Source organism: Phacochoerus africanus, chromosome 13 (assembly GCF_016906955.1).
Source record: "Phacochoerus africanus isolate WHEZ1 chromosome 13, ROS_Pafr_v1, whole genome shotgun sequence".
Lineage (NCBI taxonomy): Eukaryota > Metazoa > Chordata > Mammalia > Artiodactyla > Suidae > Phacochoerus > Phacochoerus africanus.
In genome coordinates, this window is record NC_062556.1 from 19,536,829 (window position 1) to 19,681,007 (window position 144,179).

At 41.8% G+C, this 144,179-nt stretch overlaps 1 protein-coding gene across 1 annotated transcript; it reads left to right on the plus strand.

Annotated features, from left to right (window-relative positions):
* Positions 1-27,422: 27,422 nt before the first annotated feature.
* On the plus strand, positions 27,423-81,751 carry SUCLA2 (succinate-CoA ligase ADP-forming subunit beta). Its single transcript, XM_047755984.1, has 11 exons — positions 27,423-27,556; positions 34,138-34,318; positions 40,521-40,620; positions 40,805-40,967; positions 52,911-53,039; positions 55,776-55,914; positions 64,752-64,913; positions 65,008-65,150; positions 75,552-75,672; positions 76,508-76,596; positions 80,969-81,751. Exons 1-11 carry the CDS (start codon positions 27,467-27,469, stop codon positions 81,041-81,043), a joined length of 1,392 nt encoding a protein of 463 aa, XP_047611940.1. The 5' UTR covers positions 27,423-27,466; the 3' UTR covers positions 81,044-81,751.
* Positions 81,752-144,179: the final 62,428 nt, after the last annotated feature.

Here is a 144,179-nt window from a genome sequence, read left to right on the forward strand (position 1 = left end):
TACAAAGTCAATTATATTTCTATATACTAGCAATGAACAATCAGAAACTGAATTTTTATATTACTATGAAAAACAAAATATGTAATACTAAAGGGTTAATTTAGTAAAAGATGTTCAAGACTGTACATTGAAAAATACAAATCCTTACTGAGGGAAATTAAAGAAGATTTAAATGAAAGGGGAGAAATACTACCACCTCTTGATGGGATTAGTGCATTTATAAGAGACCAGTGAGCTTGATCTCTCTCTCCCCACCAAGTGAGGACAGAGCCAGAAGGGGCAGTCTGCAAACCAGAAAGAGAGCTCTCACCAGGAACTGAAGCAGTAGGCACCTTGATCTTGGACTTCTCTGCCTCCAGAACTGTGAGAAATAACTGTCTATTGTTTAAGCCACTCAATCTACAGTATTTTATAGCAGCCTGAGTTAGCAAAGACAAACTATTTAAGAAAATGAAAAGACAAACTACACAGGCTTGGGAGAAAATATTTGCAAAGCATATTTCAGATAAAGGACCTGGATCTAAAATGTATAAAGACTCCTCAAAACTCAATAATAAAGCAAATGAGTTAATAAATAGGCAAAAGAACTGAAATGATATTTCTCCAAAAACAGATATGGGTGGCAAATAAGCACATGAAAAGATGTTCGCATCATTAAAAACTTTGGAGTTCCTGTGTGGTTCAGTGGGTTAAAGATCCAGTGTTGTCACTGCAGTGGCTTAGATCGCTGCTGTGGCGCAGGTTCAATGCCTGGCCAGGGAATATTCATGTGCCACAGGTGCGGCCAAAAATAAATAAATTAAAAAACTTAAGCTGCACTGCAAGTACTGTAGTACAATGAACAATATTAAAAAAATATATCACAATGAACAATATTAAAAAAACAACGACCCTGGTATTACCAAGTACTGGTGAGGATACAGACTAGTTTGAACTCTTGTACATTGTTGGTAGTAATGTGAAATGGTATAAACATCTTGGAAAGCAATTTATAGTTTCATATAATTTTTTTTGTTTTGTCTTTTTGTCTTTTTAGGGCTGCGCCTGTGGCATATGAAGGTTCCCAGGCTGGCGGTCTAATCAGAGCTACAGATGCTGGCCTACGCCGCAGCCACAGCAATGTGGGCTCTGAGCAGCGTCTGCCACCTACACCACAGCTCATGGCAACGCCGGATCCTTGACCCACTGAGCGAGGCCAGGGATCAAACCTGCAACCTCATGGTTCCTAGCCAGATTCGTTTCCGCCTGCCACAACCTTGCATACAGGTCTTTGAATGAACATAAGTTTTCATTTCTCTGGGGTAAATACCTAAGAATGGAATTGCTGAGCTATGTGATAAGCATCTGCTTAACATTATTTGAAACTGGAGTTCCCATGGTGGCACAGCGGAATGACTCGGAATGTCCATCGACAGAGGAGTGGATCAAGAAGATGTGGTACATATACACGATGGAATACCACTCAGCCATTAAAAGGAACGAAATACCAGCATTTTTACCAACATGGATGGACCTAGAAATTATCACGCTAAGTGAAGGCAGCCGTACAATGAGACGCCACCATCCAATGCTTTCACTGACATGCGGAATCTGAAAAAAGGACAGACTGAACTTCTTTGCAGAACAGATGCTGACTCACAGATACTGAAAAACGTATGGTCTCCCAAGGAGACAGTTTGGGGGGTGGGGGGATGTGCTCGGGCTGTGGGATGGAAATCCTGTGAAATTGGATTGTTATGATCATTATACAACTACAGATGTGATAAATTCATTTGAGTAATAAAAAAAAAGAAAAAAAAGTCACATAGCTGGTAGATGGTTAAGTTTTTACTCTGACCTTTAGGCATTTAACAATCATTAGCATTTGAGGAAGCTTAGCTATCTTTGCATAGCATCAGAGAATCATCACTGTGCTTCCACTAAGGCATGCCCTCTGCGGCAACCCAGCGTGCCTAGGTTTGCACCTTGGTTCTCTTTGCTAATGCATATTCTGCTAACGACTGCTCATAAACCGCTTGGGGCCATGAGGTTTCTCTTTCTCTTATTCTCAAGAGGACATATCATGCTGTGCAAACTGCGAGCCAATCCACATCTGCACAGGTCCTGCATGCCTAGACCAACGCATTATGTCCTCATTCAGCTGACCCTATGAATAACTTATGCCTTTAGGTCTTTGTGCTTAAGCTTAAGTCTTTTACCAGCACTGCCACTGTTTTTCAAGCAGGAAGATGGGGTAAAGTAAAGCAGGACGAGATGGAGTTTTCAGCAAAGAGGCAAAGAAAATATTGTAAAAACATGTCTCGTGACAAAGATGCAATTCAGCGGTGGTGGATGTAAAATGTCATTAAGCTCAAGTGCTCTATTAACAGTATCAAAATTGTCATCCTGGAGCTTGCTCATGGCTCAGGGGATTAAGGGTCTGGCGTTGTCATTTGCTGTGGCTGTGGCTTTGGTTGTGGCTGTGGCTTTGCTTATGGTTGTGGCAGAGGTTTGATCTCTGGTCTAGAAACTTTCACATGTCTCAGATGCAGCCAAAAAAAAAAAAAAAAGTTATCATCCTTATGGATGGTGTCTCTGTGGGTGATGATGTCTTCTCAAAAACTAGCCTTAGGCTGGAGCTAGGGTGAGGCAGCTTCCTCCTCTTGCTGGGGGCAGGGGAGTGTGTGGTCACAAGAGTTCCTGTTAAGGAGAATAGGCTACTCCTAAAACACAGAAAGTCGAGGGCTGAAAGGAGTAGGGATCCTCTGATATTCAGAAGAAGTCACATTTAGTAGCCAGTTTAAAGTTTTCCTTTTGTACACTGTAATTCCATTTTACTATCCCGGAGCCCTCAGTCAAGTCTGTTATATGTTACAGCCTGGTCTTAACTTGCCTTGAGGAGTTGGGATGGGCCTGGGTTTACCTTCTCATGAAGGACTGAAAACAGAAGGGCATCAGCCCAGAGAATATTGAGGTCGAGAGAACGCCCCATGAACTCCGAAGAGGGGCTCACACAAGTGCCCTGTAAATGAAGACTTGAATGAAAGCTTCTCTAGCTTCTCTCATCAATATCATTTAGGCAAACGAGAAAATAATTTTCCTCAAAATCTTGATGCTGATTCATATGAAATACAAATGGTTATGAAAGGAAAAAGGCATCAAGCTGATGTTCAGGAATCTTAACAAGAGAAATGTAAATCAACCCCCATAGACATTACTATTCTTGGGGGGGGGGGGCGCTGCACTCGCAGCACATAGAAACTCCCAGGCCAGGGATCCAGCACAAAGAAACTCCCAGGCCAGGGATCCAGCACAAAGAAACTCCCAGGCCAGGGATCCAGCACAAAGAAACTCCCAGGCCAGGGATCCAGCACAAAGAAACTCCCAGGCCAGGGATCCAACCCACGCCACAGCAGCAACCCGAGCTGCTGCAGTGATAATGCCAGATCCTTAATCTGCTGCACCACTAGGGATGTTCCTTATTCTAATTAGAGAATCCACATACTAAAATTCTTTCTTCAGGATGCCCAACTGGTTGAACCGGGTATACCAGTAATTATTGCAACATCAGAATCTGACAGAGCTTCTTCCCACCACTTCCCTTCCTAGCTCATTCAGATTCCCAGCTAAAGGGTAGGGTACTCAGACACAAGGACCCCTCCCCTGCTCAATTCCAGGACTTTACTGGGAGAGCACCCTTCTTCTCCCTCCTGTCCACATGGAAATCTGGCTCACTCAGCCTGGGGGGTGCTGTAATGCCCCCAAACTGACTGTTCCATCCAGTTTCACTATAACCTTGTTTTAACAAAATCTTGTTTATTTTCCACACCTCTTCTATTTATTGCTTATAATTGAATCAACTTTTTACCAGAAGGTTACCTGATCTTCACAATGTACACAAAGGCTGAGAATATTCCTAGCATTGAATTATCAAGTAGGCTCTCCTTTACTTTCCAAACAAAATATCTAACTAATAGAGTTAGGGCATAAGATGGAATGATACAGTTAAGGTAATGCTTTTTCCTTTTTTCTCCACCCCAAACTCCAACTCAGGAACCTGATTTGGAAGAGTCCACTAGAACTAGATCAGTTCCCTCACCCCCACTGCCCTGGGCAGCCCAGCTCTGGTTGGATGTGCTTAATTCTTATTCCACACTCAAGTCTCTAGTTTGAAGTCACCCAGGATTTTTTTTTTTTTCTTCCTTTTCTAGAGACGCTTCCTGCGGCACATGGAGGTTCCCAGGCTAGGGGTCGAATTGGAGCTGTAGCCGCTGGCCTACACCATAGCCACAACAACGCAGGATCCAAGCCGAGTCTTTGACCTACACTGCATCTCACGGCAACGCCAGATCCTTAACCCACTGAGCAAGGCCAGGGATGGAACCTGCAACCTCATGGTTCCTAGTCAGATTCGTTAACCACTGCACCATGATGGGAACTCCACCCCCAGGATTTTTTTCCCCTCCTTTCTTCTCAGCCTTTCCCCATGTTTGACAGTTGAAGGTGTATATAACTCAAGAACCCACCTTATGATTTTATGTAGTAGGCTATGGTATGTATTGCAGAAGAATCATAAATATAACACACAGCAACTCAGACCTGCAAAAATAATGCTTTCCTTTCCCTCCCTCCCTCCTTCCTTCTTTCCTTCCTTTCACTTTTCTCCCCAACTCTGCTACTAGTTGGGGTATGAGTCCATGCAGAATTCATTAAACGTTGGATTTCAGTCAAAACTGTTCAATCCAATATATTTAATCGGTCCCTTTAAATCATATTCAGTCTGTCTTGGTTTAAACAACTGCCCTCTCAGTCAACTTTCTCTTCTTTATTTTCTGGGAAGATGTATGAGGTGGATGTGCGGTTTGTGCCACACTGTAACATTTTTGGAAGCCAGTTTCCTTGTATCCATGTGGATGCCACATGGTGCCCAGGGGCCAGGCAGGCAAGAACTCTGAAGGATCCATTCATTCATAGCAACCAAGGGTGACTAAGAGCGACCCCTCCCCATCCCAACCATACCGTTACCAAGTGTGTTTGGGTTCAGGGGACTCTCCAAGGCAACCCCTTCTCAAAGCCTTGGAGGGGAGGTGTGACAGGGCTGGAGCAGGACAAAAGGGTGCTCCTCCGCCTTCAACATTATCTTCGAAATGTTACGGCAGATACCCAGCAGCCCTGCGCTGCAGCGTATCAGCTCTGGCGACAGCCCCGTGGCTGTTGTGTACCAGCTCCCGCAGCTTTGTGGCTGTAGTGGATCAGCTCTTTTACCCGGCGAGAAACCAAGCGAGCACTGGGAGAGTTGGAGAACTCAGGCTTACGACGCCGGCGTGCTCAGAGGAGATCGCTCTCCAGAGTCTGAGCCCAGAAGAAGGGTTTCCCAAGGCTTTTCTGGGCTACGTCTTCCGGGTCCATGCTTGGCTAGTTGGACCGGAGTGACGTCAGGCAAGGGAGTCGATGCGGAAACAAATTTACGGAAGCAGATGTGTGGGGGAGGGGTGGTTGGGACAGTTGGCTAGACTTTGCTTAGTCACCATGGCCGGGGTCTCTCCTTTCTACATTTTTATTGGGATATTTTCTCCTACAACACATCCAATGAAACTTCCTTTGCCAGGCTGAAGATCACAGAGAAGGCAAACCAACATTTCACTCCCCTCTTTTTTCTCTATTTGCAACTATCCTCCAGGGGGCAGAAGGAGAAAAGTTGCTGCCTTCCATGCTGTGAAATCTATCATTTATGGACTAGCCCTAGACTTTCAGATTCTTGAGGAAGACCTAAAGGTCTGATGTGCCAGCATATCGCCTTACTTCCCGATTCTATTTTGAACGTTAGAAACTGAATTACAGTGGTCCTCTTGCATTCCTTCTCTAGCAAATGTCAATTTTGTTCCCCTAAAATGAATGTATCAGGTGGCTATTAGCCTGTGAGAGATTTAAGATAATATTAGTTAAATTCTTTGCTCTTCCTTCCATTGAGAAGTGGCGTTTAAGTTCCCTTCCTTTTTATCTGTGCTAGAATTAGTGGCTTTCTGGACCAAAAGATTATAACAGAAATGATGTTCTGTGATTTCCCAGGTGAGGTCCTAAGAACCCTTGCCTTTTCCCCCAGGGTCTTAGTCTACTTACTCTGGAGAAAGCTGGGCACCACATGAAAAGTCTAAACACCCTGCAACCGCCATGTTGTAAGGAAGCCCAAGTTGCCACAGAAAGTGTTTACACAGAGAGGAGAGAGATGCTCGGCTGTCCTTAGCGTCTCCAGTCTTCCCAACACAGGCAACCAAATATGTGCGTGAAGACGCCTTCTCTGACATTTCCCATGAAGTAGAGAACTGAAGCACCCAGCGGACAACCGGAACTGAGGGGCTGGCTGCACAATTTGAGGGACCCAGTGCAAAATGAAAACGTGGGGCTGTTTTTCAAAAATTGGTCAGAATTTCAAGATGGTGACCACAAAAAGTTAAACTAGGCGTGACTTAATGAGCACAAGGCCTTTTATTACTGAATCAGCGCAGATCACATTCCTGTGAAACCAGACCTGCTCCACATACATGGCCTTTTGAAGCCACCCTAGTCATTATAAACCAAGAAAAATTGTCCCTGCTGTGCCCTGCCCAAATACCTGACACACAAAAGCATGTATGTAATAAAATGATTGCAGTTTTATGCCACTTAGAGTTGGGGTGGTTTTTTATGGAACGTTACATTAGATACAGTCCCATTACGGAATGATATCCGTCTGTCCCAAATGTAAACCTTTATGTATTTAATTAACAAAATAGAAAATATTATGAAATCAGTGTGTAGCAACCAGTAAAATGTTAGGCTGTGTTATACATTGGATGACCCTTGAAAATATTAGGCTAAATACAAGAAGCTGGATGCAAAAAGCCACGTATTGTATGACTCCACTTAATATGGGATGTCCATAATAGACAGATTATTTTTTTTCTTTTTAGGGCTGCACCTTCGGCATATGGAAGTTCCCAGGCTAGGGATCGAATTGGAGCTGCAGCTGCCAGCCTATGCCACACCATGGCAACGCCAGATCTGAGCCATATCTGCCACCTACACCACAGCTCATGGCAACACTGGATCCTTAACCCACTGAGCCACAATGGGAACTCCCATAATAGACAGATTCGTAGAGATAGAAAATAGGCTACTTATTACCTAGGGTCGGGGGAGGCCAAAGAGAAATAGGGAGTGACTGCTAATGAGTAGTCACTGATTTGGGGGATCATGAAAATATTCCGAAATTGACTCTTGCACAACTATGTGAATAATGTACTGAAACTATTTAAATCATACTGTTTAAATGGATAAATTGTATAATATGTAATACAGCAATAAAGCTGTTGAAAAAAAAAGTTTGGCTGAGATGTATGAAGCCTGGGATGATAGGTGAGAAATGAACATTAATGTGTTTTTCCAAACCTCTACTACTTTCTGTTCAGACCACATGCTCTCCTAGCTTCTTTGAATGTCACTCAGGAATCAGCTCTGATGCACATACCCTGCTTCTGCCACCTCTATTTAACACAGTACTGGCAGAGCTAGCCAGAGCATTTAGGCAAGAAAGAAGAAATGAGGCGTTCAAACTAGAAGGAAGAAGTAAAATTATCTCTGTTCACAGATGACAGGATCTTATACATAGAAAACTCTAAAGATTCCATAAAAATTGACTAGAACCAATAAATGAATTCAGAAAAGCTGTGGATACAAAATCAACATGTGGCAGGGTGGGGGGGGTGGTAGCAGATAAATGAGGAGTTTAGGATGAACATATAAACACTATTATATACAAAATAGATAACCAACAAGGACCTACTGTATAGCACAGGGAACTATATTCAATATCTTTTAATAATCTATAGGGGAAAAGAATCAGAAAGAGCACACACATATATATGCATACATATATATAGATATGTATTCATGTATCTGAAAGTAATACAACATTGTAAGTCAACCATACTCCAATTAGAAAAGAAACATATATATCTGTCAAAACAACCAACATGCAAAAATCAGTTGCATGTGTATACACCAAAATGAACAATTTGAAAAGAATATTGCATTTAAAATAGCATCAGAAAAAATAAATACTTAGCTATAAAACTACAAAATGTTGCTGAGGGAAATTAAACAAGACACAAATAAATGGAAAGCAATCCCAAGTTCATAGGGTGGAAGACTTAATATTGTTAAAATGTACATATTATCCAAAGCAATCTACAGATTCAATGCAATTCCTATCAAAATGCCAATGTCATGTTTTGCAGTAATAGAAACATCTATCCTAAAATTCATATAGAATCTTAAGGGACCCCAAGTAGCCAAAACAATCTTGAAAAAGAACAAAAGGTAGAGATCTAACATTTTCTTATTTCAAAAGTTATTACAAAGCAATGGTTGTCAAAACAGTATTGTACTGGAATTCCCTGGTGGTGCAGCAGGTTAAGGATCTGGTGTTGTTACTGCTGTGGTTCGGGTCACTGCTGTGGCATGGATTTGATCCCTGTCCTGGGAACTTCCACATGTGGAGAGCCCAACCAAAAAAAAAATTAAATAAATAAATACATTCTAGAATGAGAAGAAAAATGGAGCAAAGTCACAGCCACCCTGCAGCCCCTCACATGTAATGTGAATGAGAAATAAGCTTGTTGTAAGCAATTGAGATTTCAGGGCTCTTTGTTACTGCAACACGATCTAAACCAAATACACATTTCTTGTTCTTAGTTGTGGTGGAATAAAGGACATAACCTTGTAAATACTTCAAGGAAGGGAACATTCTGCTTAATTTTAATAGTTCTCATCTAGTTTCAATCTAGTATCACTGTGAGATGACTTAAAATAAGTTACTCAGTTATTTTTTCCTTGGGTGGCTTGTCATGCAGATTTCCTAAAACACGTGTCTTTCTCTTATTATAAGTAGCAAGTTTCCTGTAGCTTTGATTTTCCCTCTTAAAATACTATAGATAAATATAAACAGTAAGTCACACAGCTGGTGTTTTGCATGCTGTTTGCTTTCCTAACCACTTTTGTTTTTATTAAATTTGCTATGTATTGAGGCTTCGTAATTACTGCACCACTGCTGAAATTACTAGAGATAATTTCTTTTGAAGTCTTACAGTTCCTTTAGTTTGCAACCAAATTTTCCCTAAAAATAGATGTTCTGGGCTTGTGAGAAATTTAGAAAGGGCATAATAGTTTTCTAGAGTTCTCCTAAAAAAGGCAAAGTCTTATATATTCAATATGGAAAATGCAGACATGAGGAAATGTACAGGGAGTTCCCCATTGTGGCTCAGTGGAAACAAACCCGACTAGTATCCATGAGGATGAGGGTTTGATCCTTGGCCTCGCTCAGTGGGTTAAGGATCCAGCATTGCCGTGAGTTGTGGCATACACAGACAAGGCTCAGATCGCGTGTTGCTGTAGCTGTGGCTGTGGTGTAGGCTGGCAGCTGTAGCTCCTATTGGACCCCTAGCCTGGGAACTTCCATATGCCATAGGTGCAGCCCTTAAAAAAAAAGAGAAAAAAAGAAATGTACAAAGAGGAAAAACAAGTCTACCAGCCAGAGATAACTGCTGTCAACATTGATGCTGTATTTCTCTCCAGCTCCTCTCCTAAGGCATCGCTGAAAAATTAATAAGTATTTATCTATCTATTGCTGCTTCTCTCTTCATATTAAACGTAGGATAAAATCAGTAGGGGTTTCAATTTCCACCTTTCAATTCGGGTGAGTAGTAGTTACACCCTCTCCCAACAGAGACAACTCTCGGCCTGTGTCCCTGTCTCTCCCCTGTTCTCTCTCACTCATTTCAGCCACTGCTCAGCCTCTGCTGTAGTACTTGAGAACTCACCTTCAGAGGAGGCAACCCGGGGCCAGTCCATGTCTGGAAAAATGACTTTGGAGGTGAGAGGACAAGGGCATTTTGCAAAGATTCTCTCGAGGGCATAGACTCTCCATTTCCTTTGTTTTGTTTGCTTGTTTGTTTCTTTTTCTTTTTCTTTTTTTCGGTCTTTTTGCCATTTCTTGGGCTGCTCCTGTGGCATATGGAGGTTCTCAGGCTAGGGGTCGCATCAGAGCTGTAGCCACCAGCCTACGCCAGAGCCACAGCAACTCGGGATCCGAGCCGCATCTGCAACCCACGCTACAGCTCACAGCAACGCTGGATGCTTAACCCACTGAGCAAGGCCAGGGATGGAACTTGCAACCTCATGGTTCCTAGTTGGATTCATTAACCACTGAGCAATGACGGGAACTCCTGTTTCTTTTCTTTTTATAGCCACACCCACAGCATATGGAAGTTGCCAGGTGAGGGGTCGAATGGGAGCTAAGGGTGCCAGTCTGTGCCACAGCCACACCAGATCTGAGCCGCATCTGTGACCTACACCCCAGCTTGTGGCAACATCAAATCCTTAACCCCTGATTGAGGCCAGGGATCGAACCGGCATCCTCACGGACACTATGTCAAGCCCTTAACCTGAAGAGCCACAATGGGAACTTCTCAATTTCTTTTGTGTTCTCTATCCACACTTTATTTCTACTGATAGAGGTTTCAAGTGCGCATCACACTCATCCATTTCCCTTCCCTACTACAGCTCTCGTAATGGGAAATCATTCCCACAGCTAACAAATATATTTCAGGAATTTGCTATCTGCTAGGGATGGTGCTGGGCCCTGGGGCTGCCATGGTGTTCCAAACGCAGATGGTCTATCCAGCTTTCAATCCAATGATAAAACCTTGGAGGGCAGCTAATCTCAGCTTGCTCTTCAATGAGCAAAGAGTCTTTTATTCTACCGCCATTGACTAATTCATAATTAGCCTTTCCCTGCCCTCCCCTCCATCTCCTTGTCTTCACTGAAATCTGACCTCTCTAGGTCAGCACTTTCCTAGCCAAGGTCACAGCTAGCTTGAGGGTGCATTTGGCAAAGTGAAAGGCATTCCTTTTGGGCTGATATAGTCCACAGTTGAGGGAAGGATTCTTCTACTGTGTCCCTTCTCTAGGTTAAATGCTCGTTTATGCTCTTTACCCACTGTCCTCAGGACCAGCATTAGGTTTTATGTCTGCCTTCTTTCCACCATTCTTCCAGACCATTATTCCCTCACTGTCCTGAAGGGGGTGGGTAGAGGCGTTGGGAAAGGGTTCCAAGAAGAGTTGCCCATTGTATTGAGTCCTAAAAGCCAACTAGCAGCCAGTGAATGAGGGTAAGAGATGGAAGTGCAGGGACACTGGCCCTGTGCCACGGCCTTTAATTGCAACACAGCTTTAATGGCAGGTAGGCCGGTGAGTCGCCACAGTAGGTAACAAGACGGAGGGAACTGGAACATGAAGAGGATTTGAATGCCAAGGAGCCACTGATGGTCTCTATGCTTGGAAACACACAATGAAGCTTTGGTATTGCTGCATTTGCATTAATACCTCTAAGCACCCCGTGGAAGATGCTGATGAGTGGCTGGGAGAGTCTGGGGACACTGTTTGTGTTCCCCTGTCACTTGTTCCTTTGTATCTTTGGGGCAGTGCCAGAGGTAGAGGAGGAGTGGGTCACACCAGGATGATGCACTTCCTGTTAGTGCCCTACACAGTCGTACAAACACAAACAGTCTTTGTGGAATTTTTACCCTGGCTTAATGCATCTGCCTAAGACATGGTGTTCTTGTTTCTCTGTGCCATGGAACAGACAGAACACTGTTCTTATGAAAAGCTAGGCATCTCCAGAACAGGAGAGGCGGCCTCCGTAGGCACAGGCTCTACGTAAGGTCTACAAGTTCAGTTGAACCTTAATTGGCAACATCAGGAGAGCTTCTCTCTGGGCCTGACAGTTAAATCTTTGGCTGCTACCTTTCAAAATTTATTACAACCCCAAATGAGAAATAAATAATGTTCCGAGTCAACAGATTAAAAGACCTACATTCTGTTCACCTCCTGATCCAGACTCCAAAATATATCCCTGTACCAGCCTGGGTGTTTGGATTATCTACATATAAGTCTCCCCACCTCCCCAACTTTTGTTCTGTTTCATTTTTGGTTTTTAAGCCGAACTGACTTTTTAATTGAGAGCTATAAGAAATGAATCTCTGAGAGTATTAATACTTTAAGAATATCATCAAATATTTTTGAAAACAATGACCGAAAGACTCCCACCAAACTCGTAGAAAAAGAGATCAGATTTGTGGTTATCAGAGATGAGGAGGGGGGGGGTGGGGAGGGATGGACTGGGGGTTTGGGACCGGCATATGTGCACTCAGGTATGTGGACTGATTGGCCAACGGGGACCTGCTGCACAGCACAGAGAACTCTACCCAATATTCTGTGATCATCTATGTGGCGAAAGAATTTGAAAGAGAATGGATGTGTGTCCATGCACAACTGAATCACTTTGGTGTGCAGCAGAATTCGTCACAACCTTGTAAATCAACTGTACTTCAATAAAAATTTAAAAATGAATAAAAAAGAGACAACGAGTGGGATGGGATATGGGTAGGGGGACTTGGAGAAGGGTGGTTGAAAGGCACAAACTTCCAGTTAAAGATAAAAAAGTACAGGGATGTAATATGCAATATGATGACTATAGTTCACGCTGCTGTATGATACTTAGGAAAGTTGTTAAGAGAGTAGAGCTTCAGAATTCTTATCACAAGGAGCATTTGTTTTCTTTTGATTACATCTCTGTGAGATGAATGCTAACTAAACCAATTGTGATCATTTGAAAATATATATAAATCAAACCATCATGCTGTACATCATAAACTTATACAGTCATGTATGTCAATTATACCTCAATAAAACAAACCAAAAAATTCCAGTGTGTTCCAGAGTGACCTTATCCCTGGAAGAAATGCTTGCCTGATCTTAATATCAAAAATACAGGCCCTGTGGCAGAGCCTCCTTGCCTGTCTGCTTGCAACTCTCACAAGTGTCCTCTCTTAATCTATTTCTTGCCTATCAAACAAACAAACAAAAATGCAGGTCTTGAATACTACTCATCCATACAAAGAATGAAAGAATGCCATTTGTGCAACATGGATGGACCTAGAGATTATCACACGAAGTGTAGTAAGTCAGACAAAAACAAGTATCACACGATATCATTTATAGGCGGAATCCAAAAATGGTATAAGTGAACTAACTTACAAAACAGAAACAGACTCACAGACTTTGAAAACAAACTTATGGTTACCAAAGGGGAAAGGGGTGCGGAGGGATAAATTAGGAGTTTGGGATTAACATATACACACTACGATATATAAAATAGTTAATTCACAAGGATCTACTGTATAACACAAGGAACTCTACTCAAATCCTGTACTAACCTATATGGGAAAAGAATCTGAAAAAGAATGGATATATGTATATGTATAACTGAATCACTTTGCCATGCTCCTGAAACTAATATAATGTTGTAAATCAACTCCACTCCAATATAAAATAAAGTATGAATAAAGAAAGAAAGAAAGAAAGAAGGAAAGATCCTGAGCCTGTTTATATACCTACAATCAAATTACATCACTAACTAGTTGCCTACAGAAAGCCTTAAGGACCTGGTCTGTGGCCCGCTGTTAGTATGAATAATTATTGCCAACATATTTCAGTGCTATGCCTGACCACAATGCTATCTTTCCACTCCTCTCTTTCTGTCTTTTTACATTTTACTTTAAGGTGAGGGAGTGAGTCAGGCAGCATATGGTTGAAGAGCATTCTAGGCAAAAGGAATAACAATTGTCAAAAGCTAAGGCAGAAACATGCCAGATGCATTCCAGGAAGAGTGTGGAGGCCAGTGTGCCTGGAGTGGAAAAAGCAAGAAAGAGCAGTGGGAGGTGAACAGCTATTGGTTATCAGGTCTAGACCGTGGCTTTGCTGGTCACTTTGAAGGACTTTGGCTTTTACCCTAAGGTGCAGAGGAGGGGTCCAATCTAACTTATGTTTTCATAGGACCATTTTGGCTGCTGGGAACAAGGGTGGAGCTGGGATGCCAGTGAGGAGGCTATTGCAATAATGCAGGTAAGAGCTGCTGGTGGCTTGGACGGTAGTGGTATTCATGGAAAGAATGAGAAGTGGTTGGATTCTAGATGCATTTCAAAGGTGGAATAAACAGAGTTTGCTGATGGATTGGCTATGAAAGAAAGTGTACATGTGAGCAACTAGAAAAATATAATTGACATGAACAGTCAGGAGGTGCAGGCTTGGAAGGGAAACTCAGGGATTACGTTTTGGACATGGTAAGTGTGAAATGTCTAGTCTACACAGAAGCAGAGATCTGAATGGGTGGTGACTAAGTGCTAAATATATGAGTTTAGATTCTGGAGCAAAAAAGAGCTGGATTGGAGAAATAGATGTGGGCATCACGAGCATATGGCCTATATTTAAAATTAAGAGACTGAACGAGGTCACCAAGGGCCTGAGTGTGTTTAGAAACAGGAAATGGTACAAAAGCTGAGTTTATGGGATGAAAACAAGGGTATATCGGATTTCAGAGACCTAGAGTACAGGGTGTTTCGAAGAGATTGATCAAACACTGCTGACAGTCTGCTCCATAGGACTGAGACGTGACCCTTTGATTTAGCCACGTGGAGGTCAAAGGTGATCGTGATAAAGGCAGTGGAAACGTGGAGGAGTTGGAAAGATCATCTTTATGGGCACTATCATGAATAATTATCATTAGATTACTAGTGGGAAGAGGAACAGTGAACCAGGAACCAAAAGCTTTAAGAAATGAGGGCATATTAATCGGGGTATAACAAAGCTGTTAAAGCAGTGAAGTGGCTTAAAGAACAAAGAAGCTTGGTTCTTTCTCATAAACCAGTCCCGACATAAAAACGTCTAGGCTGGCGGGGTACCTCTCTGATGCTCGGGGTCACCTTGGGATACAGGTTGCTTAACAAGGTCCTAGGGCAATGTCACTGTCAAAGAGAAGAGCATTGAGGGGTTTGCTGAGATGCCCTCTGCTGCCCGCTTACCATCTTCTTGGAGGCAGCTTGTGTGATGTAATTCATTCCCTTTGGAGAAAATCTTCCAAACTTCAAGGCCACTCATGGGCCAGTTTCTACAGCTTCTTATCCTGTCTACTCTGAGAAAGTTCCTGTTAAATTCAGCACAAGGTGAGGGTTGGGGGTAGAGATCAACACAGGTCAGGCCACAGGCATATTAAGGGGGGAAAAGAGAGGCAGAGCTCTGTTCCAGGGTGGGGCAGACAGGAAATGTGGTATTGTGGGAAAATTCTGCATTTGGAGTCACAGAGTCTAGATTTGAACGTTAACTCCCTCACTTGCTAGCTAAAAAGACAAGCTGTCATTTCTGTTAGTTCAAAGGATGTTTTCCTATGTGTGTGAAAAATAATACTGGCTTCACCTATCACTTCAAGAGTGCCTTTGGCGGGTCAAATGAGGTAATGCGTGAGAAATTATGTTGTTAAGATGCTACATAAAAACTATTTCTTAGAGTTCCCTGGTGGCTCAATGGGTAAGGATCCAACGTTGTCACTGCTGTGGCTTGGGTTGTTGCTGTGGCGAAGTGTCTGTCCCTGGCCCTGGAACTTCCACATGCCGTCAGCATGGCAAAACAAATTAAAAAAAAATTTAAAATAGGTAAATAAAAAAACAAATTCTTATTATTTTTTTTTTTAGTTGTTATTTATGGCTTGACTAGTTTATTTCCTTCTGCAGAGCTAAGACTAACAGTTTTGGAATTTGATCAAAAGTCCCTGGAGTGGGGGGTTGTCATGAGATTCTTTCAGGGGATCCATGAGGTCAAAATTATTTTCATAATAATACAAAGACTTTTTTTGGTTTGTTTTTATCTTGGAGCTGTGCTACCATTGCACCACTGGTTTGTTTTTATCTTGTGTTTCACCCTTGATTAGAAACATTAAGGGTTGGAGTTCCTGTTGTGATGCAGCAGAAATGAATCCGACTAGGAACCATGAGGTTGTAGGTTCGATCCCTGGCACTGCTCAGTGGGTTAAGGATCCAGCGTTGCCATGAGCTGTGGTGCAGGTCACAGATGTGGCTTGGATCTGGCGTTGCTGTGGCTGTGGCTGTGGGCTGGCAGCTACTGCTCCGATTAGACCCCTAGCCTGGGAACCTCCACATGCCATGGGTTCAGCCCTAAAAAACAAACAAAAAAGAAACATTGGGGGTTAAAACTATTAGAATTTAGCAAGAATCAAGGTCATGGCACAAAGCCATAATGATAGTCCTCAGTCATTGAATTCTTTACCATGATATACACACTATTTAAAAAAAAAAAAAGCACAAGCTGGTTTTACTTGAGAACATCCTTGATGAAGCAGTAAAAATGATAATATCATTACAAATCAATCCAAAAATACATGTCTTTTTATTAATCTGTGTGATGAAAGGGGAGGTGTTTATAATGTGCTTTTTGCTGCAGTGGAAGAATGATTGTCTTGAGGAAAAAAATTGTGAGATGGAGCTGTGAGCTAAACTAGTTGCTTTTTTGGTGGTTCACCACGGGACTGAGAGACAAACTGGGATTTGCAGGCTTGGGTATTAGGGGGACATGGGTGGACACTGCCTCAAAAATAAATGAAGTAAGCCTGTCCCTTCAAGGGAAACACTTGACACTCTTTGTTGCTAAAATGGTACTAAAATTCAAGCTTTCAAGTGAAAATCGGACTTTTGGAAAACTTTTTATCTGCTACCCTGAGCTGGACAGCTTTCCAGAATTTAAAGGCTTTTCTGATGAAATTAGTGGTAATATTAATCAATGTCATTGTACAAATATTTCATAATGAATATGTCAGCATTTGCAAGTGCTACATAACTCAGTGAACTGATACTTTTTTCAAATGATCAATACATGCTGATAACGGATTGCACGCATGGGTAAAGATTCATTCAACACTCACAATAGATCAATGGACTGCAAAATAACAGGCTGAAAAGTTCACTGATATAGTTTCAGATGGTACACTGCAGCACATCTTCAAGAAATTAATGCTCCTTGGAGTTCCTGTCGTGGCTCAGCAGAAATGAGTCTGATTAGGATCCATGAGGTTTGATCCCTGGCCTTGCTCAGTGGATTGAGGATCTGGTGTTGCCGTGAGCTGTAGAGTAGGTTGCAGACATGGCTTGGATCTGGCATTGCTGTGGCTGTGGTGTAGACCAGAGGCTATAGCTCTGATTTGACCCCTAGCCTGGGAACCTCCATATGCTGCGGTTATGACCTTCAAAAGACCAAAAAAAAAAAAAAAAAAAAAGGAAAAAAAAAAGAAATAAATGCTCCTTGAGTTTCAGTACAGTGTCAAAGAGAAATATCCATACTTATCGGAGAAGGCTAATAAAATACTCCTCTCTTTCCCAAATGTATATCTGCATATGTTTCTTCACACACTTCAACCAAAACATACATTGCAACAGACTGAATGCGGAAGCAGATAGGAGAATCTTGCTGTCTTCTATTAAGGCAGACATGAAAGATTTGGAAACAATGTAAAGCAATGCCACTCTTCTCACTAATGCTTTTTGTTTTGGAAATAGTTACTTTTCTTAAAATGTATCTATTTATGTTAACCTGGAATATAGGTTATTACAGTTATTTTTAAAGTAAACCAATCTACATTTTCCAGTTAAATTAGAATTAATGTGGTGAACACTGATAGGTAGAACATATAAACATAAACTCAACAACTTAATGGGTATAAATGCATTCTGAGATCAATGAGTTGGAGAATTGCTGATTTAGCCTGCTTTTGCATAGCTACAGCCTAGATTCTTATAACCATTGTAAACTTAACTTCCTTTGGAATTCTTAATCCTTATCAGGACTCGAGCCAAGGACTTATAGCTCACACCAGCTGGCACTGTTACTATTCATAGAGGATAGAGTGGTCACTGCAGCCTTTTCCTTCACTTCTATATCCTTCACTTAGGGTGCAATTGGCCAAAGTGTACAATAGCCAATGACCGTGGCCAGCAGCCAAAGGGAAGCCATTCTTCATGTTAATGAGATGGATTTCAAATCTTAAAATCAGCTGGAACTGTCTTAGGGAGCTGTTTGAGATAAGCTTTCCTAAACAAAGAAATAATTTGAAGGCTCATTTAGAATAAGAATTAGGTACAATTTTGATATCCCACACTCCAGCGAGAGTTAAATAAACCTCTTTTGTTCATTATCAATTGAGTTGTTTATCTTTTTCTTTCCTGTTAGTGCACTAATTACCTGTGATATATATGATTGCAACAGAAATACATTTATAGTTTCTCCTATAAATGTGTTATAGTTCTACAGGTCAATGTACAATAATTAAATTCAAATTTAAGGTCTGAATAGATTTCTTTTCTTTTCTTTTCTTTTTTCTTTTTTGCCTTTTTTGGGGCCACTCCTGTGGCATATGGAGGTTCCCAGTCTAGGAGTCAAATCAGAGCAGTAGCTGCCAGCCCACACCAGAGCCACAGCAACGTGGGATCCAAGCCACGTCTGCAACCTACACCACAGGTCACGGCAATGCCAGGTCCTTAACCTACTGAGCGATGCCAGGGATTGAACCCGCAACCTCATGGTTCCTCGTCGGATTTGTTAACCACTGCGCCATGACGGGAACTCCTGAATAGATTTATTTTCAAATGTGGACTCACATCAACTGCTTGGAGGAACAAGTTAATCCATTTATTCGAGTTGGATACAGCCTCGGAGCGGTAACACAGAAGATGCAAAATTAATTCAGGCATGTACTATCTTCTATAGATTTATCACAGAAACAATACTTCTGGTTCATTTGATGCATAAATTCTATCAACAGTTCATAAGCAGAGTTCCCGTTGTGGTGCTGCAGAAACCAATCCAACTAGGAACCATGAGGTTTCGGGTTTGATCCCTGGCCTTGCTCAGTGGGTTAAGGATCTGGCGTTGCTGTGAGCTGTGGTGTAGGTCGCAGACACAGCTTGGATCCCGAGTTGCTGTGGCTGTGGCATAGGCCAGTGGCAACAGCTCCTATTCAACCCTAGCCTGGGAACCTCCATATGCTGCCGTTGCAGCCCTAAAAGGACAAAAGACAAAAAACAAAAAACAATTCATAAGCAATACTTAGGCTGGTTGCAAACCATTTCTTCATTTTTCGCAATGCTTGGATTATACTTTGAAACACTTTGGTTATGATATTCACACTCAAGGTTTTGTAATGCCACAATGAAATATTCTGCTATTTCTCAGAATAAGCTTTATAAAATTCTTGCTCAGATAATAAAAAGACAAGAAATTAAAACAACAAATGTCCTTTACAGTTAGTTTCAAGATAAAATTCTTATTTATTTATTTATTTTGCTTTTTAGGGCTGCACCCTCAGCATATGGAGGTTCCCAGGCTAGGGGTCTAATCAGAGCTGCAGCTGCAAGCCTACCCCATAGCCACAGCAACTCTGCATCCGAGCCATGTCTGCCACCTACACCATGGCTCACGGCAACGCCGGATCCTTAACCCACTGAGTGAGGCCAAGGACCAAACCCACAACTTCATGGTTCCCAGGTGGATTCGTTTCTGCTGCACCATGACGGGAACTCCCAAGATAAAATTCTTCAATGCAAAACTGATATTTATGTTGAAATCAATTATTTGAAAATTATCCATATGCCTGGCTAGCCTGTTGTCTAACTTTTTTAAAAAAATTTATTTTTTATGGATGCACCCATGGCATACGGAAGTTCCTGAGGCCATGGATTGAATCCAAGCTTCAGCTGTGACCCACGCCACAGCTGCTGCAACACCAGATCCTTTAACCCACTGTGCCGGGCCAGGGGTCCAACCCATGCCTCCACAGAGACCTGAGCCACTGAAGTCAGGTTCTTAACCCATTGCACCACAGTGGGAACTCCTGTTGTCTCCCTTTAGATTAATTAAATTAATTCATTGGCTTATTCAGTGAACATTTATTGAGTGTCCAGTGTACGTAACTGATTGTTAAAAGTCTTTGGGTGATGAAAAAGACAAAATCCTTGTGTTGAAAATCTATATGTTAGGCATAATCATGTAATTCCCAAATCATTTATTTATTTGGAAATGGAGGACCAAATAAATAAGAATGATGACAGCAACAATAAGTCATAGGGAGTTCCCATTGTGGCACAGCAGAAATGAATCCGACTAGGAACTGTGAAACTGCAGGTTCGATCCCTGGCCTCGATTCAGTGGGTTAAGGATCTGGCGTTGCCGTGAGCTGTGGTGCAGGTTGCAGACACGGCCCGGATCCCGCATAGCTATGGTTGTGGTGTAGGCCAGTGGCTATAGCTGCAACCAGACCGCTAGCCTGGGAATATCCATAAGCCACAGGTGCAGCCCCACAAAGCAAAAAAAAAAAAAAAAAAAGTCATATATTTCGAGTGCTATATGCTGGGCACCATAGCAAAGGTTAAATATTTATGAACTCATTTGATCTTCAGGACAGTCCTCTGATGCAGGGAACTCAGCAAATATCCTCAGCTTGCCAATGAAGATGCTGAGGCACAGAGAAGTTAACTTGTCCAATATCACATAGCTTTCAATGGGAGAGTTGAGATTGTAAGCTCTGTTGCCTGGCTTTGTAGCCCATGCTCTCCACCGCTACATTACTCTGGTTTGATGACCACTGAATGAATGAGTAAATGAATGGCGGAGTGTCTGGTTTATCCTGATACACTGCCAAAAATGGGATACCTACACCTGGCCAGCAATCTTGCAAATGCGTATCTCAACTAATAAGGGCCTCGGCATGTCATGGAGATTAGCATCAGGGCCAGAGGATAGACAGTGTGCTCTACTTTGAGTCTACTTTTGCACAGAAAAGAGAACTCATGCTCTATATTCAACACGTATCTCCACCTGGGTGTGCCATTCTCGCTGGACTATGTCTCTCGGGAATGGGATATTTTTTTTTCTCTGCCAGATCACAGGGCAGCCTGGTCAGGAAAAAAAAATGATCAGTTGTAACCTGTACTACTTTTGGTATAGATGTTCTGAATTTGTTAAAGAAACAAACGAGAGCCAGAAGAAGTTTGGAAAACCTTGGATGTGAAGGAACAACTTGAGATTGTTCTGTGTTGGCTGTTGGGGGGAAAAGGGGATAATTTACAGGGGTTTCAGAATGGGAGCACTTTAGCACTACAAGGGATCCCTGGGGCTCTCTAGTCTGTTCTCTCCTGTTACACATAAGAATCTGAAGCATAAAGTGCTAGACTGCCTGGACCCAAATCCTGGCTCTACTACCTACCTCCTCTATGACCTTGGGGAAGTTTCTTCAACTTTTCATGCCTCAGTTTCTCTACCTTCAAAACAACTAAACCTCAGTACCTGCCCTAAAGTCATTATGCAAACGTGTGTAAAAGTACTTGAAATAGTGGATGGAATTAGTGCTCAACAAGTATTAGCTCAAATTGTAAAGGAACATTAAAAAAAAAAAAGTTAATAGTTCTGGAATCCAGATCTATTTCTGTTAGGATAGTCTCCATGAAAAATGGATTATATCTTAGTTTCTCCCTCAAATAGGGGAATATTGGTACCAAGATATTACCAGACTGAGCAAAGCTATGTTGCCATGTGTTTAGTTATTAAGCAGAGCTGCTTGTTAAAAATAACTCCACTGCCATTGTCTTGTCTGCTCTTTGCCCTTCCCTTAGGCAATAGTACAAGAAATTTAATGTGGCCGTTAACATGGACATAATAGAGAAACCCAAAGAGAAAGATGCTAAATAAAACCAGAAATGTGTGTAAGTGGTGTTGGGAGGATTTCCTTGCAAGGAAGTAGTTTATCATCTGTTAATATAGTCACCACTGATATCTTTTGCTACTTATACCTTCAGTTTGCCTACATTGTTATACTGAAGTGTTTCTCATAGATAGCATTTAGCATATAGTTGTGTTTTAAGCAACCCCTGTCAATATCTATATTTTAATTGGTGCAATTGAACCATATTTATTTAATGTAATTATTGATAATGTTAGAACTTAAGGCTGCCATTTTATTGTTTGTTTTCTGTTTGTCCTCTGTAATATTTGTTTCTCTGTTTTCCTCTTCCTATCTTCCTGAAGGATATTTGAATATCTTCTTAGACTTCTATTTTTTATTTATTTATAGCGTTTTTTTGTTTTTGTTTTTGTTTTTTGGCTTTTGTTATTTTTAGGGCTGCACCTGTGGCATATGGAGGTTCCCAGGCTAGGGGTCTAATTGGAACTACAGCTGCTGGCCTACGTCAGAGCCACAGCAATGCCAGATCCGAGCCCTGTCTGCGACCCACACCATAGCTCATGGCAACACCAGATCCTTATCCCACTGAGCAAGGCCAGGGATCAATCCTGCAACCTCATGGTTCCTAGTCAGATTTCTTCCCATTGTGCCACGATGGGAACTTCTATTTATAGTGGTTTTGAGTGTATCTCTTTTTATACCTTTTGTAATGGTTGTTCTAGTTATTACATTATACACACTTCACTTACCATAATAGTGTAGTTTTTCCAGATGTATGAAATACAAAAAACCTACCTCTCTTTATGTCCATTTACTCTCATTTGTTTATAATATATAATTGTCTTATTTTCTCTGCATACATTTCGAACTATATCTGACAGTGTTACAATTTTTGCTTCAACTATCAAATATAACTTAGAAGACTCCAGAGGGAAAAGAACCCCGACTGTATTAACCCTATTTCTGCTTGCCATTTTCTTTTTCCTGACTGATGTCCCAAGATTTCTTCTTTGATCTTTTCCCTTCCATTTAGATAACTCCCTTTAACTCAGTGTGCTGGGCTGAGGACTGAACCTACATCTCCCCAGTAACTGGAGGTGCTGTAATTGGATTCTTAATCCACTGAGCCACAGTGAGAAATCCATCCATGAGGGTATTATTGTATGAGATTTACATTCTCTCTCTCTCTCTCTCTTTTTTTTTTTTTGTCTTTTTGCCATTTCTTGGGCCGCTCTCACGGCATATGAGGTTCCCAGGCTAGGGGTCCAATCGGGGCTGTAGCTGCCAGCCTACACCAGAGCCACAGCAACGCGGGATCCGAGCCGCATCTGCGACCTACACCACAGCTCATGGCAACACTGGATCGTTAACCCACTGAGCAAGGCCAGGGATCGAACCCGAAACCTCATGGTTCCTAGTCAGATTTGTTAACCACTGCGCCACGACGGGAACTCTGAGATTTACATTCAAATCAGTGGACTTTAAATAAAGCAGATTGCTCTCCATGATGCAGGTGGGCCTTACCCAATAAGTTGAAGGCCTGGCTAGAACAAAAGACTCACCTCTCCCAAGAAAGAGGAAATTCTCCAGCCTGATGGATTTTGGATGAACGAAACATCAACTTTACCCCGTGTCTCCTGCCTGATGGCCTATGGACTTGAACTATGAGTTCGTGGCTCAGCAGTAACGAACCTGACTGGTATCCATGAGGATGAAGGTTCAACCTCTGGCCTTACTCAGTGGGTTAAGGATCCGGCATTGCTGGGAGCTGTAGTTTGCAGACACAGTTTGGATCCCAAGTTGCTGTGGATCCTACTCTGGGAACTTCTGTATGCTGTGGGAGTGGCCCTAAAAAGCACCCCCCCCCAAAAAACCAACAACACACAACAACCCTCCCACCACCCAAAAAAACCATGGAGTGAATGACAAAGAGTCAAAGAAAATGATAAAAGGATATGAATCTCCATTTATATCTCAAATTCTTATCTTTCCACCTAAAACTGGGTTCAAATATTGTGCTGGAACAGCCAAGTAAAAGCTGTGACACGGAGCAAGTTACTTATTGTTTCTGAGCCTCAGTTTTGCCTTTTTTAAAATGAAGGGCTATTGTTAAGGATTAATAAAACAACACATGTGTCTCTTTTTCTCTGTGGCCACTGCCATTCCAGGGTGATCTAGATGAGTGTTTCGTCTTCTACAGTTTCTGCAACCTCCAGAGAACAAAGAGAACTCTTGTGTAAACATCCAGCTGTCCCATGTTGTGTTTCTAATCTTCTCTCCTAACTTTAGTTCAAGAGACCATATACAACTAATTAGAGTTTCCTTCTCTTGTAGAGGTTGGATGGGTAAAATGGAGTAGGATGAAAACCAGAGAATTCTGAAAATGTCTCAAGGCAAAATAAAGGATAGGGGGCAAAAAAAGGGAAGAAAATGTATGTCAGAATCTGGCACTAAAAACTAAGTGTCCAGCAGATAGCTATTATTCGTCTCAGCCCTCAGAAGTTTAGGATGAATGGATATACTGAAGGTTGTTTCCATAGCACTTTTTAATTCTATTAAATCTATAGTTTACGGATGGTTTAAGCGGAGCCTTTGCTCCGGGCATTGAAAAGTGGAGGGTATAAAACTTTAACGCTTTTAAAGGACTGTGGAAAAACTAAAGACTTCTCTCCCTCAGGACATTTCTTTTCCCTTTTTTCCTGCATGCGATCCCATCATTAATCTCCTAGTAGAAGGACGAGAAAGAGAAAGCGAGTGACTAAAGGTCAAGGATAGGATTGCCATTCTAACTGCAGAACAATTTCTTCTCTCCCCTCTTGCTTGAGTACTCTCTCCCCCCTCCCCTCCACCCCTTAAGCGAACCAAAACCTCAGCATCTACTCTGTGTACCACATTCTGCCATCCTTTACCGCCCACTAATAGTTTCTAAGATCTTTGGAGATAAGGGCTGCGGAAGATTTGCTGTGACAAAAGTAGTTCCTTGAGAAAGCAATTTCACTTTTTTTGGCAGTACCTGTGGTATGCAGAAGTTCTCAGACCGAGGATAGAACCTGGGCCGCAGCAGTGACAACACCAGATCCTTAACCTGCTGAGCTAACAGGAAACTCTAGCAATTTCACTTTTTGAGGTTGGTTGTGTGGTGATGAAGCACTTAGTAGGTAGGAGGCCCATGATCACTTTACCTACTTGGTTCTTTAATGAGGTATCAAGAGGTACAGAGCTCTGAGCACGGTCAGTGCTGTAGGAGGAGTATATCACCCCCCCACCCTCCCACCGCCTTGCTTAAGCTTCCAAAGCAGCTGGGCCCCACGGGAACCGCATGTTTCCTTTCTCCTGCTTCTAGTTCATATTCCTGCTGCTGCTGCTGCTGCTGCTGTTTTTGAGCCAGTATTGCAGAAGTCATGGGAGTGGAGATGTTTCCTTTAACAAATCACGTGTGCCACCGTGAAGCATGTGGAGCAAAGTGAACCGAGTTAATTCTAGCAGGGCTATAGCATTACATCTTATTTTAGGACACCAACTTATTCTGGGTTTACCCAGATGGCCTTTAAATAACCCGGTCTTGGACTCAGATGGTCAGTGGTACTCGGTAGCTCAACTACTGTATTTACTATCAGTTAAAAAGAGCTGGCTTGAAAATAAGCATGCTCCATTCATATCTGATGGGATATATGTTTCTTTTCTAATATCCACCTTAGGTCTCAATGCCACCTTTTGGCATAGATTATCCAGATTTTATTTGATTGGTTAAGTTGGGTGGGAGAAAGATGGAGCAAGAGATATCTGAACAACCAAAGTCTGCGCCTCCTCTTTCTGTTTTTAACTAAACAGAATATCAATTAGTGATGAATGGAGCCTGGAGATCAGTCCCTCATGTCTGTCAATGAAATGATAAAGTCCTTAAGAAAATCCTGCCTTTAAGAACTCAAGTGATTTGGGGGCCTGCAAAAGGCTTCTTTTCCTTCCCCAGTTTGACCAGCTACTTGTTCCAGATTCACCTTTTTTTTTTTTTTCCTGTGCTTTTCTGTGGATTGAATCACTGGGCCTCAGAGGTAGGGGCCAGAGCCTGGCTAATGCCTGTCAGCAACACGCTTACTCTTAGGTTAAGATCTTGCTGGCAGAAATGGCTTTGACACATTTTGAAGCTTGATGTTCAGAGCAGAACAGGCACCCAGTCATTTGCCCAGTGGTTGATTCTTTGGTGGGGCACATGTCATTTCAGGGTTTTCCTTGCATGGCGTGTGCATCTGATTCTCCTACAGAACTCTAAGAAATGCAAGTGTCCTGACTCCACTCCTTAGATGGGTTCTGGTGAAGGTATGTGCGTTTTGGCCATGCCCACAGCACAGGCAAGTTCCTTGGCCAAGGATGGAATCAGAGCCACAGTACTGACAATGCCAAATCCTTATCTGCTAAGCCACCAGAGAACTCCAGAAAAGCTTCCCAGGTGATTCTGATACCTCTGGGTTGGTTATGTGGTCAGGGAATGTTGCATGCCTTTCCAGTGAACAAAGAATGTTACCTACCCTTTCATTTCGAAAAGGATCAAGCCTTCATCGGCCACTGCTGTCTCAGACATCTTCCTCCCCCGTGGTCCACCCTGAGTGGGATTCAGGATGGAAAACAGGAAGCATTCTGTCCTCTGGATACTGGCCCTAGAGAGTTAAGATGCAGCTAAGGAATAATTTCAATGAACCCAGCACCTTCCCATAACTATAAAAGTACTAAAATCATTAACTTGAGATGTCTATTCTTTGTGATCAGCCATAATACTTTCATGTTTCTTTTTCTGAGCATAAATCTTCCTGTATCCTGGCTTCTCCTGAAACCAGGCAAGATCCTGGGCACAAAAACTTTTTCCTGTGCATTAACTGGAAATGCACTGCAGTGGCTAACTGCAGCATAGCCACTAAAGCAGGATTCCTGTTCCTCCTCAATAAATAAACCTAAGAGCATCTTTGAGTTCTTCTGTAGGAACTAAGGCATCCACCCAGGTGGAGTATGGTAATTTCAGGCTCAGCCCATGATTCATGGAACAGCACCCTGCTATCACCCCACCAACCAATCAGCAGAAAGCCTTCCACCCCGCAGGCCTCACCCCAAATTTCTCCTATAAAAACTCCCTGAAAACTATTTGGGAGTTAGGGTCTTTTCAGCTACAGCCATCTGCTCTCCTTGCTTGGCCCTGCAATAAACCTTTCTCTGTTCCAAACTCCAACCTTTCAGTTTGGCCTCACTGTGCATAAGGCACACGGACTAACACTCCCCTACCTTTTCAGAGCGGTTTTCCTACTGAGACACTGTCTCTTGGCTACAGTCCTCAGTAACTAGCGGCTGTCCATCTTCTGTTTGAGAGCAGAATCACTGTTTTATTCACTGCTGTAACCCAAAGCTCAGCTGCAGTGTTCAGCACAAAAGAGACTTGCAGTACTTATTTTCTGAATGAACCCCAAGTTACAGAGGGGGCACCACCTGAGGCTCAGGTTAAGATCACACAGGTGGTGGCGCTGGTGGTCCCTCTACTACATTTTGCTAGGAAAACTTCGGTGGCTGAGCAGCGGCTGCAGGTCGGACCTTGAGGCTGCGGTGTCCAGTTACAAAGGTCAAAGTTTGCTCTGGGTAAGCCAAGCCCAGCTTCTCAGCAGCAATTCTTGCTTTGCCTGCCCAGGTGTCCCGCCACAGCGAAGTTAACCCGAGACCCCGCCCCATGGGCGGGGCCAGGGGCGGTGCGCGCGTCCCGGGGCGCAGCGTCTCTGGTCGCTTCGAGCTTCTGCGCCTGCGCCCGGCACCCGGGGGCCTGGGTCAGACTCAGAAATGGCGGCCTCCATGTTTTACAGCCGGCTGTTGGCTGCCGCCACCCTTAGGAATCACCGACCCCGGACGGCACTGCAGGCCGCCGCCCAGGTATTGCGGTCGAGCTGGCTCTCGCTTCGAGGGTCGGCAGGAGAAAGGGCGACGTGGGGGATTGGCACCTGTGGGCGAGGTGTGAAGGGATCCGGGGCCCGGCTCGGGGTCACCCCACCGTCAGTGACATTGGGTGACAAGAGATGCCACGCCGGGCCCACGGGAGGCTTGCCCGGGAGTGCTGCCTGCCAAGACCGCGAGCCGGCTCATGTTTGCGCCTTTCTGCCCCCGCCTTCATTCTGCGAAGAGCTGTGGCCATCTGGCCGGGGCTGCTCGTCCAGTTTCCGAGGGGGCGGAGGAGAGCCAGGATGGGTAGCTAGTGGCGAGGCGGGGGTCGAGCACTCTCTCCTGCTGCTCCCGCGACCGGCGCAGTGCGCCGAGACTTCTTCGGCCCGCCTTTGGGCTGGGAGGGGAATGCCCTTCAGATGTACTTTTGTGCCTCAGGAGCTGTCATAGATGGGAATGGCTTCACATAACCAGCAGTGCTTGCTGACTGGTCTTTTCTGGGACTCAGCCGGGAAGTTTCTCATCTCTTCCAAGTAGCTGTGTACTGTTTTGTTTAATAGTGGTAATTACCAATTGGGAAAAAAAATCTTTTAGCTTTAGGAGTGTGGGTGGGGTGTATGTGGGGTGTGTAGTGCGTGTGTGTGTGCGCGTGTGCGTGTGTGTGTGTGTGTGTGTAGTAACAGGAGCAAGGGGTTGTTTGCAGCAAAGTAAGGGTTTATTTGCAGAGTGCAAGCAAGGGAGTGGTAGACAAGTCACAGATCCATTCCAATTTGGTCTTTGAGTTGGAGTGTTTTTAAAGGGGAAGAACAAAGAAGCTGGGATTAATCATCAGCTTCTGTAATTTCTGTGACATTTTTTAATTCTAGTTTCAGGGACTCAGATTATCTCCTGTTTCTGATTCTTTTGCCAAATGGTCCGTGGCTCCAGGGCCTATTAGCTCATCTTGACCTGGAGAAACAACCTGAGTTTATACTTTAATGATGACATTTGCAGTATTACGTTTAGTTCATTAGTGATGTTATCAACGACAGCAATTTTAGTTATCTGAGTGGTTGATTACTGTTCAATTAGAGATTGGTGGGAACAAAAAGGGAATAAAAATTGGGGTAGAGAGATTAATCATAAATTCGGTAAGGAAACTTGGTTTTAGGGGCTCAGTTTAATGTATGGAGCATTTACTGTGTGCCGGGAACTGTTCCAAGCATTTTACGCGTATCTCTCATTAGGCTTTTCAGAATCACTGTAAAAAGTCATTAATCTTCACCTTGTTGATGGAGAACTTGTGGCTAAGAGAATGGTAATTTAATCCAGGTCACCACACAGGTAAGGTCAGAGTTATGGCTTAATTTCCAGAACTCACTTCGAAGTCTGTGTGCTTGAATCTGTTCTACAGTTTTTTTCTAGAGCATAAACATTGGACCATTCCTTCCAACATTAACACTAGAAAAGGGAAGGGGTTGATTGACTTCATGAATTAATTCCAGAGTTTTAGGTTGTATTCTGAGGCAACCTCAGACATACCATAAATGAATTGATTTAGACTTTTTTTTCTTTTTAAATATTTGTACTTTCAACCTAGAGATAATGAATTCTATGAGTTTGCTTCCTGATATGTATTTTTTTGGTCTTGAGCTTCCTTCTTATGGGTCTTAAGGGTGCTGTCTAGGTTTTAGACTATGAGGCTTTGATGAACAAATATGTTTCCATTCTAATCATTGTCTTTATCCTTTTGGAAGTTCCTTTAAAAAATCTCTGTGTCTCCATGTAGAAATGCCTAATATTTTGTCTTAAACATCTTCTCTTCTTTTCCATGCTCACATTAAATAGTACAGCTTTGGAGTTGGAAATCTCCCGTCTAGCCCCTTGCTTTTGTACCTGGGATCATAGAGGTATGGGGCCTAAGGAATCTTGTCTAGGTTTACACACTGAGTTTAGCAAATTCTCTTAAACATTTTTGTTTAGTTCTTTGACCCTCTTCTAGTTTCTCTGTATCTTTCATCCAGTGTATATTTTATAAAAATAGTTCAGTTATGAGCATGTTAAATAATTTAAGGAATTTTCTTGCTCGTTGTGAATCATACTCCCTAGTAACTGCATTTTCCCACTTTTGAATAAGTATTATTTAAATTCGGTATGTGATTGGATGGGTGGCGGTGTAGGTAGGGATTTGACCAGGAATTGGTGGCCTTTTCTTCTTCTTCTTCTTTTTATGGCTGCACCTGTGGCTTGTGGAAGTTCCTGGGCCAGGGGTCCAATGGGAGTCACAGCTGGAGCCTAAGCCACAGCCATGGCAACACCAGATTCTAGCCGAATCTGTGACCTCCGCCACAGTTTGGGATTTTTGTTGTTGTTGTTGTTGTTGTTGTTGCTATTTCTTGGGCCGCTCCCCGCGGCATATGGAGGTTCCCAGGCTAGGGGTTGAATTGGAGCTGTAGCCACCGGCCTACGCCAGAGCCACAGCAACGCGGGATCCGAGCCGCGTCTGCAACCTACACCACAGCTCACGGCAACGCCGGATCGTTAACCCACTGAGCAAGGGCAGGGACCGAACCCGCAACCTCATGGTTCCTAGTTGGATTCGTTAACCACTGCGCCACGACGGGAACTCCCCAGTTTGGGATTTTTAACCCACTAAACAAGGCCAGGGATCAAACCCATATCCTCAAGGAGACAGCATCGTGTCCTTAACCTGCTGAGCCACAACGGGAACTCTAGTGACCTTTTGGCAGTTAAGGATCTTTTAAGTGACAGTATCAGGAAAGAAAAATACTTAAATGTGAGAATCTTCGTGATTGTGCAGGGATTTGTATTACCAACATAATTCACAGCTGATGATATTTCAAGTTGTAACTTCTAGTGGTACAAAGAAAGGATTATCACAATACCTCAGATACTTAAAAAACCTCTAAAGTGGTATAAAAAGCTATCAACAATACCTTATGAGTACCACTAATTCTTTGTAAATATAGGTATTTAAAAGAAACTCTAAAAATATACTTAGTGTTTTGCATCATGAGTTTATTGTCATCCTCTTTTGGGAAAATTTCAAACCAATAGATATGTTCCAGCTACTGCAGTGAATACCGGTATTACCTTCACCTAAACTTAACATCTGCCGTATTTACTTTATCTTTAAAAATTATGTGATATGCACAGATGTGTAAATTCATTTATTTTTGGGGAACCATTTGAGAGTAAGTTGCAGGTATCATGGCGCTTCACCCTTAGATATTTCAATGTATGTCTCTTAAGAATAAGAACGTTCTCCTAAATAACCACAATATAGTTATCTTAGGTAGTTTAAAATTGTTCTATTACTAATATCTAATGTATAGATCAAATTCCTATTTTGCCAGTTGTCTCCAAAGTGTCCTTTAGAGCTCTTAATTTTTTTTTTTAAACTGGGATCAGACCTCTATGGTATATTTTCTCCCATCTCTCCAGCTAATTAGGTGCCAGTCTATGATTGCTCTTATATGTGTCGCTGCTGTTTATTTATATGTTTGTGAACTCTGTAAATGGACCAAGTTGGCCTCATTCTTTTACTGTTCCTAGTACAATGTCTGGTATATGCACATTTAAAAAATGCTTCAGTGTATGACTATTTTTGCCAAGCTTATGCTGGGTACTCCCCTTCTCCCCCTTATTTTTATTACTATTTTGAAATATAATTTATGTACAGCAAACTAGTTTATGTACAAATTATGTACACTGTCAATGGACAGCTAGATTAATTTTTATGTATACATCTGTGTAACTGCTGTTCAGTTCGGGATATACATACAATACTCTTAGCCCTCAAAAGGTACTCTCCCTTTCAGTACTTAGCAACAGAAAGTAACCACTATTTTTTTTTTCCTTCTTTTGCTTTTTAGGGCTGCACCTGTGGCACATGGAGGTTCCCAGGCTAGGGGTTGAATCAGCTACAGCTGCCAGCCTACGCCACAGCCACAGCAACACCAGATCTGAGCTGTGTCTGCTACCTACACCACTGCTGATGGCAATGCCAGATCCTTAACCCACTGAGTGAGGCCAGGGATCAAACCCAAAACCTCGTAGTTCCTAGTTGGATTCAGTTCCACTGCGCCACAATGGGAACTCCAGAAAGTAACCACTTATTCTGATTTCCATCACTGTATATTAATTCTGACTGGTTTTGAACGATATATATTCTTATGTCTGGCTTCTTTCGCTTGAAATCATATTTGTGAGATTAATCCATTGTTGTGTGAGCAGTAGGATTTTTTTTTTTTCCACTGTAGTATTCTATTAATATGCTAACACTTATCCATTCTCCTGTTGTTGGGCAGTTGGGTTATTTCTTTCTTCCTTTCCTTTCCTTTCCTCTCCTCTCCTCTCCTCTCCTTTTCTTTCTTTCTTTCTCTTTCTCTTTCTTATTATGGATAAGCCTGCTGTGAGCATTGTTATATCTGCCTGTTGGTAGACCAAGCACTCATTTCTCTTGAGTATCTTCCCAGGAATGGGATTACACAAGGTAGATGTACACTGAGGTTTGAGAGGTTTTTGGCTTTTAATATTACATTAAGATAAAGCAGTGAATGGAACTACCCAAGAGAAATGTTATTCAGGATTTTAGTTTACCAGATGAATCAGAAATAACAGAAATTCTTTTACTTGTTAGACTGGTGGTTCTCAAATTTTAGAGTTGTTAAGAATCAAGTGAATAACTTTTTTACGAATGGAGATTTTTTGAGGCCCAGTCCAGAGATCTTGATTTTGTAAATGAGAGTGGGGCCCTGGAATTTTCATTTTTAGAGACATTCCCAGATCATTTTAATGCAGATGGTTAATGAACCCTCTTTAAGAAGCAGACTGTTTTGTAGAAGATTCTTTTAAATTCACTTCTTAGAATACCATATGTTTCATATGAATGATGTTTCAGTATTCTGCATTCTGTGCAGAAACAGAATAATAATGGAAGCACTTAAATGTGTGATTCCGGTGCAGTTTTCCGTGGCGTTCACAGCACTTAATTTGTTCTACATATTGCGGTATAAATTTGATAGAATTGAGGAGTAGAGAAAGGGGAGAAGGTGTTTTCGTGTGTTGTTATGATGGGTTAAGACTAGGTCGAATTTAGTGGCACTTTGGGACCAATAGATGCTAGAGGTCTTTCCAATTGCATCCTTCCTCCAGCACTTGTTGTGGTCCTGCCACCGGAGGCTGACAGTTCTCATCTCCTTTGTCTTTCAGCAGTGACTTATTAAGCTGGTAGAGGGACATCTTATTTTTGTTTCCTACTTATTTCTTTTTGAAAGGATAATTCTTACTCAGCTCTACTAAGGGACAGTTTTGTAAAATAGCATTTTCTCTTAGTTTTTATTTTCCTCTCTTCTTACTCATTTTACTACTCTGTGGCATATTATGTTTATTATCTGTGCTCCCCCCCCACCCCCCGGCCCCCAATACACATTAGACTGTAAGGGTTATGTGCAAGGATATTGTTGGGTTCATTGCTCTATTTCCAATGCCTGGGTGCTCAGTGAATATTTTCAATGAATGAATGTTCTACATAGATTGAAAAAGGGAGCAGTCTGTTGTGCCTTACTCCATTGGAAACTTTCGCAGTCCAGCTGTGAAGGACAAACACCTGAACTGGGGTTGTAATGGAGTTATTAGTTAAGGGAGTCATTTAGAAAGAATGCCTTAAGGATGATGTTGCAGTTTGGTTCTCTGAGCTGTAATTTGCAGACTATTAGAAGGAGAGTTTCATGGAGGAAGTTTACTCAAAAGTGATCTCTGGATCGACACCTGCAGAAGAGTGAAGACAGGAGGATTGAGTAGAGAGACATAGAACTGAGGTGCAGTGGGGACCTCTGCTCTTCCCGGGATGGTCCTGAACTGTCCCAAATTGGGGCGAGATGCCGGGTCTTTACATCTCTCCTTTCACCCTTATTGGCCAGTCATTGGATTCAGGCTGACAGTGGGAAAGGATGACTTTGGGCAAGGAGGAGCCAATGAGGGGACTCAGCTGAGAGCTGCCAGCTGCCAGCACTGCCAGCAGCTAGGGCCAGGAATGCCTTGGTCCTGAGGAAGGATCTGGACAGCACACTGCAGTGTGCATTGCAGATGAAGTTGGGGTTTGAGTTTTGAGTGTATGAAAGATTAATGGTACCAAATAATTCAATTCCTGTATCTAGTGTCAGGCAATTTGTCAGGTGCTGGAGGAATGGTGGAGAGAAAAGAGATGGGAAGGATTTTTGGTTTGGTGGAAATAAACTGGTTTTAGATCTGTGAAATTTGGCATTGAGGTAGAAATGCCCTGTGGGTCATTAGAGATAGGGTGGTCAAGCTCAAATAAAAGATAAGGACTAGAGATGATCCAGAAATAGTTAAAGCTACAAAGGTATTATTCAGTATTTAGCTAGTAGATTAGCTCTTAGTTTTATGTTGTAATTTACTCTGAATATTACAGTTTGATGACTTAATATAAGGATTTTATTATAGTTTTGAAGAACCAAGTACTCTATATAAACAAAATATTTTGAGAAGGTGTATTTAACAGGAATTACTGCCAAATCACTCTCTATATAAATATGTCTCCATTTTTCTAGGTTCTGGGAAGTTCTGGATTGTTTAACAACCATGGACTCCAAATACAGCAGCAACAGCAAAGGAATCTCTCACTACATGAATACATGAGTATGGAATTATTGCAAGAAGCTGGCGTCTCCATTCCCAAAGGACATGTGGCTAAGTCACCAGATGAGGCTTATGCAATTGCCAAAAAATTAGGTACTAAGTTAAGAAAAATTTATGCAACAGAAGAAAGGGTGGGGGAAAAATGTAATTGTAATGTATACATGTAAGGATAACCTGACCCCCTTGCTGTACAGTGAGAAAATAAAAAAAATTATTAGGAGTTCCCGTCGTGGCCCAGTGGTTAACGAATCCGACTAGGAACCATGAGGTTGTGGGTTCGGTCCCTGCCCTTGCTCAGTGGGTTAACGATCCGACGTTGCCGTGAGCTGTGGTGTAGGTTGCAGACATGGCTCGGATCCCGCGTTGCTGTGGCTCTGGCGTAGGCTGGCAGCTACAGCTCTGATTCGACCCCTAGCCTGGGAACCTCCATATGCCGAGGGGAGCGGCCCAAGAAATAGCAACAACAACAACAACAACAACAACAAAAAAGACAAAAAGACCAAAAAAAAAAAGAAAGAAAAAAATTTATGCTACCTTGACGTGGGATCTCTGATAAGATATAACTTTACTTTGGTTTAATAGCAACTTTTGACTTTTATTTTGGTTTATTTATTTATTTATTTTGACTTTAAAAAATAAGTGTTGTTAACTTGGAATTTTATGATTGTTGATATTCTAAAAAATTATTGATATTATTCTGAGTTCCCATAGTGCTAGTAACTTAACAGTGACTTATATTGGTATTAGGAAACTGAAGTCCTGTTTTTAGTTGAAATATAATTATGGAGAAGGAAATTCTGGCTGTGATGATTCTTCAGGGAAATGGTGAAGGAAGATCTTAGATGTTTATGTGGTTGTAAAGAGAACTTCTGTATTCCCCCTGTACCCCCCCTTTTTTTTGGACATGAAAAACAGAGAACCAAAAGAGGGGAAAAAAGAAGTTGAGCATTATAATTTTTTTTTGCTTTTTTTTTTTTTTTTTTAAGGGCCATACCCGCAGCATATGGAGGTTCCCAGGCTAGGGGTTAAATCAGAGCTGCAGCTGCCAGCCTACACCACAGCCACAGCAACATCAGATCCGAGCCGCATCTGTGACCTACACCACAGCTCACGACAGTGCCATATCCTTAACCACTGAGTGAGGCCAGGGATAGAACCTGCAACCTCATGGTTCCTAGTCGGATTTATTTCCACTGCACCACAATGGGAACTCCAAGAAAGTAGAACATTAGAATGTAAGCTCTATGAGAGCAGGGTTTCTTTGTTTTGTTCACTGATAGATCCCAAACTCTTAGAAGAGTGCTTCACACTTAGGTAATCAGTAAATATTAATATTTGTGAAGTGAGTTAAATAGTTGCCCATGTTCATTAGTAGATTTAAAAAATTGCTGACAGAAACCATACTAGCTTTTGTTCTTTTTTTTTTTTTTTTTTTGGTCTTTTTGCCATTTCTTGGGCAGCTCCCACAGCATATGGAGGTTCCCAGGCTAGGGGTCTAATCGGACCTGTAGCCACCGGCCTACGCCAGAGCCACAGCAACGTGGGATCCGAGCTGCATCTGCCGCCTACACCACAGCTCACGGCAACCCCGGATCGTCAACCCACTGAGCAAGGGCAGGGACCGAACCCACAACCTCATGGTTCCCAGTCGGACTCGTCAACCACTGAGCCACGACGGGAACTCCTGCAAACTTCTTTTCATTGAGCAAAAGCCTTGTGTAAATTCGTGGTAATTTCGGTAAAATTTTTGTTAATTAATGGTGACCTGTGGTAAAAGATATACCTCATTTTAACATTTGAAATACTATATATTAGAGGATCTTGGAGGTCAAGGCTTAGAGAAAACTCATATTTGTAGTCTCTAGTATTTCTTGCAAAAACACTTTTTAGTAACTGCCTTCTTGAAATTCAGCTTTATGTATATGACCTAAACATTAATTTCTAAAGAAGATCCAGCTAAGCAGGAAGGAAAATTGGAAATGTAATTGAGAAAGTTTAAGTTTTTTTTAATCCGACGCTTCTGTCCTTAAGGATGAATATCAGACCCTGGAGTTTGTTCTTTTATTTTCATTAGTTCAATCTCTTGAGTGATGCGTTTTTTGTTTGTTTGTTTGTTTACCAGTTCTTTCCTTCTTAATAATGCCAAGAGCGTAAAGTGTTTTCCATGCCAGTGATAATAGGTCCTCATTTAATGAAGTCAGTAAAAGCTAGTATTTCTTTTTCTATTTCCAATTTGTTATAATTGGTTTCCTTACTTAGTTTTCTATATATTTTCTAACTTAGTCAAATTTCATTATTTTGTCAGAAAAAAATAATTCGTGTTGAAACTTCTTCATAAAATGAATAGGATTTATTCAGGTACCAGTCTCTTGATTTCTTTACTCATTGTAGAAATCTTTAATGATTCCTAGTTGTAGAATACAAAATCATTAATATGTACTGGATATACTGTAACTGTACTTCTGGCAAGGTCTCTGGGACCAGGACTTAGAGTAGTAAGGCGCAGGTAGGCAGCTCTGATGATGAGCCTTTTGGAACAGAAAGCATCTTGTTTATCTAGAAAGTGTGTTTTTGTCAAAGAAGGCTGCAAATGATGGTTGTAGCTTGGGAGCGGGATTAGTGCTAATGAGGATCTTTAAGTCTAGAGGTGCAGAAATACTACTTTTTAAAAGATATATTTCCTGACTGCTTTGAAGATGAGACAGTTTTGTTTTTTGTGGCATGTCATTAGTCAGAAGATATGGATTATGGGATGTAATTGCACAAGGTGTGATATGAGAGCCCCTGGAAATACACCTGGTTCTTTCCATCTTGCTGGCAATTTCCAGTGCTGGTTTTGGCTACTTAGGGGTAATTTTTGCTTCTCAGTTACTGCTAAATTCACAAAAATGTGAATTCCCCTTTATTTATAAGGTCTTACTCACCAACTGACATACTGGGACATACATGTATTACAGGTATGGCAGACCGTTGCTTCCTCTCAGGCCTGTGGATGGCAGGAGAAGCTGAGTTAGCAGGGGGCCTGTGGCCACTGAGCCCCAGAACTGGTAACTCCTCCTGGAATAGAAAGAATGACCTCTTTCCCCAGTACTCCCTGCAAATGATGTCATTCCTACGTTTGTCATGACGAGAAAAAAGTTGGGAAACACTGTCCTGGAGGCACGTTTTACCTGTTGTGAACAACTGAAGCTAGGAATGGATGAATGGTTGGAAAGAAATCTTAATTCCAGTATTTTAAAAGACCGTATGAGCCCACAGAATGAAGGCTGATGAGCTGGAAGATGGTGAAGAAGTTTCTGGAGTGGGATTAACAAAGGAATGGTTGAAATAGAAACAAAGTGCTTGTAATTGGGGGTTGGTTCTAAGAGCAGATTGCCATCTCTTTCTTAGTTACCTGTTCATGAAAATAGGATATAAAGCTTTGGCAGTGTTCCTATGATTTCCCTATGCACTGGGGAAATACAGTTTGGGTTCTGGTATAACTAAGGTAGAATTTCTCTCTGGTTGAATAAACATTCGGAGGGTGCTGATGAATGATTGTCAGCCTGGAGGGAGATTTCTAATGGAATACAATAGCACTCTGCCTTCTTTTTCCTTTTTCTAGTGTTCTATTAGATAACAGACATCTAATAATAGGGGATGCTTACAACATTTGTCAGTGACTAGGAGGGATGGTGCAAATATTTTAAAAACAGTCTTGGCTCTTTAAACGATCTTGTCTGACTAGAGCAAAGGGCCAGATCTGGTAAGATTGTGAGCTCTGTTTAAGCAAGATAGGAGTCTTTTGCTCACTGTAGCTACAGTCCAGCACAGTATCTGGTATGTAGATGTAATTGTTGAATGAATTAATGAATTGAATAAAATCTTTGTTTTGATCAGTTGTCCTCAGATTTATCTTCTAGTTCTCTTCTGTCTTGATAGTTGATGGATTGTGTGTTGTTACCTTTTCTTTTGGCTTTTCTTTTGATGTGAAGGACTTTTTTAGAAGGAACGTTTGAAGAATCATCTGTGCCCTTAAAGAGTTTATTTTCCTAGAAAAAGAAAATTGACACTTTAGGGGAAAAGCCTTCTGTCTTGTAAAATGTTTTTGATAAAATAGATCATTCTTACTCTTACTTAATGGGTCATTATGTTAAGTTCCCAGTTTAATGGATAAGAATGTTTGAATTTAGCTCAGCAAGACACCAGTTTAACTGTTGTCTATTTTTACATTGCATGTACACTGTTTGGATTATAGCTATCCTCTTTGAATATAGATGAATATTTCTAAGATTTTGGAAAACTGACTTGACAGGTAACCAGAAACAGTTAAAATGACTAGTGGCTCCTTTTAGTTTGGGCATGAACTCTCTAACTGGCCCTAGCCCTTGAGGCTCCCTGTTATTTTCTCAGCAAGAAAATTATTGTTAGTTTTAAGGAAATTCTAAACTTTCTCTGATCTACATCTAATAGTTGTGACACTTGGGAATGGTGGGGACTGTGGCAAATTGAAATAATGTCTTGTGTAAACAGGGCACTTCTAAGCAGCTCTAGTTGCAAGGCCCAGGATATTCACTTCTGGGTTTTTTAAGAGCAGTGGAAAAATCTAGATTCATAAGAATTTTGTCAATTTCTAAATGTTCTTTTATTTATCATTCAGAAAATATTATGTGCTAGGATCCCTCTCAGGACTTTGTAAACATCAATAAACATAAAGATTCCCCTGGAATCAATATCCTAGTGGGAAAGCAAAACAGAAATGGTAAAGAGAAAATTATATAGTTGAAAGTGATGACTTCTATGGGAAAAAAAGGGGCAAGGGGGATCGTTCACAGGTGGACAAATTGCAGCATTTTGTTTGTTTGTTTGTTTTTTGTCTTTTTGCCTTTTCTAGAGCCGTTCCTGCGGCATATAGAGGTTCCCAGGCTGGGGTCCAATTGGAGCTGTAGCCACTGGCCTCCACCACAGCCACAGCAACGCGGGATCAGAGGCATGTCTGCAGCCTACACCACAGCTCACGGCAATGCCGGATCCTTAACCCACTGAGCAAGGCCAGGGACCGAACCCGCAACCTCATGGTTCCTAGTCGGATTCGTTAACCACTGCGCCACGACGGGAACTCCTCTCAGAGCTATTTTTCTTTCTTTCTTTCGTTTGTTTGTTCTTTCGTTCTCTTCTTTCTTTCGTTCTTTCTTTCGTTCTTTCTTTGACTGCACTGGTGGGATATAGAAGTTCCCAGGCTAGGGGGTTGAATCGGAGCTGTAGCCACCAGCCTATGCCACATGCACAGCAACTCGGAATCTGAGCTGCACCTGTGACCTACACCACAGCTCACAGCAACCCCGGATTCGGCCAGGGCTCGAATCCTCATCCTCATGGATACCAGCTCGTTACCGCTGAGCCACAAAGGGGACTTCCTCAAAAGTATTTTTTGTAATATAATTGGTGTTAACACCACTAGTGTGGGCAAAATGCCGTGAGAAGCAGAATGAGGAGGCTCTGAGATTCTGCCTGTCTCAGGAGACAGGCTGCCCCTCTTAAGTGGTGTTGCTCTGGATCATGAAGGGTTGTACCTGGACCGAACAGCGAGTTTGGTGATTTTCTTCAGCAAGTTAGAAAGGTGAGGAAAGAGAGAGAGAGGAAGGAAGGAAGGGAAAGAGGGAGGGGAAGAGGGAGAGGGGTAATCAGTCTCCCTGTTAAAGAAGAAAAATTCAGAGTATTTCTTAAAAAAAATGTGTTAAAGACTTAGAAGCATACCATTCTGGCATCTTTTGATAAACATCATAATTCTTGATAGTCCTCTTCACAACAGAACAACTCAAGACCCTCTCTTAACAGGACTTTCTGTTAATGGGACGATGTGAGTAGGTATCAACAGTGGCACTTTCCCCGTGAGTCATGGTATATTTCTACTCAAAGTAGCATTTCTAACTCAAATTTTCATAAGACAGCAAGTTTACGTATCAGTAGGAAGGGAGGGAACTGTTAGGAAAACATTTGACTCTCAATTTTGTTCTTTCAGTATCTTCCAAAGTACTATTTAAAGTATCTAGGAAAGGTAAAATTATTTTCAGTATACTTTAAGAGGTGGTTTAATATGAGCGGCTAATTTTTTTAAGTTTGTGGATCTTTAGATGGTGACTGTTTTAGTGTTCTTAGAAAATCTGTGTACATGGAATGCCTCATTTTTTAACATTGTGGGTAAATGAGACTTTACTACATTTAATAATGACACAGCTTAAAATGTATGTTTAATAAAATATTGTGTGTTGTATGCTGTTCCATGCTTTTACTAATAGAAGTGTTTTTCTTCTAGGTTCAAAAGATGTTGTGATAAAGGCACAAGTTTTAGCTGGTGGTAGAGGAAAGGGAACATTTGAAAGTGGCCTCAAAGGAGGAGTGAAGATAGTTTTCTCGTAAGTTATATTTTTTAAAAATCATCATTATTAAAGAAAAAAATGTATACTGTAAAAGATACCCCTTATTACAGAGATGTTAAAAATCCTGAGATTTAAATATTAGGTAAGATTTTGGCTGTCATGTGCTTTTATTTTTCTCAGGTGGGGGAGAAAAGTATCTGAGCTCTTTTTCTTATTTTAGTCCAGAAGAAGCAAAAGCTGTTTCCTCACAAATGATTGGAAAAAAGTTGTTTACCAAGCAAACAGGAGAAAAGGGCAGAATATGCAATCAAGTACTGGTTTGTGAGCGAAGATATCCCAGGAGGGAATACTATTTTGCAATAACAATGGAAAGGTCATTTCAAGTGAGTAATTCTGGACATGATGCTTTTAGAATGATTTTATAACATTCAATGTCAAAGGTGATTATTATTTCTATTTATATGGGAAGGATTAAAAAGGTATGATTCATAATCAACTTGTATGTGTCACGAGAACAATATTTATTTTTATGTTATTTTTAAGAAAATAACATGATTAATGATGTAACATTTAATATATAATATTGTGGTAATGAGAACTATAGGTAAGGAGTTGCCATTGTGGTTAAGGACCCAATGTAGTATCTGTGAGGATGCAAGTTCCATCCCTGGCCTCACGCAGTGGGTTAAAAATCTGGCGTTGCAGCAAGCTGCAGTGGAGGTTGCAGATGCAGGTTGGATCTGCTGTTGCTGTGGTTGTGGCAGAAGCCTGCACCTGCATCTCCACGTTTACTCCCAACCTGGGAACTTCCATATGCTGCAGGTGTGGCACTTAAAAAACCAAAAAACCCAAAACTAGAGGCAAAACCATGGTGAAATAAAATCCACAGAATTTTCAAATTGTTAATTTGCTAAGAGTAGCTCTATAACTCTTCTCTAATTTACCTTTAGATTCCATAGGCTGAGAAAATAATTTCTAGTGCAGTCAAATAGTCTAACCCAAGAGAAGTCTCTGAACCCACTAAGAGAATGTGTGTCCCTGGCTTCATCTTTTTCTTTTTCAACCTCTTGTAATTTTTTGGAGTTTGGAGTTTGTTTCACAAGATGATTTGTTACTTGGTAAGTTGAAGGATAACATTCAGTAGCAAACAGCATGCCTCTGAGGAGCAAACCTTATTCTGCTCTGCTCTCTTTATGGAACTTGAAATGCTAGCGATGAACTTAAGGCATCAGGTGAAGAGAAAACTCTTTGATAGACCTAGAGCTTGGAGAGGGCGTTGACAATCCCTGTGTAGTATAATCATCTGGCTTTTTGAGTGCGTTGGTTAAATTTTATGAGCTGAGTCTTTGTGGTAACTAGCTTGTCTTTTGAAGCAGGCTGGGTGCATATTTGGAAGCCCTGGTCAGGATTTGATGTAGAACATCATTAATTACATAATTAGTAGTGTAACAAATTTTAAGGGTCGAGAAAATGATTTCTTGTATAAGACAGCTTATTCATGAAATAGCTATTTTCCATGTAGTGATTTTTTTTCCTGCAGTTAAGTCTTCTAGTAATGTTTGAGTGGCATTCTAAAATATTTGTAACTTTTAATTTTTGTAAGAATTTCTGTTCTGGAGTTCCCGTCGTGGCACAGTGGTTAATGAATCTGATTAGGAACCATGAGGTTGTGGGTTCGATCCCTGGCCTCACTCAGTGGGTTAAGGATCCAGCACTGCCTTGAGCTGTGTGGTGTAGGTTGCAGACTCGGCTCGGATCCCGTGTTGCTGTGGCTGTGGCGTCGGCCAACGGCTGCAGCTCCGATTAGACCCCTAGGCTGGGAACCTCCATATGCCGCAGGAGTAGCCTAGGAAAGGGCAAAAAAAAAAAAAATTATTTCTTTTTTTCCGTTTTGGTGACACCTATGGCATGTGGAAGTTCCCAGGTGTGAACCAACCACAGCAGTGACAACATGGAATTCTTAACCAGCTGGGCCACTAGAGAACTCCTGTAAGAAAGTATTTCTTAAGGTGTAACACTAGATGGTAGTAAAAAGCCACTTAGGATATAAGATTAAAAAAACATTGTTTTGGTCATAAATGATATCTTTACTTCTGTAGGTTTCTTTATGTAATAGAGTTTAGTTTGTAAGTTACTTTAGAAATCCTATGACAATTACCTTTTATAATACAAACATTTGTAAAAACTGTATTTAATTTAAATTATTTTCACTAGTTTTTTTTTTTTTAACTTTTCATTGATATTATATATCAACACCTATCATTTTGTTAGTTATTATGTTACAACTTTTTGTTATAGCCGGAAACAAAGTATATATGCCTGGACAGTTTGAGATATGAGTCCTGTAATATTGTACATTCAGAGTAGCTTATCTTGATTGGAATAAATGTAGCAAACTGAATATGTATTGTTAAAGCTATGACTATAACACACGGAATATGTTAAAGGCATGTTAAAGCATTAGGGAAGATGATCACATTTGAATTCATTTTAAAAACTTGAATTTTCGGAGAACTCTGAGTCTTATTTAAGGAACATGTGTTTATTTTATTTGCACAAGTAATATATAGTTGTAACAATTCATTCTAAAAATTCAGTAGTACTTGTTAAACCATTTGGCTAAGGAAATGATAATATTCTTGGATGCTGTTGTGTTAGACTAACGTGGAGTTGATTGGTGTTACTTTTGGGGATAAGATGAACTATTTTGGGAATCTCTGTGGTCAGATCCCCATTAAACAACAGAGAATAAGTCAGCTATTTAAGCTAAAAGACAGAGAGCACTTTGATTGAATTAGTCATATGCAGAGGAGTTAACTGATCTTTAAAAATTGCTTTAGTTGCTTTATCTGTTTTTAAGAGATGAATCATAGGCTCTATTGGTCTCTTTAGTACGTATCGCATCAGGAAGCCTGGGCAGATAGCTACCATATGGTCGATATGCCAGAAAAATCAGTTTAAGTTCCTATTCTATGTTTTGGCATTTTTAAAAAATCAGATTTTTTGACATTTTCCAGTGCCTGTTGGGTACTTTTTGCTGAGACAAATCTAATTTAACAAATTGCATTTGTACTTTAATTTATTTTTCTAGTAAAAACATTGCAGTCTTCTGTAAATGAATGGTATATTTAACTATGTCAGTTTTTTACTTTGCTTGGATGAGGTATAAAATGTGCTGCAGGAATTCCAAATTTTATTTTCCATACTTTTATTTTTTTAAAAAGAGATGTTTAAGTGGCCTCTTTGTCATATAATTTTAAATTCAAATCCATTTTAAGGCAAAACTTTTTGTGAGACCAGTAAGAAAAGAGGAATTTAGATTAAGAAGGTGAAAATAGCAGTATTAATTTATTTGAAATTATACTTCTTTGCCAGAACTTAAATTATTCTGAAAGTTTACTTCTGACTCACTGGCTACAAGTTTGGGGGTCAGGGAATTAGTATAAAGAGAAATTGTTCACTTTCTTTAATATATTTGTTATATATATATATATATATATATATATATATATATATATATATTAAGCCTTTTCTCTAACTTATAGCCAGCTCTTGGAAACCTAATCATTGCTTTAGTGAGAATTTAATATTAACAGCCCCTCCTCTAGTAGTGCTGCCTTTTATGTGACTCTTTACTTCTCTTATCAGCAGAAATGAAAAGGAAAGTAAAACTAAAATAAAATGTTCAAATGCCTTAAAAGTTTGTTGATTCTACGTCTTCTGTTGAATAAAAGTATATTTGGGGCTTATCTGTAGATTATCTATATTCACCATCAGTAGCGTGACAGTAGTTGAATAGGCTGTTTTTGAGTTTTTCCCTCTCTTTAAATCTCTGTAAAAGCTTATAACTATGAATTGCCTTCCTGAGAGGAAATGAAGAATACCTTTTTTTTTTTTGCTTTTTAGGTCCCACCCACGGCATATGGGGTTCCCAGGCTAGGGGTCAAATTGGAGCTGTAGGTGCCAGCCTACACCACAGCCACAGCAACGCAGGATCTGAGTTGTATCTGCGACTTATACCACAATTCATGACAACATCGGATCCTTAACCCACTGAGCGAGGGCAGGGATCAAACGCACAACCTCATGGTTACAAGTCGTGTTTGTTTCCACTGAGCTACAATGGGAACTCCAAAAACACCTTTTCATTTGAAGTTTATAGAGAAACTAAAAATTAGACTCTAATTTCAAACATTTCCCTTTACCTAAGCTTGCTGCTGTTTTTTTCTGTAGTCTCTTCTGCAGTGGATTCTTTTCAGTTTTTTTTGTGTGTATTTTGCAGTGAGTTCTAACACCAAGTACCCGGAATCAGGTCAACCTGCACAGGTTAAGGGCACAGTCCTTCACATTACTGTCCTCACTCAGACATCAGCCTTAAGTTTGGGGTTCCCCAGGTCACCGTCACCTCTGATTAGCTGGCAACGAATTTAGGGGTTTCTAGTACCCCTCAGGTTTCATAATTTTTTTTTTGTCTTTTTGTCTTTGTTGTTGTTGTTGCTATTTCTTGGGCCGCTCCCGCGGCATATGGAGGTTCCCAGGCTAGGGGTCGAATCGGAGCTGTAGCCAACGGCCTACGCCAGAGCCACAGCAACGCGGGATCCGAGCCGCGTCTGCAACCTACACCACAGCTCACGGCAACGCCGGATCGTTAACCCACTGAGCAAGGCCAGGGACCGAACCTGCAACCTCATGGTTCCTAGTCGGATTCGTTAACCACTGCGCCACGACGGGAACTCCAAGTTTTCATAATTTGCTAGAGAATGACTCACAGAACTTAGGGAAGTTCTATACTTGTGCTTGCAGTTTTATTATAGTCAAAGGATGCAAATCAGGATCAACCGAATGGACAGATGCACCGGACAAGGTCTAGGAGAGTCCCATACATAAAGTTTCCGTTTGATCAGGGATGTGTTACCCTCCTGGTGTATTGATATATGACAATAAGCAGGATATTGGCAACCACAGAAGCTCACTGATCTTCTGGTCTAGAGTTGTTTTTATTTTTCAAATTGTGGCCAGAAATACTCGAAATTTACTATCTTAACCACTTTTAAAGGTATGGCACAATAGTGTTAACTTTATGCATCTTGTTGCATAACAGAGGACTTTTTATCTTGTGGAACTGAAACTCTATATTCATTGAGAAACAACTTCCCATTTATCCCTTCCTCCAGCTCCTGGCAACCACCATTCTACTTTCTGTTTTTAAGGGTTTGACTTTTTTTTTTTGGCCTTATCCACAGCATATCAAGTTCTTGGGCCAGGAATTGAACCCAGGCCACAGCAGCGACCTGAGCCATGGTGGTGACAATGCTGGATCCTTAACCTGTTGCACCACAAGGGACCTCCAAGAGTTTGACTCTTTTATATACCTCTTCTGAGTAGAATCATGCAGTATTTCTTGTTTTGTAATTGGTTTATTTTGCTTAGGATAATGTCCTCAAAGTTCATCTGTGTCATAGCATATGTCAGGATTTCCTTTTTTTTTTTTTAAAGGCTGAAGAAAATTCCATTCCATAAAGTATTCTCTTTATCTTTCATCTGTTGATGGATATTCAGGTTTCTTCCACCTCTTGGCTATTGTGAATAATGTTGCAGTTAATATGGGCATGGAAATACCTATTTGAGATCCTGTTTTCAGTTTTTTTTGGATATATACCCAGAATTGGGATTGCTGGATCATATATGGTAATTCCATATTTAATTTTTTGAGGAACCTCTATTCTCTTTTCCCCGGTGACTCCAATATTTTACATTTCTACCAACAGGGCACAAGAGTTCCATCTTTTCCACATCTTCACTTACACTATCATTATTATTATTATTGACAAATTGTCCTAATGGGTGTGAGGTAATATCTCATTTTGGTTTTGATTTGCATCTCCCTAATGGTTAATAATAGTGAGTACCTTTTCCTGTGCTTGTTAGCCATTTGTATGTTGTTATGGACTGAATGTTTATGTCCTCTCCAAAATTCTCATGTTGAAGCCCTAACCCCCAATGCCATAATACAGAACTGGGTAGTTGGTAGAGAGGCTGGAAGAGTTTTGAGGTGCATGTTAGAAAAAGCTGAGATTGCGATGAAGGGATTCAAAGACGATTCTGGTGAGGACACAGAAAGAAAAGAACAGAGATATGTAAGGAAATCTTCTATCTTCTTATATAAATAATAATGAACAGAATGTTGATAGAAATAGTGACAGTAAAGACTATTCTGGTGAGAGCTCAGAAATGAAGAGCATTAGTGGATGATGGAAGAAAGATGGTTCTTGTTATGAAGTGGCACAGAAGTTGACTGAATCGTATTCATATTCTAGTGTTTTGTGGAAGGTGATGATATTTAATATTTAGGTAAGGAAATTTCTAAGCAAAATGTTGAAGGGGTGGCTTCGTTTCTCCTTACTGTTTACTGCTTGGTAAAATTTGAGAAGAGAGAAATGAAGAAGGAATTATTAAATAAAAAGGAATTAACACTTAAAGGTTTGGAACATTCTTAGCCTGCCTATGTTGCAAAAAATGAGAGAGCTATTCTTTTTCTCTTTTTTGTTTCTTTTTATGGTTGCACCTGAGGCATGTGGAGGTTCCTAGGCTAAGGGTCAAATCAGAGCTGCATCTGCAACCTGTGCCACAGCCACTCTGGATCCTAACCCACTGAGCGACGCCAGGGATCGAACCTGCATCCTCAAGGATACTAGTTGGGTTCATTACTGCTGAGCCACAACAGGAACTCTGAGAGAGCTATTCTGAAGATAATTATAAGGTTGTGGCTGAAGAACCATTTGATAAGGAGATTAGTATGGGTGTGAACCATGAATTGTGAGAAATAAATGTTTAAGCCACCCAATCTGGTATTTTTTTATAGCATCCTAAGCTAAGACATATATCTCCTTTGGAGTAATGTCTGTTTAGGTCTTTTGCCAATTTTTAGTTGAGTTGTTTGGGGTTTTGGTTGAGTTGTGTTCTTTATATATTCTGAATATTATTCTTTCATATGTGGTTTGCAAATATTCTCTCTCACTCTCTAGGTTTCCTTTTTACTTTGTTGATTGTTTCTTCTGTGTAGAGGTTAAGTTTGATATACTCCCACTTGTCTGTTTTGTTTTTGTTGCTTGTCTTTGTCTTTTTTTTTTTTTTTGCCTTTTTCTAGGGTCGCTCCTGCAGCATATGGAGGTTCCCAGGCTGGGGGTCGAATCAGAGCTGTAGCCACCGGCCTACGCCAGAGCCACAGCAATGCGGGATCCGAGCCGCGTCTGCAACCTACACCACAGCTCACGGCAACACTGGATCCTTAACCCACCAAGCAAGGCCAGGGATCAAACCCATAACCTCATGGTTCCTAGTCAGATTCGTTAACCACTGCGCCATGACGGGAACTCCGTGCTTTGCTATCTTATTTAAGAAATTATCACTAAATTCAATGTTATGAAGCTTTTCTTCTATGTTTTCTAGGAGTTTTACAATTTCAGGTCTTACATTTAGGTCTTTAATCCACTTTGAGATAACTTTTGTATATGGTATAAGGTAGGGGTCCAAGTTCATTATGTTGCATGTAGATATCTAGTTTCCCTAACAGCATTTGTTGAAGAGACTGTCCTTTCCCCATTTTCTAGCCTTGGCAACTTTGTTGAAGACCATTTGACCGTGTACATGAGGGTTTATTTCTGGGTTCTCTGTTCTGTTCAGTTGGTCTTTATGTCTGTCTTTTGTTGTTGTTGTTGTTGCTATTTCTTGGGCCGCTCCCGTGGCATATGGAGGTTCCCAGGCTAGGGGTCGAATCGGAGCTGTAGCCACCGGCCTACGCCAGACCCACAGCAACTCGGGATCCGAGCCGCGTCTGCGACCTACACCACAGCTCACGGCAACGCCGGACCCTTAACCCACTGAACAAGGGCAGGGACCGAACCCGCAACCTCATGGTTCCTAGTCGGATTCGTTAACCACTGCGCCACGACAAGAACTCCTATGTCTGTCTTTATGTCAAAAACAATACTGTTTTTTGCAGGGGTTTTGTTGTTGTTGTTGTTTGGGCTGTATCTATGGCATGTGGAAGTTCCTGGGCCAGGGATCAAACCCCAGCCATGGCAGTGACAGCACTGAATCCTTAACCTCTAAGCCACCAGGGAACTCCAGAGCCATACTAAAAAAAAAAAAAAAAAAAGTTTATTTTCAAGACTCAGTATTTTAACAAAGTTTTAGTTTCAGGTGTACAGCAGAGTAATTCAGTTACACACATATATATATATCTCCATCCCTTTTCAGATTCTTTTCCTGTATAGGTTACACAATACTGAGTAACTTTCCCTGTGCTGTACAGTAGGTCCCCGTTACCTGTCTATTCTATATATAGTAGTGTGTGTATATCAACCTCAACCCTGTAATTTATCCTCCCCCCATGTTTTCCCTTTGGTAAACATAAGTTGTTTCAAAATCTTTAAGTCTGTTTCTGTTTTCTAAGTTCTGTTGTATCATTTCTATTAGACTCCACATATTAATGATCTTATATATTTGTCTTTCTCTGTCTGACTTACTTCACTTAGTATGATAATGTCTCTAGGTTCATCCATGTTGCTGCAAATGGCATTATTTCATTCTTTTTTATGGCTGAGTAATATCCCATTATATATGTACCACATCTTCTTTATCCATTCCTGTGTTCCTGGACATTTAGGTTGCTTCCATGTCTTGGCTATCGTAAATAGTGCTGTGATGACTATTGGGGTGCATGTATCTTTTTGAATTATGGTTTCCTCCAGATACATGCTCAGGAGTGGGACTGCTGGATCATATTATAGTTCTATATTTAGTTTTTTTAAAAATCTCCATACTGTTCTCTGGTGGTGGCACCAGCTTAAATTCCTGTCAACAGTGTAGGAAGATTCCCTTTTCTACACACCCTTTCCAGCATTTATTGTTTATAGACCTTTTGGTGATGGCCATTCTGACTGGTGTGAGGTGATACGTCAGTGATGCATCATTGTAGTTTTGGTTTGCATTTCTCTAATAATTCATACTGTTTTTATTACTATAGCTTTGTTATGTGTTTTGAAACCAGGAATTATGAAGTTTTCAGCTTTTTTTTTTCTTTTTCAAGATTATTTTGATTATTCAGAGTTTTATGGGATTCCACATGAATTTTAGGATTTTTCTTTTTCTTTCTTTTTTTTTTTGCAGCACATGGACAATGGAAAAAAAGATTGTATTGGGAAAAAATGCCATTAGGATTTTAATAGGAATTGCATTGAATCTGTAGATCACTTTGAGTAGTATTGGACATCTAAATATTAAGTCTTCCAGTCCATGAACACAGGATACTTACTTATTTGTGTCTTTAATTTCATTCACCGTTGTTTTGTAATTTTTAGTGTACATGTATTTCATTTCCTTGGTTAAGTTTATTCCTAAGTATTTCATTCGTTTTTTTTTTGTTGTTGTTGTTTTTTTTTTTTTGCTTTTAAGGGTTGCATCTGTGATATATGGAAGTTCCTGGGCTAGGGGTTGAATCAGAGCTGCAGCTGCCAGCCTATACCACAGCCACAGCAACACCATATCTGAGCCACATCTGCAACTTACGCCTCAGCTTGCAGCAACACTGGATCCCTAACCCACTGAGTGAGACCAGGGATTGATCCCGCATCCTCATGGATGCTAGTTGGGTTCTTAACACGTTGAGCCACAGTAGGAACATCAGTATTTCATTCTTTTTGACTCTATTGTGAATGGGATCATTTTCTTAATTTCTTTTTTTGGATTATTTATAGTTGGTGTAAGAAATATAAGACATATTTTTGTGTTGATTTTGTGCTGTAACTTTGCTGAACTCATTCATTCTTAAACAGTTTTTTTTGCGTGTTCTTCAGAGTTTTCTCTGTACGCAATCATCACCTGTGTACAGAGGTAATTTTACTTCTTTCTTTCCTGTTGGATGCCTTTTGTTTCTCTTGTCTGATTGCTCTAGCTAGGACTTTTAATACTATTTTGAATAAAATGGTGAGAGTGGGCCTCCTTGCCTTTTTCCTGATCTCAGAAGGCAAGCTTTCAGTTGTTTGTCATTGAATTTAATACTGGTTATGGGCTTTTCATATGTCACCTTTATTATGCAGAGATTAGTTTCTTCTCTTCCTAGTTTGTTGAGTCTTTTTATAAAAGGGCATTGAATTTTTTTCAAGTGATTTTTTGGAGCAATTGAGATTTTCAGCCTTGATTCTGTTAATGCAGTGTATTACATTGATTTTCTTATGTTGAACATCCTTGCATTCCAGAAATAACCCTCCTTTGGTGGTGATCATGTATCGTCCTTTTAATATGCTACTGAATTTGGTAGACTAGTATTTTGTAAAGAGTTCTTGCGTCACTATTCATCAGGGACATTAGTCAGTAGTTTTCCTGTACTATCCTGGTCTGATTTTGGTAACAGCATAATGCTGGCCTCATAGAATGAGTTTGGAAGTGTTCTTTTTCAGTCTTTGGGAAAAGTTTGAGAAGGGTTGATGGAATTGTTCATTGAAGCCATTTTCACTCAGCTTTTCTTTATTGGGAGGTTTTTGGTTTCTAATTCAATTTCCTTACTTGTTAAAGGTCTGTTCAGTTTTTTCATTTCTTCATGACTCAGTCTTGGTAGATTGTATGTTTCTAGGAGTTTATCCATTTCTTCCGGGTTATCCAATTTGTTGATATGTAATTGTTCATAGTAGTCTCATAATTTTTTTTCATTTCTGTGGCATCAGTTGTAATGTATTCTCTCTCACTACTGATTTTTGTTATTTGAGTCTTTTTTTTCAGTCTTGCTAAAAGTTTGTTGATTTTATTGATTTTTTTTTAATGAACCAACTCTTAGTTTTGTTAATTTTTTTCTATTTTCTACTTCTTTTGTTTCTGCTTTAATCTATATTATTTCCTTCTTTTTGCTAACTTTGGGTTCAGTTTGTTCTTTTTCTAGTTCTTGAAGTTGTTAAAAAGAAATCCATGAGCTGAGTACCTTCTCCCAACTTTGGTGAGCTATAATATTCCAAGTTCACTGGTGCTGTCACAAGCTGCTGAGCTTTCTTTTATTCTCAGTGGCCCCACAGGCGTTCAGAGTATGCAGCTTCCCAGTTAGCCCTCCAAAGTCAGAGGAGACAGAAACCTGTCCTTGGATAATCTCTTGAAAAGCAGGAAGTGTTAGGTGCACATTTCACTCTTCTCTTTCCTTTCCCAGAGAGAAGCCCAGCCTTGGGCTGTCGCTCTGTATCTAGAACTGTGTTGGCTTGGGGAGGGGCTGACTTAGATGAGGTGAAATGGCTTTTCTTACCCATTTTGTTCCAGTTGAGCTTGCTTGGGATACAACTTCCTAACTGGTTTCTGGCATCCTCTGACAGGCTTTTGGGGCCATATATTGTTGTTGAATTAGTGTTTCTAAGCACTAAGCAAAATCTGGGGCCTTTTCTTCCACCATTTTGCTGACTCTGACGTCCAGAGTATTTGGGGGTGGGTGGAGGGTGGGGAATAGTTTATGAAGTAGGAATGGTTGGTTTAATCATTGCCCACTCTGTTCCTCCTAGAAGTGTAGGATGATATCATATAGCATATGGAGATTCCCAGGCTAGGGGTTGAATCAGAGCTGTAGCTGCGGCCTTTGCCACAGCCACAGCAATGCCAGCTCCAAGCCGCGTCTGCAACCTACACCGAAGCTCATGGCAATGCCAGCTCCTTAACCCACTGAGCGAGGCCAGAGATTGAACCTTTGTCCTCATGGTTACTAGTCAGGTTCATTTCCACTGAGCCATGATGGAAACTCCAAAAGTTAACTTAATTGTTGAGTATTTACGGCTTACCTTCTTTTTGTTCATGATAGTAGCCAGAGCTATTCCCTCAAGGTAGGTAGCTTTCTTTTTGCTGACTTCCAGTAGGGCTAGTGTTTATAAAATCAGGAACTTTTGCTCATTAGACTTTCCGGTTTTTGTTTTTGTTTTTTGTTTTTTGTTTTTGATGTCCTTTAAACAATGCTTTAATGACCCTTGGGTTCTTATGAAAAATGCATAGGTTTTATTTCATATTCTATATGTGTTTATGTTAACTTGTTTGGTATACATCTTGCATATATTTTTACTCTTTTTCCCTCACAGGTGAGCCATTGTCTTTTTCTTTCTTTTCGCTTCTTTTTCCATTACTTTAATCGAACATTTAAGGGGGCATTGTGTAGGCGATGCAGGATAAGTTCCCAAGGGAATTTGAAAGTGGTGAGGGTGGTAGATGTATAAGTCTGATACTGTGCACAAATATATTTTAAAATTTTATTGATGGGTCCAAAAGAAAACCTAAATGTTTTTGGCTGTTTCCCCTCCTACTAGGGCCCTGTATTAATCGGAAGTTCTCAAGGTGGTGTCAACATCGAAGATGTTGCTGCTGAGACGCCTGAGGCCATAGTTAAAGAACCTATTGACATTGTAGAAGGCATCAAAAAGGAACAAGCTGTCCGGGTATGTTGTATCCCGAAACATTTTTAGCTTTTGATTAGGTAATTATAAAACTTGGAATTAACTTTGAATAAGTGACATGATGGACAAAACTTAGTAAAAAATTTTTTTGAGTGTCAAGGCATGTTAATATCTTGTTTGGTATTGAATGTTTTAGAAGTATCTAAAGTGTTTTTCTTTTTATCTTTGTAAATATTTTAATATATATCTTTAAAAGATATGGATTCTTTTAAAATAGCCACTGTACAATAATTTCTTCATACCCTTGTTTACTTATTCATTCACATTCCCTAATTGTCTCAAGTTTTCTTCCTTTTACAATTTGTTTGAGTTGGGATCCATATAAGTTCCTTCACTGCTATTGGATGACATGTCTCCTAGGTCTTTTTCTAGTTTATAGCTTTCCTTTCCCTCCCTTTCTTGATCCATTTTCTTTCATTTGTTGAAGAACCTGGGGCAGTTGTCCCTCATCATTTTTCACAGTCTGGATTTTACATCGCCATGGTGGCATCTAACATGCTCCTGTCCCTCCTCCCTATCCTGTAAATTCTGTGGAATGGTGGGGACACTGTGGAATATATCCTGGTGATAGATCAGTGGTTTTTTTGGGGGGTGGAGTGAGGTTTATGGACTCCTTTCCTCTTGGTGTATGCATACACAATAAATTTTGCCTACAGTAGGCAAATTTCTGAGCCATCCTTGTGTGCCTCTTCCTCCCATCCAGTTCCATCATCCTCCCCACCCCACCCAAAAAAACCTGCAAACAAAAACTAAATAAAGTTTAATGTTATGGCCTGTGAGAGTTGCTTGGTAATGTTTGTAATATTGCTGCTGAATTAAATTGTTTAGTTTGGATATAAAGAATGAGTGACCCATCTTCAAAAGAAGTTTGAGTATTAAAGTTTGACTGAAATTAAAATATCTTATCAGGAAACTGTCAAAAGAAGCTTATGGTATTGAAGTACAGTAGAGCAGGAATTTTGACTGATACAAAGATATCCCTGATAAAGCATGAAGCAAGTCATTTAGGCAAGTGACTGGTATAAAGGTTTAAAGGGGACAGAGATTTGATTCGTTAGGTGGTTATGTGAGAGTGATGACTGGAGACTTAAATTTAGATGAGAAACAAACCCTTGATTTACAAGAATACTTGAAGGATAATCTAAGATTGTAGCTTTTTGAGTGATGGATGAACAGAAATAATACCCAGCACAATGCTTGACAAACTGGTGTCATACTGGGTTGATCAGAATTCTGTTGCAGTTGGCAAATGTTTAAATTTAAAACAGTAGATTGGGACCTATTGAAAATCTTTCTAAATGAAATGGTACTTTATTAATATTCTTTATTTGAAACGTCTTAATCCCAAATGACATTTCTTTTCTTTTCTTTTTTTTTTTTTGTCTTTTTCGGGCTGTACCCATGGCATGTGGAAGTTCCTAGGCTGGGATCAAATAGAAGCTGTAGCCGCCATTCTACACCACAGCCACCGCAACGCGGGATCCGAACTGCATCTATGACCTACACTACAGCTCATGGCAAAGCTGGATCCTTAAATGGATCCTTAACCCATTGAGTGAGGCCAGGGATTGAACCTGCATCCTCATGGATACTAGTCAGGTTCCTTACCACTGAGCCACAGTGGGAACTCCTCAAATGACATGTCTTAGTATGATCATCCACTTTATTTATTTGCATTTGACTTTTTGCAAAAGTTACATTCACTCTCAAATAATTTAATGTTTTCTATTATTGAAAGTCAGATGTATTGTAACTTAGATAGCAATTGGAAGAGAGGAAGAAACTCCTTTGTAGGGTTCTCGAGGGACTGCAGCAGTTAGGATAAACATAGAGACATGTAGCTTTTATACCAGTGGTTCAGAATTGCTGATAGAACTTTAAAAATTATGGATTCTTCATCCCCTGATAGAACTTGTGAACCAGAAATTCTGGGTTGAAACCTTGGTGAGTGTATTTTTAAAAAAATTCTTCAAGGGAGTTGCCTGGTGGCTCTGGGTTAAGGATCTAGTGTTGTCACTGCTGTGGTACAGGTGTGGTCCCTGGCCTGGAAACTTCTGCATGCTGCAGGAGAAGCCAGAAAAAAACAAAACAAAAACAAAACTCTTCAGGTGTATAGAGTGAGAAATCTCTGCTCAAGACAAAACATTTCTAGTAGATTAGAAGCTTAAATACCTGTAGCTTTTGCGCCTAGCTTGTATTGGGTGCTCATGTGATTTTTGGATGAATGGGATAAGACCCATTTGACTGTCTTCATTGCTTGGTAGACACTCTTCATAAATTACCTAAAAGCTAAAATAGGGTGATTTAATGTTTTGGCCATTGTTTTTGAACCATTGGGATTTTTAGTCTAACTTTTATATGTAATTTTAATAAAGTATAAGCCTCTTCTTTCAGTTTAGGTTGGCTGTAAGGCTTAGAGGCAGTATGGAGGCAATGGAATAAACATGGGAACAGGAAGTGAATGGCAAGTCAATTTGACCTCTGAATCTCTTTCTTGTTTGTAAAATGGGCATACTACCTGCTTTGTGAGGATTTTGAAAAAAAAGTTTTGTTTAACCGTCTAGTGATAGTAGCTGCTATTTCAGTGACTAACGTTTAACCACAGATGATTCAAGCTTACCATTTAGATGATAAACTGTAAGGTTTTTTATTTGCAATAATTTAATGTTGATTGGATGTATATGACATCCCTGTAATAAAGAGACAAATTGCTTTCAGCTTGCACAGAAGATGGGATTTCCACCCAGTATTGTGGATTCTGCAGCAGAAAACATGATCAAGCTTTACAACCTTTTTCTGAAATATGATGCAACCATGGTAGAAATAAATCCAATGGTAGAGGATTCAGATGGAGCTGGTAAAGTATTTTCTTTCATCAAACATTGATTATCTATTTATTCACACATCGTATGCTTTGCTAAGGGAGTTAACCTTGTAAGGAAGTAAACTAATTCCTATGTAGAAGCTTATTTTATAATGAAAAGAGCGAATGTGAACAAATGTTGGAGACTCATTAAACAAACACTTTAAATATATATTTATGTACACAGAGAGGGGTTAAAACTGCACTTACAATATGGAGGCCACCAGACACAAGTAACAGTAAATTTTTTTTTTTTTTCTTTCCCCACTGTACAGCAAGGGGATCAAGTTATCCTTACATGTATACATTACAATTACATTTTCCCCCACCCTTTGTTCTGTTGCAACATGAGTATCTGGACAAAGTTCTCAATGCTACTCAGCAGGATCTCCTTGTAAATCTATTCTAAGTTGTGTCTGATAAGCCCAAGCTCCGGATCCCTCCCACTCCCTCCCCCTCCCATCAGGCAGCCACAAGTCTTTTCTCCAAGTCCATGATTTTCTTTTCTGAGGAGATGTTCATTTGTGCTGGATATTAGATTCCAGTTATAAGTGATATCATATGGTATTTGTCTCTGTCTTTCTGGCTCATTTCACTCAGTATGAGAGTCTCTAGTTCCATCCATGTTGCTGCAAATGGCATTATGTCATTCTTTTTTATGGCTGAGTAGTATTCCATTGTGTATGTATACCACATCTTCCGAATCCAGTCATCTGTAACAGTAAAATTAATTAAAATGATATAAAATTAAAATCTTTCTCACTTGTACTAGTTATATTTCAAGTGCTCTGTAGCTCCATGTGGTTACTGTATTGGATAGTACATATATAGAACATTTTCATCGTTGCAGAAAGTTCTTCTGGGCAGTGCTGGATTATAGTATCCAGTGCAATAGGGAGTAAATAGTTGTAGTTTTGGGGAATTAGCCATTTTAGTCCCCCCCCGGTTTCAGATGGTAGAGACACCGTAATTGTTACTGTACAAAGGTGTGTTCTGTTACTGGGGTCCTTTTAATATTAGAGAAGTAAGATTACCTTGTCGCTTTGACAGCTTTTCTTTTACATACATTCAAAAGGTAAGTCAGGAAGTTCCCGTTGTGGCTCAGTGGATTAAGAACCCGACATAGTGTCCTTGAGGATGTGGGTTTGATCCCTGGCCTCGCTTGCTGGGTTAAGAATCCGGCGTTGCCTCAAGCTGCGGCGTAGGTTGCGGATGGAGCTTGGATCCAGTGTTTCTGTGGCTGTGGTATAGGCTCCAGCTGTGGCTCTGATTTGATCCCTGGCCCAGGAACTTCCATATGCTGCTGGTGCAGCCCTTAAAAAAAAAAAAAAAAAAAAAAGGCATATCAGATTTTGAATTATCATGCCTTCCATGTATAGTTTTTCTAAAAATATAAGTTGAAGGAGTGGTTAACGAATCCGACTAGGAACAATGAGGTTTCGGGTTCGATCCCTGGCCTTGCTCAGTGGGTTAAGGATGCAGTGTTGCTGTGAGCTGTGGTGTAGGTCGCAGAGGTGGCTTGGATCCTGAGTTGCTGTGGCTCTGGCGTAGGCCAGCGGCTACAGCTCCTATTGGACCCCTAGCCTGGGAATCTCCATATGCTGTGGGAACGGCCCTAGAAAAGGCAAAAATATATATATGTATATAACATATATATATGTTGCTTTACTTGTAGCCTAAAATTTTCTTGATATTTTATGTTAACTGCTTCTGTTGCTATAACTTGTTTGATTTTTTTTTTTAAGTCTCTTTGGACATTTCTAATCTTCTTAAGCATTTGTAAATCATCTTTCATTTTCATACATCTAATTAGTTATATTTTTTACCATAAAAATCAATTTTTAGCTGGTCATTATATTGTATAAAGAAGAATGAGTAAATTCTCTAAAGATTATAGAGGTAATATATAAAAATGGAATTAATTTTTTAAAGAGTTGAGGACTAATGCACATTTTAAAAATGAAATATTCAATGAATGAGAATTATCAGAATAAAGCCGTTATTTCTTTTAAAAAAATATTTATTTATTTTTGTCTGCACCCGTGCAGCATTGGGGAACTTAACCCGCTGAGCCATATGGAAATTCCAAAACCATTATTTCTTGTGTTATTTTCTTGATCATGAAACCTGATAACTCTGAAAAAACACTCCTGGATTCTATCCAACTGGACTCTTCCGCGGCATATGGAGATTCCCAGGCTAGGGGTTGAGATCCTTAACCCACTGAGCGAGGCCAGGGATTGAACTCGCAACCTTATGGTTCCTAGTCAGATTCGTTAACCACTGAGCTACGATGGGAACTCCAGAAGTAGAATTTTTGAGTCAAAGAGTTACAGTATTTTTTTTACATGGTTTGATTATTGAGTCAGAATAATGACATTTTGAGATGTATTTTGTCAGGTTTTTGTCTGAAAAAGTTTTTCTGATACACAGTGTCCATTTCATTGCCTATTTGTTCCAGAAGTGAGTGTTGTAGTGTGTTTAATCTCCATTGAACTAATAGTCAGGAAATGGTGTCTTATTTTTCATTTTTTTGATTGGTAGTGATATTGAGAATTTTTCATATTTATTGAGTGTATGTTTCCTCAGTAGACTAAGAATTTTTTGTTGATGAACTTGGTATCTGGGTTAGTTTTCTATGGCTGCTGTAACTTACTACAAACTAAGTGGCTTAAACAACATATTTATTCTCAATTTTGGAAGCCAGAATTCCAAAATCATTGGAATTATATGAATTCAAGGTGTCTGCTGCTCTGCTCCCTCCAGAGGCTCCAGGAAAGTAGCCTTTCCTTGCCTTTTCTAGCTTGTGGCAGTCCATTCTCTAACTCTGAGGTCTCCTCTTCTGTGTTTATCTAATCTCCCTCTGTTTCTCCCTGACACCTTCAATGTCACTTAGGGCCTACCCAGATAATCCAGAATAATCTCCTTTCTTCAAGATCTTTATCTATCTTAGTCATAGCTGTAAACATTTTTACCGTATAAAGTAATATTCAAAAGTTCTATATGTTAGGACCTGTTGTCTTTGGGTGGCCATTACTATATATAGTACCCAAAGGAAATACAGATGGCTTTTCTTATTAATTTGATGAAAATTTATTTGCATGGCTCAAAAATCAGAACAGTATATCGAAGCATCTCTTTATCTCAAAATTTAGCTTTTACCCATCCTTGTCTACTCCCACTTCCTCTCTCTCTCTCTTTTTTTTTTTGTTTCTTGTGTGTGTTTCCAGTGTTTCTTTTGCAAATATAAACAAAGATAATAGGTTCTTAACTAACCCCTCAACACACACACCCTGGTGCCTCTCCATGTGTATGAACTTTTTATATATTAAGGCTGTTGCTTGCCTGTCTGACATCTGATATATGTATTTTTCTAAGTTTGTTTATTGTTATTTAATTTCGTTTGAATTTTTCTTTTTTTGAACATATTGGAGCTTTTTTGATTTTTCATGTAGTCAGGTCTCATTTTGACTTCCATTGCTTTTCGGCAAAGATATTTTTTCTTCTAAGAAGAAATAAGACTTTTTTTTTATGTATTTCTTAGATTCATTTTTAGAAATAAATTTTTGGTTGCAATTTTGAATAGTATCCTTTCTGCCATTATATAAAATAAGTACATATTCATCTTCACTGAGTTCTGCTTTTTATGTTTCACTTTTTAGTTTTTAAGCCTTTAAACTGGAAGGTTTTATTTTAGCTTTCCTTCTTTTTTCCAAATGGCCAATTTTCCTAAAATCATTAAATAAAACATTCCCTACTGATTTTTGATACCCTGCCTTATTCAAGTGTCTGATTCCATGGATCTGATTTTTCTTTTTTGTATCATTGTACATTTTATTTATTTATCTATTTATTTATTTATTTTGCTTTTTAGGGCTGCACCTATGGCATATGGAGGTTCCCAGGCTAGGGGTCTGATCAGAGCTGTAGCTGCCAGCCTACACCACAGCCACAGCAATGCCAGGTCCGAGCCATGTCTTTGACCTACACCATAGCTCATGGCCATGCTGGATCCTTACTTAACCCATTGAGCGAGTCCAGGGATTGAACCTGCCACCTCATGGTTCCTAGTTGGATTTGTTTTCCACTGTGCCATGATAGGAATTCCTCATTGTACATTTTAGTAATGAATGAGATAAGCTTCCTTCATATGCGTATTTAAATTTTTTTAGGGGGGCACTTATTCCTGTTTATTATTTTAGATTGGCATTGTTTAACCCTTTGTGGGTCAAGGACAAATTTGAGGTGCAGTGAAAACTGCGTGAAAGTGAGAAACCCTCACCAAGGAGTCCACACCAGTGTTACTCTGTGCGCATGTGCATGTGCTCTATTTTTCGCGCAGTCTAGAGGTTCTCAACTCCTTGAAGCCTTTGTTCCTGCTTTCTGGTACTTGGATGTCGAATGACTAACTCCTGTTGCTAGGCAACCTTTAGAATCCTTTTGTCAGGTTTCCAAACAGATCATGCTAGAATTTTAGAGAGATTGTTTTAATCCTATACATTGTGGGGAAAAATTAACCTCTTCCTAGTAGTTAGTTTTTCCAACTAGAATACGTTATTTTCCCATTTATGTAAGTCTTGATTTACATATTTTTAAATAAGACTTATTTTCTTTTGGTAGGTGTTATATTTCCTTTTAGATTTGTGGAGATATATTTTGTTGCTGTTTTGAATAAGATCTTTTCACCAGTGTATTTTCTTACTAATTACTGCTAAAATACAGAGACTATTGGTTTTGTTCTTCATTTGTAGATTTTAATTCTGTCGTTGTATTTGTTTTTCTTAGTCTTTGAAAAAAACCTCTACTCCATTTTAGCTTGTCTCCCATGTTTTGGTTTATTTTCAGTTTCTTCTTTCATAGTTTTGAATTTTGACCATACAAAAGAGGCATTCTGAGTATACTCTGGTTTCCTACAGCAAAGTTTTTAAGAATATATTTTTAGGAGTTCCAGTTGTGGCTCAGCGGTAACAAACCCAACTAGTATCCATGAGGATGTAGGTTTGACCCCTGGCCTCACTCACTGGGTTAAGGATCTGGCGTTGTCATGAGCTGTGGTGTAGGTCACAGATGCAGCTCGGATCCCACATTGCTGGCTGTGGTGTAGGCTGGCAGCTGTAGCTCTGATTCAGTCCCTAGCCTGGCAACTTCCATGTGCTATGGTGCAGCCCTAAAAAGAAAAAAAAAGAAAGAATGTATTTTCCCTCTATTTAACAAAAACATGGCAAGTACTGTGTGCCAGACATTGTTGTAAGAACTTTTCAAATAGGGACACCCCCCCCCCATAGATTATTAAATGTTTCAAACAGTTCTGTGATGTAGGTACTATTAACTATCCTTATTTTATAGGTTAGAAGACTGAGTTACCCAAAGGTTACATGACTTGGCCAGGGCCACATGGCTAGTAGAGATGGGCTGTGAATCCAGTCAGATGCAGAATTTGTATTCTTACCTAGGACACAGTTGTATGACTCGGGTAGTTTTGGTAGAGCAGTATATCTGCAGTACTGGAGTAGGAAGAGATTAGTGATAGGACAGCCTTTTAGGTTAGGAAGCTGTAGCAATAGTCCAAGCAGAAGGTAACAGAGGCCTTGGGTTACAAAGGTGGTGGGAATGGAAGGAAGACTTTACAGATACGTCCAAGCTCAGGCTTTGTTAGTGGGTCTTCATTTCTCACAGTACCTTCATATATTTTGAGTGGAGGCTTTGGAGCAATGTAGACTGTGTGGTTATAAACATCTACAGATTGTTAGGTTTGATTTATAAGGTACCTATTGACTTTCAAAAGTAGTATTTTGAAAGTAAAACTTGCAAAAATTTAGGTATTTGTCTCCTTTGGTACTAGGTTACCATATGACAAGATAAAAGTATACATTTGGGGAAATTATCATAGTATTACTTAAAATAGTTTAAGAACTTTTTTTTTTTTACTTCTTAAGGCCACACCCATGGCATATGGAGGTTCCGAGGCTTAGGATCGAATCAGAGCTACACCTGCCAACCTGTGCCACAGCCACAGCAACACCAGATCCGAGCCTCGTCTGTGACCTACACCACAGCTCACAGCAACTCCAGATCCTTAACCCACTGAGCAAGGCCAGGGATCAAACCCGCATCTTCATGGATCCTAGTCGGGTTCATCAACCACTGAGCTATGAAGGGAACTCCAGTTTAAGGACGTTTTGAATGACTAAATTTAGAATTACTTCCTATGTGCCCAGTTGTTTTGGAGCATATCTGCTGCAGAGAATCAAGAATACCTCTTAATTTGTACTGGTTTAATTGTTTGAATAATTGTAAGAGGAAAACTTACAGGCTCTAGAGTTATTTTCCTAGTAATGCTCTGAAAATACGTGGACATACATAAATAATATATTTGATTAGAATTGCTTAGTTTATCATACCATTGCTTAAATAGTTTATTGCTTAAATAGTTTATCATACCATTTATCATACCACTGGGGTTTCTGAGAGATCTTCCAGTGATTACCCATCTTCCTAGCCAGATTTCTAATTAAAATGGATCAAATTACACAGTTAGACTTAATAAATCTATTCAGAGAGGAGGCTTTAACAGGGCAGTCCTTTCAGTCAGAGACTCTCCCTTGGGAATAGCAGTTGGAAATGCTCGCTCCCTGTGGGAGCTTTACTCCCAGAGGAAGAAAGATTGAGCTGAATCACATGCCTGGTTTTAGAATATCCAAATTAACTGGACAGATGCTTTGCTTCCCTTCCTCTGGAAAGAAGTGAGTAGAGAGGCAGTGAAAGACAGACTGTTAGACCAAGAGAATCCTTCGAGTGTGAAAGGCAGCATCAGGAGTGGGGAAGATTTGATTCACCCCCTACCCAGCATTCCTACGTGTTTTCTTGACCCACTGAGCTATGGTCTGTTAAGGTGGATGTGGAGCTCTTGAGAGAGCAGCTGTCTGGGTGGTCTCATTCGGACTTTGATGATATTCCAATACCAGCCCTTGTTCCTTTAGATATTCTGGGAACACTTATAGGTAGTTAGGATTTTCACCTTCAGAAATTTCTAAAATGGGTCAAAATAATACAATAAAATCAGCTGTGAGAAAGTGATATGCTCAACTCTGAAAATTTATTCTTTGCTGTTTCTGACACCGTATCGTGTCTGGGTAGGTTGTCTGTTGGAGTATAGAAGTTCATCAGTGAGATTAAATTATGGCGTTAAGATTGTCTGAAATCCTCTAATGGTAAACTGCATAAAGACCCACCTGGATTTTAAGGCCAAATGTGATGAAGTCCAAAGGACCTGGAGAACTAAAATCCTAAGCCAGATTCTCTTATCTGAGTTAGAAGTTCCAAGAAATTAGTGTTCTTTCTAATTTCTTGTATATTTTGATTAAAAGAGAGGTTATGAATTCTAGATAGAGTTTAAATTCTTTCAGCTATGGCAGTTTGGACTGTTTCTCATAGGAATGGATTGAGTTTATTCATGGTCTCAGAATTATTTGTATTTCAGGTCTCTTAAGTGCTTTGCTTCTAAAAGTGTACAAAATGTTGATAATACATATAAGTTTATCACAGCTTTGACCCCCCTCAATTACCAAATTTGAGAAGAAAAAAAACCAACCAAAACCCCCAAAACCTAAGTCATTCCCACTGCCAGGAGCCCCAGGCACGGCTTTGTTCCCAGAACCATGTACTTCATTTTATCAAAGGTTCATGGCACAAAATCTGTAAAAGCTGAGTGAAGAAGAGTGGACTGATATTAGACTTACCAGGATGCCAATTGTCCTGATTATTTTATCTAAAGACTTAAGAGCAGTTGGGAGAAATCTCCGAGCAAGAAATTAACTTTGGCCTGGGCCATTTCTGATTTCTAGGAGGAGAAAAAACAGTGTGTACATTTCTTACCGTCTTTTGAACACTATGGATTGAGTATGGGCTCTATTTACAAATATTGCAAACCCTTTCTGCTAGCAGAGTTGTCAGGGTCCTGCTTTGGTACTGCTTTTGGTACTTGGCTGTCAAATGACTAACTCTTATTGCTAAGCAGCCTTTAGAAACACTATGTCAGGTTTCAAAACATCATACTAGACTTTTATTGGAATTGTATTAATCCTATAAATTATTGGGGAAAAATTAACATCTTCCTAGCAGTTTATTTTTCTAACTAGAAATACATTATTTTTTCATTTATGTAAGTCTTATTTTTATTTTATTTTATTTTTTGTCTTTTTGCCATTTCTAGGGCTGCACTCATGGCATATGGAGATTCCTAGGCGAGGGGTCTAATTGGAGCCCTAGCCACCGGCCTATACCAGAGCCATAGCAATGCGGGATCCGAGCTGTGTCTGCACCTACACCACAGCTCATAGCAACACTGGATCCTTAACCCACTGAACAAGGTCAGGGATCGAACCCGCAACCTCATGGTTCCTAGCTGGATTTGTTAACCACTGAGCCACGACAGGAACTCCTATATCTTTTAAAATAAGACTTATTTTTTGAAAGCAGAATTGCTGGAACAATGCCTTTGAGTTGGGACTCAGGGCCCAAGCAAAGGAGTTAGCTAGGAGTATGGTTAGTTAATTCTTGGTAATAAAAAAGAAATGCTTTTGAGGGTATCCCCCCCCATTCTTCTTTATCTGTTGCTTAAGATAAATGTAGAACCAGTAACTTTGATGGGGCACTTTTAATTCTCAAATATTCTTTTTCAAAAAACAGTTTGAATTAACTGTGAACATAAACTGAAATACATTCAGTAAGTAACAAAATGTTTTTCCTCTAAAGTAAAAAACATTTGATTATTGTACATTTTATTGTGTCTATCTTGAAATTAACATCACTTTCCTGTTTTTCCTTCAAAGTGCTGTGTATGGATGCGAAGATCAATTTTGATTCTAATTCAGCTTATCGCCAGAAGAAAATCTTTGACCTGCAGGACTGGACCCAGGAAGATGAGAGGGACAAAGATGCAGCGAAGGCAAATCTCAACTACATTGGCCTAGATGGAAATATAGGCTGTCTAGGTACCACATGTTTTTATGTGACAGTTGAATTGGCTAAGCTTAATTTAATTTCTTTATGTTTGTCACTTATACAAATTATTTCCCTCCTTAATAGTAAATGGTGCTGGTTTGGCTATGGCCACAATGGATATAATAAAACTTCATGGAGGAACTCCTGCCAACTTTCTTGATGTTGGTGGTGGTGCCACAGTCCATCAAGTAACAGAAGCATTTAAGCTTATCACTTCAGATAAAAAGGTAAGAGCAGAGCTTATGTTTTAAAATTTGAATGATAAGAAGTAACTTGATTAACTAGTAAATGTAGCTGTAATACTAGTTGAGCATCAAAATTCAAAAGTCCTCTATAATTTGGAAAAATTTGCTAAAATCAGTGTAACAAAACTAGATAGAAAGGTAAAGTTTTCTACTGTGGTTTAGAAAATGAAGTGAAAAAATACTGGATAGCATTAGATAATACAATAAATGGTAGTGACTTGGTGTGAGAGCCCATTCCTTTAGAAAAAAATTTTAGGTATATTGACTGCAAAAGTCTAGAAATCTGGAAAGTCTATAAAATTAAAAAGAAAATAAAAATCATCTCTAATTCTATCCAGAGATAACTTTTGTTACTATTGATTTATTTTCTTCATGACTTGTTAAATGCATATATATTTCACACCCACACACACATTCATATGCATTGCATATGTGTCTTTCTAGAAACAGTTTGAGATATAATTCATATGCCATATAGTTCACCCATTCATACCCATATTTTGGGTCTTTTTGGTTTTTTTTTTCTTTTTTTTTATTACTCAAATGAATTTATCACATCTGTAGTTGTATAATGATCATAACAATCTGATTTCACAGGATTTCCACCCAACAGCCTGAGTCTTTTTGACTAAAAGTATCTTGAGCACTTTTTGTGTAAAGTATTATTCAAAAACACTCATTTTAATATTTGTACAATCTGTCATATAGATATTTCATAATTTATAACTACGTATTTCTAAATGATTATCACAATACAAGAGATGTGAAGCATTGTGATCCAAGAAACATAGATATTATCATGTACTAGATATTTTTTTAAAGGAATATATCTACTGTGTGGCCAGTGTGAGTTTTGTAAGGGCTGTGGACAAATAAGGTGACGAACCTCACGTAACCAGTCTTACTGAATTTAGACTAGGTTTGTTATTCGTAGGGATCATAGTTTACTCATTGTTGCTTTTCTAAATGGCTGGCATAATGCTCAGTGCATATAGAGGTCCTCAATAAATATTTATTATTGATGATGCTGACTTTTTTTTTCTTGGTCTTAGACTCTAGAATTGTTTTGAAAAGTTTTATTTTACACATCTTTTCCTTTGAGTCTATAGACTATTATTAGCCATATTCAGTTTTACAAAGAGCATTAAATATTAAACTGAAATGAGATACAAAATGTACTTTATTTCCTTGGTTTTATAATTTTTTTAGAAATAAACTTTATTGAGATTATATTTCTATAGTTTCTTTTGACAGAAACTCTAAAAGCAGAATATTATCTAATTATCTAATAGTTCAGTACTTACTAAGGTGAACTAGAATTCTAGTTAATATTTCTAAGCATGGCTTTTAGAGCCTATGTACAAGAATGGAGAAGCATATGAGGAGTTTTGGTGCTGGACTGACACAGAGGGCATTGGAATTGGAAATGGTGACAATGTGGATAGCTGTGAAGTGGCGGTATATATATTATGTCCCTTTGTGGTGGACACCATGCTTGAATTTGGGAATGCATGGTCCTTCCTTTGAGGCATTTATAGTTTGACTAGGCTGATGAACCGAATATAGTGCTGGGGAAGAACAGAAGACAGAGCTGGTAACTGGGAAGATCAGGGTGGCCTCCATGGAACAGATGATGACCTGAACTGTGTTGAGAATTGTATGAATTAGGCAAGGGGAAGGAAGTAGGCAAAGGCATGGAGTCTAGAGAGGGCCACTGTGTTCATGGAATGGTTAAGATGCTTATGTGTAAGAATACAGCATTACTGGGGTAAATGATATGAAATAATTTTGGCAAATTGAGGCCAAGTTGTGAAGATTCCTGTAGCTAAGGAGTTTTGAAGTTAACCCTTGTATCTCAGCACATACACAAATATATATATCATATACCTCTTCCTTGAGAGTCACTGCTGAGGCCCCTGCAACCAAGTGCAGGCCGTGCACCTGCACATTCCCTATCAGGGGGAAAAGGGCCTCCACACACGGAGGAAAGAGACAGCAAGCATCCAAATCAAAAGCAGCCCTTATGCCAAAAAATAGTAAACCCACGCAAGCTACCCAAGGACGCTGCCGAATATAAATAGCCCTTCAAGACTACAGTAGATAATTATTTTTCCTAAACTCACAGAGTAAGAAAAATAAAAGCAAAACGAAGAAGTGTAGGAACCATTCCAAGTTAAAAGAACAGAAGATTTCCCCTGAAGGAGCAAACAATGAGACTGACCTCTGCAGTCTAAGAGACACTGAGTTCTTCAAAAAGGAGGTAGTAAAAATACTGAAGGAATTAAGAATGGCTATTGATAGTAATGCAGATTACTTTAAAAGGGAACTAGAAACTATAAGGAAGAGCCAAGAAAAATGAGAAAATTCAATTGCCAAGACAAAAGCTGAGCTAAAGGCATTGAATAGCAGAATGAATAATGCAGAGGAGTGAATAAGTAACGTGCAAGAAGATATAGGATGGAGGAAAACACAATTGGAAAGTAACCACTTAAATAAGCCAATATACAGATCAAAAAGAAAAACTGAATGTGATGATAAACACAAGGAACAGCAAAAGGATAAACATGAAGATGGGAGAAAGGACATGAAGATCATGAAATGTGGGAAAGAAGAGGAAGAAAGTACAGACTTTTTTTTAAAAGAATGTGTTTGAGCCTATATGACTATCAGGCTAAAACAAGCAGATAGAGGAAGGGGTTAACATACTTGAAAAATAGGGAAATCACACATCAAATCCAGGCAATAGATTCACAAAAACCAAAAGAGGACACAAACATAAAATTGAAGAAAATTATACAACCAAAAAAAGAAAACGAAACAAAGGACATTCAACTGATAAACAAGGTTTAAAATGGCAGTAAATACATATCTATTAATAATTATGTATATGTCAGTGGACTGAATGCTTCAATCAAAAGACATAGAGTGGAAGACTGGATAAAACAAGAGCCTACAATATGCTTTCTATAAGAGACCCTCCTTTGGTCAAAAGACACACATAGATTGAAAACGAGAGGCTGGAAATTCCCATTGTGGTGGCACAGCAGAAATGAGTCTGACTAGTATCCTTGAGGATGCAGGTTTGATCCCTTGCTTCACTCAGTGGGTTGGGATCCAGCATTGCCATGATCTGTGATATACATTGCAGATGTGGCTTGGATCCTGTGCTGCAGCTCTGATTTGACCCCTAGCCTGGGAACTTACAAGCGTGCTGCAGGTGTGGCCCTAAAAACCAAAAAAAAAAAAAAAAAAAAAAGGAAAAAAATGAGGGGATAGAAAAAGATATTTCATGCAAACGGAAAGACAAAGTGGGAGTTGCTATACTCATGTCAGAAAAAATAGATTAAAAAAAAAAAAGGTCGGAGTTCCCGTCGTGGCGCAGTGGTTAACGAATCCGACTAGGAACCATGAGGTTGTGGGTTCGGTCCCTGCCCTTGCTCAGTGGGTTAACGATCCGGCGTTGCTGTGAGCTGTGGTGTAGGTTGCAGACGCGGCTCGGATCCTGCGTTGCTGTGGCTCTGGCGTAGGCCGGTGGCTACAGCTCCGATTGGACCCCTAGCCTGGGAACCTCCATGTGCCACGGGAGCGGCCCAAGAAATAGCAAAAAGACAAAAAATAAATAAATAAATAAATAAATAAAAAAAAGGCCATAGAGAAGGACTTCATTTAATGATAAAAGGATCAATTCAATAAGACTATATTATAGTCATCAACATATATGCCCCTAATATAGGAGCAACCAAATACATACACAAATACTAACAGCAGTAAAAGGATAATCTGATGGGAATACAATAATAGTAGGACACTTTAACACCCCACTCACATCAATGGACATATCTTCTAGACAGAAAATCAACAAGGCAACAGAGATCCTACATGACACAATAGAACAGTTAGACTTAATTGATATTTTCAGGATATTACATCCCCCCAAAACAGAATATACATTCTTTTCAACTGCACATGGAACATTCTCTAGGATTGCCCATATACTGGAGCACAAAACAAACCTCAACAAATGTAAGAGTATAGAAATTACTTCAGGCATCTTCTCTGACCATAATGGCATGAAACTAGAAATCAACAACAGAAAAAGAGAAGTGAGAAAAAACATGGAGACTAAACAACATGGTACTAAAAAGCCAGTGGCTCAACAAATCAAAAAAGAAACTAAAAAACACCTTGAGACAAACAACAGTGAAAACACAACCATACAAAATCTATGGGATGCTGCTAAGGCAGTTCTTAGAGGGAAGTTCATAGTGATACAGGCCTTCCTCAAAAAACAAAAATTTCAAACAAGCTAACCTACCACCAAGAATTAGAAAAAGAAGAACAAACAAAACCTAAAGTCAGTGGAAGGAAGGAAATAATAAAGATCAGACAGGAAATAAATAGAGATTAAAAAAAATAGAAAAAAGTCAATAAAACCAAGAGTTTGTTCTTTGAAAGGGTAAGCAAAATTGACAGACTTCTAGCCAGGCTCACCAAGAAGAAGAGTGAGAAAACCCAAATAAGGACTAAAAAAGGAGAAATCTCAGTTGATACCACAGAAATATAAAAAACCATAAGAGAATACTCTGAATAATTGTATGCTAACAATTTTTTTAACCTAGAAGAAATGAGCTACTTTCTAGAAGTATATAGCTCGCTAAATAAGAATACAGTCAGTAGAACTGAAATTGAAATTGAACATGTAATTTTAAAAAAACAAAAAAACTCCCTAGAAACAACAGTCTGGGACCAGATGGCTTCACAGGTGAATTCTACCAAACATACAAAGAAGAATTTATACAGATCCTTCTTAAATGTTTCCAAAAGATTGAGGAAGAAGGAACACTCCCAAAGACATTTTATGAAGCCATCATCACCCTAATACCAAAACCAGGCAAAGATATTGCTAAAAAAGAAAATTATAGGCTAGTATCTGTTGACTGTAGGTGCAAAAATTCTTAAAATTTTAGCAAAGTGAATCCAACAACACATAAAAAAAAATCATATACCATGACCAAATGGAATTCATCTCAAGTTCACAAGGTGGTTCAACACAGTATATTAACAAAAGAAAAGTAAAAAACCAATGATCATCTCAATAGATGCAGAAAAAGCATTTAACAAAATTCAACCTCCTTTCATGATTAAAAAAAAAAAAACCCCACAAAAGTTAGTATTGTGGGAATGTATCTCAATCTAATAAAAGCTATATACAGCAAACCCACAGCTAATATAGTACTCAATGGAGAAAGACTGAAAGCCTTCCCTCTAAAATCCGGAACAAGGATGCCCACTCTCACCACTTTTACTCAACATAGTACTAGAAATCCTAGCCATAGCAATCAAACGTGTATATATATATATATATATATATATATATATATATATATATATATATATGTTTTATATATATATATGTTATATATGTATATATATATATATGTTATATATGTATATATAAAATCCAAATTGGAAGAGGTAAAATTATCACCATATGCAGATGACATAATACTATATATAGAAAACTCTAAGGACTCCACAAAAAAATCCACTCAGCCTGATAAATGAATTCAGCAAAGTAGCAGGATACAAGATTAACATTCAGAAATCAGTTGCATTTCTGTATACTAACAATGAAATATTAGAATAGTAACATATTTAAAAAAAAAAAAACTTTAAAAATCTCACCAAAAGCAAAAACAGAAAACCAACCCAGGAATAAATCTGACCAAGGAGATGAAAGATATATAAGCTGACAACTATAACACATTAAGAAAGGAAATTAAAGAGGATTCAAAGAAATGGAAAGATATCCTGTGCTCCTAGATTAGAAAAATTAGTATCTTTAAAATGGATATGCTACTCAAAGCAGTCCACAGATTTAATGTGATCCCTATCAAATAACCCATGACATTTTTCACAGAACCAGAACAAATAATCCAAAAATATATGTGGAACTACAAAAGACCCAGAATTGCCAAAGCAATCCTGAGGGGAAGAAACAAAGCAGGAGGTATAACTCTCCCAGACTTCAGACAGTATTCCAGAGTTACAGTAATCAAAACAGTGTGGTATTGGTACAAAAACAGACATTGTTACTGTGGAACAAAATAGAGAACCCAGAAATAAACCCAGACACCTATAGTCAATTAGTCTTCAACAAAGGAACCAAGAACATAAAATGGGAAAAAGTCTCTTCAGCAAGTAGTGCTGGGGAAAGTGGACAGCCACATGTAAATAAAGAAACTGGAACACACCTTCACACTATGCACAAAAACAAGCTCAAAGTGGCTTAAAGACTTACATGTAAGACATGATATCATAAGACTCCTAGAAGAGAGTATAGACAAAACATTCCCTGACATAAACCATACAAATGTTTTCTCAGGTCAGTCTCCCAAGGCAATAGAAATGAAAACAAAAATAAACCAATGGGACCTAATCAACTTACAAGCTTTTGTACAGCAAGGGAAACCATTAAAAAAAAAAAAAGTGAAAAGGCAACTTAGGGAATGAGAGAAAATAGTTGCAAATGATGCAACCAACAAGGGCTTAATCTCCAAAATATACAAACAACACATACAACTCAAGAGTCAAAAAACAAACAACCCAATCAAAAAATGGGCAAGAGACGTAGAGAGACATTTCTCCAAAAAAGACATACAGATGGCCAGTAAGCACGTGAAAAGAGGCTCAACAATGTTAACTGTTAGAGCAATGCAAATCAAAACTACCATGAGTTACCACCTCACAACAGTCGGAATGGCCGTCATTAATAAGTCTACAGATAACAAATGCTGGAGAGGATGCGGAGAAAAGGGAACCTTCCTACACTGCTGGTAGGGATGTAAACTGGTACAACCACTATGGAAAACAGGATGGAGGGGCTTCAAAAAACTAAAAATAGAACTATCATATGATCCAGCAGTCCCACTCCTGGGCATCTATCCAGACAAAACTATAATTCAGAAAGATATATGCACCCCCTGAGTTAATAGCAGCACTATTCACAATAGCCAAGACATGGAAACAACCTAAATGTCTGTTGACAGATGAATGATTAAGAGGATGAGGTACCTATATATACAGTGGAATACCACTCAGCTGTGAGAAATGATAATGACATTTGCAGCAACATGGATGCAACTGGAAATTATCATATTAAGTGAAATAAGTCAGAAAGAAAGACAAATACCCTATGATATCACTTATATATGGAATATAAAATATGGCACAAATGAACCTATCTACAAATAGAAATAGACTCACAGACATAGAGAACAGACTTGGGGTTGCTAACGGGGAGAGAGTGGAGGGGATTGGGTATTTGGGGTTAGTAGATGCAAACTGTTATATTTAGAATGAATAAAAAATAAGGTCCTGTTGTATACCACAGAGAACTGTATCTAGTTTCCTGGGATAGACCATGATGGAAAAGAATATAAAAGAATATTTAAAAAAAGAATGTATATGTATGTATTACTGAGACCCTTTGCTGTACAGCAGAAATTGGCAAAACATTGTAAATCAAGTATCCTTTAATAAAAAATTACAAAAAGATGAAAAATGAAAAAAATCATTAAATTCATTTTTTCTTTTTTGGGGGGTAGCATGGGGAAGAATTGGTTGGAACTTGTGCCTGGAGAGAATCATTAGTTGGTGATACTTTTTGTGCTGTTAGAAGCAAAGTAAAGAAAATTAGTATTTGTGAATGAATGTGTTAAGTTTGCACTGTGGTGACTATGCCTAGGAGATAGTTGTAAAGATATTCTTCCTATAATGGTTGGATGTATATTGGAAAGTCTTCAGTGTATTGAGAAAAGTTGAAGTGTTAGCAATTGGTAAGATGATTCATGCAAGTGATACTCGGAAACCAAGAATGGAACCTCGCTCCCCCACTCAGTGTTGAAGGATTGACTTAGGAAGGAAGACACAATAAAAGAGGGAGAGGACAATCTGAGAGAGAGTTGCAGATCAGGAGAGAGCGGTTGCGACGTCACGGGCGAGGGTGAAGAGTTTTGAGAAGTAAGGGAATGGGCAGTAGTGTCTGATGGTATAAGAGCAACCATGTAGAATAAACTGAGAGAGGTAATTGGGAACCTTAGTAGGAACAGTAGAGGAGAGGGGGCCAGGGGCCAGGTTGCATTGGGTTGAGTTGTGACCGAGAATTGAGGGTGTGGAGTCATAGAGGAGAGTTACTATTCCAGGGGGTCTGTGGAGGCACAGAAGGACCTAGAGTGCTAGCAGTTAAATGGAGGTAGGATTGAGAGTTGTGTGCTAGATGTTTGTGACTGAGAAGGTGGGCTCTCTGTAGCTGGAGGAAAAGAAGCGATTTGAAGATACAGAAGAGTGTGAGTATGGTTTAAAAAAGGGAGAAAGACCTGAGGAGACACAGTGTGGTAATTAGCAATGAGGTTAATTTTAGAGAGGAGGGTACTTCTTAAGGTGTTTGGAGAAAGGAAGATGATGGGCTAAAAGTTAGAGGGTTCGAAGTAGCATAGGAGACCCATGAAGAAAGTTGAAAGATGTGAGCCGGCCTCCTAAGGTGTGAGTCAGACTATTAAGGAAAAGATTGCTGGTGAATCATTATTATACTGTTCTTCAGGTTATGCTAGTGTTTTAAAGGTCTTCATTTCTTCCCCCCCCCTCACTCTTTTGCTTTTTCTTGAAGTTGTAATGGATAAACGAATAGGCTGGAATTCTCCAAGAATGCGTTATTTGAATGGGGATGGCAGGTAGCCTGGGTATGAGTGGCTCGGAGGCAGTTTCGTCTGCACATGACAGTCTCGTTGACTTGTTCAGCTGTAGCTTCCAGGCTGAGTGGTGAAGCACATCAGATTGGTGGAGATTAGCAGGGGGTTGAGGGACTAGAAGCTTTGAGAGGGAAAGACTGGGTTTGATGGAGTTAGAGGTGGAAGGTGTTAAAGGTGAAAGGAGAGGAGATTGAACGAGAGTGGGATTTACACATTTGATGTCCTAGAGACATTCATTCTGGTCATGGCAAGGATTTGCCCTTGGTCATAACCAGTTGAAGTGGATGGGAGGTAAAAGTGAGATCCAGTCATTTGAAGGCTTGAGTGCTGGCTGGTGCCTTGTGGTGCTTACTGTAGCTGTCTGGAATGAGGTGGGCGGGAGAGAAATGGGCCACTATCGATTCTGTTCCATTATGAATTTTAGACCTTCATTTCTTGAATCTAGAAATAATAGTGGTAAAGATAAGGACTGCCTAGTATAGCTCAGTGTGTCTCTACTTTTTTCATGCCGTGGCTTTCACAGAGAATGATGTTTCGTTGGGGCATGAGGGGTAGGTGGGAAAGGTTGCTTGTTGTCAGAGGCCACTGGCTCAAGGCACCAGCTATCCAGGACCTTCTTTGTTGTAAGGGGTGAAGGGAACGATGTCTTGGTGCGGCTCTAACCCATTTGTATCTCACTGGTTGAGAAGTTCTGGGATAGCTGAATGAGCTAAGTGAGCCGCCTTTTTTTTGTGTGTGTGATTCAGAACTAAGCCTCTTTTTAAAAAAAAAAATTAAGATTTTTTTGGGTAGAGAATAGAACAGTGATTCAGACTATCAGTGTGATGATGAAAAAATGCTGACCCAGACAGGCCCTGAGGTTTCGATGTGACATGTAGCCAGGAGTGGGCGTATAGATGTTGAGTGATCTTGAGGGCCTGGTTTATGTGAAAAGTTGGTAGAGTTGATGGAGGAAAATGAAGATATAATTGATGAGCCCTAAATTGGAGAAGCCACATGTGGTGTTGTCTTACTGCGTGGTCTGGGAGAATCATGTGGGTAATGGCCACACTCAATAGGAAACAATCAAATGGAGTCAGGAGGTCTTGTTCATATGGGGCAGGAGGGAAAAGACTATGAGCCAGGTGTTGAAATTACCCAAGGAGGGGAGATAAGTTTTGGTGGGTGGTGGACTTCAGCAGTGAGAGCTGTGGGGGATGGCTGGTTTGAAAATGTTTTTATGGAGTTAATTTTTTTTTTTTTTTTTTGCTATTTTAGGACTGCACCCATGGCATATAGAGGTTCCCAGGTTAGGGGTCAAATTGGAGCTTCGGCTGCCAGCCTACACCACAGCCATAGCAATGCAGGATCCGAGCTGCATCTGCAACCTAACAACACAGCAAGGCCAGGGATCGAACCTGCATCCTTATGGATCCTGGTCAGGTTCGTTAACTACTGAGCCACGAAGGGAATTCCTGTTGTTGTTGTTTTTTTTTATAATGATTTTTATTTTTTCCATTATAGTTGGAACAGCAAAGTGACCCAGTGGAGTTTAATTTTTATCATAAGGCACAGATACTAATATTTTCTTGAGAAGGAAAGACAAATACTTATTCTCTGAAGATTTTAATCTACTGAAATATTTTATTTACAGGTACTGTCTATTCTGGTCAATATTTTTGGAGGAATCATGAGGTGTGATGTTATTGCACAGGGTATAGTCATGGCAGTAAAGGATTTGGAAATTAAAATACCTATTGTGGTACGGTTACAAGGTGAGTGTAAAAGATATCTTGCAGTTATTCTATGAACCCTTAAAAGTTCATATTCTGAGGAGTAAAATATAGTTTTAAATAGCTGTTTTTTTTTTTTTTTATGGCTGCAACTGTGGAGGTTCCCAGGCCAGAGCTTGAACCCTCACCATTGCAGTAACCCAGGCCACTGCAGTGACAGCGCCAGATGCTTAACCGGCTGCACCGCAGGAGGACTCATAAATAGCTGTATTTTTAAAATAAGAGTCTCTCTCTATTTTTTAAATAAGAGGAATATTTAAAAAAAATTTTTTTTTGTCTTTTTAGGGCCATACCCACGGCATATGGAGGTTCCCAGGCTAGGAGTCAGATTGGAGCTGTAGCCACCAGCCTACACCACAGCCACAGCAATGCGGGATCTGAGCCCCATCTGCAACCTACTGTTCCTTAACCCACTAAGCAAGACCAGGGGTCAAACCTTCATCCTCTTGGATACTAGTCAGATTCGTTTCCAGTGAGCCATGATGGGAACTGTGAGAGGAATAATTTTAAAACATACGTTAAAGTATTTTTAACATTGGGGCAAAATTTTTCATAGTTTTACTTGGTATAAGTTGATACATTATTTATTTGTTGTGAGTTGTCTTGAATTCTGACTTGTCTTAATCACTATTAATGTGCTAAGGCAAAGAATTTCACAAGATAACTCTAGATATTTACATTGTTTTCTTTGATTTAGAAGCATTTATATTAAATGGTGGAAGTAGGTTGAAATGCATACTTTACATTGTGACAAACATTTTAAATGATTTTGTGTAGATATTTAAAACATAATTATATTTGCATAAATCATTTCCAGGTACACGAGTTGATGATGCTAAGGCACTGATAGCAGACAGTGGACTTAAAATTCTTGCTTGTGATGACTTGGACGAAGCTGCTAAAATGGTAAACAGGCTATGTTAATTTAAGGGTAAATTTGCAAAGTGTATGAAAAATAATTGGTGTTTCACCTAAATACTAGCAGTGTCGAACCCCATATACCTATCACCCATCTTAAACAATTATCAGCTCATGTCCAATCTTATCTCATCTTATTCTTATTACCTACTTTGTTTCCTGCCCATGATGATTTTGAAGCAAGTCCCAGACATTATAGCATTTCACACATATCATCATGTATCTATAAAAGGTAGAGATGTTGATGATATAAAGGAATTATTATTATTACTTGTTTCAGATGGGATAGTGGTATTTTATTTATATTTTATAAAAATAATCTACTCATGTATTGAAATTTCCCTGATTCTCTTAAATGTTTTTTTGCTTAGGTTCTTTGTTAGAATTAGGATCAGAATAAGTCTATGCATGGCAGTTGGTTAATATTTCACTTAATTTCTCGTAATCTGTGGATTCTCCCTTGCCTTTTTTTTTTTTTTCCCTTAAGTTTATTTGTTGAAAAAACCAGGCCGATAGTCCTATAGTGTTGCCTGTAGTCTGGATTTGAATGATTGTATCCCTGGGGTGTCATTTAACATGCTCTTCTGCTCCTGTATTTCCTGTAAACTGGTGGTTCAGTCTATAGGGTTGATAATATTTATATTTGATTTTGGGAAGCAAGGAGCAAGAGTATTTTATAGTTGATTTTGTATAATTCCATAAGGAGGTATATAAATACCAGATTATTTCTCTTTATGTAATACTAGCAGTCATTGACACTCATAACTTAGATCCAGTATTTTGTTTATGCAAAGTGGTGATATTCTAATTCTGTGATTCTTCATTTATTATGTGGAATACTTATAAAAAGTGAAACTTTCTTGTATCAACTATTTGTCGTTATGAAGTTCATTTTGCATAGGGAAAGCAGGACTTACCTCTTTTCTTTTATTGATGAGTTTTCAAAGTAATGATTTTTTTCCATTATGGCCTACAAAAGTGACCTAGGCTCTTGTTTCTTAGTTTCTGTTTTTAGGTGTGTGTCTTGCATTTGTGTGTGTATGCGTGTGCTATTTGAACTCATGGATTTAGATATTATTTGATGTGGTTCAATCCATTGTAGTTATTTTTATTGATGCTTAGATTATCCCATCTTGGGTCAGTGAGAACCTCTTAAAAGTTGAGTCCTTTGTCCTTCCCACATACCCTGTGATATGCTTTCTGATATTATGAGATATTTCAGGCTCATCTTTACATTTTCTTGCTACAGACTTGGAATCAAACAAATGGCATTTAGACACCACTATTTAAGTGCTAAGGGTACTTGTAGCTATTGGGCTGTTCATTGTTTCTACATTTTAAGTGGCAAATCTAGGAAAATATGTATTTTTTAAAGAGAGAAATACCTGAGAACACATTGATATTTCCAGTGCAAATCCAGGAGTACAGTTTTTTTCCTTTCTTTAGCTGATATCTGTTTTTCTCTTCCCATTCCATATAAAATATTTATTTGCTTTGTTCCTCAATACAGACATGAACGTTTTACAATAATAATACTAATAATATGATGACTGAAAGCAGCTCAAGATTTGCATGTGCAGTTCTTTCTGTCCTTTGAAGTATTTCCCATGATCTACTGGATTTTAAAATTCATGTGAAATAGTTCTCTGTTTTATCCCACTATGATACACAGTTAGTTTCATTTATTTACTTTAAAGGAATTTATTAAAAAAATTTTTGTTATAAATATTAACATGGTTCCAAAGTCAAACTGTAAAATAAGGTATATTCAGAGAACCTAGCCTTTATGCCTCTTCCTTTTGGTTCCTTCTCCACAGGTAACCAGTTTTTTAAGTTTTTAAGAATTTTTGGTTCATCTTTTCACTGTTTGAAAAACACAAGCAAATAGTGTATGTGAATATGCATGTGAATATATGTACATATATGTGTACATATGTCTCCCCTTTCCCACGTTATGTGATGGTAACATATATTTTACCTCATTTCTTTTCCTTAACACTACATCTTGGTCCACACTCTCTAGGAGATACAGAAATGTTTCTAAGTGAGAACCTTTGATTCTTTCCCATCCATGTTTATAGATGGTTCACAGAATACTCTTTGCAGGTATATGGTTTAATCAATAAATAGGCTTAAGATTTGCCAAGTTAATGTGATATCTTTCTATAAGAATAATAAAGGTCTTATTTCCTTTTTTGGGACATACTTGGGTAAAGTACTTAACTAGGAAATGAAATTCAACTGCAGTTTAGAGACAGAGGATCTTGTATTCAGTCCTGAATTTAAATTAAGATTTTGAATAAGGGAATAGTAGGGAGGAAGTCTTGCAGAAAGCCTGTTTTGACTTTGAGATGTAGAATTAATTGTTGAGAGGAAGAGTAAGGGATAGATGGAGTCTGGCTAGAGTCATAATTAGATGTGAGGTGAAGTGAAGGTAATGGATAGGGTAGAACTTGGGTCTGAAAACACACTCGTTTGCAATGAGTTAAGAAGAGCTTTGTGGACATGGGAAGAAAGGAGAAGAATCCAATAGACCATGAAAGGTGAACGTGAACAGTTGATCTAAGTTATGTGCAGTGTTTTCCTACTGGGTAGGAAGTTATGGGAAGTCATGATACTATTAACGTAATGTGATGATGATATTAGTAACTGCTTCCATTTGTAATTTATTGTGCACGCAGTGCTAAGGCTTTTTTTCTTCAAGTATTATCTCATTTAATACGTTTGGTGATGTAATCTCTATATTTATAGATGAAGAAACAGAGGTTAGATAAACTAACTTATCCAGGATCATATGTCATAAGCATCAGGGTGGGATCTGAACTCGAGGTGTCTAACTTTAAAACTTCTGGGGAGGAGAGAAACTAAATTTGTTGTTTGGTTTTCGATATGTTTAATTTGTGTATTTTGTATGGTACCAGCTGCATATTCTCAGATTCTAGAGAGAATATTGGAATTCAGATTGATAATTGTTAATTTACTGTTAGTAAAATACTAACTCCTAGACCCAAGCTCCTATCCCAACATGATAAATTAAAATTTTATACATTCTTTTAAAAACAAATTTTATTTAGATGTGCTTTGCATTGTGTAGTATCCAGCTAAGACAGTCACTGTTTCTGTTTTTAAAGATAGATAAGGGCAGAAGATTAAATAGACATTTCTCCAAAGAAGACATGCAGATGGCCAACAGGCACATGACAAAAGGCTCAGCATCGCTAATTATTAGAGAAATGCAAATCAAAACTACAATGAGGTATCACCTCACACCAGTCAGAATGACCATCATTTAAAAAGTCTACCAATAGCAAATGCTGGGAAGGGTGTGGAGAAAAGGGAACCCTCCTTCTGTGGGTGGGGATGTAAATTGGCACAACCACTATGGAAAACTGTATGGAGGTTCCTCAGAAAACTAAACGTAGAACTACTATCTGACCCAGCAATCCCACTCCTGGACATATATTTGGAGAAAAGTATAATTCAGAAAGATACATGCACCCCCCTATGTTCATAGCAGCACTGTTTACAATAGCCAAGACATGGAAGCAACCTAAATGTCCATCAACAGATGAATGAATAAAGAAGATGTGGTATATATATGCAATTGAATACTACTCAGCCATAAAAAAAGAATGAAATAATGCCATTTGCAGCAACATGGATGGACCTAGAGATCATCATACTAAGTGAAGTAAGTCAGACAGAGAAAGACATAAGTATTGTGTGATATAGCTTATCTGTGGAATCTCAAAAATGATACAAATGACTTTATTTACAAAACAGACTTTGAGAACAAACTTAATGGTTACCAAAGGAGAAAGGCAAGGGAGGGACAAATTAGGAGTTTGGTATTAACATGTACACACTCTTAGATACAAAATACGTAAACAACAAGGACCTTTTGTATAGCGCAGGAAACTATATTCAATATTTTAAAATAATCTAGAAGGGAAAAGAATCTGTAAAGTATATATATGTATGAGTATATAACGGAATCACTGCTGTACACGTAAAACATACAACATGGTAAAATCAACTATACTTCAATTAAAAAGGAAAAAATAAAATTTAGGCAATAAAAAAGAGGTATATGTATACATCAGAAATGTATCTAATACCTTTTGATTTTATATATATAAATAAAATCCAGTGTAGGTTATGAATAGTGTCAGACTTGACTGTCCTTCAAGAGCGGCAAATGCTTCTAAGACTGTGAGGCGATTTGTAGCAGTGTCATAATAGCCCAGGTGTTTTAAATGAAAAGGATTGAACATGCCATTAATTTCACATTGACCAATCGTTCTGATTCTATGTTTTTGTGAAAACAGAGACAATGAGCATTTGTTTTCTTTCCTTTTAGGTTGTAAAGCTCTCTGAGATAGTGACCTTAGCCAAGCAAGCCCAGGTGGATGTGAAGTTCCAGTTGCCAATCTGAGAACCCGGTGGATGGCTGCAGATGTTAAATGTGCTATAATCGTTAAAGATACTGTGTTTTGTGTTATTATTGTTCCTTTCCTCTTTCGTGTGTGGAGATCGTAATTGCCATCTAGGCACAAAAACTTTTAAAAGCATTTGGTCTTCATTTGTTTCTGTTCAGAATGGGCTGCTTGCATAACGAATGTGTAATGCAGTTTTCTAGTTTCTTCTGTTGCAGCCTTTGTTTTCACTTCTTTAGAATGTCACTTGCAATATGCCAGTTTATTATGGTTGGATACAGCATCCGTCATTGATAAGAGTCTTATGAATAAAATAAATATGAAGATAAAGCTTTATTCTTTAGTGTTAGAAATGTATTATATCTAATAACTGGTTTCATTAGTAGAGCGATGTATTAAAACAATGTTTTATATAAGAAATGTTTATCTTCAACACCAAATACCTAACTAAATATATCAATCACTATTTATAAACAGATCTTTCAGACACTCCCCAGAATATTCTTTTAAGTATTTCAGTGAAGTAACTGGTGAATTATTTGAACATTGTTTTAATCATTACAAAACACTGATAACTGCAGGTCCTCATAATCCTGTGGTGTTGAGAAGAACCTGTAGGTTTGTATCAAGTAAGGATGTATGTACTAAGGACGTGGCAGACAAAATTAACAATGTCAGTTTAAATCAATAAAAGTCTCCCAATGTGATTCGGATGTTTCTTTTTTCTTTTTCAAGTGAACATAGTGGAAGGTGATGTGTTCATCATTGCACTCACCGCCTCGGAGGAACCGATTTGTAGATCATGTCCTGGGCATGATATTACATATTTTAAAGCTACCTACAGGTATTTCACCTGAATTACACTGTTTATGTGTAAGCCCTCTGGTACCTTCTCCCCCCCAAAACAGATTGTCTTTGTGTCCCAGTTTGTGTATATGTGTATGTAGGTGGCCATCCTTTCTTCACTGCATGTAGAACGGTTGATATTTAACTAATAACAGTGTTAAGACCATGTGATGCTGACAGTGTAAGTACCGTGGAAGGAGATAGCCAAGGAGTAAGCTGGGTATGTAACCATACGGTGAACCTGAGAACTCCCACCTATTTCTTCAAAGGGTGATCAGATACACACACACGAGTTCCCTTGTAGCCTAGCAGTTAAGGATCTGACATTGTCACTGCTGTGGCATGGGTTCAGGCCTTGTTCCGGACACTTCGTGTGCCATGGATACATGGCCGAGAAAAAAAAGACATAAACGTACTGTGAGGGGCAGTGTAACATGATGGTTTTGCGCATAGAACTTAGAAATAGACTATCTGGTTTGAATCTTGGCTTCACTGCTTACTAGCTGTATAAGTGGGGGCATGTTTCTAAATTTCAGTATACCTCAGTAGCTCCTTTCTCATCCTCATTAGAATTTTTTACTGGGAAGAGGGAGACAGGCAAAGAGAAAGAGAGAGGAAAGGAAATTATATAGGGAGAATACATGAAATATATATACTCAAATCAGCTATACATGTATCATTGTCTATCAATCTGTCTTCCTTGCCTGTACTTTAATAAAAGACTAAATCAGAGCCATTAATCACTTAAAATTGTGATAAAGTTATAATTAAGAGTACAAGTCTTTAGCTTTTAATTAAAAAAATTGCAAAGAATTCTAGTCAATGATTAGCTCAGAAAAGACTGGTGTTTGTACTGGTTGGATCTAATCAGGAAAGAAGACAGTGCTTGGGATTTCGGAGACGATGTAATATAGACTTGGTAATACCAGTGTTTCAGTTTTCTATTCTTTCATCATGGATTATGCCAAAACTTGATTTTTAAACAACAACATTTTTACCTCATAGTTTCTGTGGGTCAGAAATTCGGAAGCAGTTTAGCTGGGTGCTCTGTAGTCCTTGGCAGGTTTTACTCCAGTAAGAGGACCTACTTCCAAGATGGCTCACGCATGGCTGTTGGCCTCAGTTTCGCCACCTGTTGGCCTGTCCACGGGGCTGCTTGAGTGTCCTTGTAATAGGGCACCGGCTGCCTCTAGAGCAAGTGATTGACGGGAACAGGAAGGAAACCATAATGCCTTTCGTGTTCTAATCTCAGATATTTATGTTCTTGTCACTGCAGCCACTGTCTTATTAGAAATGAATCACTATGTCCAGCCCATAAGAAGGAAATTCAGCTCTACCCTTTCCCTCTCTCTCTCTCTCTCTCTTTTTTTTTTCTGGCCACACCTGCAGAAGTTCTGAGGCCAGGGATTGAACCTGTGCCGTATCAGTGATAACGCCGGGTCCTTAACCCCCAGGCTACCAGGGAACACCTTAGCTCTACTTTTGAAGGGAGAAGTATCACAGTTTGTTGATGTATTTTTAAAAATTTTTTTATATATATTTTTATTACTCAAATGAATTTATCACATCTGTAGTTGTATAATGATCATAACAATCCAGTTTCACAGGATTTCCATCCCATAACCCAAGCACATCCCCCCACCCCCATGTTGAAGTATTTTAAAACCACAACTCCTGTTGGGTGTTGAGAGAGCAAACATTAAGGGCTGAGTTCACTCAGATTAAGGACTGCTAGGATGAGAAGCCAGGAGCTTGGGAGCTGTCTCGTGCTTGGACCACAAGAGGGAGAGTGCCTGCCTTGGCTGTAATCTCCCAACCCTACTCAGTGGTGGACTCAGGGAAAGTAAGATAAGAATGTTTCTGGGGCAAATTCAAAATGATCAGTAATATCAGTTGCAGCTGAGAAGTCAACATGAGGATACAATATGTCTAGGGGAACTGAAATAGGGTGTAACTAATCTGGATAAGAATGATGATAAGTAACAGTACAGGAGGAAGTCAGTTTTGTGGAGAAGGGAGAGCTGAAACAACTGGCGGGTGGATACTAACACACCCTCCCACCCGATCTCCCCCTCGGAGATAATGGGCACTCTGTTCTAGAACACCGCGATAAAGCAAGTATCCAGGAAAGAGTTACAATGCTTTGGTTTCCTAGTGCATGTAAAAGGTTTACACTATACTGTAGATTATTTAGTGTGCAACAGCATTATGTCTGAACAACATATATTATTCATTAAATAATTCATTAAATTCATTTAAAAATTCTTTATTGCTAAAAAATAAAAGCCATCTGAGCCTTCAGTGAGTCGTGGTCATGACATCAAAGATCACGGATCACCCTAACCAATATAACAAAAATGAAAAAGTTAGGAGTCGGAAACGAATCCGACTAGGAACGATGAGGTTGCAGGTTTGATCCCTGGCCTTGCTCAGTGGGTTAAGGATCTGATGTGGCTGTGAGCTGTGGTGTAGGTTGCAAACTCGGCTTGGATCTGGCATTGTGGCTGTGGTGTAGGCTGTCGGCAACAGCTCTAATTGGACTTCTGGCCCGGGAACCTCCATATGCTGTGGGTGCGGCCCTAAAAGGACCAAAAGAAAAGTTCGAAATATTAAAAAATTCCAAAATGTGGCACTGAGACGTGATGTGAGCAAATGCTGTTGGAGAAATGGCATCAATAGCAAGTATGCCTCAAACCTTCAACTTGTGAAAAACAGTATCTGCCAAGCACAGTCAAGTCAAGCACAGTAAAGTGCTGGGCCTTATGCTCATGAAGGTTCCTTCACTATAGCCCTACCTGCTTCATATGAAAAAAAAAAAAAAAAAAAGCAACAACAAAAAAAACCACCTTACTTGAACATTTGACTTCTCCAGTTACAGTTCAGTAGATCCATATAAACTGCAGTTTCTGCATCAAAGAGGACCAATTTTGACTATTATATCAGCTTTACAGCTCCAGAACCTAGGGCAGTAAGCCTGGTGTTTTGTAGCAGATGGGATTTTAAAAGCCCACATGTTAAGAGAAAACATAAGCAAAAACAACAAAAGGAGAAACAACACTCACAACCCCAGCAGGACATCGAAACTGTTAACCTTTTAGTGAATTGTTTGCGTCTGGCAAAGATCTCTATTTAAAGAAATTTGAAAATCATGGGTGTCGATGTTAGCAGGCCATGGGTCGGGTGTGCGGGCTGTAATTACAGCCATGCTCTTTGGTCGTGTTGAAACGTAAAGGGTGAGAAAAGTCTTGTGGAAACATCCATTTTCAGATGTGTGTAATTTATCATGCAGTGATAAACTGAAATGAGATTTAGAGGTTTGCAGTATAAAATGAGGAAAGATCAAAGGTTGGTAAATCAATTTTTGTTTAAAGTTTGACTTAAAATGAAGCGGGGATCATGAAGGGATAAAGTAATAACGACGTAAAAGCTGGTGTCGGGGTGACAGCCTAGAGAGGAGAAAACGGGGAGAGGCAGGCGTGCCCGTGATGATTGATGCAGGAGACTCGAGACAAGGCCGTGTGTCCTTGAGGGCCAGGATTTGCCTTCCTGTTGAATGGTCTTGAGATCAAGGTGGCAGCAGTCTTTGTTCTCCTTGTCAAAGAGCCAGCTTTGCCTGCATCTTTTTCTGCTCATGACTTTGCTTCATAAGGAGGAACAATGACGGACAACTTTTCGTTTCTTCACATGTAAGCAGCTTCTTTCTCTGTTTTGTTTTTCTTCCACCGGTGTGTGTACATGGCTGCTTTCATGGGCATTGCCCCCCCCTCCCCCCAGGCATGTTTCCTGGGGGAGAGCCACCCCCACTTGCCTCCCTCCGCTTGGTAATCCCACCGATGGTGGAGTCCACAGCAACTCTACTCAGGAAGCAGCCATCCTAGAAAAATGAGGCTGGAAGGGCCCACCTTGCCAGGATCCCTTCAGTCAGCTTCCTGAAGGAGTGTTATGTGCCCTCCATGCCCCCCGTGTCTGCCCTTCCATCATTATAACCTTCCTTCATTTCCTTTAGCCTTAAGGTTCCCTACTTGAAGGACAAATATGTGAGAACTCCTGGACTTCACCTTGGCCTGTCTGTGGTCAGCAGAATGATGGTCCCTTCGCAGATGTGCACAGCCGGGTCCCTGGAGCCTGTGCCTAGGTTACATTACACAGCAAAGGACTTGGCAGATGAGGTTAAGGCTGTGCATCTTAAAATAGGGAGATTATCCTAGATTATCCCCAGAGGGCTATTTTAGCTCTTTTGAGCTTCTGTAATGAAATACCATAGGCTACGTGGCTGACAGGCAAACAGAAATGTGTTTCTCACAGATCTGGAGGCTGGGAAGACGAAGATGAAGGCATCGCTAGATTCTGATGAGAGCCTTCTTCCTGGTCCATAGATGATGCCTTCTTGCTGTGTCCTTGCAGGGCAGAAGGAGCTAGGGAGCTCTGTGGGAGCCCTTTTGTAAAAGCATTAATCCCATTCATGGGGGCTCCCCATTCATGATCTAAGCATCTCCCAAAGGCCCTACTTCCTAATCCTATCACATTGAACATTACGTTTCAGCACAGGAATTGGGGGGGGTGGGCAGAGATATTCAGTCCATAACAAGGGCTATTCTAATCACAGGAGCCCTTAAAAGCAAAGAACAGTCTCCAGCTGGAAGCAAGAGCGCTGTAGCTGAAGGGGAAGTTGAGAGATTCCAGGCAGGAGAAGAGTTCAAAGCACCATTGCTTCTCCTGAGATGGAGGAGTCCACGTGCAAGGAGAGGGCCCTCTCAGCTGACAGCAAGCAAGGAAGTGGGAATCCCAGTCCCACAGCTGAAAGGAACTGGATTTTCTGAACAGCTGGAATGCGTTTAGTCGTGGAGTCTTCCCAGATTTTGGTTTTGTGAGACTCCACAGAGAAACCAGACAAGCCCACTGGGATTTCTGACCCACAGAACTGTGAGATGATAAATTTGTACCTTTTTTTTTCCTTTTTAGGGTTGCACCTGCAGCTCATGGAAGTTCCCAGGCTCGGAGTCGAATCAGAGCTGCAGCTGCCAGCCCACACCACAGCCACAGCAACACGGGATCTGAGCCACATCTGTGACCTACACTGCAGTTTGCGGCAATGCTGGATTCTTAGTCCACTGAGCGAGGGATTGAATCTGTATCTTCACGGAGACCACGTCAGGTTCTTAACCTGCTGAACCACAATGGAAACTCCTAAACTTGTACTGTTTAAAGCTGCTAAAAATGGTGGCAATTTGTTATGGCAGCAATGGGAAACTTAATACACTAACACATCCTGTTAGAAATTAGTTTCACCTCTGAAACTGAGGTAAAGTGCTGTTTTATAAAAACTAAAAATCTAAAAAATTTCTCATCTGTCATGGACTAATTCATACAGTAAAATCTGTTACTAGAAAAAACAAAAAGCATGCCAAATATAAGCCTCAATTCTTTTGTTTTTGATTCAACCGCATAAAATTGCTCTTTCAAATTGCCATAAGACTTTCTAAATGTTTACTTTTAAATATTTGCTTGTGTCTTGAAGTTTTTGGTTTTTTTTTGTTGTTGTTGTTTTTTTTTTTGAGGATTTGTGATCTCTGCGGCTCAGCCTCCATCCACACATATCACATTCCGAGTAGGACTAAGAAACACGCTATCACATCCAATTTGTGAGGATGTAAACACATGAATGTTTACTAGGATTTAAACAAACATCCAGGGTTGAGAGATTCAAGCGGAGCTTTAAGCAATTGCCACTAATCAAAAAGGCGACATGACTGCTGTGTGCTCTAGAGTCTAGTCAACACTAATCCGTATGTTGCTCAGTTTAGCAAGCTGCGGGATGCAGCGAAAGGGTCAGGGATGGCCTGAGCTTCCTGTCTGGCTTGTATGATGCAAACTGAACGCTAACATCCTCAGTGCCTTTAGTAGGAGCTGTCTGACCACCAGTTGAGGCTTTGCATGTTCAGGTGAATGTTCCAGGGTAATGGGATGGTTGTTTCATAAGAAGGAAACTGGGACAAAGCTTGACTAGGTCACGATTATTCCTCTGATGAGATCTGAAAGCAGAAAGCATCTTTCTAGTCTCGTTTTGATATATGTGTTTGATAAAACTAGCATCATTTTGGAGTTCCCGCTGTGGTGCAGTGAGTTAATGATTCAGCGTGTCTCTGTGGAGGTGCTTGTTAGATCCACAGCCTGGCGGAGCGGGTTAAGGATCTGGCATTGCTGTAGCTGTGGCATAGGTTGCAGCTCTGGCTCAGATTCCATCCCTGGCCTGGGAACTTCCATATGCTATGGAGTTGGCTGGGGGTGGGGGTGGGGACAAAAAATAAAAAGCTGACGTCATTTTAGAAAAAGGGACCTTTGTTTTAGTGAAATGATACACACTCATTGTAAAAACAAATTGAAGGAGTTCCCGTCGTGGCTCAGTGGTTAACGAATCCAACTAGGAACCATGAAGTTGTGGGTTTGATCCCTGGCCTTGCTCAGTGAGTTAAGGATCTGGCATTGCCCTGGGGCTGTGGTGTGGGTCGCAGATGCGGCTGGGATCCCGTGCTGCTGTGGCTCTGGCGAAGGCTGGTGGCTACAGCTCCGATTAGACCTCTAGCCTGGGAACCTCCATATGCCACGGGAGCCGCTCAAGAAAACGCAAAAAGACAAACAACAACAACAACAAAAAACACAGACAGTGCAAGACAAGTAAAAATCAACCGAAATGCCAGAACCCAGAAATAACTACTGTTAACAGTTTGATAAACATTCTTCAGTTCTTCTCTACATACAAGCATATGTGCACAGATATTTGAATATACTTTCACACAAATGGGAGCAAATTATATATAATAGTCCATAATTTGCTTTTCCTCAGTAAACACGTAGGCATCTTTCCGTGGCATTCGGTATAGGTCTGCATCGTTTTTAATGGCTACACATACAAGAGGGTGCATGTACCAGCATTTTACATAACCCAATCTTGCATTATTATTATTATTATTGTTATTATTTTTGTCTTTTTAGGTCTGCACCCATGGTATATGGAGGTTCCCAGGCTAGGGGTCTAATCTGAGGTGTAGCCGCCAGCCTACGCCAGAGCCACAGCAACGCCAGATCTGAGCTGTCTCTGCAAACTGCACCACAGCTCACGGCAACGCTGGATCCTTAACCCACTGATCGAGGCCAGGGGTTGAACCCACAACTTCATGGTTCCTAGTCGGATTCATTTCTGCTGCACCACGGCAGGAACTCCACGTCTTACATTATTGACATTTGGTTTCTACATTTTTGACATTATAAACAACAGAAGTGAATGCGCTGGTGCATATATGTTCCTCACGTGGTTAATTTCTCCTTTGGATAAAAACCTATGAGTGGAATAGCTGTGTAAAAACATTACTATATATGTAGCATTTTCATGGCAGTTGCTGAACTGCTTTGCAGGAAGTCTGTACTGGTTACTCTTCCCTTCCCAGTGCGTAAGGGTTTTTCCAAACATTTGACAACAGTGCGTTGCTGATTCCAAGGGCCAAAACCCATGTCCTTCCTTGACTAGGTTTTCATCTGCTTACTACTCCTTTGTTGAGGAGTGTGTGTGTGTGTGTTTGTGACTTCCATTTTATGCTCTTTGATGGTTTTACCAATGATTGTTCACTCTTATTGATACTTAAGAACTCTTTGCATACTTGAGGTAACCATTGGTTTGTTATGCTACATACATTTTTTTTTTTTGGTCTTTTTAGGGCTGCACCCGTGGCATATGGAAGTTCCCAGGCTAGGGGTCCAATCGGGGCTACAGCTGCTGGCCTATGCCACAGCCACAGCAATGTGGGATCCCTGACCCACTGATCCAGGCCAGGGATTGAACTTGCATCCTCATGGATACTGGTCAGATTCATTTCCGCCCAGCCATGAGGGGAACTCTGATTTTTTTTTTTTTGCTTTTTAGGTACCTAATTTTTTTTTTATCATAGGTACTTTAAAAAAAAATTGTGGTGAGTACACTTAACATGAAATCTACCCTCTCAAGAAAATGTTAAGTGCACATACAGTTACTGGTAGGCACAGTGGTGTGGAGTAGATCTCTAGAACTTGTTGTTCTTCTATCACTGAAATTTTATACGCATTGGATAGCAACTCCTCATTTCCTCTCCCTACCCAGACCCTGGAAAACCACCGTTCCAGTCTGTTTCTGTGAGTTTTGACTATTTTATATACCTCATACAAGTGGAATCATATAGTATTTTTCTCACATACAATTTTTTTTTCTTTGTGTCTTTTTAGGGCTGCTCCCATGGCGTATGGAGGTTCCCAGGCTGGGGGTCTAATCAGAGCTGTAGCTGCTGGTCTATGCCACAGCCACAGCGACGCCAGAACTGAGCCTCGTCTGTGACCCACACTACAGCTCACGGCAACGTCCGATCCTTAACCCACTGAGCAAGGTCAGGGATGGAACCTGAAACCTTATGGTTCCTAGTTAGATTCATTAACCACTGAGCCACGATGGGAACTCCACATATGTAATTTTTAATATAATCAAATGTGCAGTCTTTGTGGTTTCTGGTTTTCATGACACATTTTGAAAGGTATGATTTGTTTTGGTATAAGGTCTGAACTTGGGTTATGAATGCACATGTTTATTCCCCCTAAATGGCTGGCTGATTTCATAAACACTGCTTATTATTTCATCTATTTCCCACCCATTTTGGAATGGCCATCTTTATTATATACCACCTTCCTGTGTGTTCTTGGGTGTCTTGCAAACCAGCATTTACAGATGTATTTTTCTTTAATGTTTACTTGGGACAGGAGTTAAGAAAGTGTTGAAACCATGGCACGATTTTCCCCTTCAGCCACTTAGCTATCATAGTTATCACTGTTACTTTGTGAAAAAAAAATTAAACTTTCCTCTTCTGATGATTCAGATTTTGCTAGAGAAAAATAAGCTACAATATTTGACACCAGACGTACAAGACTGTGTTGGCTGATAAGGAAGAAATGGAAATACTGCTTTGAGTGATGATTTACTTTGGGTCTGGTGTGCCAAGACTCCTGTGAAGGGGGAAGACTTAGATCTGAATCTCTATCTAATGCTTCTTTTTTTTTTTTTTTTTTAATTTTTGTCTTTTTGCCATTTCTTGGGCCACTCCCGTGGCACATGGAGGTTTCCAGGCTAAGGGTCAAATCGGAGCCGTAGCCACCGGCCTTCACCAGAGCCACAGCAACTCGGGATCCCAGCCTCGTCTTCGACCTACACCGCAGCTCACGGCAACGCCGGATCCTTGACCCACTGAGCAAGGCCAGGATCGAACCTGCAACCTCATGGTTCCTAGTCGGATTCGTTAATCACTGAGCCACGACAGGAACTCCTGTCTAATGCTTCTCTTACTGTTGGAGGAGGTCATCAGGAGGACCCCAAGAGAAGCCCTTGCTGACCCCTTAGGCAGACCCAGCAGTCCTGACATTTGGTGCCTGTTGTGGGTCCTTTCCCTGGTGTTTGCCCCTGTGGTTTAGAAGCTTCCCCTCTCCTGTACTTGACCGTGGACCAAGACCGGTTGCTTGGCTGAGCATTAATGCCCCACTAGGCAAAGGTTAGTTTCTGTGGGCGAGCACCTGGCCTAGCGCCCCTCTTGTAGAGATGCTCTTGTTGAGAAAGCAGGGTGGTGAGGGGACTGTAAAAATCTACGTTGTCGATGCCGTGTTAAATGACTGAACTTCTGATAGAGCGCTGCACAAGGATCAGATAAAAAGATCTCATGGAAGCAGGTTTTGGCAAGACAGTCATTTAGGGCATGTGTGAGTGCAATGCCCTTTGAAAGAAGTCTGTTGTTTTGGAATTTCCTCAGTGAGAAAAAGGCTGGTTGGATTCCAGGCTGCTTCTGAAGTGAGGAAGTGCCATTAAAACAAAAACAGTAACAAAATACCCCCCAAAAATCCATTGTTTCTCAATTCGACGTAATCAAACATCCAGTATCTTCGTGAGAAATGGGCTTTCCAGGGTCACGAATCCTACAAGGTGAATGGCAATTAAACATGGGCCAGGAAATCATCCTATGTCTGATCTGCTTTAAAGGTCAATGGTAGACAGACTGTCAGGCAAGGCCTGTTTATGGATTAAGCAGTATTTGCACCAGTTGATCAGCTACATTGCACCCACATGTTTTCTGAAATCAGAGGGGCGGGGACACAAACTTCCTTGATGCCCCCCTCCCCCAGGCTTTTATTTTTCCTTTGAAGCAGTGCCACTGTGTAATAAGATCGTTTCTGCAAACTAGCATTTACAGACGTCTTTTTCTTTAACGTTTACTTGGGGTAGGCATTAAAGTGTTGAGACTAGGTCTCAGCTGACCTCGTCCAGTGGTTTTCGGATTTGGGTGTACACTCAAAAAACTCTTTCAGATGCCTCTTAAGCATGCAGCTTCCCAGGTCTCATATCCAGAGATTCTAATTCCGTTGACTTGGCAAACGTGCGTGTTTAATAAACTCCTTAGGTGATTCTAATGCAGGTAGTTCTTTGCAAAACACTGGCTTGGGGCAGGAGTGGGAGGACAGGTGTTCATATTGATCTGTGCACTTACCGTGGACCAGACTTGGTCATGCCAGGGTACCTCATTTCAGAGGTTCCCTCCCAACCTCGAGTACTGTGTCCCTCTGCTCTAGAAATAACACTGTGTGTGTGTTAGAATGAATACCTAGGGAACTGCTTCTTTGGTTTTAAGCTTCTCATTGTCCTTCGGATCTTGGCACAATGCTCTTCAAAGTACCAGTCTCTGAAGCTATTTGTTACTGATTTGCAACCAGGTAAGGACCTTCTGCCAAGATGTACATCAGGTACAGCCCTAAGCACCCTCTTTAATTCTTCTGCTATATTTTTGTCTTGGTTAGCAAGGTTATTCCAGCGAAGGAAGCTTCAGTGCTTTCATTTATGTCCTGGTGTAAGTTCTTAGCTTGTTGCGCAGACGGGAAGCTAAGAGATTCAGGGACCACACTTTGAGGAAATCTGCCTTAACAGACAGCCAAGCCTTTCTGGCGGTAAAAGCAGAACAGCTTTGAGTTGGGGGGGGGATGGAGAAGAGTCTGAGCGGGAAAGCTCCAGACAGACGACGTTGGAGCCACCGAATACCAACATGCTCACCAGGCCTGGCTTTTATCCCAGCTGCCAAATTCATGCCTGTAATGTGACTGGATTTCTTTTCTCTGCCCAGCCTCTCCTCCAGCGGAAGTGGCAGTGAGAGAAACCCAATTAATTTCCTGGAGAAGAGGATTAGTTTAGTTGATCTGTAGCCCCTGGACTGACTGTGAAATCTGCTTGAAGTTGGACGTGTAGGGAAATGTTTTACTGGTGGAGAAAGGACTTGAAACTGAGTCTTTGCTGGGACCCTTATGAGCTCTTCTGAACATCAGTTTGGAAAAAATAGGCTCGTTATTACTATCGCATCTACTGTTACTTTAGTAGATTAAATTGCTTCAGTTCTTAACTTGTTTGATGTAATCAGGAAGACTTGATAATAAGTAATTAAAAAGATGGCTGAGGTCTCCTCTAATGGAAAGCTTCTATTTTTCTACAGTTCTTTGATCCACACAATTAGTTCAGGAATCCACTTCCAGTGTTTATTCAGTTCATTCGACTAATGTTAATGGCACTCCACCTATGCACCATATACTGTACCACAGGTGCGTTGATATATAGAGATGAATAAGAGACACGCTAAATAAGAGGCATGATCGGGAGTTCCCATCATGGCTCAGCGGTTGATGAACCTGACTAGCATCCATGAGGATGTGGGTTCTATCCCTGGCCCCGCTCAGTGGGTTAAGGATCCTGTGTTGCCATGAGCTGTGGTGTAGGTCACAGACACGGCTCAGATCTGGCGTTGCTGTGGCTGTGGTGTAGGCCAGAGGCTACAGCTCCGATTAGACCCCTAGCCTGGGAACCTCCACATGCCGCAGGTATGGCCCTAAAAAGACAAAAAAAAAAAAAAAAAAGGAGAGAGCAAGTGCCATGATCCCGCATGCTTTTACAATGCAGTTAAGGAGATAGACATTGAGCAATTAAATCAAAATAAGCATATATATCGACATAGTACTGAATTGTGAACTTCATGAGAAAAGAGATGACAATTTGAGGATGGCCAGATAATAAATTTCAGTTCAGTAAATCAATGGCCCCTGGATGTTGCTTGTTCTCAGAAGCCCTCAAGTCCAGACGTATTAACTTTCCTCCCTTCCTGGTTACAATGAAAGTGTAAGCTTGTTCAGTGTGCCAGTTTCCAGAATACTTTCCCGAGCATAGTCATTTGATGTTCACAACAATCCCGGGTGGGCAGGAGTTGCCCGCATTTAACAGCTGAGGACACTGAGATGCCAAGGAGGGTAAGTGGCTTCACCAGGGCGGCTCAGCGATGTGCCCTGAACGGGGCCTTCTGACCTCAGACTCCATGTGTTTTCACTTTAAAGGCAGCAAGGTCGAGAGGCAGTGTGTGGAAACGCTATACCTGCTGGTTTTAAAGTGAATGTGATGTTGGGCTGTAGAATATTCTATCATTTGATGGTAGTTGCTGAAAGAACCCTGAACTCGATCAGAAAGATTCCCTTTCTGAAGAGGAGGGGAACTCCAGCAGGGGCTGTTGCTGGTGGGGCCGCACTCCTCCTCGCCAGCCTGGATCCGTTTCAGTTCTTCCTCTATTCTAGTCTTTAGGTTTTCTTTTGCTCTTCTCTTCCCTGGATGCTCAGGCTTTAACCTCCCAAACTGGAAAAGCCCCGATGCCGTCAGGGCGAGAGCCTTCTCTGTCAACAGCGGGAGCAGCGATCAGACAGAAAGAGCCTTCGAATCTACAATTTTTGGGGTGCAAAGATAAACCTACACCTTCAGACCCCAAACCGAAATACATTTGGAGTCGATTTTATGCCCCACATTAGGAGACAGGGAAACAAACTTGCCCAAAGGAAAATACGCTGCTTGGAAAAGGACAGGAAAGCTGGGGCGAATATTAGTGAAGGACACAGAGAGCGAATATATAATGGGGCAGTGTTTTCATAATCACGTCCCCAAAAAGCTGTTCACGCTACACGGGAGTGGGAAGAACAGCAGACCGCGTGAGAAGGGATGAGACATGAACTCCTCGGAGGTGGCAAAATCAGAGGAGCATCTCGCCCCTTCGTTGGGAAGGGTTAGGCGTGGCTTCTGTGTGTGGCTAAAAGCCGCCGCCGCCGTCGCTTTAATCAGCGGAGAACACAAGTTCGGGCAGTTACGTAACTTACAGGGAATACGATTTGTGCTTAAAATGGACTTTAATGTTCTTATAAGCTGTCCCCTTAGGTCAACACCGCTCAATATATTACTTTTTCCATTTCTAGACAGGACAGTGCTATAATTAAACACCCAATAATTAGCTGCTTTTTCTCACATGAAAACGCCGGGCCCCCAGAGAGACGGTGCTAGAGGTTTATTTTCCACACGTCGGAGCAGCCAGTTCATTATCATATAAGAGTCCCTTCCTTATTTTCTACTGTGACACCTAAGATTCCCAAAAGGGATTTCTAAGGAGGTTTGTTCCTTTTCCCGGGAGGTAGAGTTGCTTCCTCCCCACGAACCAACTTGCATATTTCCTATTTATTTATACTCTTCTTTCCACAAAAGGACTTCGGTGGCGGACAACAAAAGACACGCAGTTCCGCTGGGTTGAACGTTTGTCAAGTGCTAGACCTTCAATAGGACCTGGGGATACAAATATGACTCAGGTCTCTGCCATTGCGGGGCCTTTGAGGGGGAAATGGGGGCGAAAGCCACTGCATGTGCTAGAATGTAATTTCCCGTATGATAATCGTGTGTTCCGGGCGACGGAACTGGGGCTGGGGGAGAGAAGGGGAGGCGAGAGAGGGGACAGCGCTTCACTACCCCGGGGAGCTCAGGCGAGGTTTGGGGAGCCAGGTCTTGAAGGAGGAGTGGGAGGCAGCTTGGTGGGGACAACCTCCAGGGTGTTCCTGGAGAGGAAGTGGCCTGAGCACCTGCAGGGAGGGAAAGCAAGCAGCCCAAGGGCAGGCATCGCACACACACGGTGACCTTAGCGGACTTCCGAATAGAAAATCCTGGTCTAGGCAGAGAGGGTGCAGCGCCTATGGTAATTGTGTGATCTTTTTTTTTTTTCTTTCCTTTTTTATTGTTTTTGCTTTGTAGAGCCGCACCTGTGGCAAATGGAGGTTCCCAGGCTAGGGGTCAAATCAGAGCTGTAGTCCCTGGCCTACGCTGCAGCCACAGCAACATGGGATCCAAGCCTTGTCTGCGACCTACACCGCAGCTCACAGCAATGCAGGATCCTCAACCCACTCAGAACGGGGCCAGGGATCGAACCTGTGTCAGATTCGTTTCTGCGGAGCCGCGATGGGAACTCCGTATTTCACTTATTATGAGTAAAGTTATACATCTTTTCATTTGTTGAAAGACCTTTTTTTTTTTTTTTTTTGTCTTTTTAGGGCCACACCCGCAGCATATGGAAGTTCCCAGGCTAGGGGTCAAATCGGAGCTGTAGCTGCCAGCTTACACCACAGCCATAGCAACGCAGAATCCGAGCCAGGTCTGCGGCCTACACCACAGTTCACAGCGACACCAGATCCTTAACCCACTGACGGAGGCCAGGGATTGAACCCACAACCTCATGGTTCCTAGTCGGATTCATTAACCACTGAGCCATGGCGGGAACTCCGAAAGTCCATTTTAAAATCCTTTTATGAGTTGTCTGTCCATGTCTTTTGTCCATTTTATTTATAATTTGGGGACTTTCTTCCTTAATTTAAAAAGTTACAAAAATAAATTGTGGATATTAGCCTTTATCTTTGATATATTTTGCAGATATTTACTCCCAGTCTTTTGTCTTTTGACTTTGTTATAATATTTTTGACCATGTAAAAGTTTTTATTTTTTCTCTTTATGTAGTCACATTTATCTGTCTTATTGCCTCTGAGTTCTCTGAGTCATAATCAGAAAATCTTTCTCTACCCCACAGTGAAGGAGGATTCACTCATGTTTTCTTCTCCTGCTTCTATGGTTCCACTTTTTGCATTTAGGTCTCTGATTCATTTGAAGTTTATTCTTTTGTCTGTTAGGAGGAATGGATCTTAGTTTTTTTCTAAATAGCTGTTCGGTTGTCCCAACACCATATATTACAAGTACTGTCTTTGCTCTAGTCTTTTGAGATACCACCTCTATCAGATACTTGATTTTTGTATGTAACTGAATCTATTTGAGGGCTTTTTGTTTCTATTTCTTTGATTTGTTTTCTATCCATGTACCAGAACTACTCTGCTTTTATTACGCAGGCTTTGTAGTATGTTTTAGTGATCTGGTTGGGCCAGTCTCCTCAGAATGCTCCTTTGTTGGTGTTTTCTGAAGCTTTATTTTCCCATGTGAATTTTAGGGTCATATTTTACGAGCCATTTAATTCTTGATTCTGTTTATTCCTGCAGGTGCTCTAGGACTCTTCTAGAAGCCATCTGTCTCTGGGATTCTCCCTCCCTCTGTTGCATGAATGTAACCACAGTCATGAGAGCCTGTGACTGATGGAATCCATCACAGCTGGCAGGTATGTCAGAGCATTAGAACAATAATTCTTAACCTTGGCTACGCATTAGAATCACCAGAAAAGCTTTTAAGAATTACTGATGTCAGGGCCAGCCATTAAATTAGCATTTCTGAGGTTGAGGCCTTGGCATTTGCATTCTTTTCTGGCCATGAATGAGGCATGCAGAGGTTGCTGGGCCAGGGATCAAACCCATGCCACAGCAGTGACCTGAGCTGCTGCAGTGATAACACTGGGTCCTTGACTGGCTGAGCCACAGAGGGATCAAACCTGTGCCACAGCAGTTCACACCAGGTCCTTAATCCACTGAGCCACAGAAGAACTCCAGCATGTGCATTTTTAAATAGCTTTCCCAGTGATTCTAATATGAGGCTGGGCTTGAAATCCATGGCTTCAGAGACATAACTGGGAATATCCTTGTTTAACATTTAGGGTCCACGAGGGCACAGAAAATTTTATGTACTAGGCGGTGAGACAGGCATATAGCTAGATGTTTAGTCCCCCAGGAGAGTGGCAATGACAGAGAGTTTGTGCAAAGTCATAGAATGGTGATATTTGGGAGCGAAAAGTATGGGAAAGAGAAGATGGTGACTACCAAGTTGGCCCAGGAATTTTCAGAATGGATATACTTCATGCTGTTGTCTGTGTCCAACAGGGAGCTTAACCATTACACTTGTTGAAATCAGTCTGGCACAAGTGCTTTTCTTAAACTTCAGATATTCCCAGAAGTGCTAAAAAGTGATTTTGGGATGCATGGGGGAGAGGGCAAAGGTATTTACCTAAGCAATAACTAGCAGGAGTTCCCATGAAGTGATATTCACCAGAAGCTACTCTCATGATACAAGCAACTTACCTTGGTTTCTGAAGGGTGTGGGCGGGATGAGAATGCATGCCTCAGGTTCTCTTTGGGAACGTCTCCAAAGCAGACTCGGTTATGGTTTGTCTTAGGCATCTCAGGCTGCTACAACAAAAATACCACAGACAGAGTGGCTTAAACAGTAAATAGTTATTTTTCACACTCTGGAGGCTGGGCAGCCCAAGAGCAAATATGCCGGCAGATTCATTGTCTGGTGAGGGCCCGTGTGCTGGTTCCTGGTTCCTTCTGCGTGCTTCTTCCATGACAGAGGAGCAAACTCTCTGGGGTCTTTTTTTTTTTTTTTTTTTAAATGAGAGTATTAATCTTGTTCACGTGAGCTTCACCCGCATGACCTAATCACCTCCCAAAGGCCCTGCCCCCAAATACCATCGTATTAGGGGCTTAGGACTGCAATATAGGGATTTTGATTGGGAGGACACAGACTTGCAGTCCAAAACATTAGCATTAAGAGTACATAATTTCTCGGGATTTCCCGTCGTGGCGCAGTGGTTAACGAATCCGACTAGGAACCATGAGGTTGCGGGTTCGGTCCCTGCCCTTGCTCAGTGGGTTAACAATCCGGCGTTGCCGTGAGCTGTGGTGTAGGTTGCAGACACGGCTCAGATCCCGCGTTGCTGTGGCTCTGGCGTAGGCCGGTGGCTGCAGCTCCGATTCGACCCCTAGCCTGGGAACCTTCATATGCCGAGGGAGCGGCCCAAGAAATAGCAACAACAACAAAAAGACAAAAGACAAAAAAAAAAAAAAAAGAGAGTACATAATTTCTCGAGTTCCCGTCGTGGCTCAGTGGTTAATGAATCCGACTAGGAACCATGAGGTTGTGGGTTCAATCCCTGGCCTTGCTCAGTGGGTTAAGGATCTGGCGTTGCCGTGAGCTGTGGTGTAAGTTGCAGATGTGGCTTGGATCCCACGTTGCTGTAGCTGTGGTGTAGGTTGGCAGCTGTAGCTCCGATTAGACCCCTAGCCTGGGAATCTCCATGTGCTGCAGGAGCAGCCCTAGAAAAGGCGAAAAAAATAGACCAAAAAAAAAGTACATAATTTCTGACCACCGTGTGACAACAGTCGTTTTAACTTTCATGCTACATGTTCCTGTTTTGTCAGTTATCCCTCTTTGAAGAGTAATCCTTCAGGTGGTTACTAGACTTATGATGGTGATAACTTCATAACTTATGCAAATATCCTGAAACTAACATAATATTGTACCTCAATTATATTTCAATTGATAAGAAATTATCTACAAAAGACCTACAACTAACCTTGTATTTAATGGTGAAAGACAATGTTTTTCCCCTAAGATCACCATTAAAGCAAAGATATCCATTCTTACTCCTTCCATTCAATATTGTACTAAAGATTCTAGTCGATATAAGGCAAGACAAACAAATAAAAGTATTCGTACTGGAAAAAAAAAAGAGTAGTCCTGGCCCTTCTACCTACAGTTTTAACAACTGTAGCTGAGATATATTCGAAGAGCAACAGCAAAAAGGAATGAGACTGTTTTGCCGTGTTTCAAAAGTTGGAGACCAGTTCCAGGAACATGCTTCTCACTCTAAATCTTTTGCAGGATCATGTCAGCCATGTTGTCCATGAATTAATTACAAAAAACCCAACACTGTCTCTAACTGTATCTTTTCCCAAAGCAAATCCTGTGGGCGAGCTGGTGATGGAGGTGCCGCTCTGTTTTAAATCAGATGGTTAGCACCAGAGATGGTTCTTTTTGCTTTGGAAGCCTAATAAGTACCAAGGGGTATAAATATAAATATGGCAGATGCAGGTAAGGATACCTGTAAATCAGGGAGTGGCTCCCCATCTCTTCATTCCACTTTCATTAAGGGGGGACCGAGATGATCATTTGTAGGACTGTTGTAAACGGGTTTCCTGTGCTGGGTGGGTTTCCATGATGCTCACGTGAACATACTGTGTTTTTCACGATGTTAAAAAGGAAATCCCTGCTTTTTCAGTTTATAGTCAAAAACTTCACTTAAAGAAGACCTGAGGTTTTTTGTTTTCTGTTTTTTTTTTCTTTTTTTAGGACCACACCCAAGGCATGTGGAAGTTCCCAGGCTAGGGGTCGAATCATAGCAGCACAGCTGCAGCAACACCCTATCCGTGCAGTGTTCACGGTAACACTGGATCCCTGACCCACTGAGCGAGTCCAGGGATGGAAGCTGCATCCTCATGGATACTAGTTGGATTCGTTTCTACTGCTCCACAGTGGGAACTCCAAGACTTGAGGTCTTTCACATCATAAAACAAGGGCTAGACTTTTGGATTGCAGATGCAGTCTCTGTTTACCTTAGGAAACATGATTCAATATAAAATGTTAATTATATGTGGGTTGTTTAGACATTTTTGTAAATAAAATGCTACTCTAACTCTGAATATGATGAGAGACACACATGCACTAATTTCCAGTGAGCGCTGTAGATGGAGAGTTTTCTCTGGCCTTCTTCGTTCAGCCTCAGAGAATGGGAATGAGTGAAGATTTTGATGTGAGCGAGAAGGTGGTTATTGGCCGTGCTGTGAATTCTAAGCCACAGAATGTCAAACTGATAAACTTCGAGAGGTTGGTCTTTTAACAAGACACTTTCTCAAAGCCCTGACATGCTGTGTTCAAAGTGAGTATCTGTTGTCTTTGTTTTCTGAAAATACCATCTTGATATTGATAACATGAAGCCAGAATGTTCAAAGTGTTAAATCAATCCTAGAAGGATCTATGTTTGAGCTGGTCCAGGATTTCCTGAAGTAAGAAATGGCCTGTGAAAAGAGAGAAGAAGAAAGGAATTTCCCATCTGTCACCCCTGACAGCTAGCAAGGCCCCCCACAAGTCTGGTAGGATTTTTGGTCTCTGAGTCATCAAAACTTTCTTATTTATAGCTTATCCCTGATAACTGCCCATATTTACTTAAATGATATATCATTCAGCAAATCCAGACACCCTAAGGATGATGTTTGCTGTTGTCTGCTTCATAGGGAGGGCTCAACTTGGGTACCTGTTACACCCGCAACCTCTGGGTTTTTTGCAACAGGCTCTAAGGCAACTAAGATGTATTTTTTTGGAAAATAAATTTTTGAAAGCATGAGATGCCCCAGCGAAATGCCGTAAGTTAGCTTAAGTTATCAGGCTATATTGCTTCCACTTCAGCAAATCAGCTCGGTATATGCAAGGTCCTTTCGGTGCTCTTGTGATTGCTTTGATTTCAAAATAAGATTAGAACTGCTCTGCACTTGGGTGTGTTAGGCGGTGCTTTACCTCTTCCTTCTTGCTGAATCCTCTCAGTGAGACCATGAGGTAGGTATTATTATCCATACTTTGCTGATGAGCAAAAAGCTTTGGGAGAGTCAGGTAACTGGGCCAATATGGCAAAACTGGCAAATGATGGAGCTCTAGCTCCAGAGCTGATGTGGTCCCACTATCAAAGATTTGTTAAGCTCACCCACGTGGTGCATGCCCATTGGACTGCTGTCCACTACCTCTTTTCTTTTTGGGCCACACCCACGGCACATGGAAATTCCCAGGCTAGGGGTCTAATCGGAGCGACAGCCACCGGCCTACGCCACAGCCACAGGAATGCAGGATCCAAGCCGCATCTGTGACCTACACCACAGCTCATGGCAACGCCAGATCCTTACCCCACTGAGTGGGGCCAGGGATTGAACTCACATCCTCATGGATCCCAGTCAGGTTTGTTAACTGCTGAGCCACGAAGGGAACTCTCTTTTTCACTAGTTTCTCCTTCTACCATCTCTCCACCTGAGTAGGAGTAGAGGTAGGAGATGCTCTGATTAAACATGATCCTGACCTCTGCTACATTTTTAAAAATTAAAGTACAGTTGATTTACAATGTCTTACCAATTTCTGCTGTACAGCAAGGTAACCCAGTCACACATATGTGTACCTTCCCTTTCTGATATTCTCTTCCATCATGGTCTATCCCAAGAGACTGGATATGGTTCCCTGCGCTGTACAGTAGGACCTCACTGCTTATCCATTCTAAATGGAATAGTTTGCATCTACTAACCCCACACTCCCCGTCCATCCCCCTCCCTCCCCCTCCCCCATTTTTGGATCCAACCTGGCCAGTTATTCCTTTCCTTGAGATTTTGGCTTTGAGAGTAAGAGCTAAAGAGGACCTCTTCATTGGGTGCATGAGCTGGAATGTATAAGCCGTGGGAGCAGCGTGGCTGTGCCCCTCCAAGTGGATGGAGGAGCCAAGGAGGCTGGTCTGCAGTAAGAGTGAGGAGTAGGGCAGGTGTGGAGAGGAGAGGGAGCGATGCAGAGAGATGCCTCTAGGCTCCCTCGGGGCTCCAGGCCACGGTTCCACCCCAGGCTGCATCTCTGTCAAATTGGGTCCCCTTTACTGTAGCCAAGAGCCCTGTTAACAACATAGGGTTTATTGAAAGGGTATAGGGCCAGTTCACCGAAGGGAAAGAAGATCGTACAAGACATGTGGGAAAGGCAGGGAGCCAGCGGCCCCATAGCCTCAGCCACAGGAGCTCTGGTCTTCGTGTGACGATATGGCGCTGGTCTCCCTTCCATCCTTGTTGTCAGCACTAAAGCTTCATGTGCTCAGGAAAGGGGCTGTGATGAGCCCTGCTGGGTCAGTGTCAATCCTGTTCCAGGAGAAAGGGGGAGAAGTGCTGGTTGACAAGCAGAGGTCACTTGTGTCTGGACCTGATTTGCCCCCTTTGAGCAGCCTTCCTTTGGGTGTATTGACTTCTTGGTTGCCTAGGGAATTGAGAGGAGTTTCTGTTCCTGAAGTTGTGATTAATCTCTTACTAAGAATATAAAGGCCTAGAGCAGAGGGACCTGGAAAAGTCCTTTTTCCTTTCTTGGTACCACCCCTTCCTCCACCCTGGACAGACCTGCTTTCGCATCTTGGATTTGCCACTCGCAGCACGACCTTGAATGAGACAGGGCATTATCCTGTGGAATGGAGAGAATAATAGCACCTACCTTATAAAGTTGTTGTAAGTATTAAATGAAGTCATTTTTGCAAAATGCTTTGTCTAGAGCCTGACACCTGGCAGGTGCCTCATAGATGGTAGTGGTGAGTGCTATTCACCTGCAGGTATTCCATCAGTTACAGGCCCTGAATCCCAAGCCATCTGAGCTCTGGATGCTGAGCCTAAGAGCTCTGACCTGAGCATCTCTGCTTGAAATCTCCTTAATTCCTCATCACTTTAAGACCAAAGTCCTGAGTCTAAAAAGCCTCTTCCTTAATCTTTGAAGTGATAGAATATTTGTACAGAAATATACAAACTATTTGAATTTTTACCTCCATGCATACCTATGTCATCACTATTAGGACAAATGTCCAGAACATCTGCAGCATCTCAGAAGGTCCTTTGTGTCCCCTCCCAGTCCATACCCATCCCTCTCTCTCAGACATGATGCCTATTCTGACCTCTTTCACTGCAGATTTGTGTTTCCTGTTCTTCAGCTTCCATAAATGGAATCACACAGCATGCACTTTTGGTGTCTAGCTTCTTTATTCTTTTTTTTCTTTCTTCTTTTAATGGCCACAGCTGCAGCATATGGTAGTTTCCAAGGCTAGGGGTTGAATTGGAGCTGAAGCTGCAGGCTTATGCCGCAGCCATGGCAACACCAGATCTGAGCTGCATCTGCAACCTATGCTGCAGCTTGCAGCAACCCTGGCGCCTTAACCCAGCGAGCGAGGCCAGGAATCGAACCACATGTTCGTGGACGCTACGTCGGATTCTTTACCCTCTGAGCCACAGTGGAAACTCCAGGAGTCTAGCCTCTTTTCTTCCATGTTATATCTCCATATTTTGAAGATACAAGTGGTTTACTCTTTCTTATTGCTGTGTAATAATAGATGAATACGCCATAGATTGGTCATTGTCCTATTGATGTCCATTTGCCTGGTGTCCAGTTTTTGGCCATTATGAGCACATGTCTTCTGGATGAGACCTGCACACATTTTTCCTGGGTATATGCTTGGCAGCAGAATCCCTGGGTTCTAAGATTAGCCTATGTGTCACTTTAATAGATTCCGTTTCCCTGAGGTCCTTTTGAATCTTGGACTCTAAGCCTGAGCCTCAGAATTCTCAGCTTCCTCATGATGTGTCGGAGCCCAGAGGCTGGGGAGAGACTAGGAGGGGAAGGAGTGAAATGGTGGCTGGGCAGGAAGGTCTGTGGGAACTGGAAGGCATGTCAGGAGCAAACCCAGCCTCCAAGGTCCGGCGGGGCAAAGCGGTGGCTCCCACCCTGCGCGTGGCTCAGAGGAGTGATGTCGGATGGAGTTAAGTCAGTCTCAGCAGGGAAGGGGATGATGGGGCTTGATGCGATAGGGGGTCAACCTATAGGGAGGTACTTGGTTTCAACAGGAAATCCTGCAAGAGAGGATTCCTACCTGAGGATGGGAGGCGGCGTCTGGCTGACCCAGCCTTCAGAGCTCCTCCAGACAATTTGTTATTGCCACCTACTTTGTTGGCTTCTTCTCTCTCTCTCTCTCCCCATATATATATACATATATATGTATACTTTCAATGATGCTTTGAGTCTGACAGTGACGTGTCTACCAAGCTTGAGAATGGACATTTGTTCTGATACTTTGGTTGTCACAGTTACCATAATTTCTTTTTTGAACAAGATATTTTAGCTCTTTTCACTGCACATATTTATTTTCCCAACTGTTCTCATTTGCCAAACAGGAGCTTTGCAAAATGTCTCGGAATTTGTAATGGCTAACACTTTTAAAAAGGAATTTGGTTTTATAAGTCAAACTGACACCACACAATTTCGCAGAGAAATTAACTCCCCAGCTTTACTACCTGAAAAACTTGTGCCCTAAATTATTTCTCTATTTACATCAATTTCCTTTGGGCCATCAGCAGAAAACTAGAAGCTTCCTTGTTCATTTTTCTTCCCTCAGGGAAAAGCACATGTAACTTTTTCCAGACAAGTGGACATTCAGGCAAACTTAATGTTCTGTAACCAGTTCAGAATCAAAACCTTTGAATTCTTTCCTTAATACTACCATTTAAAACATTTATTGATCCAGGAGTTTCCTGGTGGTGCAGCAGGTTAAAGATCCATCGTTGTCGCTGCTATGGTTCAGGTTGTTGCCGTGGTGCGTGTTTGATCCCTGGCCCAGGAACTTCTGCATGCAAAAAAAAAAAAAAAAAAAGGCACAGCCAAAAAATACAAAGTTAAAAGAGAAGAAAAAAGGAGTTCCCGCCGTGGTGCAGCAGCTTGAGAATCCAACGTCAGTGGACTGGGTCCCTGTGGGTTCCATCCCTGGCCCAGCCCAGTGGGTTAAAGGATCTGGTGTTGCCACAGCTGTGGTATAAGTCACAGGATTATGGCATAGGTCATAGGATATGGTGTTGCCACAGCTGTGGTACAGGTCGTAGCTGGGGCTTTGATTCAATCCCTGGCCTGGGAACATCCATATGCCCCAGGTGCAGCCATAAAATTAAAAAAAAAAAAAAAGTAAAATAAAATAAAAGGAGAGAGAAAGGCCTATTTACTGTGTGTCAGGAAGTGTGTGAGGCAGGCAGCAGAAACCTCCTCTGGTTAATTGAAGCAGACTGGAAATTGTTGAGAAAGCACAGGGTAACTCAGGGATCTCCAGAAGGCTCAGAGGATCCCCCGAATCAGGCTGCAGCGCTCACCCTGCGGAGGTGGTGGCGTTGCCCTTGCTGTGCAGGGCGGACCTAGCTGCTGGGTTTCTGCAGTTTCCAGCTGGATGCCCTGCCACACCTTCTGCTGTAACTGCCTCTGGGAGCCATGTAGCGTGGCTACCACTGCCGCCACACGCTGTCTGATGGGACTTGCACGGTCCCTGCTTTTCTGCATCACTAGCAGTGCAGGTGTGTCTGATCAACCCCAGACAACACTGCGAATCTCAGATGAGGAGCTGGCATCTTCTGCTTTAGCGACAGAAACGGGCTTTACCTCCTCTATTAATTTGCTAGGGTTGCTGTAACAAAGTACCACAAACTGTGACTTAAACCATAGAAACTTACACAGTTCAAGAGGCTGCAAGTCCAAGGTCAAGGTGTCAGCAGGGTGATGCTCCCTCTGAAGGTGCTGGGGGACAGTGTGTTCCAGGCTCCTCTCCCAGCTTCTGGCACTTTCTTGGCTTATGAGAGCTTAAGTCCCATCCTCATATGGGGTTCTCTCTGTGTGTTTCTGTCCCTTTTTGTAAGGATACTGATCGTACTGGATCAGGGCCTAATCTACCCCATGATGACTTTATCTTAACTAATTATATATGCAACAAACTTATTTCCAAATAAGGTCATCTTCTAAGGTACTAGAGGTTAGGCCTTCAACTATGAATTTTCAAGGAACAAAATTCAGCCCGTAACACCTCCTAAGGTGACAGACTCCTCCAATACAGGAGAGGTAGCCAAAAAAAGAATTAGAAATGCCAAGTATAAATTCAGAAAGTAGTACTTCCAACACATGACCCTTTAATAAGCTATTGTGGATGGGAGTCATAAATGTGGACTAAAGATTGTTTTCTATGAATATCGACCAGAGCAAATCGAAGAAACTGAAGCCCTAACATTTTGAGAGCCGAAAAGAGCCTTCGGGATTGATCTGACACCCGCTTTCTTCCAGTGAAAACCACAGAGGTCCAGGCCAGTAAGAGACTTGTTCAAGGTCACAGAGCAAAGACGGAGGTAGACCCCAGAGACTCCTAGTCCAGTGCTCCTTCCTCCAGAACACACAGCCTCTGTTCTGTGTTTCATTACAATTGGATTTCTTGCAGGTCCAACCACTTACTTTGCATTTACACAAATTCCAGACCCAGGTTCTTATTTTCTAAGAGGATGGTTCACAGAGCCTCCCCGATGCCCACTTGCTGCTGCCTAACCCAGGTTCAGGCAGGGGAAGCCTTCCTGCCCTGGGCCGCAGGCGCATGATGGTTGGCAGCCTCAGTTTGGCCTGGGGATTTGGCCCTAGGTCCTGGCCTGGACTGTGGGGTGAGGGGGGGTTCTGGGAAATACAGACCAGGTCCTGGAAATGACGGTCAGCGTCTCTGGGAGAAAGGAGAGAGGAGCCCAGAAGGATAGTAGCTGTCTTTCTCTGCTGGGGATGGATGTAAATAAAGACAGAGAATTTCAAAAGGAATATTTAAAAAAAGAAACCTTTATGCTACACTCCTCTGCTAGGACCCAGTTCCTAGAATTGAGCTGAGATCTTTGTCACTTGAAAAGCAAGGGACGACAGGTCGCCTTCCTGAGATCCTGGTGGAGCTGCGGTTCCCAGTGGGTATGCTGGAAACCTTCCAGGGGGCTGGGTGGGACTTGGATGTTTAGGATGTTGAGATAGCAGTTTCTGCTGCAGTGCAATAGCTTAAGGATCTGGCATTGTCTCTGAGAGGCTTATTCACTGCTGAGGCATGGGTTCAGTCTCTAGCCCAGTGCAGTGGGTTAAGGATCTGGCATTGCCACAGCTATGGCGTGGGTTGTAGCTGTGGCTCAGATTTAGTCCCTGGCCTGGGAACTTCCATATGCTGCAGATGTGGCCAAAAAAGGAAAAAAAAAAAAACCTCTGAGATAGAATATTTAGCCTCTTTGTTTTCATTTTAACATTGCTGGAGTTCTCCTTACGGCTCAGCGGTAATGAACCTGACTAATATCCATGAGGATGATCCCTGGCCTCACTCAGTGGGTTAAGGATCCAGCACTGCCGTGAGCTGTAGCATAGGTTGAAGATGGGGCTCAGATCCTATGTTGCTGTGGCTGTGGTGTAGGCCGGCAGGTGAAGCTCTAATTTGACCCCTACCCTGGGAACCTCTTTATGCCGTGAGTGCGACCCTAAAAAAAAAAAAGCGCAAACAAAAAACCAAACGTTGCTAGGGGCTAAAAGATTTGCGATAATAGAGTGACTCATAAAGATGTTCAGCTCTGACAGGACATTAATTATAAGGGTGAAACAAGACCCAGATCTTTCTTTCCTTCTTGCCACTTTCCAGTCCTCTTTGTCTCCGTTTCATCATATTTTTATCCAAGGAAAGAGCTGCGAATGTGACATTTTTTTCTTTCTTTCTTTCTTTTTTAATTTTTAGGGCCACACCTGGAGCATATGGAGGTTCCCAGGGTAGGGGTTGAATCGGAGCTACAGCTGCTGGCCTACGCCAGAGCCATAGCAACACTAGATCCGAGCCACTTCTGTGACCTACACCACAGCTCACGGCAACGCCGGATCCTTAACCCACTGAGCAAGGCCAGGGATCGAACACGAAACCTCATGATTCCTAGTCGGACTCGTTTCCACTGCGCCATGTCAGGAACTCCGAAATTTCTTTCTTCTCCACACTTTAGTGGGCATATCGGAGAAAATGCTCAAAGGGCTTTCCAAACTCTCTTTTCCCTCTCGGCAGATTCCCGCCTTAGTGAAGGAAGCTGCTCTGGGTGAACACTGGGAGGACGTCACAGGTCCTCGCCTGTCCTGAATTGTCCTCTCCCTTTGACATAGAGAATCCCTTGCTGCGAGCAGCCCAGCTTCTCCCTTGTCAGGATGGCTATTCCAAGGTCATGCACGTTTGTACTCTCTTCCTTCCCATGCTTACTCGGGGCTCATCAGCCCTGCTGGGAGAGACTGGGCTGGTCCCGAGCTAGGAGGACCCATCATTAGTTTGAGACGCGGGTCACATATAAAGGAGAGAGGGACTTGGGTTTTTTGGCTAGTGTTAGTTTTTTTTTTTTTTTATGTCAAAGAAATTTTTTTTTAATTAAAATATAGTTGATTTACAATGTTGTGCCAATTTCTGCTCTACAGCAAAGTGACCCAGTCATCCACATATATTAGCGTCAGAGTTTTGACGAACATGTCATTTCCCCCTTCTCACTCAATCCCCATGACCTTGGAGGATGACCGCCAGGGCCTCTCCTTGGGACCGGCATTCAGCCAACATTTGTTGTATTTATTGACTTGCGTCTTATTAGTCATGGCACAGAGCCCCAGGTGAAGGGCTGACTGTCAGAAGAACTAGATGTTTGGGCTGAGGAATTTTCTCTTCCTGGACAATTTAAGTTTTTAACCACTGTTCTGTTATCAGATGTTTTTTTTTTTTTTTTGGCTAGGGCTTTCAGAGAAAAATATGTAGTTTGGTGGCTTACGCAACAGGAATTTACCATCTCCCAGGTCTGGAGGCTGCAAGTCCAAGATCAAGGTGGTGGCAGTTTTGCTTTCTCCCTGGCCTCTGCCTGGCTGGCAGGTGGTCGCCTGCTTGCTGTGTCCTCACGTGGCCTTTTCTCCGTGCACACACATCTCTGGCGTCTCTGTGTGTGTCCAGACTTCCTTTTATAACAATATCGGTCAGACTGGGTCAGGGTCCACTTGTCTGAGTCATGTAACCAGGATCACCTCTGTAGAATCTTTCTCCAAATACAGTCACGACCTGAGGTACCAGGATTTGTGGGCTTAACAGATGCCTTTGGGGGTGGACCCCATTCCGTCCACAGCACCATGTGCATCTATACCTGTAACAGATCCTAAGTCAGAGAGTCAGAGACTGTTGGGGCTGGAATGGACTTCAAACACCTGGTCCTTCACCCACGTTACAGATGAGGAACTGAATTCAACAAGGGGAACTGGAAAAATATGGTTTAAAAAAAATTTAGGATCCCAGCCTCCTTCCTCTACTACCCCTGCGTCTTTTGTCTCCAGTCTAGGCTCGTGTTCCCGGCCCTTCCTGCCTCTGTGGGGACAGAGGATGGGCAGAGACCTTCTCAGAGTCACGCCGGGCCCCGGGGCTGGCAGGGCAACGGCGTCCAGCCCTTGTCTTCACGTGGCCTCCCCTGACCTCAGCCGGTGCTTCCCCAGCACCAGGCTACCCCCCGCCTCCTCTTAGGGTTCTCCCGGGGGAAGCGGAGAGGGCGAGCTTGTCTTCCGCTACCCACCCCCAGCCCCAGCCTTTCCTTTTCTTTCTTCAGCACCAGCAGCTCTCAGGGTGGCTCCTTCCTGTCCAGCTCCCCTTTCCTGTGATGTCCCCTCCTTGGCCCTTTCCGGAGCCTCCCTCCTCCTGTGATTCCTTCTTCCACCCCAAGTGGGCCCTTCCCGCTTGCATCTTCAGTGGTGCCCCTGTCTGTTGCTCCCAGAGCCCTCTGCTCACACCTGCTCCGGAGCCTTTCACATCCTGCGTTTAAGAGTAGCTGACACGCTGGTCTCCCCTGCTGTGCTGTAAGCAGCTAGAGGGCAGGAGGCTGCCCATTTCTTTTGTACCCTTAGGTTCGGTACAGGGTCTGGAATGAGTAGGCATTCAGCGGGTGCTTCTGGAATGAGTGGGATCCCTCATGTCCCAGCCACCACTCAGCAAGGTCACAGCTCGACTTGATGTAATGACCCCCTTGCTGTCGGTCTGAGTGTTGAAGGCGAGGCCACCAGTGACATGTGTGTAGACCTAGGAGGCAGGTGCTCCAGACCTTCATTTCTTCAGTGATTCATCCCTTCAAACATCTTCTAAGCACCTACCGGTGTCAGGGGTTGGACAATAAGCAAAACACATTCAGTTCTCAAGAAGTTCAAGGGACATGGCGGAGCTAGAAAATTTCCCTTTCCTTTTGATGCCATAGATGTGGTTGGAGAAAGATTTGAGGTTACGTTGCTGGGCGTGAACCAGGCTCTTAAAGGTTCGCTGATAGGTTCTTTGACATGTTTCTTTCTAACAGCTTGGATGAGTGCTGTGGTATCATGATGCAAACTGTCAGCCAAGAAACAGAGACTGCCTAACCCATTCCTTTGAGGTTCATTTAATGCTACGGGAAACCCATGTTGGTTGTCTGCACTCTCCTGGCCAATCACAGCTTCAACATCTTATATTGTTTGCTATTTTAGGAAAAAAAAAGACAAAATCTTTTTGTGACAGTCATACAACTATTTACAATAATTGCAAATTAATTTGCTTCCTCAGGTGAATATGCTAGGCATTAAAACATAACTTGCATTCTGATTTGGGAGAGCGATACATCTTGTGCCAAGGACCTGTTTTGGATGAGAGCTTGCTAAAATTGTGAAATTCCCATTGCATGTGACAGGAAGTGGTGGCTGGACTGTGAGGAGAGGGAAGAGGGGAGAGTTTGTATTTCGCTCCAACAAGGAGCAGCAGCGATGGATGAATTTATTTACATTGTTGAATGTATTTACACACAGATGCATGTTTTTAGCTTTTATGTTTTTCCTCAACATTGTGCCATTTCTAAGATACAGCAGAACCACTTTTTCACAGTTGAAAGCACATCCTATAAAAGTTAATCCCTTGATTCAAAAAAATCTGCTTTAGGAGTTCCCGTCGTGGCGCAGTGGTTAACGAATCCGACTAGGAACCATGAGGTTGCGGGTTCGGTCCCTGGCCTTGCTCAGTGGGTTAACGATTCGGCGTTGCCGTGAGCTGTGGTGTAGGTTGCAGACGCGGCTCGGATCCCGTGTTGCTGTGGCTCTGGCGTAGACCGGTGGCTACAGCTCCGATTCAACCCCTAGCCTGGGAACCTCCATATGCCGCGGGAGCGGCCCAAGAAATAGCAACAACAACAACAACAACAAAAAGACAAAAAAAAAAGAAAAAAATCTGCTTTAAATAGGTAAGAATGCCTACGATATGAGGGTACAGAAGAATATGCAGTGGAAAGTGAGTGTTGTGGGTGTTTTTTGCAATTCTTTTTTATTACTGTGGCAAAAATACACATTTATCATTTTAGCCATTCGTGAACGCACACTTCAGTGACGTTAAGCGCATTCATGAGCTTGTGTCACCATCACCGCGATCCCTATCCACAGCTTCTGCATCACCCCTCTGGCAAAACTCTGTACCCATTAAACCACAGTTTCCCCTTCCTCCCTCCAGCCCTTGGTAACCACTCTTCTGCTTTCCGTCTCCAGGAATTTGACTGCTCATTAAAGTGGACGCATCCACTGCCTGTCTTTTTGTGACTGGCTTCTTTCCCTTTGCATGCCTTTAGGGTTCACCCACATTCTAACATGCATCAGAGTTTCATTTCTTTTTAAGACTAAATAATACTCCATGTGATGCATATGCTACCTTTTGTTGACCCATTTTTCCCCCGGATGGGCATTTGGGTTGTTTCCACCTTTTGGCTAGTGTGAATAATGCTGCTATGAACAGCCATTGGAAGAAATATCTGAGTTCCTGCTTTCAATTCTTCTGGCTCTACACCTGCAAGTGTAATGGCTGGGTTGTAATTCTTTTTGTTTACTTAGATTCTGAGCCACCGTGCTGCGCTGGAGGATTCTTCCTTCCTCTTGAGGCAAAGCCTGTTTCTCACTGCTGAAGACAGAATTGATTTGGGGCCTTGGCTCTGGCGTTTTAGTTCCTATGCCTGATCTGGGGCATCTCTAAGCCTTCCAACATCCTCCTAACAAACTCCCTTCCTACTTACATCAGCCAGGGTTGTTTTTGTTGTTGGTGATACAAACGCTGACTGGCAGTTTCCTGGCCCAGCAGTTCCATTCCTTGAGGCATCAGTTTCCTGTGCCTCCCCCCAGGTTATTTGTAATATTTGCAAATCTGAAAGACAGTATATGATTTCCGGGTTCACCATCCCATGCCTAAGACTAAGGCCTTGAGATGGTAAAGTGTAGGTTGTACGTATAAACTTCATAATCTTCCAGTTACTAAGCTTGGGGCCTGGCAGGGGGCAGGCGTGGATCCCACTGTGGGCTTTGTCGGCTCTCTGATGAATTCACATGGATGGCAGGGCTGTCCACAAAGGGCTCAGTGGGACGGGCGGGAGGTGGAACACGAGATGGGAACTATGGATGACATCAGAGCCAAGAGGCTGAGAAGACGGATGTTGGAGAGACTCTGCTTTCTGGCTGGGTTCGGTGGTCTCTTTGCCTAATAGAGTCAGCAGGTTCCATCACTATGGAAATCCTTGATTTTTATCCCCCAGTCCCAGCGGTTTAGAGAGCCGAGGTGTTGCTGGTTTGGGTCCTGTGGTCGTCTGTTAGGGTGGCTTGCATCCCACAGGTCTCTTTTTAGGCCACGTCTTAGAGCTCAGGGTGGGACGCCTGCCTTGATGTGTCCCATCTGCTAGCTGTGTATCTGAACTGTTCGGGATGGAAAGGAAAAGAAAACGGAAGAGGAAAAGAGTGAAGGGATTTGCCTTCTGCAAAGGGCACCTTTACTATAATGTGGCAGGTGGATTGAAAGGAGCCCTCAGTCCATGGGGGGACGCAGCTTCGGTCATCAGGTGAGAGATGGTGGCAGTTTGACAAGGGTCGAGGTCGTGGAAGTGGAGAGCTGTGGGTGGCTTCAGGAGAATTCTAAGGGGAGAGGCTATCAGGGTTTGGTGAAGGATTCTCAAGCTGGGTGTCAGAGGGGGAGGGATTAAGGATTCTCCTGGTTCCGGCTTGTGCCAAGGATGCTTGCTGGGCTAAGTGCAGAGACAGGAAACCCGGAAGAAGATCAGTCTCTATGGGGGAATGATGACTTGGGGGCTCCCGGAGGGAGAATATGACAAGGACAAGGAATTTAGTGGTGGCAAAATGGGTTAAGGATCTGCTGTCACCTTTGCAGCTCTGGTTATAGCTGTGGCATGGATTCAGTCCCTGGCCCGGGAACTTCCACAAACAACGAACATGGTAAAAAAAAAAAAAAAAAAAAGAATATGACAAGGACATAACAACTGAGTAAATGCCTTAGAATTCATTCATTCATTCATTGATTGGTTATTTATTGACAACCTGGTGAACGAACCTAACTACAGTCTAGCCCACGGCCGTGGTGCGGGGTTGGTGAGGACTCTACACAGAACACTCAGCCTGGAGCCTCACCACTCAGATGAACTATTTGAGGGTGGTTTTAGTTTCTTCCTCTGGGAAAAGAAGGCCATCCAAGTGGCTGCTCTTCAGTGTTCCTTCTCGTCCTTGCACTGCGAGACGTGAAAGCCATTTCTTCTCTCTGCCTCTGTCCTAACAGCCCCTGGACTGTAAGCTGGAGGGGTCAGGGCATGGGCTGTTTTTTGTTCACCAGTGTCTCCTGTAGGTCGCCCTCTTCTGGAGGAGGGACCAAAGTGTTCACCGGGCTCCTTTGCCCACCTGCCTCCATGGGCGATGGACGTGATTCAGCTGAACATTTATTGCAAAAAGCCCGACATCCTTCTTGTTTGCTTTCTGACGTTAAATTGGAGACCCTTTGCTATGGGCTATTCTGAGTCTCAGTCACTTGAATATATTTTTATGTGCATCTGTCTCTGGCAGTAAACTTGAGATGCAAGACACCAAAAAATAAAATGAAATCTATGTCACTTAATAACCAGGAGAACTAGATCCGATTTAACTATTCTGAGCTCCTTACCAAAATATCCCCTGAAGAAAGTGTCTTGGGATATAGTCAAAACGACTCAGGGTAAAAAGAAAGACATTTTCAGGAGCAGAACACACTGCATGGAACAAACAGCAAAACCCAGACCCAACCCTGCCCCAAACCACAATCAGCCTCCAAACAAACAAAAACAGGTGTCCCTCACCCCCAGCACGCACACAGACACATGCACACACACACTCGCACACACACACTAATATGCACACATACACAGCATGCTTCCCTCCATTGGAGGGCACGTGCTTTGCTGGCGAAACGCTGATGCAGCCCCGTTCCAGGGAAGGGCTGAACACCTTCCGGGCCATGCTCTCTTCTGCTTCAGAATCTTCTCTGCTCCGTTCTGCTGTCAGGGACTTCTGAGGACTTTCTCATGGTGGACATGGTAGCAAGCAGTTCAGATGCTTTTGTTGGCCCGTCCAACCTTCTACATATCATCTCTTGCCATCATTACTCTTGAGTCACCTCAGCTGTCACCTTGGTCACATGAACATCTAGGTCTTTTTTTTTTTTTTTTTTTTTTTTGCTTTTTAGGGCCGCACTTGTGGCATATGGAGGTTCCCAGGCTAGGGGTCAAATCCGAGCTACAGCTGCCGGCCTACACCACAGCCACAACAACGCCAGATCCAAGCCTCTTCTGCGACCTACACCACAGCTCACGGCAACGCCGGATCCTTAACCCACTGAGTGAGGCCAGGGATCGAACCCGCAACCTCATGGTTCCTAGTAGGATTCATTTCTGCTGCACCACAACAGGAACTCCTAGGTCTTTGTTTAAGAGTCTCTGGAGGCAAGACTTTCTTCTCTAAGGCCATTGGACTTTTCCTCCATGTTTCTGAGCTGGCGGATGGAGAAGAGAGAAGAGGAACCAAGGGGACCTTGCTATAGGTGGAGCTGCGAGGGAACTGGTCATGTTGCCAGGGGCCCCTCAGCATTTAGAGAAGTCTTGGCCAGCGCCCTGCTTGAGTTTCCTTAGGGGCATCTTTCTTTTTCTTTTACTTTTTTGCTTTTTAGGGCTATACCCACGGCATATGGAAGTTCCCAGGCTAGAGGTCAAATCGGAGCTGCAGCTGCTGGCCTACACCACAGTCAAAACAACACTAGATCTGAGCCGTGTCTTCGACCTACACCACAGCTCACAGCAATGCCAGATCCTTAACCCACTGAGCAAGGCCAGAGATAGAACCTACAGCCTCATGGATACTAGTAGGGTTCATTTCTGCTGTGCCACAACAGGAACTCCCCTTAGGGCAGCTTTAAAAGTAAAGACATGCCAAGATGGGCTATTAAAACTTGTGGTAGGTGGAGTTCCCTGGTGGCTCAGTGGGTTAAGGATCTGGAATTGTTACCACGGTGGCTCGGGTTTGATTCCTGGCCCAGGAACTTCCACATGCTACAGGTGCAGCCAAGAAAAACCTTGTAGTAGAGTTCACATGTTTGCATTTAATAAGAAATGCAAGTTTTAACACATGTACATATAGTCGTTTTAGTCCTAAGATAATATTTATTATGAAATTAATAAAACATTAAATATCAGTTTTTATCATATGGTTCTATTCAGTGGAGCAGAGATGAATGATACAAGGGGTAGTGTGTTGGGTTACACTGTTACCCCTCAAATAACCTCACAATATTTAGACTTGATCAATGGAATCATTAAAAGTACTTGAAAAAACTATGGAAGAAGTAAAGAAATCATCTCAGAGGGAAAGATTTTAAAATGTGACACAAAATCCAGAAACAAAAAAGATATTGTTGATATATTTAAAATATGACATCATAACATTACTGTGAGGCAAAAATCCTGTGTAATTGAAATCGAAAGACAAAGAAGTGAGAAAAGAAGTCTGTCTCATATCATGGACTAAGCACTGATCTCCCTAATATATTAAGAGCCCCTATAATTTAATAAAAGAGCAACAAGCCCCATAAAAAATGGTCAAAGGGTATAAATTAATAGTTTAGGAAAGGAAATAGAAATGGCTCAAACATATAAATAGATGCCTAACTTTACTCCTAATAAGAGAATGCAAATGGAAACGACACCAGGACATCATTTTTCACTTATTAAATTAGAAAATATCGGGAGTTCCCGTCGTGGCGCAGTGGTTAACGAATCCGACTAGGAACCATGAGGTTGCAGGTTCGGTCCCTGGCCTTGCTCAGTGGGTTAACGATCCGGCGTTGCCGTGAGCTGTGGTGTAGGTTGCAGACGCGGCTCGGATCCCGCGTTGCTGTTGCTGTGGCTCTGGCGTAGGCCGGTGGCTACAGCTCCGATTCAACCCCTAGCTTGGGAACCTCCATATGCTGCGGGAGCGGCCCAAGAAATAGCAACAACAACAACAACAAAAAAGACAAAAGACAAAAAAAAAATTAGAAAATATCCAACTGATAACATACTCTGTTAGAGAGGGCTTGGGAAATAGACACTCGTACAGATCGATAGTTGGAGTACAAGCTCCTTGGAGACTGATTTGCTAACATGAATATATATTATAAATGCACATGCCTTCCGCCCTGCATATGCCACTTCTAGAACTGTATTCTCCAGTCGTCTCATGCAAGTATAAAATGATAGATGTAGGAGATCCTTCATAGCCCCACAGTACAGAATATTACAGCCATTGAAACAAAAAGGATTGGCTTAAATCGAATATTACCTAAGTGTGCAATGGTACATTACACAGCCATTAAAAATGAAGTATCTCTTTATATACTGATATGGACTTAGCTCTGAAATATATTGTCAAGGAACAATTAAAATCAAAATCACTCCATGATGTGTGTAAATCAAATCATGATGCCGCATACCTTAAACTTACACAGTGCTGTAGGTCAGCTATGTCTCAATAAAACTGGAAGAAAAGACAAAGCCCAAACAACAAGCGAGACAATTTGTATAGTATGTTCCAATTTGAAGAATAGATATTACACATGTAACACCTCCCCCCCAACATATTTGCCTGCGGATATACAGAATATCCCTGAACTGTACAAACAAACTCCCTTGGGAAATAATAGGGTTACTGGGAGACAGAAATGGGAAAGGGATCTGCCTTTTCTACTGGAGGAGGAGGAGGAGAAGGAGGTGGAGAAGGAGGAAGGAGAGGGAAGAGGAGGAGGACATTTTATAAAAATTTAGAAATTTTATTTCTAAATTTTTGTATTATGGGCATGGATTACAAATTTAATATCTTAGTTAAAATTTAAAAATTACTCCGAGAAGTGTAGTTCTGTAATGGGACACAGACTTAGACTTCTAATTTGACACTTTCCTCTCCCCCACTGTACAAACACCCCCCCCACACACAAACACACCCACACCCACACCCCTGGCTAGACCCTGGGACAGGGCCTGGAAGTCTCCATAGCCCTTTCTCTTTATTCTGCTGCTCACTCCTGGGTGATACCTGAGGGTCACCCTATGATTACACCACACGGTATCTTTCCATTGAATAGCTTCCAGAATCAGAAGATGCTGCCATTCTGACAAAGAGATGCCAGGACCGAGAGAGGGCGTTTCAGGCTCAAAGGGGAAGCTTTTCTTTCTTTTACGAACCTCTTTGTGCAAGGAGATGAAATTGCATCAGTGGTGGCAGGAAAAAAAAGAGCTGAATTCTATGACCCTTCCTGATTGTACACACACACACACACACACACACACACGCATTTTTAAAGGCAGCTTTTATTTATGCATTATGAATGACTTTTTTGGCTTCAACCCTCCCTCTCCTTTCCTCCCTCTTTCCCTCCCTCCCTTTCTTTCTTCATTTCCTTCCTTCCCTCATTCCTTCTCTCTTTGTTCCTTCCTGTGTAAATCCACTTGGAGGCAGGTAATGTTGGAAATTCTGTTTTTGCGTAATTGCAAAATCATAGCCCTCTGTTGGTAACACAGGGATGCCCTAAAAAAAGATTCTGCCGATTCAAACTTTAGCCATGTCTGTATTTTCATTTGTGAATTCCTCATTTATTTATTTATTTTTGGCCATGTTGGCAGGCATGTGGAAGTTCCTGGGCCAGGGATCGAACCTGTGTCACAGCAGCAACCCAAGGTGCTGCAGTGAAAAGGAAGGATCCTTAACCCACTGCGCCACAAGAGGGCTCTACTAATTCCTTTTTTTTCCAACTTAAAAAAAAAATTATAGTTCGTTTATAATGTTGTGCCAGTTTCTGCTGTACAGTAAAGTGACTCAGTAATACATACATGCATACATATATAAACACATACGTATATACACATTCTTTTTTAATGTTCTTTTCCATCATGGTCTATCCCAGGAGATTGGATATAGTTCCCTGTGCTATACAGCAGGACTTTATTGTTTATCCATTATAAATGTAATAGGTTGCATCTGCTAACCCCAAACTCCTAGCCCATCCCATTCCCTCCCGCACCACCCCCCTTGGCAACCACAAGGCTGTTCTCTATGTCTGTTTCTGTTTTGTGGGTAGGTTCATTTGTGCCATATTTTAGATTCCACATGTGAGTAATATCAAATGGTATTTGTCTTTCTCTTTCTGCCTTACTTCACTTAGTATGATAATCTCTAGTCACATTCATGTTGCTGCAAATGGCATTATTTCATTCTTTTTTATGGTTGAGTAATATTCCGTTGAATATAAGTTCCACATTTTCTTAATCCCTTCTCTGTCAATGGACATTTAGGTTGTCTCCATGTCTTGTCTTACTGTGAATAGTGCTGCTGTGAACATACTGGTGAACATACAGTCTTTTTGAATTACGGTTTTGTCCAGATATGTGCCCAGGACTGGGATTGCTGGATCATATAGAAATTCTATATTTAGTTTTCTGAGGGGGTCTCCATCTTGTTCTCCATAGAGGTTGTACCAACTTACATTCCCACCAACTGTGTAGGAGGGTTCCCTTTTCTTCACCCCCTCTCCAGCATTTGTTATATGCAGACTTGTTAATAATGGCCATTCGGACCAGTATGAGGTGGCACCTCATTGTAGTTTTGATTTGCATTTCTCTAATAATTGATGTTGCGGAGTATCTTTTCATGTGGCTACTGTCCATCCGTTTGTCGTCTTTGGAGAAATGTCTATTTAGGTCTTCTGCCCATTTTTCAATTGGGCTGTTTATTTTTATGTTATTGAGTTGTAGGAGTTGTTTGTATATTTTGGAGATTAAGCCATTGTCACTTGCATTGTTTGCACATATTTTCTCTCATTCCATATGTTGTCTTTCGCTAATTCCTTTTTTAAACAATAAAGCTCTGTTAGTGATAATAAGAAAATCATCACATCAACTTTGACCATGACTGGATGTGAATAAAATCTAGACTTAGGAAATTCAAATACTGAAGGCTTTCAGTAATACATGGGTCCATTGGTTCTGGAGCTTTATCATGGCCCAGAAGGCTTGGGGCACCACCAGGCTAAGCTTTAAAAAAACACAATGCCCAGGCTACACCTCAGACTAATTAAACCAGAATATTGACCCAAGAGTCAGTATTTTTCAAAGCTTCCCAGATGGCTGTCATGTACAGGCAGAGTTGAGAAGCACTGGTTCATCAGGTTGACTGGCAGGTGACTAACTGAAGAGCAGATCACAAATTTGTACCCTGCTTCATTCTAGAGACTTTAGCTCCCAAACCTACAGCTTCAACTCTGGGCTCCCTCCCGATTTAGGGCTCTGTATTTTTTCTCAACAGAGGTCCTGCTCTTGCTTTCACCTGCAAATCCTCCTTCCCTCCTTTGTTTCTATATTGGTTAATGGTGTGTAAGCCCCAGTGCTGGTCAAAGCCAGTCTCTGTAATAGCTTTTTTGTTGAAATGTAGATTCTGACCCAACAGGTTCAAGGTGGTTCTACCTCCCAGGAACCACACTTGATTAGAAAGGATCGAATGTCACATCTGTCCCAGTTATTTTTATTTTCTATCATAATCCATCCTAATATCCTGTTTATTCGCTTCACATACCAGAGTTACCAGAGTTACTTTGCTTCTTTGTTTATTGTCTGTCTCTCTCCCTGCCTCCGCGGAATACAAACTCTACGAAGGCTGTCTTATTTCTGTTGCATCCACGGCATGCCTATTACACTGCCTGGCATTTAGTTGTTGCTACTTAAATTTCGAATGAACACGTGAATGCATAAACATCCTGAAGAGGCTGTCATGGGAGCTGGGTCGGGCTGGAAGGGTGCTTTTCTGGTAGATCCTTGATAGAGATACTGAGCTGTTAAGGGCAACTGAGGTGAAAAGTGAAGAGAGATTAAGAGCGTGGATGGAGGACAGGCAGTGCCTGGGTAACTGAGCTTGTTTAGAGGAAGAAGTAAGGGTTTAGGTGAAGAGTGAGTAATATCAGGGTTTAGGATTGAAAAGTCCCTGTCATAGTCGTCTCACATGGGGCCTTTACACTCCTGTCCTGCTCAGTCACTGGATGGGGGCTGCCTGGCAGGTGGGGGTGGGGGGTGGCCACAGGGGAGGGGACGCTGCAGCTGAGGCAGATCTTGAAGGAACAGCTGGAGTCTCGGTGCTGACCTGACCGCATGTGCCTCCTTCCTTGAAGGAGGATCTGGGTGGCCCAGTTCCGTGTCTCCCACAAGGATGGATCCCCGCTGCCTCTACTCACCCTTTTTCTTTTGGACTCCCGTAGTCATAAGACCTCGCTTGAAGATTTGGAAAATGCTGTCCATGTCCATCCAACGTTTTCCAAGGTCCATCCAAACATCCCTTGTGGGTGTTTTGTGGGACCAAGAGTACAGGGTCCGTGGTTCTTTTGTGCTGAGACGTGGAGCGACAGTGACTGCTGGAGTAGGGGTCAGAAATGAACTCCTGTCTCACAGCGGATGGCAAGGAGCACACATACTGCCGTTTTCTGGAAGCCAAAAGCAGGCAACAGGACTAAAGAGGTCAGTGCCATGTGGTTAATTATTCACAGTGGGGAAATAGCGGGAGCATAAGCAAGATGGGACCAGTCCCCCGGGGCTCTGCGTGCAATGTGATGAGTCCAAAGGGTGCTATACCCCACGCAGTCTGCAGCTCAGGAACCCGGGGCCAAAGGCCCAGTACCTTTTCGAGCAGAAGTAAACCCTGCAGCAAGAACCAGGCCAATTCCCCCCTGTAGGGGACCAAACAGATACATGGTAGTTACCCTTGGCTAAGCCTTCATCATCTTCAGTGTCAGGAGACAGAGGCGCTCTGGCAGCATCACCAAGAACACACAGGATGGTCGGGACCCGGGAGGGGGGGTAGCCTCTTGCAACAGGTGGTATTCCTAAGTGTTCCTTGAATGAATAAATAAGCCGACCTGTGGGGTCTGCTTAAAGTGGGAGGTCTTTATCCCATTTTACTTGGTGGCTTGGAATGGACAACTTGTTTCTGTTGCAGAATATAGTGTAAACTCTGCAGGTCTAACTGTAACTTGTTCTCCCTCGACTTGGGACCTTTAGGAGCACAAGAAAAAAATATGGGTGTGTAGGAGGCCAGCACATTGGCAGATGAAATGCAAATTTTGCTGGGAAAAGGGAGGCATCTGGGTGCAAGCAGGTTGATGAGCCTTAGAACTATGCACAAAATTGCTACAAATTCCCACACAGTGCTATGCTGTGATTGGCTCTTAGGTTGCAGCTGCAACTGCAGACCAAGCTGTGATCCAGGTTTTAAATAATCCTCTGAAGTGTGCAGTTCTCCATGGGATGGTAGATTAAAATCCATGCGCTCTATTTTCTATACTTTGGGACATTTTCTTTTAAAAAATACTTCCATTTTTATTGGGAAGTGTAAGAGAGACTGCAGAGAGATTGGAAGATAACCGAGGTAGCCACAGCCTGGAAGAGGCTGACTGGGGAGAGCCTTTCATCTGCAGGGTTAGGAGTTAATAATGTCATCTTGCTAAGATGCTCAGGAGAACTCGGACTGATTTCACTGAGAGATGAAATTGGAACAAGTATCAGGGGCCAGGAACTAGATTGAGTTATTCATTGGATAAAAATATAGTTAAAGTATGAAAGGAGTTCCCTGGTGGCCTAGCAGTTAAGGATCAGGTGTTGTCACTGCTGTGGCCCTGCTATGACATGGGTTCGATCTCTGGCCCAGGAACTTCTGCCTGCTGTGTGCGTGTCCAAAAACCCCTCCAAAACATGGTTTATGTATCTCAAGTCCATCCATACAACAAAAAAGCAGGGATTTGTCCTATCATCAAGATGAAGCAAGTCTTGGAGACCCAGGGGAAGACAGTGTCAGGGGTTCCATTGGATGCGTACATCCCGCGGTGGGGCCCCTCTCTAATCCACCTCCCAAGTCTAACTTGGATCCTAAGTCACCTTCTCTGACCACTTTTGCCCTTTTACCTTCCTGGAGGCTCAGAGCCTTATTATTTACGCCAGTAGCTCTCAAACTTATAGTGAGAAGCAGAATCACCCAGAGAGTTTGTGAAAACCAGACTTCTGGGCTCCGGTCTTCACAAACTGGGGAGATCTGGGGTGGTGCTGGTGATGGTTCATTCTTAGTTCCCAGGCGATGCTGCTGCCACTGTGCCCAGGACCACACTTTAAGAAACACGTTAGGGAGTTCCCGTCATGGCACAGAAGAAACGAATCCGACTAGGAACCATGAGATTGCGGGTTCAATCCCGTGGCCTCGATCAGCGGGTTAAGGATCCGGTGTTGCCATGAGCTGTGGTGTAGGTTGCAGACGCGGCTCGGATCCTGTATTGCTGTGGCTGTGGTGTAGGCTGGCACCTGCAGCTCCGATTTGACCCCTAGCCTGTGAACCTCCATATGCCACGGGTGCGGCCCTAAAAAGAAAAAAAAGAAAAAGAAAAAGAAACGTGTGTACCTTATGTTTGTTACTTGTTTATAAATGCCTCAGGACAGGACACCTCGCTTCCTATACTGCTGTTGAAATCTTCACATGTGTGTGTCTTTCCTGGCACACATATCTTATCAACGCAGGAAATGTTAGTTCCGTTCACACTTCCCCACATCCTTATTTGAGTTATAAATTCTTGGAAGAAAGGAGTCTTTGATTTATGCAGCTGTGTACTTAGGAGGTAATCAATAAATATTTGCTATAGGAGTTCCTGCTGTGATGCAAAGCGTTCGGCAGCAGCCCTGGAGAGCTGGGATGCAGGTTCGATTCCCCAGCCTGGCACAGTGGGTCAAGGATCCGGCATTGCCACAGCTGTGGTGTAGGTCGAAGTTGCAGCTCAGATCTGATCCCTGGCCCAGGAACTCCCTATGCTGCGGGGTGCCAAAAAAGAAAAAGAAAGAAAAACAAAAAAACTACATAAATTGTTGGATGAAAGTTTCTTGATTTCAATCAAGATTTTCTCATAAGAATACCTTCAGTTTTCATTAAACACGGCCCCAGTAATATAAAAACCTCTCTTATTGGTTGGGTGTTCTGGAAAGGACTGCCAGAATACAGCATCCTATTTCAATGTAGTCCCCAGTAGACCTGTAAGAGATACTTTCCCGTCTAGAGAATAGGATCTCATCACACTGCTGAGATAAGTGACGAGGTCATGAGTTTTTCTGGCAGAGGTCCCTGAAGTCTCTCGGCACCAGCTTCTCGTGAACTGTTGGAGATCCGATAGAGTGGTCGTCTTTGTCTGGAAGACGTTTTTAAACCTCTACCTTGGCAATGGCAGCAGGGCTGAGGCTGCCTGATACAGGCTCTTTTTTCCCCTTTGTCCTCAATGGGACTCGCTTCTTGCAACAGTTTCCAGTTTGGGAGGAAAGTTCAGAAGGGGGATGTTTTGTTCCCTCCACGCCAGTGGAACCCAGTGCTTGAAACAATCTCTCAAAGAGTCAAATAATTTAGGAAATAAAAAGGCAGCCTCTAGGAGTTCCCTGGCAGCCTAGTGGTTAAGGATCTGGCATTGTCACTGCTGTGGCTCAGGTCCCTGCTGGGTACCGGTTCCGTCCCTGGCCTGGGAAATTTCATATGCCGTGGGCGTGGCCAAAATGCCTCTAAATCGATCATTTTACAACTGAATTTCATACCTAGCATTTAAAAAAAATTTTAATTAATTTATTTTATTATTATTTTTTACTTCCCTATTACATTATTTTTTTTCCTACATACCTAGCTTTTTAATTGTTATGGATGTCTGTCCACTATCTTGACACTTAAGAGAGAGTGGGGTCATTATCTATAATTGTTAGGGTAACCACCTCGTTTTCTGCTTCCAACAACTCCCATGAGAGTAGTGGAAAGAATGCAGATTTGAGGCCACATTGACTAGAATTCACCCGCTGCCTTTCCCCCTGCTTCCTTCTGCTCTGGTGAGAAGCAGGTGCCAGGATAGGATTAGCCACAGGGAAATTCAGTGGGGAGAGAGCAGGGGCAGGCGGAGCGGAACAGACCTTCAGGTCAGGGCTTGTCAGACACCCGAGAAAGAGGCCAGGAAGGAGGCTTGTGCGGGAAGTCTCCAGCTGCAGCATTGAAAGGAGGGCTTGGCCAGGTTTATGGGGAGCCTCCAGGCCACAGGTGTCCACTGAGGAGGCCCGTGTCTTGAAGAAGGGGGTCTGCATTAGTCCTCATCTGGTCACCCCATCCTGCTCGGTGGTTTGCCTGGAAAGGGGGGAGATGTCTGACCTCAGAGGGAAAGTGGAGGTGGGACCAGAGGGCCGGGGCTGGGCTGCCACATGGCCCTGCAGCAGGAGAGCTGAGAAGCCTGTTGTCATGGCCACCACAGCGCCTGAAAACATCTTCTGTTTCTGAGGAGTTCCCCTAAAACAGAATTCCTCTTCTGAGGTTTTGTGGGGTTTTTTTGTTTTTTGTTTTTTTGTCTTTTTAGGGCCACACCTGCAGCATATGGAAGTTCCCAGGCTAGGGAGTTGAATTGGAGCTGCAGCTGCTGGCGTCCGCCACAGCCATAGCAACACTAGATCCGAGCCACGTCTGTGACCTATACCAGAACTCATGGCAATGCCAGATCCTTAACCCACTGAGGGAGGCCAGGGACCGAACCCACGTCCTTGTGGATACTAGTCAGGTTCGTTACTACTGAGCCACAATGGGAACTCCGCCTCTCCCAAGTTTTGATTAACCTCTCTGTTCAAATCCTTCTTCCCTTTCTTGACTAACATATGCTGCTCAAGACTGAGGAGGATCATGAAGTGTTGTTCAGGGTTCTTGCTCATTTTTATGCAGGACTCTCTGTCCTTTTCTTATTTAATGTAGATCCAAGTCTCTCTTTGGTTTTATGTTGAAACTCTATCCTCCCACTCCATGACTTGCTTTTTTACTCTGCAAGAATAAAAAGCATTAATTTGAATGTAGTCTAATTTACCAATAATTCCCTTTATGAATGCTATTTTTTGTTTAATAAATTGGTCCATATTCCAAAAAAAAAAAAAACAAAAACGAGGAGGATCAAAAGAAAGAGGGGATTGTAATCAAGTAGGACCCAATGGGACCTTCTGGGGACAGACCCCCTGCCTGCACCCTCCCACCCCCCAGTGTCCTTGTTTGTAGAAAAGCTTTAGTCTCCCAGGCCTCCTCTGAGCCTCAAAAGGCTGGCTCAAGAGTTAAGGATTAGGAAATGCGAAGATGTAGAAACAAAGAACACTTCCTGGGAAACTGGTAACCATTTAGACTGTAAACCAGCCACCTGGCCGTGTCGTCGAACTCCCAGTTCCCTGAAGGACATGGATAAAGGCCTGGCACACATCCCTTAGTTGTTATAGCAGGACGCAGACCCCCACCAGATGAGGAGTGCTGACCTCAAGCGTGTAGACCCCAGACCAGTTGAAACCAGAAGACTGGTGATGCAGGAAACTTCACCTTAGTGACAGCCACTCTGAGAATTATACGTGAGCTGCTCAAGCCCCCTGCAGCCCCTCCCTCACGTGGCCTTTGAAACCTTTGTCTCCCAACCGGCAACGTGGGGAAGGTCTTAGGACACCAGTCTGCCATCTTCCCAGTTTTTCTTTTCCCACCAACACCTGTCTCTCCAGTATTGGTCTTTTGAGCAGCAAGCAGCTAATTGGGGTTCGGTACCATCATTGTCCAGTTACGTTTTACTGCCCCACGGATGCAGGATGATGGGAGTAACAGTTGGCTGCCCTTCTTTCCTCTAGCTCAGGATGGCTATGCAGGAGATCTGCCTAGAATTTGTATCTTGGGTAGAATGACCAACCAAGAGATGAAAAACTCAGAGGTGATTTCATCACAACAGCTTTACTGCCTTGTTCTTTTTTTTTCCTTCCCTGCCTTAGTTCTTGACTGAAATTTCTGAATCTGGTTCACAGCCTTTCCCTTTCATTCTCCTATCTTCCCCATTTTTCTGCTTGAATTAAACATGTCATTTTTATTGAAACCAAAGAACCCTGACTTGTCCATTCGCTATGGTTTTGGCTGTTTACCTAACCTTTTTGTTCTGCTTATTAAATGTGGGACTTGGGGATGTTAAATGAGAGAAGATGTGAAACATTTGATATATGGGAGTACCTAACATTTTTCCCCCTTCAAATTTTATTTAATATTTTCACAATATATGGCTCTGAGATTTGAGTTTGAATAAAATTGCACTAGGTTGTAAATGTTTATTTTTATAAACATCACTATTTATTGAAGGTCAGCTATGTGTGATATAAAATTCTACAAAGGATGCTTCAACACATGGTTCCCAGTCTCAGAGGTGAACAACCACTTTCTCAAAAAAAAAAAAAAAAATCTTAACTCCCTATTGTCTAAAATAAAATTCAAAATACTTTTTCATTTTGGTCACTCAAGACCACACATCATCTTATCCTGGCTTTTCTTTCTAGATTTATTTCAAAGCCTTATTTCTAGTTCTGTCCATCACATTCCTAGATTTACTCACCCAAATTGAATCCACCTTGCTTCTTCTGCATCAGGGATCTTTTTTTTTTTAAATCTTTTTAGGGCTGCACCCAAGGCATATGGAGGTTCCCAGGCTAGGGGTTGAATCAGAGGTGTAGCTGCCAACCTACATCATAGCCTCAGCAACATGGGATCCAAGCCGAGTCTGTGACCCACACCACAGCTCACGGCAATGCCAGATCCTTAACCCACTGAGCGAGGCCAGGGATTGAACCTGTGTCCTCATGGATGCTAGTCAGATTTGTTAACTGCTGAGCCATGACGGGAATTCCTGCACAAGGGATCTTATTAGAACATTCCAGTTACCCATTGGCTTTCCGTCACTCGTCCTTCACCCCTGTTTTCCGCTGTCAGAGTCCTACTATCCTCGTGATGACCTCAAATGTCCTTTATACGAAGCCATCTGTAGTCTAAACGGCCCTGATGTTTGTTTCCAACCTCCTCCTCTGTCCTTCCTCTTTGCACATGGCAGCTTCTTTCTCCAGGGTGGTTATGTGCATCCACACTTGAACTTAGACTGAAGGGAGGGCTTGCATCTCACTACTCTTTATTTCCCCCAACGTGCCGAACACAGCCTGTGACAGAAGTGCTCCCCAAGTGACAACTAGAATCACGTGAGAAGAGGGCAGGTGGGAAGAAAACAGTGTGACGGTAGGAAGCAGGCTCTACAGGAAGCACAGATAAAGCCCTTTCTAAATTCTATCTTAAGGAGTTCCCGTCGTGCAGCGGAAGTGAATCTGACTAGCATCCATGAGGATATGGGCCTGATCCCTGGCCTTGCTCAGTGGGTTAAGGATCCGGCATTGCCGTGAGCTGTGGTGTAGATTGCAGATGTGGCTTGGATCTGACTTTGCTGCGCCTGTGGCATAGGCCGGTGGCTACAGCTCTGATTAGACCCCTAGCCTGGAAACCTCCATATGCTATGGATGTGGCCCTAAAAAGACTAAATAAATTAATAAATAAATTCTATCTTGAAATAATTTCTGCAATTCCTGCCATAGTGCAGTGGGTTAAGAGTCCAACTGCAGCAGCTTGGATCACTGCCTAGGCTTGGGTTTGGTCCCTGGCCAGGGAACTTCCATATGCCATGGGTGTGGCCATAAAAATAAATAAATTAAAAAAAAGAAATAATTTCCAAACTTAGAGAAATGTATACATTCTCTACAAACTTAGAGAAATGTGTACAGTGCAATGAACTCCTATATACTTTGCACCTTGATTTACCAACTGCTAATATTTTGCCACATTTGCTTTATCCTTTCTCATGATTTCTGTCTACAGATAATTACTTTTGAGCCATTTGAGAATCAGTTGCAGAAATCCTGTCACTTTCCCCTGAAAGCCCCTCAGTGTGTATTTACGAAGAGGACGGCCATTCTCTTACCCAGCCACAGCACAATTAGCAAAATTAGGGAATTTGACATCGATTCAGGACTAATCTATACCTTGTTAAATTTCTCCAGTGGTCCCTATATCTATCACATCTTTTTTTTTTTTTTCCTGTTTAGGATCTAACTTAGGATCATGTATTAAATTTAGTTTTCATGACAGATAAGGGAAAAATGGCATTTGGGGGGGGGGTTCTTCTCCTCCTTCTCCTTCTCCTTCTTCTTTATTTGCTTTTTAGGGCCTCACCCTCGGTATATGCAAGTTCCAAAGCCAGGGTCGATTGGAGCTACAGCTGCCGGGCTAGGCCACAGCCACAGCAGTGCAGGATCCTTAACTCTCTAAGTGAGACCAGGGATTGAACCTGCATCCTTATGGATACCGGTTGGGTTTGTTACTCCTGAGCCACAACGGGAACTCCTGGGTTCACTTTCTATTCAAGATGCATGTTTTTGCTCATGCCAGCAAATTCTGATAGCAAAGAAGAGAGTCTTATCCCCTTACACAGAGGTGCTATATTTCCTGTTGCTTTTTATTTGCAGGCCGTTTGGAGGCTCTGCCCATATTGAGACCTAAATGTTCTCTCCCCATTTGTTGGTGAGAAAGGCTTCCTAGAGAAAGAGATGATAGTTGCCTGCCTGCAATTGCTTGCATTTCCCAGAGACTGGCGAGGAGGTGGAGTCCTTTGAGAGCCAGCGCAGCAGGAAACATGCCCTCAGCAGTGGTTTTGTGAAGCAATATTACTGATGTTAATTATTAATCGTATTTATTTTGAGATTCTAAATTAACACAATTACCACAATTATCCACATCTTGCAATTACAGAAATGCAAAATCTTAGCCTTACCCTTCCAGAGGTGTAAATACTAATTTTAGTCTTTAATGAGTTGAAAGGCAAATTACCCCAACATTACTGCCTGGAGATGCTGAGGGAGAAGAGGGACCATCTCCTTTATCCTTTTGCTGTGCCCTTGAAACTTTTAACCTTTGACGGCCCTTCTCATTTGAAAGTAGTTCAGGAAGGGAACTCCTCTTGCTCGACCCCCACTTGCCACCCCTTTGCCAAGAAGGTGCCGAGATCCTCTTTGTCAGAGGCCTTTGACCGTGATGGGCCTTTCACAGGCCCGCACTCCTTCCTGGACGGTCCGTTTTCCGTTTCCCCGACAGGTGCATTTTCTCTTTCACGGTTAAGACCTAAGTCGGCGGCCACCTCCTCCGTGCTGTCCGCCGACCCTTCAGTTGTCGTCTTTCCTTTCCTCCATGCACCTCTAGCATTTGATCAGTGTTACATCAAGCAACATGTTGTGTTGTAGGGTCTCTATTTCCAGAACTGCAGATCGTAAATCGAGTTCATCTTTGCCTTCTTCCTACGCAACACGTTCCTGGCACACGATGGTGCCCAAGGAATGAATGGATCTCTTATGTGATCTCACACTGACCTAAGAATCCCTGAATACTCATCACTTAATTTTAGAGGCTGCTGCTTCTAAGCGTCTGCATGTCCTTCTCTCTGATACCCTGTGGTTGATTTATATGTTCCTTGGTGAAACGGATGCTGCAGCTTGATGGCAGCTGAGGAGGCTTTCAGATTATGAAGCCAGTGTGGTGGTTTGGGGATAATTCCGTTTGAAGCCTTGTGGAAAGCAGACACCTGGATGGGTCTGCAAATTCGTCTTGTCACTCCTGCTTCTCTTTGACTGAGGGGTTTTTCTCATTCTCAAAGGCCTCTGTGAACAGCAATTTTGTGTGGCCTTAGATGGACCTTCACAGTGGCAGAGTTTTCAAGCACGTGTAACAGTTCAGAGACATAAAAATATTTTTCTTTCTTTCTTGCTTGCTTGCTTGCTTGCTTTTTAGGGCTGCACCTGTGGCACAGGGGCAGGGGTCAAATTGGAGCTTTAGCTGCCAGCCTACACCACAGCCACAGCAACGCCGAGATCCGAGCCACATCTGCAACCTACACTACAGCTCATGGCAAGGCTGGATCCCTGACTCACTGAGCGAGGCCAGGGATTGAACTTGCATCCTCACGGATACTATTCAGATTTGTTTCTTCTGTGCCACAATAGGAACTCCCTAAAAATAGTTTTCTCAGCTGCCCCAGCACAGAATACAGCTTCTCAAGTCTCTCAGTGCTGCGTGGGGCTGAAAAGAAGTCTAGCTGCCCCAGATTAGCTCCCTGGTCTCACTGCTCTTTCCTTCCGTGTCATCAATTCGGTGGGGCTGACCTTGTCCAGACCATCGGCCCTTCTTTTCCTTGGCCACTTTTGCTATGAGGCCAGTGTCTCATTCTGTACCACCTCCCACTCCACTTTTGCTCTATCTCCCAGGCCCTGGAAAATTCTCTGTGTCTAATGTCAGCCTCTGGCACCAGCACCCAAAAATTCCATTAGTGCTGCAATGGCTAGCAGGTAGGGTGTGGCTTGAAAGAGTCGGGGTTACCCATCTGCCATTAGAGCACCGTCTGGGCACCTTATGTAAGGATTTGTCCTATATTCTTGCAAGGAAATTCAGTCATGTGTCACCTACCCATTTTAAATGCTAATAAAAGAAATGAGCGCCTCTGTCCTATCACAGTGGTGGGAGTTGTAAGAGAAAAAAAAAGGCCAGATGCATTTGGCTTTGTTTCTTAGTAACCAGTAACATCTCTGCTCTCTATCTGCTGTGTCTCAGTGATGTTCCCTCTGGCTGCTGGGCCAGCTCTATTGTTAGCACAACACACGTGGGCTGCGCTGGTAATTTGGATCCTGGGAGGTTTCAGTTTACAAAAATAGGCAAAACTTGACTTTTCCCAATCCCTGCCTCTGTAATTACAATGGCATATTTCTTACATTAGAAAGAGATGAGTTTAGAGTAAGGGCAAGAAGAATCTCTTCAGAAGGGCTGAATTTATATCCTTGAAGCATCGCCATAAATAATAAAGAGACTTAGTATTGCTTGAGAGTCAGTTTGAACATAGGTTATGACGAGATAGTACAAATTGGATAAATTACGCTTCAGATTCTTTTCTTTTGGAGAGCATATTGACTTTTTGGGGGGGTGTTGAAGTTGGGGGAAGTGGAGTCTATAGAAGCGTTTTGGCAGAAGTTCCTTTTTGAAAGAAGGTGTAGTTAGGAATTTGCATTTCTTTGGCAGGGCGGGGAGAACCTCTTTCAATGTAGTTTTCAGTCTCGGAGTCTATAGATTTAAGGCATATACATTTGACTTCTTGGGCTCAATGCTTGCTTTATTGTAGATTCTAAGGTGGGTTCCTGGTTCTGTTCATGAGAGTAAGATCCTAGTCCCACAGCAATCACAGGGACAACCGTCTGTTTGGAGTTAAGGAGGGCTTCCTGCTCATCTGGGGCTGGTTTAGACGGGAGCCCTGCTTTACGCCTTCAATAAAATGACTGGTCTTGGATAAAGTCATTGCTTCTATCCGTCTGGGAGAAATTCAGAGCTGACAGAAAGCAAAAGAGAGAGAAGGAGAAAGAGAGGGAGAGAGGAAAACCCTCTAGGAAAAAGTCTGCCACCTCTAGTAGGGAAAGGAAAGTATCTCAAAATGGGCAGAAATTCCTGCATCATCTTTTGACGCCATGGCAGTGAAAGCTTTTTGCTTGAGTTTTTCAGCCACCTGCCTCAGTTGTCCGCCTGGTATGTCCGTTGAGACCTCCTTCGAGTAAATACTTGGTTTTAATGATGACTGAAGTAACTAAAGTGCAGGGAGCCGGGAAGATAACGTCCTTTTCTTCTGAGTTGATTTACTTGGCAAACGTTAGCGGTCTACTGCACTTACAGCTTTGCATAAGGACGTGGTCACAGTTCTGTCCTCAAGAAGGAGCAGCCAGGGACTCTATGTGGGGATGTGCCTGTGAGCCTTTCCAGGGCAAAACCAGGTTGTGGTTTTCCGTGTGTCTGCAGATTCTCTGATACTCTTCCACGCAAAGGTGAAGTCTGATCTCCCCCGACGTGAATGGGGATGAGAACTGCCCGAGGTCAGAGGCCGCAGCAGTCTTCACTGAGGGAGGAGTGTGTCAGGTCAGAGAAGCTCCCAGTTGCATAGTTTTTGCTGCACTACAATGAAATAACTTCATTATATAAATGTATCTTAGTTGGGGTTCTCCAGAAAGCAGAGCGAGAAGCAAAGGCTTATGTGCTTTTATGTCATCAAGGAGTGTATTTTATTTTATTTTTTTAATGATTTTTATTTTTTCCATTATAGCTGGTTTACAGTGTCCTGTCAATTTTCTACTGTACAGCAAGGTGACTCAGTTACACATACATGTATACATGCCTTTTTCTCACATTATCATGCTCCATCCTAAGTGACTAGACATAGTTCCCAGTGCTACACAGCAGGATCCCATTGCTGATCCATTTCCGAAGGCAATAGTATGCATCTAGGAACCCCAAGCTCCCAGTCCATCCCACTCCCTCCTCCTTCCCCTTGGCAACCACAAGTCTGTTCTCCAAGTCCATAAGTTTCTTAAGGAGTGTATTTTATACCACAGAGTACAAGTGGGGGAGGAGAGGACAAAGCAGAAGAGAGAGAGAGGAGTTGTTTGAAGTATCAAGTGTGACATTTGTTTAATACCAATGGACCCAGCTTCCAGCAGGTCATATAAATGACTGCTTCTTGGGATTGTCCACTGGGGAAGGATGGTGAAGAACTTATCTGTCATGTCCATTTTTTTATCTGGGTCAACGTTTTTCTTCATGGGACATTAATTCCTTGAGTACTTATGGGCTACATTTTTGTGGGTGCCTGTGGGTCCCACAATGTTTCATGTTTCTGAGTTCACCATGAAGCCATGGGGAGAGGGGAGATGGAAGACACAGGCAGGAGGTGAAGTCCTTATGGGTGATAACCCCGTGAAGTTGGCCAGAGTCCATGCAGAGTGGGCTGCTGGTGGCCGGGTCAAAGGGATTGGTGACAGGTGAGGCCTGAGAGGATCTGAAGGCTTGTAAGAGGTGTTGTAGGAGGTGCCTGATACATAATGCTGACAACCTGCCCAATTCCCCCTTGTATTCTTGGCTGGGTCACCTTGCCCACTGAGGTTTCAGAGCAGGAGCCAAGCCCTAGACACCCACACTGTTTATTTTAAGAGACCGCTTTGTGAATGAGCTGTCAGAAAACATATGAAGGAAGAGGATGCCTGTTAGAAATATATATTTCTAGGAGTTCCCTTTGTGGCTCAGTGGTTAACGAACCCGACTAGGAACTATGAGCATGTGGGTTCGACCCCTGGCCTCACTCAGTGGGTTAAAGATCCTGCATTGCCACGTGCTGTGGTGTAGGTTGCAGACACAGCTCAGATCTGGTGTTTCTGTGTGGCTGTGGTGTAGGCCGGCAGCTGTAGCTCCAATTCGACCCGAACCCTGGGAACTTCCATATGCCACAAGTGTAGCCCTAAAAGGCAAAAAAAAAAAAAAAAAATATATATATATATATATATATATATATATATATATATATATATATATATTTCTAGATCCCACTCAGCTCTACTGATTCGGGAGGTGTGCTCCAGAGGATACACTCACCTCCCTTTCTTCCACTGATGGCCTCTTTTGAGGTGAAGTGGTTTCATAGCCTGTCTGGAAATCATGCCAAGCAACTAGCCGTGTTTTGTTGGGAAGCGGTGGTTTGATCAGAGGTATGTCACAGACACCTTATGTCACAGACACCATTTCCTTTCCCCTTACTCTGACTGTCTTGGAATTTCATTTTCCCTTAAAGCCTTGGAATGTAAGTTTTGCCACAGGCTTTTTTCTAGGGAACTCAAAGGAAGAATATTGGTAGTGGAGTGGGCCTAGAAAGGAGACCTCAGCAAACAAACAAACAGTAGTTCCTATGTGACTCAGCGGGTTGAATATCCAGTGTTGTCACTGCAGTGGCTCAGGTCACTGCCGTGGTGCGGGTTCGATCCCTGGCTGAGAAGGTCCATGTGCTGTGGGTGTGGCCAAAAAACAACAGCAGACAACCCAAACAAAACAAAAACCAAGAGCAAAACAAGGTAGACCCTCAGGATTGGATCTTGAGGTTGAATTGCCTGCTGTCTGCAAGCCATGGGGATGCCACTGCTGGCCTGAGTGGACAGTTAATAACTCTGGCCCCCGGTGGCATCCTGAATTAGCTTTCTATAGCTGTTGTGACTAATGACCATGATCTTAGGGGCTTAAAACAACACAAATGTATTAATTTATTATCTTAAAGTTAGGTAGATTGGAAATCTGAGCTAAAATCAAGGTGCTGGGGGGGCGGCAGGGGGAGCTGTGGTTGTGATCCTTCCTGAGGCTCCTGGGGAGAATCCACTCCCTTGCCTGTTAAGCTTCTGGTGGCTGCCTGCATTCCTTGGCTTGTGGCCACTTTCTTTATCTTCAGAAGCCAGCAGTGTGACGTCTCTTTAACCCTTCTTCCATTGTCACATCTCTCTCTCTCTTAAGGAGCTAACAAATACTCTGCTTTTAAGGACTCAGGTGATTAGGTTGGGTTCACCTGATAATCCAGGGTAATCTTCCCAACTCAAAGCATTTAAACCTTAATCACCTCTGCAGAGTCCTTTTTGTCATCATGTAAAGGAACATATTCACAGGTTTGGGGACGAGGATATAGACGTCTTTCAGGGTGGGTCTGGGGCATACATTCTTCTGCCTAACACACATCTCAATATCAAAGTTTTTGCTCCAGGTCTGTTGAGAAGTACAGTTAGAAGACAAAGCACTGATAAATCTATTGCTGATACACTTGGTTGTTATGAGAGGAAGAAGATTTCTAAGGGTTGAGGCATGGGGTATCTGCTTTCAATGGCACTGTATTAACTTTATTAACAGAGAGTCATAGACACAGTCAAGCCAAGCGCTGAAAGCCAGAATATTCCTAAGGCTGCTTTGAAGGAACTCATTTCTTGCAGCTACCATGAAGATTGTGCAGAAAATCAGGCTCAGGATTTCGTTTTAAGGGTGGTAGGGAGTGCAAGACACATGCACCATCTCCATAGACGTTGTATGTCAAAGTCAGAACCCTAATAAACAAAGGCGGGGCTTTGAGATAAGTGATGGGTTTTCACACTCCCTCCCCGCCCCCGACTCCCCGATTGCTCTGAATTTCTATTGGCAAAAGCAGCTTCTTCTTTTCCAAAGGAAAACATCCATTCTCTCTGTCTACCTTCCTGTTGTGTCCCCCCCCCCCCATTGCCTGGATACCATGTAAAGCCTCTGGTGAAGTAGAAAACCTGCATGTTCTCCTTAAGTTCAGCTTCCATTATCCCTCATTGCCTTCATGCCAGCAACCAGATTCAGGTCTCCACTCAGCCTGAGTAGGGACGTATGAGTCCTTCTTTGGGGAGAAATAGTCCTCCCAAAGGAATTGCAGCAGTCCCTGGAGGAACGAGAAGAAACCCATGGGGGGCAGATCCGGGGATGTTAGTCCTGGGAAGAGAAGACTGTAAGATGAGGAGAACTCATGGACAGAGGGACACCCACAGCTCAGGACTCCCTGTTCCAATAAGACCCCTGGGGCTTGCTTGGTAGCTTGCTGGGAGGCTGCTTGAGACCTGAATTATTTACCGGAAGCGTTGGTTGGCTTCCCGGAAGTAATGTGGAGATGCGTGATTTCCTTGTCCTAGAAGGTGGTCTCTCTGAGGTTTTGAGAATAGATGGACTATGTTATGACTTGAGAAACCATGCGGTGACGTCAGTGTCTCTCATCAGATTTCACATCTCTGCTTACTTAAGTTTAAGGTTGTTTCTGGATTAGTGAATTTGAGATGTGGGGCAAAGCAGAGATTCCCTCAGTGGCTGCCTCATTTATTCAACAAACATTCATCGAAAACCTTTTATATGTCCATCCACACGCACAAGTGCATGTGACCCTCCCTTGCCTCAAGGAGTAACTAATTTAGTATAGAAGGTATACCCTGGGGAGAGAAATCATCTTTTATTCTCAAGGTTACGCCCCGGTAAATCCTTTGGACGTAAGTGTGGTGGCATACGAATTTCAGAGTAATGGTTTTATAATTGCTATTTTTCTGACATGACAAGGTGATATGATTTCATGCTAGGTACAGAAAGAAGTGCCTGCAGTTGAATAGACTTACAGAATATTTCATCTGACGACTTCAGCCTGAAAAAAAGATTCAAGAGGGAAAAAAAATATAGATTCAGATACTTGTTTCTTAAATGCATTTGTATAATTTTTTTAAAATTTGGAGATGGTCACTTGGAGGTTATTGAATTGTTTTCTAAGAATCACTGAAAAAGCATGCACCATTTCGGGGAATTTCAAATTTAAAGAGTTATGGGCTTAGAGGGATATGCTTCAGGAAAAAAATCTCATTAATTTTCCATACTTTCCATTTTGAAATTAACAAAAAGGTTTATGAATGAGGGGCAGAGGAAGAAAGATGAATTTCTGTCCTATTTCATTTCATCTGCCACTCAGACGTTATAATTTTTTAAGCAAGGAGAACCACTTAGTTCTTGATAATTTAAGTTCCTCAAATAATTAATGAATAGTTTTGCTGGTCTCTCAACTTCATCATTTTTTTCCCCTTTCTTTTGTGACTTGCAGCTCTAAGTAAGCACCACAGTAATAGTTGAATACAGTGATTAATCTGTAAAACATGCATTCATTTTGATGATTTTTATTCCAATTACAATTTTGGAGTATTATTAAAAAGATGAATATCAACAAAACTGTTTTATGGTAGCTAGAGGATTATCAATAAATATTTGAGTGCTGGTTGCAGAAGCAGCAAATTTATAATGTGGAATGCAGCCATATCTTTTACTAAAGAATTTATTCCTTTAAACTTAAAGGAATATTCTATTTGCACGGGAGGGATGCTTGTTGACTGATTATCTATAATTACATGTAGAATGCTACATTTGAAGTGTTCAGTTCTGGCATCTGTTCTTTGATGTTCTTTGCTTTTTAGCAAATAATATTAAGAACTTACCACTTTTTCTTATTATAAAATAATAGGTTGTGTATTTATACATGTGTATATTTTTTAAAAAGCAAAGTTATCCATAATTCTACCACCCAAAATCACAACTATTAATATCTTGGTATGTATTATTCCAATCTTCATATATGTAACTATTTTATCAAGTGGACTTACTCGGTAGGATGCCATCAGAGGAAGGCTGTTTTTCCCCCAACGCCTTCAAATGTGTTGTTATTTCTTCCTGCTCTGTCTTTGACAATATCTCTGGTGTTCTTCATAGTTTTTCCATTCTCTCTTTTTCCCTCATCTTATTGACTGTAGTGGAAATATTTGCAACCATGGGTATTGGCTACAGATCCAAGTCATGCTCTGCTTCCTCTGTCTCCACAATTATGGCTTCAGATAATCCAGTTCTAAGCAGTCAATGCATGAGATTCTCTTAGTCCTGCGAATTGGTTCAGAGGTTGCATAATCAATATGATACTTGGAAAATTTACTGGGAGTTGTGCAACACAGGAAATTCTCTCTCTCTCCCCCTCTCTCTTGGATGATGGAGAGTATGGATATAAAGACTGAATTTGCTGCCGTGACTGTATGGTATTGGGAAGCCACCCTGAAGACGCAGCTCACACAGACATAATGATAACTCAAGTCAAGAGAAATGTAGAGATGTTGAGCTGGAATCCTGAAGAAATCATGCCTAAGATCTGTGCTAGGTTTGACATTTAAGTTATGTGAGCCAATAAATCTCATTCAATATTTGAGCCGATCTGAGTTGAGTTTTCTGTTTTTAGCTGCTGTATGAAAACATCCCAACTGGCTCACATGCGCCTTAAGCAGACAGCTATTGGAAATTATGCTCATTTCCTCTTGCTCAACTGTCCTGAGCTCAGCAGAACTGCATGCTTTGTGGCATTCCAGAGCAACGTTAGGGAAATGAAGACACAATTTCAGGAGATACTTAGATATTTGAGGAGTATGAATTATGCATTATGTTTCTGTGACAGTCTTTCAAGTGCAAATCTCAGAGGATGTGATGAATTCTCGAGAACACGTCGTATTAACTTGGCTTAGTTTTGAGGGGACTCAGTTGAGCTGAGGGATAATTAAGCCTTCCAAGGTGGTATAGGATCTCTGTAATATGAAAAGTAAGAACCATTATGAAATTTATATGGCTGAAGTTTCTTTTTCATGAAGGTGTTTAAATACAAGTTAAATACAAATTGAGATATAAGTTAAGAAGTACTGTCTATGGGGTAAATATAGGGTCAAAATTTGGACATAGTTGTTGAATAGATATTGGTGTTTTGGCGGCCAGTTTATTTCTGTTAGTGCCACCAATGACTTCAACTCATCGTTATGATGCAGTTTGAATGAAGTTGATAAAACTTTTTTAGGTCTGTTGCTTTTGTATTTATACTTTAATCTGTCCATCACCACTGTTATCCTTATGAAATTCATGTTGCTGGGAGTTCCCTTTATGGGGCAGTGGAAGTGAATCTGACTGTTATTCATGAGAATGCGGGTTCGATCCCTGGCCTTGGGTTAAGGATCCAGTGTTGCCATGAGCTGTGGTGTAGGTCACAGACTCGGCTCGATTCCCACGTTGCTGAGGCTGTGGTCAGTAGGTGTAGCTCTGATTCGACCTCTACCCTGGGAACTTCCATATACTACAGATGCGACCCTAAAAAAAAATGCAAAAAAATTTATGTTGCTGCACATTTTTGGTTTTCTCACTGGGTGACTCACTGTTATAAACTCTTTAAGTTCATATGTTAAAATGTGTGTGTGTTTGTAAATATATTTCCCCTTTACTTTTTTTTTTTTTAGCATTCCTTCTAAAGCTTTTACTTATTTATTTATTTAAATTTACTTTTTATTGTTACTTCCCCCAACACACATTTTTTTTCCCCCACTGTACAGCATGGGGACCCAGTTACACACACATGCATACATACTTTTTTTCTTCCATTGTTGTGCTGCCCCTTTACTTTTATTCGTTGGTCTCAGTTAATTTCTTTCTGAATCCATCTAATCCAGGAAATACTGGAGATAACTGTCATGTCATCATCACCCCGCTCTTCCAGGTCTCTTTTCTCCCTAAAAATTCCCAATATTTAGTTTCTTACTGTCTTCATCACATATCTTTGCGCTCTAATTTGCTGAGATTCTTCTTAAAACGAATGTCTCAATCATAAGAGGAGACTAAAAAAAAAAGAAGGGTGTTGATAGAATCAGCAGGAATACATTTCCTGGGCAAAACACCAAGAAAAAGCTTTTTTTTTTTTTTTTTACATTTTCAAATTTTGTATGTCTTACAATGCAAGGTTAAAACCTCATACACTATCAGGAAGTTGAACACTTTGAACCAATTCACAACTCAGAGTTTGGGGCATAGCTCTTATTAGGTTGATCTCCTGTTTGCAAAACCTTGAAATTTTTTTTTTTTGTCTTTTTGCTTTTTCTAGGGTTGCACCCGTGGCATATGGAGGTTCCCAGGCTGGGGGTTGAATCAGAGCTGTAGCCGCCAGCCTATGCAGAGCCACAGCAACGCAGGATCTGAGCCGCGTCTGCAACCTACAGCACAGCTCATGGCAACGCCAGATCGTTAACCCACTGAGCAAGGGCAGGGACTGAACCCGCAACCTCATGGTTCCTAGTCGGATTCGTTAACCACTGCCCAACCACGGGAACTCCATGCAAAACCTTGAAATTACCTGACCAATATTTATTACCTCTTTCTTTTTAAACACATATAAGGATCATAATGTTTCTTAAGGTCTGTTCTGAGGCTTAAGGATGGTGCATGGCTGCAAGCAGTGTTTTCACAGCAGGATTAATATCACAAAATGTAAAGAGAATGTTAAGGTTAGCACCTGCAGATCCCCAGCCAAAGCAGTACATTGTATCTCAGTTTAGCAATGAATGACCATATTTCTTCTTTCTGATGCCAAACACAAGAATTAAGCTTAATGTAAACTGTGGATTTGAGATGATTCTGACATCTCAATGCAGGTTCATCATTTGCAGCAAAGGTACCCTCTGGTGGGAGAATGTTGATAATGGTTGAGGCTAAAGGGTAAAGGGTATGTGAGAATTCTCTGTACCTACGTCTCAATTTTGCCCTAAACATCAAATTGCCACCCAAAAATAAATTCCTAAAAAGAAAATGTCCTAGGCAGAGCTAATGAGAATTCTGTGACCGTGTATATATCTTCCTAATTAAGTAATTTGAAACATTATGTGGAAAATTATCATAACCAAGTCTGTGGTTCATGGAAATACTTTAAAGAAATATTCCTTAGAAAAGAAGAAAGCACTGAATTTTGCTGTGTCATTTCTCATCATGATTAGAAAAATCCTCCATGTTATTCAAGTTGTTTATAGACTTTACCTATGTTTTTGAGTTGAAATTCCTAAATGGTATTATTTGTTGATCCACAAACACCTGTGTTAAAAACACTTTTCCTTAAATAAAGTCATTCACTGAGTCAGAATGTTTTTGTGAAAAGGTTGCCTGGAAGAGCAAGTGTTTGTCTTTTAAATTTTGCCTTTTCTTGGGAAATTTCTTTGATTATATGTGAGAAATCCTGTTCCCAGTCTATATATATATATATCATCTATATATATATATATATATAGATGATATTTTTCAGGCCAGACCATAGGTAATTACAAAGGCTTCAGATGGCAGTCTTCATGGTGGAAAATTCCCTTCGTGATGGTTAATTTAGTGTGTCAATTTGACTAGGCCATGGGATGCCCAGATATCTGATTAAACATTATCTGTGGGTGTGGAGGTGAGGGTATTTCCGGAGGAGATTAGCATTTGAATTGATGGCCTGAATAAAGCAGCCCGCCCTCTCCAGGGTGGGAGAACATCATCCAGCCCACAGAGGGCTGAATAACCTTAAAGGCAGAAGAAGGTGGAACTCACTTTCTGCCTGAGTGCTTGCAGCAACACCAGATCCATAGCCCCCTGGGTGAGGCCAGGGGTCGAACCTGCATCCTCACAGACGATGTCAGGTTCTTAACCCATTGTGAGCCACAATGGGAGCTCCACATACAGTTCATTTGCAATGTTGTGATAATTTCTGCTGTGCGACCAAGTGATTCAGTTATACATATACACACCTCCACTCTTTTTCAGTTTCTTTTCCCACATAGATGGTCACAGACTATTGGTAGAGGTCCCTGTGCTATACAGCAGGTCCTCATTGGCCAGTCATTCCATAGACCTCAGTGTGCATATGCCATCACACTATTAAATTTTTAAAAATTACTCAATGAATTTTATTTATTTATTTATTTTTTATTATTCAGTGAATTTATTACAATTGTAGTTGTACAACGATCATCACAACCCAATTCTATAGCATTCGTCACACTATTAAGTTGTTCTCTCTGTGCTGCCTGGGGAAAGAGAAATTCCCAGTCTTCTCAGAAAACCCACCATGTTCCAGGATATCTCTCCTTGCGTGGGGTACAGTGTTTTCAGAAATTCAATTCTGGTTCGAGTCTGTGCGTACCCTAAGCAATCTGTCATGTCCATGGCACCAATTTTCAGATTTATAATTGTGTTTATCGCCTGCTCTAGGATTCTGCTTTTGCATCACCTATTTCTATTTCCTGCCGTCCTCTCAGGGAAGGAAATAAAATTGTATGAATCCAAATACTTCCCAACCTTGTTTGCAAAGAGCTCAACTCAGGGTCCAGTCCCTCTTCCCATTTCCTTATCTGTGATTCCTTAGCAAAAAGGTAGATCAGGGTAAAAACCCAAAGCTTCATGAGAAATCCCTGATAGAGAGAGAATGGATGATTTTACAATGTATTTCTTTTGAAGAAGTAAAAATAAGGAAAAAAGAAAAAAAATAAAAAGAGTAATAAATGGAGGTAACTGGAGGCAAATATCAAAACAAACAAAAAAAACCCAGTCACAGTTATAAGTGGTTGTCTCTGGGAAGTGGGCCTCCGTATAGGGAGGGTGAGTATGAAGCTGCTGCTTTTTACTGTACACTCTTGTCTACTTGATTAAAAAAAAAGAAATCATGTGCTTGGAGCAATTAAAGACATATCCCAGGTGGGTTTTGTGTCGTATGGCCTCAGTCCACTCCTGAATTTGGTGACAGTGCAGCAGACACTTTCCTGCAACTTCTTTGCTTCTGTTGACAGCATCTGGTGCCCACGTTAGCCTTTCTTTTTCTTTTTTGGCTTCATGCCTCAAAAGACTTCTTCAAAATCATGGAATCCTGCCTGGTCCCCACACAGGAGCAACTTGGAAGTGGAGATGCATACAGACCCCTGGGAATAACCTGTAAAAAGGGGGGAAAGGGAGTCCGTGGATCTAATTTCCGTCTCCTACTCTTCAGGCTGGTACTTCTGGAAGGAATTGGAACACTTGCCACACTTGCCACAGGTCCCCAGCAGAATGCATCCCTGACCGTCTGCAGAGACAACTTTGAGCATATACCCTTAAACTGAATATTTTCTCTTCCGCTCTCATACCCCCACCTTCTCCTCCAGGCCCATTTCTGGGACCACCTCTCAAACTACCTACACCCAGTTCTCATCTCAGGCTCTGCTTTCCATAGAAACCAAATTAAGACAGCTCCTGGAGTTCCCGTCGTGGCTCAGTGGTTAACGAATCCGACTAGGAACCATGAGGTTGCGGGTTCGGTCCCTGCCCTTGCGCGGTGGGTTAAGGATCCGGCGTTGCCGTGAGCTGTGGTGTGGGTTGCAGATGCGGCTGGGATCCCGCGTTGCTGTGGCTCTGGCGTAGGCCGGTGGCTGCAGCTCCGATTCAACCCCTAGCCTGGGAACCTCCATATGCCGCGGGAGTGGCCCAAGAAATAGCAAAAAAAAAAAAAAAAAAAAAAAAAAAAAGACAGCTCCTGATGTGAAAGCTGGTCATCCTGGGGTAAGGTGTGTGCTCTGAAGGTTCTGGACCCTGTTCTCTACGGGACAGTTAAACCGCCCGTGGGTCTTGATCGCTGCTGCTGTGTGTGCAGCCTGGCCGAATGCAGACAGCAGAATAATTCCATTCCGAGCCATCAATTAAACTCCTGCAGGAATGTACCATGGGGAAGCTTGTGGCCTGGGGAGGGGGCAAGAGATGCCATCAGGGAGACTGCAAATGCCTTTCTGGCTGGCCAAAGACATGTCACCGAAGAAGAAAGAAGATAAACATCAGAGGAGAAAAGAAGCTGGCATCGCACGGAGGAACGGAAATGCTGTCTCCCCCTTTCCTCCTGTCAAGGAGGCTAAGAGGTGTGAGCAGCAGATTGCAGAATCAGCCAGGGAGCCAAGGACACCGCCAACTTGCTGTAGTTGTTGGAACTGTCTCTGGATTTCTGGAAGCTGACGACGACGAAAGCCTGGAAAGATGACCAAATAGAGACGGTGCTTTCTTCTGTG

What these genes read in the sequence shown, in the direction of transcription:
- SUCLA2 (XM_047755984.1), top strand. Translation starts at nt 27,467, where the DNA reads ATGGCGGCCTCCATGTTTTACAGCCGGCTGTTGGCTGCCGCCACCCTT. An exon ending in TGGAAATATAGGCTGTCTAG is followed by an intron (nt 64,914 to 65,007) that starts GTACCACATGTT and finishes CCTCCTTAATAG; the next exon opens with TAAATGGTGCTGGTTTGGCT. An exon ending in TGGACGAAGCTGCTAAAATG is followed by an intron (nt 76,597 to 80,968) that starts GTAAACAGGCTA and finishes CTTTCCTTTTAG; the next exon opens with GTTGTAAAGCTCTCTGAGAT.